Here is a 113,422-nt window from a genome sequence, read left to right on the forward strand (position 1 = left end):
CAATAGGCTGAGAGGCTGGACTGAGGGCTTGTAGGCCTGTTCTCACCGGCAACAACATCGCTTATGGGCACAAACCCACCGTCACTGGCAAAAAGTGCTCTTCACTGTCGAGTCGTGGTTTTGTCTCACCAGGGGTGATGGTCGTATTCGCCTTTATCGTTGAAGGAATGAGCGTTACACCGAGGCCTGTACTCTGGAGCGGGATCAATTTGGAGGTGGAGGGTCCGTCATGGTCTGTCACAGCATCATCGGACTGAGCTTGTTATTGCAGGCAATCTCAAAGCTGTGCGTTACAGGGAAGACATCCTCCTTCCTCATGTGGTACCCTTCCTGCAGGCTCATCCTGAAATGACCCTCCAGCATGATAATGCCACCAGCCATACTGCTCGTTCTGTGAGTGATTTCCTGCAAGACAGGAATGTCAGTGTTTTGCCATGGCCAGCGAAGAGCCCGGATTTCAATCCCACTGAACATGTCTGGGACCTGTTGGGTGAGGGCTTGGGCCATTCCCCCCAGAAATGTCCGGGAACTTGCAGGTGCCTTGGTGGAATAACATCTCACAGCAAGAACTGTCAAATCTGGTGCAGTTCCTGAGGAGATGCACTGCAGTACTTAATGCAGCTGGTGGCCACACCAGATACTGTTACTTTTGACCCCCCCCCCTCCCCTTTTGTTCAGGGACACATTCCATTTCTGTTAGTCACATGTCTGTGGAACTTGTTCAGTTTGTCTGTTGTTGAATCTTATGTTCACACGTGTTAAGTTTGCTGAAAATAAACACAGTTGAGTCAAAAGACATTTCTTTTTTGCTGAGTTTACTTCATGTAATGACTTTTGACCATTAGAAATAGCAGATTTTCAAAACAAAAGCAATGGTGTTGAATTCATGCTTCTATTGCTATACCAGGCCCACAGCTGTACACCCGGCGGGAGGGATGAGACTTGCTATAACTTGTGTGGCTGTCCGTAAAGGGCAAAGACTTACTGATCAATGTACTCCCAAGTGGAACTCAAGTGTATTAATACAGAAAAATGAACACTTCAAAGGATAAAATTAAAAGCAGTATTAGAGTCACACTCAGTAAACACATTCCATACAAAGTTTAATGTTATTCAATGCATGAGGTGTTCAATATGCTTTTCAGAAAAGCATTTAAATTTACTTTAATATATTGCCAATAAGCTAACAAAATGTAACCTGCTAATTTCCTACAAAAGTAGGTGTATACAGTATAAAACCAGCCTAATATTGCAAGCACCAATTACATTCTCACTTGGACATATATACAGTATATATACACACTCAAATGAAATACTGTACAGTTTGCAATCTAATTCTTATAGCAATGGAATGTGTATCCTGTACTTGTCTGTATTCCTGCAAAAAAAGTGCCTTGACAAAGGCCCAAAGGCTTAATTAACAAGGTAACAGAGGAGAGAAAAAAAAAATCATAGAAATTCAATAGAAAAAGAACCCAGTAGAGAAGAATGTGTTGTTGGGACGAGCAGGTCATCACAGCTGAGGCAGTTTGTCCACGGGGGTGTCGAATTTGAAGTCCGGGGGAAAGAGGTCGGCAGCGCGGGGGTAGATGAGTCTGTACGACTGTCTGATTGTGACATCCGCCACACCGGCGATGTCTCCAATCTCTGTGGAAGGATTTGAAGAAATGACTACTGCTGCTTTAAGAGTCTTCAGAACACAAGTGCTGCACTTGTTCTCAGAACTATCAGAAATATGAGTTCCTGAACCTTTATGATGGTCACTGTTATTCATGCCTGAAATGTACTGAAGCATGTTGTAAAGCTTACAAACACAAATATACTACATATATACACTATACAGTGCTGTGAAAGTATTTGCCCCCTTAATGATTCTATATTTTTGATACTGATTGTTACCAGATCTTCAACCAAAACCTATTATAAAAAGGGAGCCTGAGTTTTAGATATTTTTATTTCTTTAACAAAGCCAACCAACGCCCTTGTGAGAAAGTATTTGCCCCCTTACACTACCTGGTTGTGCCACCTTAAGCTGAAATGACTCCAACCAAACACTTCCTGTAGTTGTTGATCATTCTCTCGCGTCACTGTGGAGGAATTTTGGCTCACTCTTCCATGCATAACGGCTTTAACTCACTGCATGACCCAGCTGCGCTTCAGCTCACAGACGGATGGCCTGACATTCTCCTGTAGAATTCTCTGACGCAGAATTCATGGTTCCTTCTATTAAAGCAAGTCGTCCAGGTCCTGAGGCAGCAAAGCATCCCCAAACCATCACAGTACCACCATCTTTGACCATTGGTCTGCGATAATTACGTATCAAAAATATGCATAAGTAGATACAATTTGAAAGGGGGCAAATGCTTTTGTGTATAAAGTGCTGTGAAAAAGTATGTGGACACCCCTTCAAACTAGTGGATTTGGCTATTTCAGCCACACCCGTTGCTGACTGGTGTATAAAATCAAGCACACCGCCATGCAATCGCCATAGACAAACATGGGCAGTAGAATGGCCTTACTGAAGAGCTCAGTGACTTTCAACGTGGCACCGTCATAGGATGCCACCTTTCCAACAAGTCAGTTTGTCAAATTTCTGCCCTGCTAGATCTGCCCCGGTCAAGTATAATTGCTGTTATTGTGAAGTGGAAAAGTCTAGGCGCAACAATGGCTCAGCCACAAAGTGGTAGGTCACACAAGCTCACAGAACTGGACCACCGAGTGCTGAAGCGTGTAAAAATCACCTCTTCTCGGTTGCAACACTCACTACTGAATTCCAAACTGCCTCTTGAAGCAACTCCAGCACAACTGTTCCTTCGAGAGCTTCATGAAATGGGTTTCCATGGCCGAGCAGCCACACGCAAGCCTAAGATCACCATGTGCAATGCCAAGCGTCGGCTGGAGTGGTGTAAAGCTCGCCGCCATTGGAGCAGTGGAAACATCTTCCCTGGATTGATGAATCATGCATCACCATCTGGCAGTCCGAGGGACAATTCTGGATTTGGTGGTTGCCATGAAAACACTACCTACCCAAATGCATAGTACCAACTATAAAGTTTGGTGGAGGGGAAATAATGGTCTGGGGCTGTGTTTCATGGTTCGGGCTAGGCCCCTTAGTTCCAGTGAAGGGAAATCTTAACACTACAGCATACAATGACATTCTGGATGATTCTGTGCTTCTAACCTTGTGGCAACAGTTTGGGGAAGGCCCTTTCCGGTTGCAGCATGACAACGCCCCCATGCACAAAGCGAGGTCCATACAGAAATAATTTGTCGAGATCGGTGTGAAAGAACTTGACTGGCCTGCAGAGCCCTGACCTCAACCCCAACAAACACCTTGGGGATGAATTGGAACTGACTTCGAGCCAGGCCTAATCACCCAACATCAGTGCCCAACCTCACAAATGTACTTGTGGCTTGAATGTAAGCCACTACCCGCAGCAATGTCTTGACATCTAGTGGAAAGCCTTCCCAGAAGAGTGGCTGTTATAACAGCAAATAGGGGACCAACTGTATATTAATGCCCATGATTTTGGAATTAGATGTTTGACAAGCAGGTCTCCACATACCTCTGGTTGTGTAGTGTAGTTCAGATTCAGCCAATAAAGAACTTTAAGTGATGACCACCTGAAAAAGCCTATCCCCCACCTCACCTTTCTGGGTCTTCTTCTCGGCAGAGGCCTGAGAGGCCATGTAGATGGCGGCGGCAGCCACAGAGATGGGGCTCCTGCCGGGCACCAGGTCCAGCTCCACGGCCTTCCGGGCGATGTAGGTGGCCGCCATCTGCACCTGCTTAGGCAGGCCCAGGTTGGAGCAGAAGCGGGACATGAAGTCTCCGGTGGTGATGAGGTCCACGCTGGTCTCCAGGGCCTTGAGGATCAGCTTGAAGCAGCGGCCAATCTCCTTCTTGGAGATACGGGACACGGCGCAGATCTCTGCGAGGGATGGGTGACAAGGGAGTCATTAGTGATACACCATCAGGATCGTTCTAATAAGTCATGCAACAGAGAACATTTTAAAATGCAAGAAAATAAGATTTTCTTTTTGGACCATTCCAGGTGGTAGCTACCTCCCTCTTTGTCCATTTTCTTCCCTTTGGTGCCTAACGAACAACCCAGGAATATAAACTCAGCAAAAAAAAGAAATGTCCTCTCACCGTCAACTGCATTTATTTTCAGCAAACTTAACATGTGTAAATATTTGTATCAACATAACAAGATTCAACAACTGAGACCAACTGAACAAGTTCCACAGACATGTGACTAACAGAAATTGAATAATGTGTCCCTGAACAAAGGGGGGGGTCAAAATCAAAAGTAAGTATCTGGTGTGGCCACCAGCTGCATTAGGTACTAGAGTGCATCTCCTCCTCATGGACTGAACCAGATTTTCCAGTTCTTGCTGTGAGATGTTACCCCACTCTTCCACCAAGGCACCTGCAAGTTCCCGGACATTTCTAGGGGGAATGGCCCTAACCCTCACCCGCCGATCCAACAGGTCCCAGACGTGCTCAATGGGATTGAGATCCAGGCTCTTCGCTGGCCATGGCACAACACAGACATTCTTGTCATGCTGGAGGGTCATGTCAGGGTGAGCCTGCAGGAAGGGTACCACATGAGGGAGGAGGATGTCTTCCCTGTAACGCACAGCTTTGAGATTGACTGCAATGACAACAAGCTCAGTCCGATGATGCTGTGACACCGCCTCAGACCATGACGGACCCTCCACCTCCAAATTGATCCCGCTCCAGAGAACAGGCCTCCGTGTAACGCTCATTCCTTCGACGATAAACGCAAATCCGACCATCACCCCTGGTGAGACAAAACCGCGACTCGTCAGCGAAGAGCACTTTTTGTCAGTCCTGTCTGGTCCAGCGACGGTGGGTTTATGCCCATAGGCGACGTTGTTGCCGGTGATGTCTGGTGAGGACCTGCCTTACAACAGGCCTACAAGCCCTCAGTCCAGCCTCTCTCAGCATATTACGGACAGTCTGAGCACTGATGGAGGGATTGTGCGTTCCTGGTGTAACTCGTGCAGTTTGTTGCCATCCTGTACCTGTCCCGCAGGTGTGATGTTCGGATGTACCGATCCTGTGCAAGTGTTGTTACACGTGGTCTGCCACTGCGAGGACGATCAGCTGTCCGTCCTGTCTCCCTGTAGCACCGTCTTTGGCGTCTCACAGTACAGACATTGCAATTTAATTCCCTGGCCACATCTGCAGTCCTCATGCCTCCTTGCAGCATGCCTAAGGCACGTTCACGCAGATGAGCAGGGACCCTGGTTATCTTTCTTTTGGTGTTTTTCAGTCAGTAGAAAGGCCTCTTTAGTGTCCTAAGTTTTCATAACTGTGACCTTAATTGCCTACTGTTAGTGTCTTAACGACCTTTCCACAGGTGCATGTTCATTAATTGTTTATGGTTCATTGAACAAGCATGGGAAACAATGTTCATTGTTTCGAATTATCTTTGAAAGACAGGGTTCTGAAAAAGGTCTGTTTCTTTTTTTGCTGAGTTTATTATAACCATGTAGTCTTGGGTTTAATTTGTAGCAACCAGCAACAGACACTCATTCCAAGGTGTTGCATGAAATATTTTTTCATCCTAATATGAACTCTAAACATCCTTTTCAGGTTTCTTTTGTCTGTTTTGTACTTTTTACTCCTTTTTCGCCCCAAATTGCTAGCTACAGTCTTGTCCCATCGCGGCAACTCCCATACGGACTCGGAAGAGGCGAAAGTCGATAGCCATGCGTCCTCCAAAACACGACCCTGCCAAGCCGCACTGCTTCTTGACACACTGCCTGCTTAACCCGGAAGCCAGCCGGAACAATGTGTTGGAGGAAACACTGTACAGCTGGCAACCGAAGTCAGTGTGCATGTGCCTGGCCGTCACAAGTTGTCACGCTAGAGCGCAATGGGACAAGGACATCCCATGAGGATAAACCCTCCCCTAATCCGGACGACAATGGGCCAATTGTTCGCCGCCTCATGAGTCTCCTGGTCACGGCCGGCTGCAACACAGCCCGGGATCGAACCCGGATCTGTAGTGACGCCTCCAGCGCTGCCTTGTACCGCTGCGCAACTCGGGAGACCCTAAACATCCTCTTTATAAGAACTCACCTTTAAATGTCCGAGGCACACCCTCTTGTCTGCAGGCGATATAGAGGCAGGCTGATGCGATGGCGTCGTTGGCCCGCCCCTTCAGGCTCTTCTGTTCGTACACTTGCTTAAATAAGTTATTTGTTCGGTCCTGCAGGTCAAATACAACATTTAGGTCAGTGCAAAATCTCTTAAAATGCTGCAGACATTATCATAGTTTGGTTAAAGCTGCAATTTGTACCTTTTTGGGCAAATTCACATAGAAATGGGAGTTATAGATCTAATTCTCATTGAAAGCAAGTATCAGAAGCAGTAGTAGATCTGTTCTATGTGCGCTATGTCTATGCTTCCTGTTCTCAAGTTTTGTTTTTGTGTCTTTTACTTTCGGGTTTGTTCTCTACACTATGCATTGCTTGTTTTGTCACAAACTGAAATTAGGCGACCTGTTAGAATTTTAGCAACCAGGAAATGGCAGAGCTATTTATGCATAGTGCACCTTTAAGAGAAAATCCCATATTTAGAGTAACCTGCTAAATAACTTGAGTTTTGGAAATGTATTAATCCTATGTAGGTAGAAATGAGAAGTTAGCTTGCTAGCTACTAGGTTCCACAAATCTAAACAATTGGAAGAGAGAACAGGACTCACTATGATGTTCCTTGGTAGGTTGATCCGGTCAGCCATGGTGGTAATCTCTTTGAAGGCGTTTAGCATGGCGCGGTCTGAACTGCTCATGGTCCGCCGGTTCTGGTACTTGGAGTTGCCGAACTCGTCAAAACTTGCCGCGCCTGTTCCCTATGGTGACAACAGAATGGTTGGAACCAATTGAGGCGATGAAGACTTTATTTAACCTTTGTTTTTCACAGGGAACCCTGCAGCAGAAAATACAAGCTACATAACAAGGAATGAATTATACAAATACAACAAGACGGTATCATGAGAAATAAGACTATACAATAAAGCTATTATAATTAAAATTAAACATATGTGCGATGTCTGATCCCTTTATTAGCATAATCCATTTACTACCAGTAAATCTTATGACAATGAAGTCTATTTTATGGAGAACAGAGGAACCTGATAACGACCATGTCACACAAAAAGGGGTGCAGAGATTTTCTTGTCATTGCATTTCTTTGTCTGGCTCCCCGGGCCATATTTAGATGTGGTCCTTCTCTTGTCAGGCATCAACATCTAGCCACTGACCACAAACCAAAAAATAGTTTTAGAGCATCTTTCCCTGTAAGTGTTAACTTTGTGTGTACTTACCTTGCTGATCATGGTGCTCAAGTCTCCCCCGTTGAGGAGTGGATTCTGGGCGTCGCCCACTCTGGACGGGTCTTGGGTGGCTTTCTCATTGGTGAAGGTCCTCCACTCTGAACCCACATCAATCACCCTGTCACCTGAGGAGGAACCAGATACATTACCGCATGGGGCCACGTTCCAATATGTTCAACCTGAGGAACCAGACATTACCGCATAGGGCCACGTTCCAATATGTTAAAATCTCTTCCTTTTTACTCTATTTTGTCTCCTTGAGCACTGACAGTGACATTTATGGATAAAGGAGGTAAAAGTGATGAACATCAAGCACCCACTGTATTGATTTTACCATCATAGTGTAATGCTTTCACCAAGTGAGTCCTTCCTTTTGCGGTAAAAGGAGACGAAGGAAATCGTTATTAAGAAAGTAATCAGTATTGAGGGTCAGTGAGACCCAGGCCACCACTTTGAACATGTTTATGTAAATGAGAATAGTAACGAGGTCTAATGATACAACCAGGACACAATCAACCAAATGTGTCTCATCTCCATTGTTCCGGTCACAGATTTGATTACACCCTGCACTTCCCAGACCATGCCACAAGATGGCATTCTCACTCGGGAACTAGACACTTTCCTTTGTCCAATATTTTCTCTCGTTTATTGCCTCTTCCTGGAAACTAGCAGGGTCAGGGATTAGATTTTTCACCTTAATCCCATAAACCCTCCCATAGATAAATCACACTAATATCGAGTACTAATATGAAGTTCATCTGCTTATGGCAAAGCTATGGGATACAATCTAGCTTCACATCACTGAATCCACCCACTTACCCACTATACCCCCATATGATTAGCTAAGTGTTTCCTATGGGACTCATTATGGGAGACCTGCTATGTTACGTTCAGATAGAGCCCTGTAATTTAATCTGCTGTAACTAGGGTGGCTTTCCAAGGCTGTCTAAGGAAGGTGTGGACAGATTTGATTCTATTGCATCTTTGCGAGGATGTTGTCATTTCTAGAATTTCATGGTATCATGTTACATATTATTATGTACTCTAGCCATGTGGCAGGTCTGACATGACATCTCGCTGCTCGAGTCCCATAATAGCAGCACAAACACTGTCACATCACTCCCTCCCTCTGAACTAGAGGTTAGTATTTTCAATACGTGTCTATAGAAGTGTTGGTTTATGTTAAGTTATGCTATTTACCTAATGGAAAAACTTCTCACCCCTACACATAAGACTTTATGTCAGTCTGTTGACAGGTAATGTGTGTCTGTGCGCTTGTTTTACTATACTGAACCAGAAGTCCTCACAACTATGGTAAACCAAGGCCAATTCAGATTAGTGAGGACATTTGGCCGGTCCTAACTTCTAAAAAGGCTATTTTAGGCTTAGGGTTTAGGTTGAGTTAGAATTAGGGTAAAAAAGTCCTCAAGTATAGTAATACAAAGAGTAATACAAAGCTGTGCGTGTGTGTGGCCTGTCCTCACCCACTACAAGGCCACACTCGGGGCAGATCATGTCCCCTGCTCTGTAGTCTTCCACCAGCATGGCATCTGGGTGGTTGGGGCACTGCACCTTGGGAAGGGCCAGGACATCTCCGCTGCAAGGAAAGAAGAAATCCCAGAGGTCAGCCGACAAGCGACAATGACCTCGAAGCTCTGACCCTGCCTAGTGAGAGTTACCCCAGAATTGGATGTGACTGTAGTTATAACCATAAAGCTGGTTTACTGTCAAGTTTGTGTTATTAGTTCACTTACTCTATACACTTCAGTTAAAGCCGATTGTTTACTGTGACATTTGAATTGGCAAATTATGATGACAAATATTACAGGCCTTTGTTCAAATTCTGCTCAAATTGTTTAACATGTCAGTTTTCCCCTTGATCAGGGAAATAATAGGAAAATAGCTAGCTACCTTTAAGATCTTTAAAACAAAAGGCACTTAAGAAAAGTTAAAACATTAACTTGTAATTTTCACAAGCATATACATACACATTCACATGATAGATAGTTATAGATATCTATCTACAAGAACTGGACTGGGAAGCACTGCAAACCTAGCTAGTGCAGAAGTTACCAGAGATTGTGTTAACTTGTACCCAGACGAATTTCCAACCGAAATTATGCTGATGTGGCCAAAAGCGCTTCGAAACTGTCCTACGTGGGACCACCGAACCCATTAAATGGGCATCCAGCGGTTTGGAAATTATCCTCGACACCAATTCGATTCTATAACGTTAATACCAAAACCGATACATACCCCATATAGCTATCTATCCGAAATTATGGCACAAACTGTTCTTCCAATCCCCTGGGTTTCTGTTCTTTGACAAAGGCTTTATGCCTACTGGTACGTCAACATTCGGTTTCTCTTCGTTCAGGCAAGCGAAAACAAGCTATTTATTTTGAGCTAATTAGTTAACATCTGACAGTAGAATAAATCGCTGGTAAAACCACCAAATAAACTTGCAGTGTCCTTATAACTCATCAATGGCTTAACTTGTAATGATTAGATCACTGTCAAGGTGTCATGCGTTGACACTGTTACTGTAAAAATATATTAGATAACGTTAGCTAGAGTAATTGAAGTTAGCCAGCTGTGATGGCCCGACATCACCCATCCCTTTAAAAACATTACATCGCTCATTGACAATCGCATGTGCGAGGACGACGTTCTACATGAGCAACATGATCAAGTTAACATGATATACGATCGATACAATGTGTCAAACTGATTTGAGTGTTTTCTGGTAGGCTAACGTTAGTTAAGGTTAAGTAGTACGTACATTCCGGCGGCTATAATGAAAAACACGGTGAGTCGCGTTAGAAACAAACATCTATGTGTTGATGGCCACCCCCCACTCTTTGATCAATAACCGTACCCCACATGAAAACATAATATTCCAAAACAGAGCTTAGAATAGATGGTTTACACACCGGCTCGTCGACGCCATGTTAGTTGCTTCTTTATACTTCTACCAGTGGTGAACAGTTTCGAACAATGGCGTCTTCTACCTCTATATATGGCTTTTTCGGCCCACGTGTTTACATGACGACGGAACGGCAAAAAGCTCAAACTAGATCTTCAAAAAGCGATTGACATATGAGGACAGAGGACGTAGGCTACTTATAAAAGAGTAATGTACTCCCAAGTCACAGAACAATGCTTTTGACATATATTATTTATTATATATTATATTATTATACTTATCTAATTAAATCCTATGACTTCCTGACCGTGTCACCTTTAGTCACAGAATTACATTTAAGTGAATACAATTATGCAAATGATCAAATGTTAAACCAAAACGAGTGAAAAGGAAAAACAAATGTGTGGATTTTTGTTTTATTTGTGTCACTCAAACTTTTGTTACATGCTTATTGCTGCAATGGATCCTAGCCAACACCCCTGCAAGCAGAGCAGCTGGAACATAACATGGTTGGTAATATTTCCACCTGCCAGCCACTAAAGAAAAATAGCACTTAAATGGTTGGTTATGTGTAGCCTACATAAGAAAACATGTTTAATCAGAAATGGCAGTGGCAAGTGGAAGCATAACCCTACTTAACCCCATTCAACAAACTGACTCAACTCTGAGCAGCCAATATAGAAGTCTCACTGTAAGAGCCATAGCAGACAGGCCTGTTTATGAAACTGTCAGGGATGGCATTGTCTCTGTGTGCCAGTCTGTGCCCTATCCTTGTGCCAATCTCGGACCGTATTGCCTTGATTGCGCCTCGCCCACACACCCACTGTACCACTGACCTCAACAGCTCTGGTTCGACAACCACCAAACAATGAGTCATTTCACTTGGCCAGACATCCTTTGATAGAGAATTTCAAGAGAAATCCAATATTTAACAAATCATTTATGACTGAATTACATCGACTGTGGCAAGCACCTTGAGCTGTTTGGATTTCACTGATTACAATTAATAAACAAGCCTTGTCAGCAGCAAATATTTTATTAAATTGCACAATGACATTGAACACTGGGTGAATAGAATGCATGTCCATGTACAACAGCAGGTGGAGCTAAATCCCAATATGTCAGACATCATCTATCAAGCTTTCAAATGCTAAATAATAATTCATATTATGATTGTAATAAAGTCATGATAAATGAACATACATCATTTATTTATATCAATAATGTAAATATTAATTCCTCTGAATGCTTGAGATTCTCAAAGGAATTTTAATCAAACTAATCAGTTTCAACAAAATCTTCAGCTGGGCATAGCTAGTCACACACTAATGACAATGTCATGATTTGACCTTGTTTTTTCCCCTGAGTTCCCAGTTGTCTTGAAAGCACCATATTCTGCCAGCACTGTGTGGTGTGAGTCTCTGAGTCCCAGCTGAGGGACCTGTATTTGATCCACTGCATATAGTAGCAGCACCACAGGGGTTATTACCGCATCTGCACTGATAAACACAAACAACACTCTCAATGAGTCACACAGAACACCATAAACACAATGTGTAGCCTACAGGTAGGCAGTATGTCTTCCTACATTAGCCTATATATCACCTGTCTGTTCCTCACTTGAGCCCCCTAAAGCGCTAGACAAGATTACTGATTCAGACCGTCTCAGGCAGCCTCATTCGAAAAACATGAACATGCATAGACATACAGTATCAGTGACTGTGAATATAAGGCTGTAGCTGTAGTCAGTTGGTGTTATTATTAATCATATTACAATCTGGTATACTGGGATTGGGGACACGTGGTGCTTACTAGTCATTAATTGTCATGGAAACAGGTGTGTCTGTCTGGGATTTGGTTTGCATTTACTGTGTTCAGACCTTTTCAATACAATGACCTGGTTGCTAAGTACATGTGGGGGTTACCTCTGTATGTCTGCTTCCGCCCCGTAGACAGGCCCAAATTACACGACAGATCCACCTATTCCCCATTGCTGTGACCACGACCACAACCCTGTACACCGCTCTTGCCCTCACACCCAACTATATGACCCACTGTCAGATTTCTCTTCTGTGTGTCTGCCGCCATCTACAGGTCTGTAATCAGATCTCTGCTGTTACACAATCACAATCCGTATCAGGTCACCATATTCTCCCTTTAGGAAGTGTATAATATTTATATGTTATAACAGTCTTTCAACTGTGTAATAAACGAAAATTTAATTGATTATAATGAATACCTTTTTAAATAATCACTGACTAAAGTTGTTTGGCCTCATGAACCTGGCCTGGCTGTTATTTTTATTCAGTTCTCTGGTTACATTGAGCAGAGTGTGGCCAACTATTTTTATATTATCTAGCCTGGACCAGTTGGAACCTGTACCAAACTCAAGAGACACTTCCTCAAGAGTGTGCTGTGTGCAACCAAATCCAGACATCTGAGGTAGCGAATTTCACCAAGTGCTCTACATATATTCCTGTCTTCATTTTCACAATTAGGCTATATAGCGTAGCTACAGACAAGCAGGACGAGAGATGGCGAGAATTTACATTACATTGTGTAGCCTACAATCTACAACTGCAGCAGATATGATGTGCCAGATACAATGTATTAATTTATAGCCTTAATATTAGGAGTTACTTACTACATAGTTACTGAATAGATGGTTACAGTTCAAAGCTTCCGAGTAAGTTATATTAATATGTAACAGAATGTGCACATTCGATCAAGTCGTAGTACAGTATGCGGAAGACACATTCGATCAAGTCGTAGTACAGTATGCGGTCGGTGGTGCCCCAGTTTTCATCATTATTTCCAATTTGGTGGCATTTGAGTGAGACCTAGCTGGAAAGAACTGTGAAGCTGTTTGAGATAGATTAGAATGTTGTGTCTTTAGTACGTTGATCAGTGGCGTCCACCAATAAGAAACTCCGGTAATAGCGGTGTCATGTTCAAATTGGACCACCCTTTTCTTCAAATTACATGCGTACAGTGGTCGACGTTATGCGCATATTCTCCACGACGCTCAGGTATGCAGAACCGCTGTTATTGAGGATGGTGCCGACATTCGCATTGTCACGAACAAATGTTCTTGGTCACAAGCTATGTTCCATAGTTTAATGGATTGAGCTGAATCGTCAGAAGGAATTGTCCGGAGCGCAAAAGTGAAAATGGAGTACAGAACATCTAAATAGATAAGGTCACCAAGATAGTAAGTGTGCTCGTTTTCCTCGGATTTACCACGCTGTAAAAACTGTAAAGTCATAATTTACATTTATTTGATGTTGATTTTCATAATGTGCGGTTATCCCAGGGCAGTTTATTTAACGCAAGTAGCCAGATAATACATTGTTACTGCACTGTAAATGTTTAACTCCGGGCACATGTTGTAGTTGAGTTACAGACAATAAAAAAAAAGTTACAGTTACAGCAAGTCACCTGACCTCAGAGTCAGACAACAAGAGAAGAGTAATACGCAAAAAAAACATCTGAAGGGTTTAACATTTATCTAATATTTCCTATAAGTTAAATTACTGTAAATGTGTTTAATCAGTAGCCTAGGTTTATTCCACAACTGGTCTCTCTGCTCCCCGTCTCTTTCTTAGAACCAGTGTTGTCTACAAGTTGTCTCTGCCGATTCTCGTCACACTTCGATTTGGCCTATATGCAAAACGTCATTGATGATGGCTTGTTGGGATGTTATCATAAAGCATGTTTTAATAATATCATACCTATAAATATAGCCAATAGGCTATAGCCTATAATATCAAAAATATATTACTGTAATTATTTAGTTCAGCTATGAACGGAAAATATTGATGAAAGCAAATATCATCTTAAGTTTTATTGGTGATAAATCAAGTGTCCATATTTGTGGCAAGGAAAAAGTGTATGGAATAAAATCACTCTTATGGCCAGGCACCACACCCTAATAGGTATTTAAAAAAAAATCTTAATCATATCACAATCAACTTTTAAATATAATGCCTTTTTATATAAAAATGTTTCTGAAATATTGTATACGTTATGCAAATGAGACGTTATGCTAATGAGGCGATCTCATTTGCATATTTTCTTTGAACGCATATCCATTTTTCTGAACACAGGAAGTCAGCCTAAATATTTTTTGTTCATTTTTTTAAGACACTCCAGGACCGAACTTTCTTTGACCATATTATGAATAAATACTTAAAAAAAAATCTTTATCAGTAAAATAAAGACATGTACATAAAAATAATTTTTAGCAAATTTTTCCAAGAAAATGTTATCAATACTGAACAAAAATATAAACAGAACATGCAACAATTTAAAAGATTTTACTGAATTACAGTTTATAGAAGGAAATCAGTCAATTGAAATAAATAAATTCAGCCCTAATTGATAGATTTCACATGACTGGAAGGGCATACTTGAGACATCTTTGGCATTGTGTTGTGTGACAAAACTGCACATTTTAGAGTGGCCTTTTATTGTCCCCAGCACAATGATCATGCTGTTTAATCAGATTCTTGATACGCCACACCTGTCAGGTGGATGGATTATCTTGGCAAACGAAAAATTCTCACTAACTGGGATGTAAACAAATTTCTGCACAAAATTGGAGAGAAATAAGCTTTTTGTGCATATGGAACATTTCTGGGATATTTTATTTCAGCTCATGAAACATGGGACCAAGACTTTACATGTTGAATTTATATTTTATTTCAGTATAGAATACAATTTTGACAACATATCAACAATTCCCTCTGAGTAAGTCTGGAGAATATATCTAAGGATAACTACACAAACTTTGGGGAATGTAGATTCTTCTGAAGCTGAGAAAAATGAGTTGGCTTGTGGGAAGAGTCTTACCTTCGGGAAACGCCTATATTGACCCAATCACCATCTCTTCAAAGTAAGTTACTACATACAGTCCAGTTTGTAACATTCACTATGAAATGGGCTTTACAATTATGTGTGATTCAATGTAGTGAGCTTTGAAATTATGGATCTCCATTTAAAAGTGGTTAAAAATTCATAAAATGTTGATGATGGTAGTATGATAAAGCAAAGAAAATATACATTTACATCACGTTTCTTTACATTTCAGCCTGTGGGGCCTGGCCTTAATAGTGTAGTAACAGTAATAATCATATTATTAACAGTAGTGATCATTATGTACCTAGTTTGGGCAATGTGACACAAGTGTATTTTCATTGTTGTTTTAAATAAGTCTCATAAAAACATTTAAAACTTTAAAAGTTTTATTACCCTGGAGGAAAAGGATCAGAGAGGGGAACAGAGTTAGTTAGTTACAACACCGGCAAATAGAGGAAGTGAGCCCACATGTTGAAACTGGGCACACTAACCATTCATTGCTTCACAAAATGGCACACCAACATGCTAAACTCCTCAAATCAAATTTTAGTTGTCACATCCTTCTTAAACAACAGGTGTAGACTAACAGTAAGATGCTTACTTATGGGTCCTTTTTCAACAAGGCAATTAAAGATAAAACATTATTTTATATATATATATATATATATATATACACACACACACACAGTGCCTTCGGAAAGTATTCAGACCTTTACTTTTCCCACATTTTGTTAGGTTACAGCCTTATTCTAAAATGTATTAAATTGTTTTTTCCCCTCATCAATCTACACATAATACCCCATAATGACAAAACAAAAACATGTTTTGAGAAACGTTTGCAAATGTATAAAATAAAACTGAAATATTACATTTACAAAAGTATTCAAACCCTTTACTCAGTACTTTGTTGAAGCACCTTTGGCAGCGATTACAGCCTTGAGTCTTCTTGGGTATAATGCTACAAGCTTGGCACACCTGTATTTGGGGAGTTTCTCCCATTCTTCTCTGCAGATCCTCTCAAGCTTTGTCAGGTTGGATGGGGAGTGTTGCTGCACAGCTAATTTTAGGTCTCTCCAGAGATGTTAGATCGGGTTTAAGTCCGGGCTCTGGCTTGGCCACACAAGGACATTCAGAGACTTGTCCCAAAGCCACTCCTGCGTTGTCTTGGCTGTGTGCTTAGGGTCGCTGTCCTGTTGGAAGGTGGACCTTCGCCCCAGTCTGAGGTCCTGAGAGCTCTGGAGCAGGTTTTCGTCAAGGATCTCTCTGTACTTTGCTCCGTTCATCTTTGCCTCGATCCTGACTAGTCTCCCAGTCCCTGCAGCTGAAAAACATCCCCACAGCATGATGTTTCCACCACCATGCTTCACCGTAGGGATGGTACTAGGTTTCCTCCAGACGTGACACTTGGGATTCAGGCCAAAGAGTTTAATGTTGGTTTCATCAGACCAGAAAATCTTGTTTCTCATGGTCTGAGAGTCTTTAGGTGCCTTTTGGCAAACTCCAAGCGGCCATCATGTGCCTTTTACTGAGAAGTGGCTTCCGTCTGACCACACTACCATAAAGGCCTGATTGGTGGAGTGCTGCAGAGATGGTTGTCCTTCTGGAAGGTTCTCCCATCTCCACAGAGGAACTCTCGAGCTCTGTCTGAGTGATCATCAGGTTCTTGGTCACCTCCTTGACCAAGACCCTTCTCCCCCGATTGCTCCGTTTGGCCAGGCGGCCAGCTCTAGGAAGAGTCTTGGTGGTTCCCAAACTTCTTCCATTTAAGAATGCTGGAGGCTACTGTGCTCTTGGGCACCTTCAATGCTGCAGAAATGTTTTGGTACCCTTCCCCAGATCTGTGCCTTGACACAATCCTGTCTCGGCGCTCTACGGACAATTCCTTCAACCTCATGGCTTGGTGTTTGCTCTGAAATGCACTGTCAACTGTGGGACCTTATATAGACAGATGTGGGCCTTTCCAAATCATGTCCAATCAATTTAATTTACCACAGGTGGACTCCAATCATGTTGTAGAAACATCTCAAGGATGATCAATGGAAACAGGATGCACCTGTGCTCAATTTCGAGTCTCATAGCAAAGAGTCTGAATAGTTATGAAAATAAGGTATTTCTGTTTATAATGAGTCTCATGGCAAAGGGTCTGAATAGTTATGAAAATAAGGTATTTCTGTTTATATCTTTTTTTATACATTTGCAAAAATGTCTAAAAACCTGTTTTTGCTTAGTCATAATGGGGTTATTGTGTGTGGATTGCTGTGGATAATTTTTTTAATCCATTTTAGAATAAGGCTGTAACGTAACAAAATGTGGAAAAAGTCAAGGGGTTTGAATACTTTCTGAAGGCACTGTATATAAATAGTGACACAAAGAATAAATACACATTGAATAATTAACAATAACGAGTAAAAAATAACAAGCCTGAAGATGGACAATATTGTGCCTCAATGACTCACAATAGGTAGAGACTAACATCAAAGGAACCTTTGCCATTCCAGTATCCACATGTCTTAACTAGTCTTGATGTGAGGGGAAACCAATTAACGCCCAGGAGGGGAAATTCTTTGCACTAGGTCAGACATAGACTTTTGGCTTTGTCATCAGATGTTTTCAAAATCTAAAGAGTGATGCAATATGAAACAAATATAATAAGCCTATGTCATTACTAATGCTGCTTTGTCTTTCATGAGACACTTTGACATGGAGAGCCATTCAAATTAGTTATCAAAATAAATGGATCAATCTTTATTACCTTTTTAACCATACCCAAGTACAAACATTTACCAACAAAAATATATTTGTTACTGAACAAAAACCCATTTAAAAAGTTCCTTTTTAAAATCATCAAAATCAAACAAGTACTCTCATTATTAGCTAAATTCCCTGTCTCCTTCCATTGCAGGAATGTTTACCATCACAGAGTTAGCGTCGCTGAATGACATCCAGCCGACCTACCGCATCCTAAAACCATGGTGGGACGTCTTCATGGACTACCTGGGGGTGGTCATGCTCATGTTGTCCATCTTCGCCATGACGATGCAGATCACAAAGGACCAGGTGGCGTGCCTTCCATGCCTGGAGGAAGCGGCGGCAGGGCCAAACTCTTGGACATCCCAAAGTCCACCAGAAACCGCCTCATCAGCAGTTAGCATAACGACAGTGCTTGCTACACCAATGGCCACTAAAGATCTACCAGACAGTGCAGTACACGAGGTCCACAACACCCAGCCCATCGTTGTGAAGCAAGAGAGCAAAATGCAGCAACCCAAGCCCACAGGGATCCAAACCAACTTAGATTATCAGCAGTATGTCTTTGTCAACCAAATGTGTTACCATATTGCCTTGCCCTGGTACTCAAAGTACTTCCCATACCTCTCCCTCATCCACACCCTTGTGCTTATGGTCAGTAGTAACTTCTGGTTCAAATACCCCAAGACAAGCTCAAAGATTGAACACTTTGTGTCCATTCTCGGACGGTGCTTTGAGTCTCCGTGGACTACAAAGGCTTTGTCCGAGACAGCCTGTGAGGATTCTGAGGAGAACAAACAGAGACTGACTGGCACCACTTCAGCACCGAGAGCGATATCACAGGAAACTAAAGATGAAAATGCTGCAAACTCATCTACCCCTATGCTTGGGAATACAGGAGTCAAGTTCTCAGCAGATAAGCCTGTTGCTGAAGCCCCAAGTATGACTATACTGGACAAGAAAGATGGAGAGCAGGCCAAGGCTCTATTTGAGAAGGTGCGGAAATTCCGCGCCCATGTAGAGGACAGCGATTTCATCTACAAGCTCTATGTAGCTCAGACTGTGGTCAAAACTGTCAAGTTTATTTTGATTCTGTCCTATACGTCAACATTTATTGTCGCCATCGACTTTCACCACACATGTGAACCCAAAATCAAACACTTAACCGGATATGAGCAGTTCTTTTGTACCCACAACATGGCTTTCATGTTGAAAAAGCTCCTTCTCAGCTACATGGCCCTCATATTGATCTATGGGATGGTCTGCTTGTATTCCCTCCACTGGCTGTTCAGGCGCCCCCTTAAAGAGTACTCATTTGAGAAAGTCAGAGAGGAGAGTAGCTTCAGTGACATTCCTGATGTGAAGAACGACTTTGCGTTCCTTCTGCACATGGTCGATCAGTACGACCAGCTGTATTCCAAACGGTTTGGTGTCTTCCTCTCGGAGGTCAGCGAGAACAAGCTGAGGGAGATCAGTCTGAACCACGAGTGGACATTCGAGAAGCTCAGACAGCTTGTGACCCGAAATCCCCAAGACCAGCAGGAGCTCCACCTCTTCATGCTTTCTGGTCTCCCCAATGCAGTGTTTGACCTCACCGACCTGGAAATACTTAAACTAGAGCTAATTCCTGAGGTCAGGTTTTCGGCAAAGGTTTCCCAAATGACCAGTCTGCAGGAGCTGCACCTCTGCCACTGCCCTGCCAAAGTTGAGCAGACTGCCTTTGTCTTTCTCCGTGACCACCTCCGCTGCCTTCATGTCAAGTTCACAGACGTCGCTGAGATCCCAGCATGGGTTTATTTGTTGAGGAGTTTGAGGGAGCTAAACTTAGTAGGGAATTTAAGCTCAGAAAACAACAAAATGATTGGACTAGAGTGCATGCGTGATTTGAAACATCTTAAGACATTATATCTGAAGAGCAACCTCACCAAGATCCCCTCAAACCTCACTGAGCTGTCCCCACACCTGATCAAACTGGTGGTGCATAACGATGGTACTAAACTACTTGTACTGAACAGCCTCAAGAAGATGACAAACCTCGCCGATCTGGAGCTGCACAACTGTGAGCTGGAGAGGATCCCCCATGCTATTTTCAGCTTAAACAACCTTCAAGAGCTGGACCTCAAATCCAACAATATTCGCACCATCGAGGAGGTCATCAGCTTTCAGCACCTCAAAAGGTTGACCTGCCTCAAACTGTGGCACAACAAAATCATCACCATTCCAGCCTCCATAGGCCAGGTCAAGTGTTTGGAGTCACTTCACCTTTCGCACAACAAACTGGAGACGCTCCCGCCGGCGCTGTTCCACCTCCCCAAGCTGAGGCACTTGGATGTCAGTCACAACTCCATCACAGTGATCCCGCCGGACTTGGGTCTCCTGCAGAACCTCCAGCACTTCGCCATCAATGCAAACAAGGTGGAGGTGCTGCCCAAGCAGCTGTTCAGGTGCACCAAGCTGAAGGTCCTGTGTCTGAGCAATAATGGCCTCACCAACCTGCCTGAGACAGTGGGTCAGTTGGTGCATCTTGCTCAGCTGGAGCTGAGGGGTAACTGTCTGGACCGCCTTCCCTCACTGCTGGGGAACTGTCGCCTTCTACGTAAAAACAGCCTCATTGTTGAGGACCACCTTTTTGACACTTTGCCTGTAGAGGTAAAGGAGAGCATTAGTCGGGAGACCAATGTGTCCTTTGCAAGTGGCTTATAGTTTATAATTTCTGATATCTTAAACCCTTATGGTACAGTGATTAACTGAAATGTATATTACTCACTGAAGCAATACGCTATGAAAGTAACACGTTATTTACCAGGAACTAGTCTTGTAGTTTTTTATAACTTTTGTAGGCTTTTTGAATCCTCTTTAATCGGCAAAAACGTAGCGCAATGGTCTTGAAGCCAAATACTTCGTAAAGGCACATGGCAGAAGTAAATTCATCCACAAACACAAATATAATTTTATATACAGGTATATCTTAAACGATCACGTTTTCACGAATTTGATGATGTAATTTCAAGCACATTCAAAAGATTAGGGGAAATGACCCGGAAGTAAAGCAGACGGGGCGGTTGCTGTCACAGGATATTGAACCATGTTTTATTGATTATCAATGCCCTATATGGGTAGTTCCTATACATTTTTTGCTTAATAAAGTGAGAGAGAATGCTTCTCCTCAACAAAGACTGTATAGCTCTATAAATAATGTAATATCATTTCAAAGTATAATTTCATCAAGTATTTAAGAATGTTCAAGATTTAAAAAAAAAAGCTTTTAGTTGCTTCATAGGGTATTATGACATAATATTGTTAGCAGTAATAGATTTTTAGACTTAATAACAAATATTGTATTAGCTACTCAGGTATAATGTTAACCCTGGGAACCATAATTTTGCCTTAACTGCTGCTATTTTTCAGTGAGGGCGTTCATAAGAAAAGACTTAACAACTCTCAAGTTTATCGATACACTACCTGTCATTATTCACAACACCATTCAGTAAAATAACAAATGCTATTTTCAGTAGTAATTAACTTTTGGGGATTACGCTTGAAATGGGAAGTACTTTGCACAACCAATATTTGCTTTGTTTTTTGTTATATTGTTGAATGTCTACTATGGATTACACTTCCCTATCACAGACCATGATAAGCATTTGTGTGTGATTGAAAGTAAAGGAGGGTTGACAAAAGGGAGGCGATGTTTTACACCAAAACAAGTTTTTAAATTAGGCAACAATAGCATCAATTAAGTGTACACATGGGACAAGATTGTTATATTGCCTTTTTCCAATGTATTTCTGTACTGCACATAAACGGTTCACATTTGCAAGCATACCATTTCTGGCACAATAAAACTAGATCTTAGATACACTTTTCTTATTGTTTTTATTCTCTCTGTTTCAATGCCTTTCTCAATGGTAATTGGTCATTACCGTACATTGCTGCATTTATATCTGTATAAAGAATAACATAATTGGTAAGCTGCTGTACAAAATTATTTATTTGTTGAGGGTTTGTTATATGTAAAATATATACTAGCATGATTAAGTTGCTTTGGATAAAAGCGTCTGCTAAATGGCATATATATATTTTTTATTTCACCTTTATTTAACCAGGTAGGCCAGTTGAGAACAAGTTCTCATTTACAACTGCGACCTATATTATATTGTTATATTGTTATAACCTGTGCATTACATTAACTGAGGGGAATAATCAAGCAAGGTACAACTTACGCTACATCTTTAGGGAGGATGTCATGCCAAAACAATAGGGCAATTGAAGACAACTTTTGAAATACAATCTGGAGGTCAATGCCTGTAACTGACATCCAGACAGATGAGATACATTTGTCACAGACATTTCAGGCTTTGCAGCGAACATTATCTTGCCAGTACTTTAGTAATTCTATAACATATACTCAAGTTGAGTTATGTGTGTGACTTTCTGTATTTCTCTTCAAGGATGATGGCATAAATAAATTCCAGCACTTGGGGCATGTTGGCACTTGCTTTTTGCTCCTAGTTACACATTACAAGAAAGCCAGGAAAGCCACAAATATCTGCTTGGCATGTGGAGATCTCTGTCATTTTAAACCCTATAGCTCTAAGTCATAGTGTACATACCTTTTATTCAACATTGCAACTTGCAAGTTGAATCGTCAATAAAAAGCTGTTGTTTAGAAATTCATTACAGATTAGTCTTCATACTCCAGCACGATAGGTGGCAGTTATCATACATTTTTAGACCCTAGAAGCAGCTTCTTCGTTGACTACTGTCACAGTAGGAAAATGCGGCCCCCTGCAGGTAAGAATAGAAAATTGTGTTCTGTAGCTTATTTGTAGTATGATGACCGCTTGCTAGACTTATAGATAGCAGCAGTCACGTAAACGAGACAGTAATCTAACAAAAATATGAACGTTCGTTAGGCATTAATAGTGAATTACAAGAGGACGAGAATGAGTCGACGAAATGATCACTCTTTTTCTGATTATGGACCGCCGAATACATACACTGCTCATGGAAGGTAGGCTAGCCACTAACTTAATAGCCACTGTAGCCATCAAGCTAGCTAGTAGCTAAGTTACATGATTTAGCTAACTGTTTACTAGCTAGTAGTTGTTTCGTTGTTAGTTAGCTAATCAAATAATGTAATGTAGTTGATTATAAACATACAATTTGTTTGCTGTTTTTTTGTTGAAAAGAGAAAGCATGCCAGAAAAATTATTCATGCGATAAATTATCGTTAGCTGCTCAGTTAGCTATTATGTGTTGTGTTGAGTGGATCAGTCTTAATCTCTTTTCTTTATTCGAGTACAGCATCACACCAACCCAGCGAAGTGCAGGTAGTTCTGCTTACCTTTGGCCCAATATTTGCAATACCTGTCTGATAGGGATAGGAAACCCATTTCTTACATTCTGTTTTTGTTTTTCATTTCGATTAACAAAGCTTATTTTATTCCACACAGAAACAACCCATGGTTATACCCAACACACAAGACACTCGACCGTAAACCCAGCATCCTACAACTCTCAGCGAACAAGCAACTCAGAAAAGTAAGATAGGCAGTTTTGCTTTTGATATATCCATTCTAAATGTATCAAGCAGAGGATTTCCCGCAAAATGTGATTTAGACTTGTTTGGAACATCGCTTAGCACGTTGTGGTTATTTAAGACATGGCCTAGTCCTAGTGTAAGGTTTCCCCAAGTTTATATAGCCACAAAGTCAGATTCCACAGCCAAAAAGTCAAAATGAGCTTTTTTGTCTAAATTTAAGGTTAGAGTTAGGCATAAGTTTAGCAGTGTGGTTGGGTTAGGCTTAGGTTTAAAATCACATTTTAACAAGATAAATTGTAGAACTGGGCAGGGTTTAAGAATTTGTGGCTATAGAAGCTAGTGATGACCCAAGTGTAAGGCCTGCTTAAAAATTATACCATAGAAATGGCTGAAATGCTCTTGTTTTTTTCTCCAGAGCCGAGCTCTACGACCCGTATGATCCTGATCCTGGCTCATCATCAGACTCTGAATTGGAGCCTTCCAAAGGCAGGGAAGACCATCACAGGCACAGAGTTAGTGGAGGGAGCAGCCGCCTGAGTAGTGGATATCAAGGCTCTGCTTCAGTAGCTGGACATCATGATGGCTTCAACTGGGATTTGTTATCCTCTCGGCCCGGTACCAGACATGAGCAGTCCAGCCATGGCTCCATACCTGACCGGTCTAGCCATGACCACTCAGAACGGCCGTTGCCCACGACAGAAACCCCACTATTACCCCTCAATGCATATTGGGGGCAGGGGGAAAATGGGAGAGAAATGTCCACAACCACAGTACCTGGCAAAGAGGTAAGAAATTCACTGCAGTCGGGTTATTATTTTGGTGGGAAAAGGTAGAAAGATGTTGCTGAGGCTTGCACTGGTGCAGCGTTGTAATGGTGATGTTTCTCTGTTGTCTGCAGACAAGAAATCCACCAGGGTTTACCCGGTCCCACTGGGATACCAACCCCATTCATGGCCAATCAGAATCTAGTGGAAGAGGTAGGATTGTAACTGTGTTGTTTTGCTCATGGTCTGGCAGAGTTGTGAAGGGATAGAGAAAGTGTGTGATTTGTTAAGTTCTGTTCCAGTCTCCTGGGGGTGCGGGTTCTCTATTGTTCCTCAAGCAAGGGGGAGGCCAATGACATCATGAAGTCACCATCAGACCAACTTATTGAATGTCCTACTCCTTGAAGTTTTCAGTGTGTCAAAAAAAAAATATTATCCTCAAATCACCGTAGTATGTCTTTAAATGTAAATTTCTAGGAGGGGACCAAACCAAGTCACCCTCAGAGGTCACAAAGAAGAGAAGCAGAAGCCCAAATGAGGACATACCGAGGTAAAGAAATGATTGGAGGAGCCATCATCTAACTTATCATGTTTTTTTGGAAAGACCTTACTAAAATGCACAATAATATTGACACACCATTATATGTGTATATATATTTATATTCTGGTCTCTGACTGCCTTTTCTGATATAATTTTTTTTTCTGGATTATGTGTATAATGTTTTAATACAATTTTTATTGCTAGGTATTACTGCACTGCTGGAGCTAGAAACACAAGCATTTCGCTGCACTTGCGATAACATCTGCAAAACCATGTACGCGACCAATAAACTTTGATTTGAGTTGACACAAATCCCCTTCTATTGTCTTTTCAGTGATTTTTTCACCTGTGACATGTGTAACTTGGATTTCCATAAAGCGAGCACCCTTGAGGTGCATCTGAAGTGCAATAGTCACTGGGAGACCCTGGAGCACATCCAAAATCAAAACAACTACGACGACACGGCAATCGCCTTTTTGCATGTACGTCAAGCAAATACATTCTCTCTCAGATGGAATTAAATGTGGGATTATCAATCTGTATGACGATTAAGGGAAATGTATTTCTCTTTACGTTACAGGAGGCCGTGTTAACCAAAGTCCGGCAAGGTGATAGACTGCAGATGAACAGACATAGCCTTAGAGGTAGCTTAACGTGCAAAGCCTGGGGTCTATCGCTAATGCTCCTGGCTAGTCACACATACTGTTCCCGACCAGATTCATTCCCGCGTCTATCCCTCCTACTATTCTCCCACTTGCCTGACTCCCCATTTACATTTAAGTCATTTAGCAGACGCTCTTATCCAGAGCGACTTACATACATTCATACTTTTTTTGTACTTTTTATTCATACTTTTTTTCCCCCTCTGTGTCCAACTATAAAGGTGGCTAAATGTAAACTCACCAATGTTGAGGTATTGTTTCTTTCCTCAATAGAAACGGAACTTATTGATTCTAAATGTACTTGTATGCTTTGGACAACGTATCACTACCTGGTGTCATTAAGCCTACACTTGTGATTTGACCTCTGTATCTCACCCCTATCATTTTCAGCATTGCAGGACAAGGATTACATGACAAAGTTAGATATTTTCCACTGTGCTCCTTGCCAAGTCTACGTCTCCGTACATCCATCATCACTGCAGGATCACCTGAGCTCCAAAGACCACCTGAGGAACAAAATGGTAAGGCAGTCGTTATGCTGCTACAGCAGATCTCACACCTCATATCAGTGAATAATGGAACACATGATATATCTTTAAAAAGCAATGGTCACTCACTGATATTGTTTTGAAAGTCATTGTAGTGTTAGCTGAGATGCAACATCAAGTTGGACAAATTGGCCGATTTGTTTTTGATTTAGAATTTTGTCTGTCAATTCTTTAAAGAAACAAACATCAAAGCGATAGATGCTACATTATTTTCTTGAAATCTGTTCTTTCACTGCAACATACAAGTGGGTGTACTTACTGTTTCATGTTTATGACTTTACTGTGTTTACCACTGAAGGAATTTAGAACGAAACAGTTGCGGGAAAGTGTGAACTTTGCGAAGGCGACCATGAAACAAATGAATACTGAGTATGCAAGCTTCTGTGAGGTAAATAATCTGAACAGGCATTTGCTATACATTACACTAATGCTATTTATCTATAGAATACCAAAGTTTTGTATTACTTTTTAAAGTGTGTTAATTCAATAAACTGTAGACAAAAACAAATTTAATTTGAATTTAAATTACAAATAATTGGTTGTATTTCAGGGCAAGGATCCTTTTGAACAGTCATCATGAGGGCCATGAAGAATAGATAAACAGTTGATGTGAACTGCTAGCTACTGGCTGTGGACAACTATGGACAGCCAACAACCACCTATCAAAATCAACTAGACAAAGACCAAATGGACATAGTCTGTGCCCTGAGTGTTGATGTTCAGTCTTATGTACCTCTAAACTAATACAGGATAATCTTAACTAATACAGAATACCGGTTTTCTTTGAGTGTGGAGCATCCATTAGCTAGATATCACATAGTTGAGAACTTGTAGTCATTTTGTGTTTGATGTAGACATTTTTCACGTAAGAACATCCATCTGTAATTTTGGACCTTTTTAATTTTCAGTTGGAAATTGATTTAATTTCAATAGATATTGAAGCACATTTTGTAATGTTTTTCCCACAATTCTTTTTTTCCATTAGAACACCTGCTTTGATTCATTGAGATTTAAGGATAGAAATACTGTAATGTTTTGTTTGCTGAAGAAATATGGTCCTTACAGGCTTTCCAACTTTGTAATTTCTTAGTCATTTAAAAATAACCAAACAATAAATGTTTTAAAGAAAAATGAATTGATGGGTGACTGATATTCACAGGAATATAAAACAACCTTTTATAAACAGTAACAGAGACGGTTGACCCATTTTCAAATATTGTCAAGGTTACCATTGTGATATTAATCTGGTACAACAGTTCATCTACAGTATATGCAAACCAGCCATTTGAGATACCAACTGTCGCTTAAGGTTAAAATTGTGCTGTTTTGAAAAGGAAATATTTTCAGTTTCTTTAGAATAACAGTGCCCTTTGATATCCTGTGAATACAGATTCCTTTTATTAAGTTGGAACTTCATAAGTCTGTTTTCCAGATCAAGTAGCTGAGGGGTTCATCATATATTTAGGCGTTAGTCTCCCACACATGTACACTCCTGCGGTATCCCACTGTAGAATGTATTCACCAGATGACGTATCATAAAATTACTGAATGAGTTAAGTTTCAGGTATGATTTGAATTAGTTAGTGGATGAAAGCAAATCGGTCCATCCTTGACAAACTAATGGTGGGACACTGCTAAAGGAAACACCACAGGTCAATCCAGTTGACTAAACTGGTTTTTATTTTTTAGAACATCACAAAAATGGTTTCAGCATCATATCAGTATGATATACATTTAAACATAAATTATTTAAAAAGACAAACAGCAATTTTTTTTAACAGTTAAAAAACATTAAATATAGGCAACAGTTATTCATGAAAGGCAGCAACAATAAGCGCTGTGACTGCATCATCGAGAACAAAAACTGACTGATAAACCCTATTCATTTAGGAGTTAATATGCAGATAACCGCAGTATGAAACCACCAAACTGGCATCCATGTTTTAAACCTTTTGTTCTGTGATTAACTTGCAAGCCACACTTACCCATATTGATAAGAAATCTACCTAAAGATTAGTTGATGACTATCAATTTATTTTCTTACTCAGAACCCCCCTCCCTGCAAACACAAATCGTAGCAATATGATCATGATTTCAATACATGTTAAAAATACAGAATTGTATTTGTCCCATTTTTGTTTTCATGTGTAGCATAAATGTAAATATCAACATACAGAGAAAAGATGCTCCAAACTTGACCAAATGGACAGAGAATTTTTAGGAATCTGAGGTAAGAGTTGTCTCTTGGAAATGGGTTCCACACTAATCACTGCATAAACACAAGAAAATAGTCAGCCCACATGGAATTATATTCGTAACATGGGACATTTAAAATGTAACAATATCCAAAATGTCTAATGTGTTTTAAGAGATTAGGTAGCCATAATCCTCTGAAATTGTGTGTTGTAATAGTGGCAAGCATTTTTCAATTATGACTGTATAAAACTGTGAAGAAACATCTAATGTACAAACACATACACGCACAGGACCAAAATAGTTTTTTTTTGTTTGTTTTTTTAACTAGGTCCCTTGGCTTAGGAGGCAGTGTGAGTTGCCAGTGATGGGGTCTGTCTTTCAGTGGTGGTGGAGAAGGAAGGGTCCTTTGGCAATGAGGTGACCTCCCTCATGCCTGCCCCTGTGTGGGGGACACTGGTATTCATAATGTGCCTTTGTAGATGCTTTATCCAGTCCTCCTGGACCGACAAAGGGCCCTGGAAGACTAGGTCACAGAATCTGCAAAGAGGATCCAAGCACAGTAAGACCCCCAATCAGAAGTGGCCCTCAAAGACAGTATAAGCTACAACCTGGGTCTTAAATCTCTTTGAATGCAAATATTTTTGGTCAACTTAACATCCATTTGAAAGCGTCACTACAAATACATTGATTAGATCTTTGCCCCAACTTAAATCTTAGTGTTTATCAGAAAAATGTCAACGAATAATACAATAATTTACACCAACGGCATAGACAGTGTGGTCAGAGTACCTGCAGGTTAGTCTATACATCTCCTCTGGTGCGTGTGGCGTAGTAGGGGATGTCTTCTTCTTGGAACCAGGCCTCGATCTCTGCCTCCTTTGTTTACAGTCATACGCTGAAACATTAAGAACAGGGCAAGCCAGAACAATATGCTCAGATAAGTTTGGTATTGACTGGTGACCATGTGTGTACTGAAGCAGTGGGTCTGAGTGAGGCAGTGACATTGAAGAAAACATTGTGTTCACTGTACAGTAGTGAGGCTGTAAGCAAATGTGCAGTGGGTTTGTGTGAGGCAGTGACATTGAGGAAATCATTGTGTTCACTTTACAGTAGTGAGGCTGTAAGCAGTATAAAGTATTGATATTACTTTGTGAACATGTGCCATTGATGATGACGGGAAGGCACTTACTTGTTCCCTCCAGCAAGGCAGTTCTCTTTCGTTTTGCGTATGCCCGCAAGTGATTGGACAGACTAACACCGCTGTGGAAGGTTGCATTGCAATGGACACACACCTTCCTGTTGAATTCACCTTTCTCTGTGAAACAATATTTACAAAAATCAATCACATTTTTGACCACATCAGCCATGGTTTTGCATGCATACAGGCACACTCTATTTGGGATTCATAACCTTCATGCTAACATTTTGTCTTTGGTTAACATCCCATCATACCATACTTTAAATTGACCCTTGGTGTTACCTGATGTAGAGTTTGAGAGTGTTGAGTTTACTTGTGCTCCTCTACTGTGCTCTGTACTGGGGGGAACTGCCAGGGCGTTTCTTGCAGTTAGAGAGGAAGTCCTCAACTTTGAGTCCACCTGACACTTCCTCTTCTTCAGAATTCCTATCAAGGCACTCGAGAGTGAACCTTTCACCTCCAATTTAGTCTCTGCCTGTTTCTTATCCAATGTTTCCCCTGGTAGATAATATGTGGGCAACAGTGATTTGGCATTGTTGTAGAGGTTCTGGATGGGATTCCGTTTAGGAGGTGTCAGATGATTAGATATGGCCTGCTTTGAGGGGATTCTGGAATGGGAGGGGATCCGTTTTTTGCCCAGAATCTGCAGAGCTCTCTGGAACTCTCTCTTGTCACGCATCAGCTCCCGGAGCAACAACATTGGGGACTTGGACTTAGTGGCGATGGTTTTGCCGAGCCGTTTCAGATGGCCCCGAACATGGTTGGACAGCCCAGTCTTATTATCAAAAGAGTCCCCACATAATGGACAGGAGTGCCCTCGGACCGGAGAGTCCTCGGACCCCAACTTGGGCACTGAAATAATAGCAACACAGCAGAAATAATTGGTCAAAGCATTCTTTGTATGCCAAAGAAATTAGTTCCCATCCCCACTCAAAATTAAAAACAAATATTTATTGAGAACTTAGCAGTGTACCCAATCCCGCCGACTACGCCAAAATGTGTCATGGCGAGGCTAGTACTACAGGAATAACTTCAAGGTGTGGTATTTCACACAAGCATGATACATTAACACATCATGAACACATTGTAATGACATTAACAAACTACAAATTATTACCAAATTGATGAATTTGCCTATGTTGAATAATGTAAACTTCTCCAATCTAACCAGGTGTGTAATCTTTTTCTTACAATACTACATTTAGCTTCCTTTATTTAAACCCCAACAGAGCACTACGTTCTACCACCTCTGGTCTTTTGGCCCTCCCACCCCTGCGGGAGAGCAGCTCCCGTTCAGCTCAGTCTAAGCTCTTCTCTGTCCTGGCACACCAATGGTGGAACAGGCTTTTCCCTGAAGCTAGGACAGCAGAGTTCCTGCCCATCTTCTGAAAACATCTGAAACCCTACCTCTTCAAAGTTAATAATCCCACAGCACCCCCCGCCCCCTCCAAAAAAGCCTTTTGTGAACTAAACACTTGCACGTTACTTTTTTACCCCCTTACTAGCTCTGACTTTGCTATAGCTAATTTTAGGAAAAATATACTTGTGGTTGTTCAACCTAGGCATCTTAAGATGAATGCACTTACTGTAAGTCGCTCTGGATAAGAGCGTCTGCTAAATGACTAATATGTAAATGTAGCTAATAAAAACCATATGCATCTCTATTTAGGACGAGGTTTCTGTGAAGCCAAATGGATGACCCCTGGCTCATCTGTATAACAACATGAAGGTGACCAGAACTGTTGAACATTATATTGAAGGATTAGAATATAGCCATCCATGCAACAAAATATAAGATAGAAAAATAAAGGAAATTAGTACCTTTCAGTCGTTGCATTGCTACCATCTTTCGACGGATGCGGGGCTTCCGATCTTGAGAAGCCACTTGCTCCCTTGATACCACATGGCGTGCATTGTAACTCAGTCCAACCCTATGAAGATGACCTCTCACGTGATTGGATAATCCCACACCTGACTCAAACATTGCAGGACAGTAAGGGCAGGTCTTCCGCTCCCCACTACCTTCCGAATCAGGATCTAAAAAGGATTCACTTAGAGGTACTGAGTTAGGCGCAAGGGTCTCTCCAAAAATATGTGTTTCGATGCACTCTTCCTTGACAACAAGCTTCTGCTGAGACTGCCAGTCTTGACCTTTCTCAAACATGTCTTCAGAGGTTCCAAGGACTCCCCTCATAGACATTCTTCTGCTAAAGGAATTAACAATGTACGGTTTATCTTGCTTGATTTCACTTTTATCAAGAAGTTTAGTGTTGGCATCTGTGGCATAGTCACTGTACTGGAACACATCCTTATCATCACGGTCTTCCTCTTCCATATCTTCCACCATATTTAGCATCTTTGGACTTTGCAAATTTTGGGGTAAAATGAAGCAAGAGTCCTGGTCAACAGTATTGCGATAAGGGGTGGACATTTTTCTTTTGGAAGGGGACTTTTTCATAACGGCCTTTTCACAGACAGAATGTAATATATTATTCTCCAACTTAGATGCCAATAAATATTTGTGGCTATTAGAGGAAGAATTTGGATTTTCTGAAATTCCTGACAATGTTCTTCCAAAATCATGATCATTGTTGTCCCCGTTTCTGTCCTCGATAAAAGAAAAACCTGTGGTGACATCAATTTTTTCATTCCTCTGCTTGTCACGTCTTTGTCGAGACAGCAGATTATTTATTGACTTGTCAAGTTTTGACTCCGTGGGTTGAGACTTGAATCCCCTTTGTGCTCTGTGAACAATCTTATCCTTTTTGAAAAGATCGGAAATGTCATTTGAATCACAAGGGGAATCTGTTCTTTTTCTGAAAGCCTGTTTTTTTACAGAGAATTTGGATGTCAGCTCTGAAGTAAAGGAATCTACTACTGGGAGTTTCCTAATAGGGAGGTGCTTCTCAAAAGGTGGTTGTGCATACTCCTTTCTTTCTCTACCCTGCAAAGCTTCATATTCTTCGTATGTCTGATTATGACGAATCGCAAGATGATTTTTGAATACGTTTTTGCTTGAGGTGCCATAAGAACAACAGTTACAGGAGTAAGAATGATGCGTTTCATCATCTTCCTTTGACTTTAACATACTGGGTTTCTCCGGCGGCTCTTCCTGGTTTTTACAGAGACCGTGCTCCTTGTTCATGTGTCTCTCAAGTTCAAACACTGTCACAGCCATGTAGTTACACTTCTTACAGTCATAGTACCGCTTGTCCTTCTCATGAGTCTTAGCATGTTGAATAAAAGTATTTGGACAATTTGTTCCAAAAGCGCATTGGGGGCACTGTAGCCTTGCATCTGTGCCCTCATCCTTCAATTCATTCATGCCCTTGATTTCCTCCATGAGTCTCTCCCTTCTCTCCTGGTGTATGGTCATATGCCGAAGGAGGGCATTGCGAAAGCGGAACGACTGTCCACACTCCCTGCATATAAAAGGCTTTGGCATGTTGATAGGACTGGGCGGATCTGTGTGAGTCCTCATGTGCCGGTGCAAATGGTTCTTCTCCTTGAAATTGATGTTGCACTTTGTGCAAGGAAAAAACAATGGCTCTTCCTCTGAACAATGGTCTGTCTGCGGTTTCCCATTCAATGGCGTAAGCTTGTGAGCCATGCTTTGCTCATGTGGATTTCTTGCTGGCGCACTGAAAATCAGTTGCTTGATGGCCTCTACAGTTCCATTGGGATACTGGGCTTTCTTCACTGTCGGTGATTGAGGTTTGGAGCTTTTTCTTAATAATTGGACCTTGTTGATGGGAACAGGGTCTTCTTGATCCTCCTCATCAAATATGTCTTTTGTTGACTTGAGGCTCAAATCAGAGTAAAGTTCCTCTGAGGGATCTACCATGACCACCATGTCCATTTTGCGTTTCCTCCTCCTTTGGCTATTTGGGGGAGGATCTGCCTTTGGTGGCTCCTCCACAGGAGAATCATCATGGTTGTCCCATAGAAACTGCATGAATTCTCTCTGAGGGTCCCAGCTTAGGGGACCCTCATAAGTATCCATTGAGTTTTCAGAAGATTCCACATCGAAACCCCATATCCCTGTAGTGTCAATGTCCTGCACAGTCTTCAACTGAGTAATACTCTTTTCCTCCTCCTTTTCTGTTGACAAGCTGTTGAATTCATCTGATTCGAAGATCTGGTGTGAAGAAGGTCCATTCACAGACAACACATTTGTGTTTGAGAGAACATCAAGGACATTGCTATTTTCTCTCATTGGAGAAGTCTGAGGTCTGTCCAACATTTCCATAAACAAGGGCATCTGATTTCTCATTGGATCATGAAGGAGATCTAAGGGGTCCATCATAGGATCTGCATCTTTTTCTTCTTCATCAATACCGGTCAGATCAGACATTTCAGTAGCTGAACCCTAGGAAAGAAATGAAAACATCAGAAAGATGTTGCCTTTGCCCATCTTTCATCTGAGCTGGCTACTCTTGCCAGATATGGTACCACTCCTTTAAGAACTCTCTACTACCACCAGTGGTGCCTGCTATTAGTTCACAACAACAACCAAAAAAGCAATCCAACATTACTTCTGAGAGCTACTGCAAAATATCTCAACTGTATTTATGTAATTTGAACAGAATTTGTGTAGATAAAGATCACTTTGTCATTTGTAAACACTTACAACAGGGAAAACATCTGATGTTATTAAGCCTAGTTGTAAAAAAAAAAAAAAAAAATTTACACTGATACTTTTAGATTACATTTTAAATATAAAATCTTGATGGGTCCTTTGCTGGTTAATTCTGTTTAATTCCATCTGCTTTGAACCAAACAGAACAAAACGGGGGGGGGGGGGGGGGGGGGGTTGTCCAATAGAAACCTGGTTTTGCTTTGTTTGGATCTTAAATGGTAAACAGTTTCCATAATGATTTCCATCCCCAGGTGAGCATCCACCAGAATGTCTGTTTTCACATCTGTACAGAGAAAAGATGGAGATCAAGCTACTATACTATTGAGATTCACCCCTCGGTCTCACTTCAATTTAATATTTAAGATAACATACATTGGTACAAACCCATGAGGATTTGAATCCCCACAACACTATATGAAAAAAAAATATTTAATAGAAAAGATGAGAATTTTCATCAACATGACCAATGAGTGGGCTATGGGTATTCCAATTTAAAGACAACTGTCAATCAAGCCATAAATGCATGCATGTCTGATCAGAATATGCTTTACAATAAAATGATAGTCTATCACCCCTTACTCAAGACCGATGGGTAACGTTATGACTATTGATGAGCAGTAGACAGACGGTCGTCACTAGCTGGCACAGCCACAAAGTCATAAACCCCGCCTATTTTTAAAATGTATCTTCTTAAAATCTGATTTTGAACCTAAAGTTAACCACACACTGCTAACCTTATGCCTAAACTTAAATTAAACTTGTGCCTAACCCTAACATTAAATTATGACCAAAAGCTAATTGTTGAATTTTTACGATATAGTCAATTTTGAGTTTGTGGCTGTGCCAGCTAGTGGAAACCGCAGTAGACAGTTCTGCATCCGATTGTAGCTACAAACTTTCTAGCTATGTGTTGCAGCACTGCCCACCTATGCAAAAACAAAACGAAACGCAATCTTTGATTTCAAAAGCACAAACATAGCGAGCTAATTGTGGTCTTCCTCGAGCCCCATAAAGCTCCAAAGGTGCTTTACTTCTCGTTAAATCATCCTGTTGTTGGATGCTTTGCAATAGCCTACTACAGTCCATACTGTTCCATACCAAAACCCCCACCAAGACCACACAAAAAAATGGATATGTTTCAACAATACCGAAAGATGACAATGTCGTAAGATAAGATGTTAAACGTTACCGAAGAACGGTGCAAATGCAAACGATATGCACTTTAATCGTTACATTGAATTATTGCTCACTTTCGTCTTCCAGCCATTCCACAGTCGCCATTTTCCTTGATGGTCTACGTAAAGTAAAACCATTTTTGTGAGAGGGAATACAATAACAAAACAATTGCATTAATGCAAATGCACATTTGAATTGCTCAACATTTTTCCAGTTTAGGACTACTAACACATTACATAATTCACAGTGTAATTAATGATTTCAATATACGTCCGTGATCGATCATTGACTTTGTGTCACCGTCATAAGCTTCACCTACAAGAAAAAGTGGTTTGTCCCAGATAGACGGCATGAAAAATCCCGAGTTGATGATCATCTACCTAGTTATCGGTGGAAGATTGGGTGAATGATACTGATAGTCGGCTTTAAATTGAATAACATATAATAAATTGACATGTTAGAAGGTAATTTCCATTCGATGTAGATATGCCTTTCTCTTTTCCTCTGTCTGGATCACCTTGGTGTTTGGGAACACCTTGGGGGTCATACAGTTAGTTACTCCTCAATATAATAGCACAAGATTACTAGCAATCCCGGCGAATCTTTTTTCTCGTTTTATTTTTAGATGTTGCAACTTCATAATGCGTACAAGCAGACTGTCATATTTTCCATTTAAGTAATTAAAACTACAGCCTGCGATTTGTACATCCATTTATGGACATGGTATAAAGGCCTATAACAATGCCTTATGAGCTTAGTTCAACTGTTTAACACAACCAGAACCCAAAATAAAAGCTTGTTTTACTCCACTGTCTGTAAACAAATGCTGTGTACCTCAAAACATGAGAATGTTGATCATGATGGATGGCCCTCGCATCCTTACCGCAGCCTATGAATTTGAAAATGGTTACAATTCTTCACCCCATTCCTCCGCTGTTTAACAAGACAAGTGGCGGGGCGTGAATTAATTATTTCTCGAATCCCAGACTGTGGCTTTAATGTTACAGTCAGTTGTGCAGATGTTTCAATCATAATCTTATAGGATATTGAAATACCATATAAATATTAATAATGTACCGAATGTTTAGGTTATATCTGACAGCAGGTTGTTTTGAAACCTGTCAGTCGTTTTGGCGTCAAGAGGCAGCCGCAGCGCGCGCACAACAATCAATAAACTGACAATCACCAGCTGGCTAGCTCAAGCCTAGCTTAGCTAGCTAGTTGTCAGATACATAAACGAACTGTCTAGCTAGCTAGCTATCGTACATTATTGAGCGGCTTGATTCTAAATCAATCCTTACAATATATTAATTATAATTACTAGTTAGGCATCGTTTGAGTTCCCCATCAATCATCTGAGCTGGCCTAACTCCCGGACGGAGCGAAGATAGAGCATTGGGAGTCTAGGCTCAAGACTAGTTAGCTAGCCCACACCGAAACAGGTAGGCTAAAATGTACTTTACTTAGCTAGCAACCGGAATTATCTTTTTCCACGCCACTAGTCAGTTTGAAATGGAATACGAATTAACATACTCTCATCCGTATGGTCATATTAAACTGTTATTTTGTCAAATAAGTCGCTTACATGAAAGCGAGCGAACTAGCCTGTCTAGCTAGTTAGCTAGCTACCGTTAGCTTGCTAGCTAGGGAACTGTTAGGTCCATTACAAGACTGCCATCTTGCGTTGATCTGATGTAGCTTCTTCAACACATTTTGAAAACAACCTGAGGCCTTAGCACAAAAACTATTTATGGTTTAAAGTATGACACAATTAGGATATTTTTTCAGGTCTAGTCAGGCTACTGATTCAATCCCTCCCAGTTGCTGCAAACCTAGGCAGAACCTATAAAGACTCCTGTTGTGGCAACATCTCCCTGAAATGTCTGTCAGGTGTCTGCTGCATACACCATGATTAAGTCTAACCTCTCTGGGATAGGGGGCAGTATTTTCACGTTCGGATGAAAAGCGTGCCCACGTCTAACTTTGTAATTCAACAGATGACTGTTACGTGAACTGACAAGATGTTGGACTCAGAAGAGTGTACTTTGTCCCTGGATAACTTGTTCTTTGAGAGGCCAGTTGTCCACAAAGTGTGAGTTGTCAGAAACAACCTGCATCCCACAGTCATGCCCTCCTAAATGTATAATTAGCTAGGAACTGTGCTCTTGTTATGGAGGACGCTTGCTAAAAACTTTTCCTGCCTTGGTCCTGTCTCCAGAAAGCCACTTTGTCAAGAGCAGAGTTCTTGGCAGTTGGAACCCCCTCCATCCCTCTCCCAGATTCCAGCCACTCAGGACATCCAGAAAGAGGCAGAGGATCTTTCATCATTCAGTAAGTTACATTTGAGGTGATTCAATCATTTTAGTCAATTCAGTCAATACTGTAAGGCCCTGGGCCAGATTCCCGGAGCCAGATTAAGCATAGTCCTAGACTAAAATGCATTTACCATAATTTTTTTCTTTAAGACTAGGCTTAATCTGGGTCTGACACCGGCCCTAGGAGTCAGGATTTTGTTTCAAGTTATGTCAGTCCCTGTCAGTCATTACATCATCATGTCTGCTATCATCTCCAATGCAGGTTTCTCTCAGAGGTCCAAGAAATTCATTCCCCCTTTGAAAAGAACAGTCGGCAGTGATGGTTTCATACAAAAGAACACAGATTTTAATCAGATTACCAGTGATGGAGGAAAAGAACCTGAGGGCCAGGGTGGGTGTGCTCTCTGGTCTCAGGAAGACTTCATGAACAAATCCCAGTATTCCACAATGGTCAGCAGAGATCGAACTGAAAGCCTACAGGAGTCTGGTCATGCGCTGGAGCAGAGACATTTTCCTCTGGACTTCAGCCAAAGTCCACCTGTACGGAGAAGGTAAACCATTCAAATGAAGCTAATGAGTGTGTATACTTTGCATTCAGAATACATAGTAAATGTCAGTTGCTGTCTTTATTTCTCCAATCATGTGTCTTATTCAGCTACTATTGTTTTGCAATGTAATGAGTGTAAAAAAAAAAATCCCTTTATCGTACATTTGCCAAAGCCCGTCTGAAATGTAATCTTCTTTATCAAAGATATGGCTGTACTTATGATATGGCTGATATGTGGGATATTACTGCAAGCACTTATGATCTATCTGCCCGTTAATGAAATCATCTCGTTCTCGTTACAGTTTGTTCAAACCTCTCATTGGTCAGGTGCTGAACAGTGGCGCAGACTTGAACACCCGCCACAGCCAGGCAAGACCCAAAGAGCAGCAAACCTTCAACCAGGTTTCCATGGCGACAGAGCCTCGGCTGGCAAGCCAGTCAGCAGCAGGCCCCAGCCCCCTCAGCGGGCTGGGACCGGCTGCAGCCCGGGGACCCCCACCGCATACACCGGACAAGGGCACCAAGAGGGCTAACGTCCTCCCCATGACACCCCAGCCCCTTCAGATACAAGGTAGTACAGCACAGACAGAAATTATATATATATATACCGTTCAAAAGTTTGGGGTCACTTAGAAATGTCCTTGTTTTTGAAAGAAAAGCAAGTTTTTTTGTCCATTAAAATAACATCAAATTGATCAGAAACACAGTAGACATTGTTAATGTTGTAAATGACTATTGCTGCTGGAAACGGTTGATTTAAAAATATATATATATATATCTACATAGGCATACAGATCCCCATTATCAGCAACTATCACTCCTGTGTTCCAATGGCAAGTTGTGTTAGCTAATCCAAGTTTATCATTTTAAAAGGCTAATTGATCATTAGAAAACCCTTTTGCAATTATGTTAACACGGCTGAAAACTGTTGTTCTGATTTAAAGAAGCAATTCAACTGGCCTTCTTTAGAGTAGTTGAGTATCTGGAGCATCAGCATTTATGGGTTCGATTACAGGGTCAAAATGGCCAGAAACAAAGAACTCGTCAGTCTATTCTTGTTCTCAGAAATGAAGGCTATTCCATGCGAGAAATTGCCAAAAAACTGAAGATCTCGTACAATGCTGTGTACTACTCCCTTCACAGAACAACGCAAACTGTCTCTAACCAGATAGAAAGAGGAGTGGGAGGCCCCGGTGCACAACTGAGCAAGAGGACAAGTACATTAGCGTGTCTAGTTTGAGAAACAGACGCCTCACAAGTCCTCAACCCGCAAAACACCGGTCTCAACGTCAACAGTGAAGAGGTGACTCTGGGATGCTGGCCTTCTAAGCAGAGTTGCAAAGAAAAAGCCATATCTCAGACTGGGCAATAAAAGATTAAGATGGGCAAAAGAACACAGACACTGGACAGAGGAACTCTGCCTAGAAGACCAGCATCCCGGAGTCGCCTCTTCACTGTTGACGTTGAGACTGGTGTTTTGCGGGTACTATTTAATGAAGCTGCTAGTTGAGGACTTGTGAGGCATCTGTTTCTCAAACTAGACACGCTAATGTTCTTGCTCAGTTGTGCACCAGGGCCTCCCACTCCTCTTTCTATTCTGGTTAGAGACAGTTTGCGCTGCTCTGTTAAGGGAGTAGTACACAGCGTTGTACCAGATCTTCAGTTTCTTGGCAATTTCTCGCATGGAATAGCCTTCATTTTTGAGAACAAGAATAGACTGACGAGTTTCAGAAGAAAGTTCTTTGTTTCTGGCCATTTTGAGTCTTTAATTGAAACCACAAATGCTGACGCTCCAGATACTCAACTAGTCTAAAGAAGGTCAGTTTAATTGCTTCTTTAATCAGAACAACAGTTTTCAGCCATGCTAAAATAATTGCAAAGGGGTTTTCTAATGATCAATTAGCCTTTTAAAATAATAAACTTGGATTAGCTAACACAACGTGCCATTGGAACACAGGAGTGATGGTTGCTGATGGGCCTCTGTACGCCTATGTAGATATTCCATAAAAAATCAGCAGTTTCCAGCTACAATAGTAATTTACAACATTAACAATGTCTACACTGTTTCTGATCAATTTGATATATATATATATATATATATATATATATATATATATATATATATATATATATATAGCTATATAGCTATATATATATATATATATATATATAGCTATATAGCTATATATATATATAGCTATATAGCTATATATATATATAGCTATGATGTGTTGTAGCTGAAGAATGTACTCAGGTTTAATGGTCATGGCAGCAGCTGTCACTGTTCTTGAGGGCTTGAGGTGAAACGAGGTGAGCCCTACCCAATGCCCTCTTGGCTGTAATAGCACACAATTACCACTAGGGGTGGCCAATATCTCCCATTTTGACTGGAATTGGTTTGGATATTGAAATATAAATACATTTATACAGATTTATTGTTTTCATATCAGGTACTTCTGGGCCTGGGATACTCCGACCAGTCTCTGAAATCCGTATCCTTTCTCACCCTTAGCCCAAGTAATTACTGCTGAAATACATTAAACTTAACGAAATCTACAAATCTATTTTAGTTGGAATATGTTTGTATACTTAATCAAAGTAACACAGATGCAAAATTCAGATCTGTCTTCAGAGAGTTCCCTTACTTCAACTACGTCCAATCCAAAGCCCTGGACGATGTAAGTGCATCTACACTTTATTCAATCTTCAACCTTTATCATCAAAACAATAACTATGATTGATTTCTTGGAACAAAATGCTTTTTGCAGGTTCTTTACACAGGAAAGAACGTTGTGGCTTGTGCTCCTACTGGTTCTGGTAAGACAGTGCTCTTTGAGTTGGCCATCATCCGCCTACTGATGGAAACCACAGAGCCCTGGAGAAACGTCAAAGCTGTTTATAGTAAGTAATGTCACATCAGGACCACCCGTTTCTTAGTATCCTTTTAAAAAGCAATAGATTACATGTACTAAGACATCAACAGCCAATCTAAAACACCAAGAACCAGTTAAAGCTACTGTATGGGTTAAGCTAGCTAACATATGTCATTTTTGACCTGATTTACATTCACACTTTCAAAGTGTTCAAAATATATTTGTTGTATTTTAAGTATTATTAAATGAAAACTGTTTATTAAATTAAATTGAATGTTATTCTCTTCAGTGGCCCCCATCAAAGCTCTATGCAGCCAGCGCTTTGAGGACTGGAGGAAGAAATTCGAGCCTCTGGGCCTGAGCTGCAAGGAGCTGACAGGAGACACAGAGATCGACGACTTCTTTGAGATTCAGGATGCCCATATCATCATGACCACACCTGTAAGTGAAAATGTATCCCAGTGTACATGTCGCATTAAAGCACGTCACTAGCAGCCATTTTGTTTCTGTGTAATATGTAGCAAAATGATGTGGCTGATCCTGTGACCATAGCAACCATCCATTGAAGAACAAGCAGACAGGATTCCCATGTTTGTCCTGCAAACAGGGCTTGGGTATACGAGAATAGATACATTTTTGTTTTGAGGGTGCGTGGATGCATTGTGTTATATCAAGATAATTGATTAGAATATTAATTTTAAAAAACAATAACTGACTAACTGTTAATTTAACACTTCATTAACCAGTTCTCTATAAAGCTCAGACACATTTCTCTGTTCCTCCAAGGAAAAATGGGACAGCATGACCAGGAAGTGGAGGGATAACTGCCTGCTGCAGTTGGTCCGGCTTTTCCTTATTGACGAGGTCAGTGGATATGTCTAAGTAGCTAATTCATGGTCTGTTAAAAATTCCCTCAGGTATCACTGCAACCGTAGACTTGGTCAAATAACACTCTGAAACAGCTTGGACAGACTGATTGTGTTCTATTGTTTCTTAATTTGTCATTGTACTTAGTAGTGCGTATCTGTCTAGTATTATGTTATGTGTTTCATTGACAACTAAATATACTCAATTTTGGCTCTGTTTCTAGGTGCACGTGGTGAAAGACACTACGCGTGGAGCGACACTAGAGGTGGTGGTGAGCAGGATGAAGGCGGTCCATGCCTACCGTGCAGCAGAGAACCCCCAGGAGGACCTCTCCATGAGATTTGTGGCTGTCTCCGCCACCATTCCCAATATCAAGGATGTAAGTGGCTGAGGGGCCAAGAGGGTGATGGCACACTTTGGTCATATTCTAATACTCTAAAGAGGTTTCCTTCACTATAGTCCTTCTTTCCCTTTCTGATACATGCATCTCCATCAGTGGTGGAAAAAGTAGCCAACTCTCATACTTGAGTAAAAGTAAAGATACCTTAATAGAAAATTACTCAAGTAAAAGTAAAAGACAACCAGTAAAATACTGCTTGAGTAAAAGTATAAAAGTATTTGGTTGAAAATATATTTAACTATCAAAAGTAAAAGTATAAATAATTTCAAATTCCTTATTTTAAGCAAACCAGATGGCACCATTTTTTTTTTTTTTACGGAAAACCAGGGGCACACTCCAACATTCAGACCTAATTTACAAACGAAGCATGTGTGTTTAGTGAGTCCACAAGATCAGAGGCAGTAGGGATGACCAGGGATGTTTGGTTGATAAGTGAGTGAATTTGACTATTTTCCTGTCCCGAGTACTTTTGGGTGTCAAGGAAAATGTATGAAGTAAAAAGTACAATATTTTCTTAAGGAATGTAGTAAAGTAAAAGAGTCAAAAATATAAATAGTAAAGTACAGATAGTAGTGCTTCAAAGTATTTTTACTTAAGTACTTTACACCACTGATTTCCATCAGTGGAGGCTGCTGAGGGGAGGATGGCTCATAGCAACGTCTGGAATGGAGTCAATGGAATGGTATCAACCACATGGAAACCATATTTGATACCATTCCATTGACTCCATTCCAGCCATTATTATGAGCTGTCCTTTCCTCAGCCTCCACTGATCTCCATATATTATGTTGTTCTTATCTCTCCTGTACTGTCTCCTTCAGAAAGAGTAAGGGAATAGGAAATAGGGAAGGAGAGGAGGAGGCGTCTTGGAAGTATTGCTATTTACCAATTATCATTAAACAGAGCATTTATTTTAAGAAATTCCCTCTACTCACTGTGTTCAATGGTTTGACGGTTTGACATGGCAGATAGCAGACTGGCTGTGTGACAACAGAGGCCCTGCTACTTGTCTGGAGATGGATGAGAGTCACAGACCGGTGAAACTGAGGAAAGTAGTGCTGGGTTTCCCCTGCAGCAGCAACCAGACTGAGTTCAAGTTCGACCTGTCACTCAACTACAAGATGGCCAACATCATCCAGACCTACTCGGACCAGAAACCAACCCTTGTTGTGAGGAACTCTCTTTGTGTGTCTGAAATGTAGACATGACCAGCACCATATTTGTAAGTATTGCCATTGTTAATAGCTCACACATGGGATTTTTTTTAAACAGTTTTGCTCAACAAGGAAAGGAGTCCAGCAGTCAGCCTCTGTTCTGGCCAAAGATGCCAGGTTCATCATGAGGATTGAGCACAAACAAAGGTTTGAGCTACTTACCTTTTTATTCTCTACAGATGTACAGGTACTCAATACAAACGTCTTGCTGTTTAGTTAGATCTGATTGAATTGTTGGAATCTTCTGTTTGCAGGTTGATAAAGTATGCAAACTCTCTCCTGGACTCAAAACTCAGAGGTTGGTGGATAATTTAGGGTTAATAATTTATATTCCTTCTCTTCTGTATCATGTAGGCAAACATTTCTCATTGATTTGAATATAACTATTATTGCATTAGAATGTGAAATCACTAGCCCGGCGTTTTCTCTATTCCAGACCTGGTGACGTTTGGGGTTGGTTTCCACCATGCTGGGGTAGACGTGTCAGACAGGAAGGTGATTGAAGAGGCCTTCACCATGGGAGACCTGCCTGTACTGTGTAAGCATTAGGACCTTCACCATGGGAGACCTGCCTGTACTGTGTAAAGGCACTCGCATATCGCAACGAATGTGGATCTAGTGTTCGTCTGCCCGTCATTCAGCGCGATGCGTTTTACATGCTGACCACGTCGCATGTTCGAGCGTTGCAAAATAAATGTACACATACATGTTATTCAATCATTGCACACACACTGCTCGAGCGTCTGCGTAGCCAGGCGCTAAAATATAACTTGGTTCTATTTGTGAAGCTCAATGCGCTGCAAGTCCTGCTTTTTTGTTTTGGTCAACAGTAGGGCTTCTTCAATTAAATGCCTGTTGTCATTCAACGAGAGACGACTTGTCCTCATACACATTTTTTCACTTGAGAAATACTACACCAAACATCCTCGACAGTTACAAAAATGTCAATATTTATGACAGATTTCTTGAGTTATCTTAGGTTACTTGACTATTTTTAGTAAATACAAATGAAAAGTTATTAATTTCAACTGCATCAATCAACCCTTCATCTATTCCCGCTATCTAAATCTACTCATTGATCTTTGTGTCCACAAGAGCATTAGTGAGGTCGGGCACTGATGTTGGGCGATTAGGCCTGGCTCGCAGTTGGCGTTCCAATTCATCATAAAGGTGTTCGTTGAGGTCAGGGCTCTGTGCAGGCCAGTCAAGTTCTTCCACACCGATCTCGACAAACCATTTCTGTATGGACCTCGCTTTGTGCACGGGTGGTATTGTAATGCTGAAACAGGAGAGGGCCTTCCCCAAACTTTTCCCACAAAGTTGGAATCACAGAATCGTCTAGAATGTCATTGTATGCTGTAGCGTTAAGATTTCCCTTTACTGGAAGTAAAGTGCCTAGCCCTAACCATGAAAAACAGCCTCAGACCATTATTCCTCCTCATCCAAAATGTACAGTTGGCACTATGCATTGGGGCAGGTAGCATTCTCCTGGCATCGGCCAAACTCAGATTCGTCCGTCGGACTGCCAGATGGTGAACCGTGATTCATCACTCCAGAGAACGCGTCTCCACTGCTCCAGATCTGATGGCGGCGAGCTTTACACCCCTCCAGCCGCTGCTTGACATTGCGCATGGTGATCTTATGCTTGTGTGCGGCTGCTTGGCAATGGAAACCCATTTCATGAAGCTCCCGATGAACAGTTATTGTGCTGAAGTTGCTTCCAGAGGCAGTTTGGAACTCGGTAGTGAGTGTTGCAACCAAGGACAGATTATTTTGCTGCTGAGCCATTGTTACTCCTTGACGTTTCCAATACACAATAACAGCACTGACAGTTGACAGGGCAGCTCTAGCAGTGCAGAAATTTGAGGAACTGACTTGTTGGAACGGGGGCATCCTATGACGGTGCCACATTGAATGTCAGAGCTCTTCAGTAAGGCCATTCTCCTGCCAATGTTTGTTTATGGAGATTGCATGGCTGTGTGCTCAATTTTATACACCTGTCAGCAACGGGTGTGGCTGAAATGGCCGTATCCCCTAATTTGAAGGGGTGTCCACATACATATACACTATATATACAAAAAGTATGTACAGTCGTGGCCAAAAGTTTTGAGAATGACACAAATATTAATTTCCACAAAGATTGCTGCTTCAGTGTCTTTAGATATTTTTGTCAGATGTTACTATGGAATACTGAAGTATAATTACAAGCATTTCATAAGGGTCAAAGGCTTTTATTGACAATTACATGAAGTTGATGCAAAGAGTCAATATTTGCAGTGTTGACCCTTCTTTTTCAAGACCTCTGCAATCCGCACTGACATGCTGTCAATTAACTTCTGGGCCACATCCTGACTGATGGCAGCCCATTCCTGCATAATCAATGCTTGGAGTTTGTCAGAATTTGTGGGGTTTTGTTTGTCCACTCACCTCTTGAAGCGAGTTCTCAATGGGGTTAAGGTCTGGGGAGTTTCCTGGCCATGGACCCAAAATATTGATGTTTTGTTCCCCGAGCCACTTAGTTATCACTTTTGCCTTATGGCAAGGTGCTCCATCCTACTGGAAAACGCATTGTTTGTCAAACTGTTCCTGGATGGTTGGTAGAGTTGCTCTCGGAGGATGTGTTGTTACCATTCTTTATTCATGGCTGTGTTCTTAGGCAAAATTGTGAGTGATCCCACTCCCTTGGCTGAGAAGCAACCCCACACATGCATGGTTTCAGGATGCTTTACTGTTGGCATGACACAGGACTGATGGTAGCGCTCACCTTGTCTTCTCCGGACAAGCTTTTTTCCAGATGCCCTAAACAATGGGAAAGGGGATTCATCCGAGAAAATTACTTTACCCCAGTCCTCAGCAGTCCAATCCCTATACCTTTTGCAGAATATCAGTCTGTCCCAGTGAGTCTTCGCCTCACTGTGCGTGCAGATGCACTCACACCTGCCTGTTGCCATTCCTGAGCAAGCTCTGTACTGGTGGTGCCCCGATCCCACAGCTGAATCAACTTTAGGAGACGGTCCTGGCGCTTGCTGGACTTTCTTGGGCGCCCTGAAGCCTTCTTCACAACAATTGAACCGCTCTCCTTGAAGTTCTTGATGATCCGATAAATTATTGATTTAGATGCAATCTTACTGGCAGCAATATCCTTGCCTGTGAAACCCTTTTTGTGAAAAGCAATGATGACGGCACATATTTCCTTGCAGGTAACCATGACTGACAGAGGAAGAACAATGATTCAAAGCACCATCCTCCTTTTGAAGCTTCCAGTCTGTTATTCAAACTCAATCAGCATGACAGAGTGATCTCCAGCCTTGTCCTCGTCAACACTCACACAGCTGGTCCTTTTGTGGCAGGGCTGAAATGTAGTGGAAATGTTTTTGGGGGATTCAGTTCATTTGCATGGCAAAGAGGGACTTTGCAATTAATTGCAATTCATCTGATCACTCTTCATAACATTCTGGGATATATGCAAATTGCCATCATACAAACTGAGGCAGCAGACTTTGAAAATGTATATTTGTCATTCTCAAAACTTTTGGCCACAACTGTATGTCCACATACTTTTGTATATATAGTGTATATGTGGTAAAGTGAAAATCTGAGGCCCTATAGGCTACAGCCAAAGACGGCAGAACACATTTTTGGACGGGATGGATGAATTTTTGTTGTTGCCTGATTTAGATATGTTTCTGCTTATAATTGCCGACATTTTGTAAGGCTATTTGTTAGTCAACTTGGCTATAATTAGATACATGCAGCTTCTCTTCTGTCATTATATGTTGCCCTAGAAGACTAAATAAACCCTTGCTCAACAGAATAATGTCATAGATCGATAGAATGAATGCTTCAATCTAGCTGACAACGGTAAAGTTTTCTGTCATCTTTCGCAGAGCAAAGACGTTTAGAGACTGTGGAGAAAATACATTAACGCAACAACAAAAAAACACGGGAAAGATTTAATGTGCAAAATGTCCAAATTACATCAGTTTGACCGGTTGTAAGGGGAAATAATGCTGTGAAAACAACCCAAGATGTTTCTATGATAAGATTTCAGTTTCGGCTTCGATGCATATTTAATATGGTTGAAATACCTTCAACTTTTATGATGAAGAGAGCACCTCTACAGATGGTATCTGAGCATTGCATTCTCTCAAGATGCAGAAATAAATTAATCATATTTCTTCACATTTTGCCTACATTTAGTGCTTCATTTTGTTTTTTTATTTTGTTTTTGCCTCTGGATTGAAGTTAACTTTTTCTGCTCGTTCCCAAAGCATTATTTGGCTGTGTAGGCTATTTAGCGCGTGTACAGTTAGGCCCTAAAGCTTATGTACTAATACCTGGTAGCCTAAAATAATGAAAGACAAACCTCAGTGTAACCTATATAAATTGCACAAGAATAATAGATTCACAAATTTTCCAAGGTATTGTTTATTTTTATTCAACCTGCCCCAGGCACAGCTCATCACCCGTCTAACACCATCCCTACCGTGAAGCATGGTGGTGGCAGCATCATGCTATGGGGATGCTTTTCAGCGGCAGGGACAGGCAGACTGGTAAGGATAGAGAGAACAATGAATGGCCAAATACAGGCAAATCCTTGATGAGAACCTGTATCAGAGTGCAAACGACCATGGACTGGGGCACATATTTATGTTCCAAAAGGGACAATGACCCCAAGCATACAGCCAAAGGAATGCTGGAATTGCTTCAGAACAAAAATGTGAAAGTACTTGAGTGGCCCAGCCAATGCCCAGACTTGAATCGCATTTGAAAATCTGTGCAAAGGCTTGAAGGTTGCTGTTCACCGCCACTCCCCATCTAACTTAACAGAGCTTGAGAAAGTCTGCAAGGAAGAATTTGCAAAGCTGATGCAGACATACCCACTACCACTCAAAGCTGTAATCGCCACCAAAGGCGCTTCTACAAAGTATTGACTTGGGGGTGTGAACACTTATGTAAATGAGATATTTCTGTATTTCATTTTCAATAAATGTGCACAAATAAACGTGTTATTACTTGTCATTATGTAGATGTGTGAGAGGGGATTTAAAACTAATTTTGAATTCAGGCTGTCAAGGGATATGAATACTTTCTGAAGGCAGTGTATGTGGTTTCTTAGTTACAACCAGTACTCTGGCGATGGGGGTGAACCTGCCAGCCCACCTGGTGGTGATCAAGTCCACCATGCACTACATCGGGGGCGCCTGCAAGGAGTACAGCGACGCCGACATGCTGCAGATGATTGGCCGAGCAGGCCGGCCACAGGTACAGATTACAGACACGCCCTCTAGTCCCAGCATCCTAAACACAGGGTACAAATCATAGTCCAAAACCAGCTCCTATTTTTATATTTTACCTTTATTTAACTAGGCAAGTCAGTTAAGAACAAATTCTTATTTACAATGATGGCCTACGAACAGTGGGTTAACTGCCTTGTTCAGGGGTAGAACGACAAATGTTTACCTTGTCAGCTCGATCTAGCAACCTTTCGGTTACTGGCCAATGCTCTAACCACTAGGCTACCTGCCGCCCCAGCGGGCAAAATTAGTTGCCCGCTATGCAGCGGGAAAAACGAGTTGAAATTAGGTAATTACAAAGTGTTCTATTCATTATGACATTTCCACTAGTTTTGCCTGATTTGTAGCCAGTGCCCATTCTGTATTTTCAAATCTGAATGCATTGGATAAGAAAATGAGCCATAGTTTTTACTTTTGCCTTGCAAAAGTATTCAGACCACTTGGATTTCTTCACATTTTATTGTGTTACGAAGTGGGATTAAAATTGAGTTGTCATTTTTTTGTCAACAATCTACACAAAATACACTGTCAAAGTGGAAGAAAAATGTATAACTACAATATAGCCGTTGCATAAGTATTCAGCTCCCTGAGTCTATACACATTAGAAACACATTTGGCATCGATTACAGCTGAGAGTCTTCTTGGGTAAGTCTCTAAGAGCTTTGCACACCTGGATTGTGCAATATTTGCCCGTTATTCTTTTAAAATTCTTCAAGCTCTGTCAAGGTGTTGGGGGATCATGGCTAGACAGCAAGTTTTGCCATAGATTTTCAAGCAGATTTAAGTCAAAACATTCATTTGGCCACTCAAAAACATTCACTGTCTTCTTGATAAGCAACTCCCGTGTAGATTTGGCCTTATGTTGTAGGTTATTGTCCTGCTGAAAGGTGAATTCCTCTCCCAGTTTCTGGTGTAAAGCAAAACACCAGTCTCAACATCAACAGTGAAGAGGCGACTCCGGGACGCTGGCCTTCTAGTCAGAGTTGCAAAGAAAAAGCCATATCTCAGACTGGCCAATAAAAATAAAAGATTAATATGGGCAAAAGAACAGACACTGGACAGAGGAACTCTTCACTGTTGACGTTGAGACTGGTGTTTTGTGGGTACTATTTAATGAAGCTGCCAGTTGAGAACAGTCCTCTTGCTCAGTTGTGCACTGGGGCCTCCCACTCCTCTTTCTATTCTGGTTAGAGCCAGTTTGTGTTGTTCTGTGAAGGGAGTAGTATACAGCGTTGAATGAGATCTTCAGTTTCTTGACAATTTCTCACATGGAATAGTCTTCCTTAATCAGAACAAGAATAGACTGACGAGTTTCAGAAGAAAGGTATTTGTTTCTGGCCATTTTGAGCCTGTAATCCACATATGTCAGAGTCAAGGCCCGCGGGCCACATCCGGCCCGCGAGAAGGTTTTTTACGGCCCCTGGGATGATCTTGATTTATTATTAGAACCGGCCCGCAGACCGCAGCAAGCCGGCAGCCCGCAGATCTTTTACACGCACCAATACTACATTTCCCACAATGCAACGGTGACGCACCGAGCAGTAGGCTGCTTCATTTCAATATTTATTGGCACAGCAGTCGTCAGCATCACAGTAAAATTAACTTTCAGATACCCATCAAAAATGGCAAAACGGAAGGTGGACACTGAGAACCGGGGGTTTCAAACAAGGTGGGAGTCGGAGTATATGTTCACGGAGGTAGCTGGAAAACCTGTGTGTCTTCTGTGTGGAGAAAGTGTGGCGGTACTGAAAGAGTATAATCTGAGACGACATTATGAAACGAAACACGCGGACAAAAACAAGAATATGGACATGGAACAAAGGCTACAAAAGGCAGAGGAATTAAAACGAGGCCTCAAATCTCGACAGGCTCTGTTCAAAAAAGCCAAATCACAAGGCCAGGCTGCTGTCAAGGCCAGTTTTATTTTGGCAGAAGAGATCGCTAAATCAGCCCGGCCATTTACGGAGGGGGATTTCATCAAAAACTGCATGATTAAAGTTTGTGACGAAGTTTGCCCAGAAAAAAGGCAACTCTTTTTAAATGTGAGTCTGAGCAGAAACACCATTGCCGAGAGAGTAGACCAGTTGTCCATCAATCTAAAAGAGCAGCTTGTGAAAAAGGGAAAAGATTTCATTGCATATTCCTTGGCTGTGGATGAGAGCACCGACATTTCTGACATTGCCCAGTTGTCAATTTTCATCCGCGGAGTGGACTCCAGCCTAAGCGTGACAGAGGAGTTTTTGGCTTTACGTCCTATGCATGGCACAACTACGGGGCATGATTTGTATGAAGAGGTGTCAAGATGTGTAAATGAGATGGAGCTGCCTTGGGAAAAACTCGTGGGTTTGACAACCGACGGAGCACCTGCGATGTGTGGACACAGGAGCGGACTGGTGGCGAAGATACGGGAAAAGATGCAAGAGGAAAACGCGACAGGTGAGCTGACAGCTTATCATTGTATCATACACCAGGAAGCGTTGTGCGGTAAAGCCTTGAAAATGGAGCATGTAATGAGCATCATCACGCGCACAGTTAACTTTATCAGAGCCAAAGGTTTGAATCACCGCCAGTTCAAGGCATTTCTGACGGAGTTAGAAACGGAGCATGGTGATTTGCCTTATCACACAGAGGTGCGATGGCTAAGCCAGGGAAAGGTGCTTCAAAGATGTTTCGAGCTTCGTGAGGAGATTTGTCTGTTCTTGGACAGCAAAGGGAAAGTCACAACACAACTCCGAGACGAAATGTTTCTGTGTGAAATGGCTTTTCTGTGTGACATTACGAGTCATCTGAATGCAATGAACTTGCAGCTGCAGGGTCGGGATCATGTAATCTCTGATATGTACAGTACAGTGAAGGCATTTAAAACCAAACTGACTCTGTGGGAGACGCAGATGCGGAAAGAAAATTTGAGCCACTTTCCCAGCTGCCAGACCATGAAAGAGAAGCTCTCTACCAGTGCGTTCCCGAGCGCACAGTTGGCTGATAAAATAGGTATGCTTGCCGCTGACTTTCGACGCCGATTTGCTGACTTTGAAGCACAAAAAAGCAGGTTGGAACTGCTCGGTAACCCATTTGCTGTTGACGTGGAAAGCTCACCACCAAACCTCCAAATGGAGTTGATTGACCTCCAATGCAATGATGCACTGAGGGCAAAATATGCGGCAGTGGGTGCTGCGGAGTTCGCCCGTTTCCTCCCCGACACAATGCCCCAGCTGCGCATCCAGGCTGCTCAAACGTTGTCTATGTTTGGCAGCACATACCTGTGTGAACAACTGTTTTCTTTGATGAACCTGAACAAAACATCACACAGAAGTCGACTTACTGCTGAACACCTCCACTCAATTCTGAGGATTTCCTCAGCTCAGAGCCTTACCCCGAACATTGATGAACTTGTGGAAAAGATGGGACACCACCAAGTATCACCCTCAACCTCAAACAAGTGAACATTACTGTGCAATCACATATTTAGAGTTTTTACTCAGTTCAAGTTTAAAAGTTAAAGTTTAATATTTGTTTTCACTGCATGTTACTTCTCCTTAAACAAAGTGTTGTTTTTGATTAATAGATTTTTGCACTTTATTTTATTGTATTTCAATCCAATTATATTTTAAAAATATTTCAGTTGAGTGGATGATAGAAAATTGCTATTATTGTTTTTTTCTTTGAAGTAAATTTAGCCCACTTTTGCTAAAATAGAAAATATAGGCTACTGATGGTGCCTTGAATACCGGTTTCTTTCATTTAATGTTCATGTTATGGGGATTTTTATATAAAGGAAATTTGTCTTTTGTGTCTGTTGAAAATTAAAGATTACTGACAGAGCCATAAGAAAATATTGCTTTATTTATCTGATCATATTGGAATATATTTGTTAGGTTTTCAGTAGGTTCAATTAGGTTCACTAGACTATATGCGTCATTTAAAAATTTTTCAATGAACATTCGAACAGTCCGGCCCTCGGCTTGTAGCTAAATTTTTTATTTGGCCCTCCGTCCATTTGACTTTGACACCCCTGCTGTAATCGAACCCACAAATCCTAATGCTCCAGATACTCAACTAGTCTAAAGAAGGCCAGTTTTATTGCTTCTTTAATCAGAACACCAGTTTTCAGCTGTGTTAACATAATTGCAAAAGGGTTTTCTAATGATCAATTACCCTTTGAAAATGATCAACTGGGATTAGCTAACACAACGTACCATTGTTACACAGGAGTGATGGTTGCTGATAATGGGCCTCTGTACGCCTATGTAGATATTCCATAAAAAATCTGCCGTTTCCAGCTACAATAGTCATTTACATCATCAACAACGTCTGCACTGTATTTATTTCTGATCAATTTGATGTTATTTTAATGGACAATAAAAAATTGCTTTTCTTTCAAAAACAAGGACATTTCTAAGTGACCCAAACATTTTGAACAGTAGTGTAAATGTTTTCTTCCACTTTTACATTACAGAGTATTTTGTGTAGATTGTTGACAAAAATGACAATTAAATAGATTTTAGTCCCACTTTGTAACCAAGGGGTCTGAATACTTTTGCAAGGCACTGTATCCATGGCAGCAGTGTCACTGAAAGTGGACGGTCCATTGATCTGATGTAAGGCTTTGACTCTGAATTATTTTCCTCTCCAGTTTGATACGTCAGCAACCGCAGTGATCATGACCAAGACTCACACCAAAGACAAGTACATGCAGTTCATGAATGGGGCAGAAATTATTGAGAGCAGGTATAGTGATGGGTTACTTCTACAGTCGTGGCCAAAAGTTTTGAGAATGACACAAATATAAATTTTCACAAATCATCAGGGACTGACTGATATTCTGCAAAAGGTATAGGGTTTGGACTGCTGAGGACTGGGGTAGTCATTTTTTTCTGATGAATCCCCTTTCCCGTTGTTTAGGGCATCTGGAAAAAAGCTTGTCCGGAGAAGACAAGGTGAGCGCTACCATCAGTCCTGTGTCATGCCAACAGTAAAGCATCCTGAGACCATTCATGTGTGGGGTTGCTTCTCAGCCAAGGGAGTGGGCTCACTCACAATTTTTCCTAAGAACACAGCCATGAATAAAGAATGGTACCAACACATCCTCCGAGAACAACTTCCCCCAACCATCCAGGAACAGTTTAGTGACGAACAATGCCTTTTCCAGCATGATGGAGCAGCTTGCCATAAGGCAAAAGTGATAACTAAGTGGCTCGGGGAACAAAACATCGATATTTTGGGTCCATGGCCAGGAAACTCCCCAGACCTTAATCCCATTGAGAACTTGTGGTCAATCCTCAAGAGGCGGGTGGACAAACAAAAACCCACAAATTCTGACAAACTCCAAGCATTGATTATGCAAGAATGGGCTGCCATCAGTCAGGATGTGGCCCAGAAGTTAATTGACAGCATGCCAGTGCGGATTGCAGAGGTCTTGAAAAAGAAGGGTCAACACTGCAAATATTGACTCTTTGCATCAACTTCATGTAATTGTCAATAAAAGCCTTTGACACTTGTGAAATGCTTGCAATTATACTTTAGTATTCCATAGTAAAATCTGACAAAAATATCTAAAGACACTGAAGCAGCAAACTTTGTGGAAATTAATATTTGTGTCATTCTCAAAACTTTTGGCCACGACTGTACAGTGTCAATCAAAGGTCCTCAACTCTTGTTTCAGAGTGTAACTTATATGATTTGGTTTTACATTAATTTATATGATACAGTATATTGTGATGATGATTGTTTGACTACATAGACCGGTACCTTTCTTTAAATCTCTGTTTGATTTCATACACTTTGTGGCTCACATTGAGGTTGAAGTATTTTTGTCCTCCTCAGCCTGCACACCCACCTTGTGGAGCACCTGAACGCAGAGATCGTCCTCCACACCATCTCAGACGTCAACATGGCCCTGGACTGGATCCGCTCCACCTTCCTCTACATCAGAGCACTGAAGAACCCCAAACACTACGGTAAGTACACACAGACTGGACATCACCCAGTCATTATTAGAATTAGCCAGCATCATTAGCATGGATGCTAGTCTATTTCTGCACCAGTCAGCTACATCGTTAGCATGGATGCTCGACTATTTCAGTATGAACGAGTTAGCCTAGCACCCATGCTAACAATCTATTTCAATATTAACCAGTTAGCCTAGCACCCATGCTAACAATCTATTTCAATATTAACCAGTTAGCCTAGCACCCATGCTAACAATATATTTCAGCAGTAGTCAGCAGTTAGATTGTTAACATGGATGCTAGCTTATTATAGTACAGTTAATAGCATGTACTTAGAATATCTCACTACATCCTTACAACACTTTCTCAAACGTCATAAATGTCACAGACATACATTGGCACATCATACGTGAGAAAACAACTGTCCATACTTTTTGTTAAAGGTTTTTCCACCGACTTGGACCGATGTGGGATCGAAGCCAAATTGCAAGGTGTGGCATTCCTGTGTTTTCTTTGTTAATATGGACTTCATATCTGAAAACACAGAACATCTCTATCATGTGTTCGTGAGTAACTAACTGTATTATGTCTCTCCATACTCTCTGCTCCAGAGCTTTGTCTGAAGAACCTGAACTCCCTGGCCTCCATTGGTCTGGTCTCCATGGATGAGGATGTCAACATCAAAGCTACAGGTTGAGAGAGGCAACCCATTTTGGTTATTGCGTGGCTACTATGGTCTTTTACTGTTTGTTTCATTAGTTATAATCAGAAGTGTACAACAACTAACAAACCCTGTACATGTTTGGTGTTATTCAATACAGATATCTCCTACATTTTCTTTCCAGCATCGAAAAGCCGTTGTTCTCAAGTCTGTTCTCTTCTTGACATGTGTAATTGTGCTCATCCCCTACAGAGGGAGGCAGGTTGATGGCCAGGTACTGTGTGGCGTTTGACACCATGATGCAGTTCAGCAAGGTGACTGGCACTGAGACCTTACCTGAGCTGGTAGGTATACAGTAATAGGGTAACACTGTAGCATGTCTCATATGCACTGTTTTTATTGAGTTTCTGTATTGTGTTGTTTGTTACATAGGAAATTAGAATAGATGAGTTGAGTAGATTTTGTATTGAGAATCCCACTGAGATGGAAGCTGGCTCTTCTTCACACAGATAGAATTGATGGCGAAGGGCAGAGAGTTCACTGACGTGCAGCTGAGAGTCAACGAGAAGAGAACCCTGAACACGTTGAACAAGGACAAGAACAGGATCACCATCAGGTTAGAGTACAATCCAATGATACATTGTAAGAAGAGGTGAAGTGACATACAAAAAATGTAAATGCTCATATCTGGGCTTTTTTCTCCAGGTATCCCATGGAGGGAAAGATTAAAAACAATGAGATGAAGGTGAACTGGTAAGTCAAGCAGTGGCCCGTACAGTGTACCAACATGAGAAGATAGAGGATGACATTGACGCCACCATGTATTCTCTTTGGGTGAATCTCAAAAGTATTTTCTTGAACTTCATCTCTTTCCCACTATATCCGTCTTCCACCTCAGCTTGATTCAGGCCCAGTTTGGCTCCATTCCAATCCAAGAGTTTGGACTCACACAAGACACCGGTAGAATCTTCCGGAATGGAGTCCGAATCAGCAGATGTAAGTCATCAATCACTTAACATTTTGATAGTAGAAGATGATTTGCATTGAGCCTTGTTGATAAGCAAGCTTCCTTTGAAAAAACACTCTTTGATCCAAGATGTGTTTTGATTACGAACCAGGTTTGGCAGAGTTTCTAAACCAGCGCTCCAAGACAGGCTTCTCTGCTCTGCTCAACTCCCTGATACTGGCCAAGTGCTTCAGTGCCAAGCTGTGGGAGAACTCTCCTTACGTCTCAAAGCAGCTGGAGAAAATAGGTAGGAAGACATTGAAACATGTCAAAAAATACTGTCAATGCTTGTTGAAAATGTGTAGTTAATGGTTACTATGCTGTTACTGTGTTCAGATACCCTTTTTAAGAAATCCATTGACCAACTGATTTATTCCTAGACAAATTAAAGTAGTACAGTTGCTGTGAGCATATAAATATAGTGGTCCCGTGTGGCTCAGTTGGTAGAGCATGGTGCTTGTAAACGCCAAGGTTGTGGGTTCAATTCCCGTGGGGGACCAGTATGAAAATGTATGCACTCTCTACAAAGTCTGCTAAATTAGAAATGTAATAATGAGGCTGATTTTAAAATGATAAATGAGATTCTATTTATAATATAATTATATTTGTCTGTAACAGCACAAATGACTATCTGTTCCAGGGTTGACTCTTTCAGCCGCCATGGTGAACGCTGGGCTCACCACCTTCAATAAGATAGAGAAGACCAACGCCAGGGAACTGGAGCTGGTGAGCATTCAGTCTCTATAGATGACTATAACAAACAAAGTAATTCATTTAAACACCCTGTTGTTTCAATTTCTCCATGGTTTATTGACATACCCACTGAAACAAAAATGCAGTTTCATGGCATTCAATTAAATCAGTAGGTCAAATGTTATTCATAAAGCCCCTTTCTACGTCAAGAGTCGTCACAAAGTGCTTTCACATACAATAAATGGACATATTTGCTGTCTAGATTGTCAACAGACATCCTCCATTCGGAAACCAAATCAGAGAGGCTATCATCAATCTACCCAAGTATGAAGTTTGTTTGGAGCAGGTAAAAACCTTTGCTTTGGTTGAATTTTTGTTAGAACGGAAAAGGTGATCAAGATTAATCATTGTAGCGATATTTGGTGTCGGGACATAACAGAATTCTTTCCACACTTATATCATTTAATATTACGGCTGAGTATCTTTTCAATTACTGATCAATTAATACATCTCCCCAACAACCTTTGATTTCATTTTTTATTTCTCACGTTTTAGCTTCCAAGATACAACGTCGCCACCGCAGAGATTGTCGTGACTGTGAACGTGAAGAACCACGAACAGCTGCTGTCAAAGAGAACTGCTCCTGACCACCACTATGTCACCATGATTATCGGGGACTGTGACAACAACGTGGTCTTCCTGCAAAAACTCACGTAAGATAAGGAGGACTGACATTTCGAGTCACACACAGACACACACACAGACTGATACATGCATAGAGACACACTTTATCTAAAGCTTGCCGGTAGAGACAACTTGTTAAAAGCGTATTGTAAGATGTTTTAAAGGTTCATACATGATAACAAGTTATAAAGCATTATACCTGCAGGCAGGGTTCCGCAACGGGCCGAAATTGGCCCGTGGGGGGTTTTATTTGGCCCCCAAGTTTAAGCAACAAAAAAAAATACTAATATTAATTCAAGGGTTTTTCTTTATTTTTACTATTTTCTACATTGTAGAATAATGGTGAAGACATCAAAACTATGAAATAACACATGAAATCATGCAGTAACCAAAAAAGTGTTAAACAAATCAAAATATATTTTATATCTGAGATTCTTCAAAGTAGCCACCCTTTGCCTTGATGACAGCTTTGCACACTCTTGGCATTCTCTCAACCAGCTTCATGAGGTAGTCACCTGGAATGCATTTCAATTAACTGGTGTGCCTTGTTAAAAGTTAAATAGTGGAATTTATTTCCTTAATGTGTTTGAGCCAGTCAGTTGTGTTGTGACAAGGTAGGGGTGGTATACAGAAGATGGCCCTATTTGGTAAAAGGCCAAGTCCATATTATGGCAAGAACAGCTGAAATAAGCAAAGAGAAACGATAGTCCATCATTACTTTAAGACATGAAGGTCAGTCAATCCGGAAAATGTCAAGAACTTTGAAAGTTTCTTCAAGTGCAGTCGCAAAAACCATCAAGCGCTATGATGAAACTGGCTCTCATGAGGACCGCCACAGGAAAGGAAGACCCAGAGGTACCTCTGCTGCAGAGGATAAGTTCATTAGAGTTACCAGCCTCAGAAATTGCTGCCCAAATAAATGCTTCACAGAGTTCAAGTAACAGACACATCTCCACATCAACTGTTCAGAGGAGACTGCGTGAATCAGGCCTTCATGGTCGAATTGCTGAAAAGAAACCCCTACTAAAGGACACCAATAAGAAGAAGAGACTTGCTTAGGCCAAGAAACACGAGAAATGGACATTAGACCGGTGGGAATCTGTCCTTTGGTCTGATGAGTCCAAATGTTCGATTTTTGGTTCCAACCGCCGTGTCTTTGTGAGACGCAGAGTAGGTAAATGGATGATCTCTGCATGTGTGATCCCACCGTGAAGCATGGAGGAGATGGTGTGATGGTGCTTTGCTGGTGACACTGTCTATGGTTTATTTAGAATTCAAAGCACACTTAACCAGCATGGCTACCACAGCATTCTGCAGCGATACGCCATCCCATCTGGTTTGTGCTTAGTGGGACTATCATTAGGTTTTCAACAGGACAATGACCCAACACACCTCCAGGCTGTGTAAGGGCTATTTGACCAAGAGTGAGGGAGTGCTGCATCAGATTACCTGGCCTCCACAATCACCTGACCTCAACCCAATTGATATGGTTTGGGATGAGTTGGACCACAGAGTGAAGGAAAAGCAGCCAACAAGTGCTCAGCGTATGTAGGAACTCCTTCAAGACTGTTGGAAAAGCATTCCAGATGAAGCTTGTTGAGAGAAAGTGTGCAAAGCTGTCATCAAGGCAAAGGTTGGTTACTTTGAAGAATCTCAAATAAAAAATACATTTTGATTTGTTTAATACTTTTTTGGTTACTAAATTATTTCATATGTGTTATTTCATAGTTTTGATGTCTTCACTATTATTCTACAATGTAGAAAATAGTAAACAAATAAAGAAAAACCCTTGAATGAGTAGGTGTGTCCAAACTTTTGACTGGTACTGTATATTAATATCTGTTAATTTGTTGTGAGTTTTCACTGTATAAACACCAAGAAATAGCTACAAGTGGTTTTAATTTAAGAAATCCTTTCCAGGTATTCCCACCCATAATAGTGAGACACGTGATCTTATACAAATGTAAACAAGGTTTGAAATGATTATGTTTTAATCAAACATATCTGTTCGGGATTCTTGCAGTCAATTTGCGGTCTAAAAATTATTTGTAATTATAAACTGGGTGGTTCGAGGCCTGCCTGTATGCTGATTGGCTGACAGCCGTGGTATATCAGACCGTATACCACGGGTATGACAAAACAGTTATTTTTACTGCTAATTTTGTTGGTAACCAGGTTATAATAGCAACAAGGCACCTCAGAGGTTTGTGGTATATGGTCAATATACCACGGCAAAGGGCTGTATCCAGGCACTCTGCGTTGCCGCGGTATATTGGCCATATACCACACCCCCTTTGGGCCTTATTGCTTAATTATGTTCCGGACCCTTGACCATCCGCTCAAGAAAGAAAATTGTCCCGCGGCTGAGTCTAGTTGATTATTCCTACCTGCAGGCTTTAGGTAAAGGTCCCGTGTGGCTCAGTTGGTAGAGCATGGTGCTTGCAACGCCAGGGTTGTGGGTTCAATTCCCACGGGGGGACCAGGGTTCAATTCCCACGGGGGGAGCAGGATGAATATGTATGAACTTTCCAATTTGTAAGTCGCTCTGGATAAGAGCGTCTGCTAAATGACTTAAATGTAAATGTAAAGTGTTACCGTCATACACTCACAGGGAAAACAGTGAAAGAAAGAGAGCAAGACCAAGAAAGGGGAAAGAGTGATGAAATGGAGAGTGACTGTGTTGTGTGTTCGTCCAGAGACTTGATGCTGTTGAAGTCGGGAAGCTGGTCAAAGAAGATCGAAGTGGCGAAAGCCTCCAAAGGAGAGGAGATCAATGTGAATCTGGTCAGCTCAGAATACGGTCAGGCAGCTAACTATCAGGACATTTTTCTCTCACTTTTATTTTAGATTTGTGTTCAAATACATTGCTACAAACTGCTTCAAACTTGTAAAAGGCAGTTTAAGTAGAGTGGAATTGTTTAATTGAGATTTATGAGAAGTAAGAATATATTCTATTAACTACATTGAGGTCTTCCTCTCTTCAGTGGGGTTGGACATTCAACAGAAGTTTAGTCCCTTCTTCTCTGGACCGAAGAGGTACGGAGCTGAATCACTCACACCTGAGCAACATAACACTGTGCAGCAAGCACAGGCTAATGCTCAGAGATCACAGGGTGCAACACAGAGAACACAGCCAACATCTCAGCAAACACAGAAGAGAAACTCCACATCCACATGTGCCACAGAAAAGGGTAGACTTATATTCAATACCTTACATTTGTATACTTTGAGCTATTGCTAAGTTGTACTTGCAGACTCACAAGGACTGTTATTGTTTTTTTTAACTCAACTTCCATTATCTTTTTTTCCTCACAATCAGATCCAGGCAAAAGACAATGTAACCACTTATGCAAAAACAAGGATCAATGTGGCCACGACTGCTGTGAGTCAGGTTTTTTTGTCCTCAAACTCTCCATTGCTCAATTGACACTTAGAATCATTCAAATTGTTTATTCACAAATGATTACATTGTTTTTTTCAATTTCCTCCTATCCATTTCCCAGGTAAAAATGGAGGGCTGGGGATTCTGAAAAGGCAGATGAATCAGCATTCGAGTTTCACCTCCTACCTCCAAGACCTGAAGACCAGGAGTGACACACTGACGGAGACTCCAGTCAAACGCCTCAAGGTGGGAGAACAACTGACAACAGCTGCAGCAGTTGTTTAAAATATAACCCCTTTGGGCTAAAATTCTAATTTGAGAGAGAGAGTGAGAGGCTTTAAACAAAATACTTATTCATACTGTCACAAATTATGCATTGATGTTAAAGGACAAGTGACACGTGTTTCATGATCATTAGCTGATTTGTCATCGACTAACTGAACGAGGAACTTTTACCTGAATTAATGTTTCATCTGCCTGTTGCTGGTTCCTTTAGATGAAAATGAATGATTTGAAACAGATGGGAGCTGCAAACATGCAGCAGTTCTCTTATTCACCTAAGCCAATCCTACCTGCTTCTTCCAGGTACGTACCCTCCTTTACCCAAAACATAGACGCAGTTAATTAGCTTGGAGTAAATTGATTACTAATTCAAACTGTATATGACACATTCCAAATCTTTTCTTAACTTGTTTTGAAGGTATGAAGGTAACCAGTATGGTGCTTTGGCAAGACCACAGAGTGTAGATTCAGCTGAGGACTTTGCAACACCCCAAGAGATGGCTCATGTTGTGACCTATGGCCATGGTATGTTTAGTATCGAAATGCTTCTAGAGGCTTCTAACTCCATTCACCTTCAATACAGCAGTGTGGTAGTGAAATGGTGCTAAATGGACACTTGAGAGGAGTAACTGAACATATGTGTGTCTCTACAGAGTATAATGACTACCTGGAAGACATATCTCAGACAACGGGAGATTTGGAACCACCACCTGTTCAACTTCAAACCCTTACGGAGTCACAAAGTAGGACGTCTCAGTTGCAAAAAAATCCTATGTCTTGTTGTTTTTTAAACTGTTATATCCCACGATTCCGTGAAATAGACCTATTGTAGATTCAATCAAATTTACACACAGATTATTTTCTAGTAGACTACTTCCTTCGAATTTACTCCAAACAGACAATAACGTGTTCTCACAGTCATAACCCATCCATATTTTTGTTTTAAGGCACTTCAATGTGGAGGAAGCCCAATGCCTACGTTGGAAGATCCCTCAGCCACAGCACCCCCCAAAGCACCCCGCAAAGCCAGAGCAGGAGTTACCCTCAGAGCCACAGCACCCCCCAGAGCCAGAGCAGGTGTTACCCTCAGAGCCACAGCACCCACCAGAGCAGGGGTTACCCTCAGAGCCACAGCACCCCCCAGAGCCAGAGCAGGGGTTACCCTCAGAGCCACAGCACCCACCTGAGCAGGGGTTACCCTCAGAGTAATAGCACCCCCGAGAGCAGGGGTTACTCCCAAAGTATCTCTCAGAGCCAGAGCAGGGGTTACCCTCAGAGCCACAGCACCCCGCAAAGCAGGAGTTACTCTCCGAGTCAAAGCACCGCCCAAACCCAGAGCAGGGGTAACAGTACCCCCCAAAACCAGAGCAGGTCTTTTTCTCAGAGTTCCATTGTAGACTTGACCGACGACAGTGGTTTTTTCTCATCGTCAATCACCCCCAGCGTGACCTTTGACCTGGGAGACGAGTGGGACGATTTTGAGGACGACAACTTGGTGCACGCCAACGAGAAGCCATGCACCACTGTTGCTAAAACTAAAAGGGTGGACCTGGACTGTGATAGGCCAAAAGGTATTCTAAGAGGGAGCCATTTTTTAACATATTAACATAACATCATTTTTTTGTTCATGCTTTTTCAGTGGGGCAAATGATTTAATAGTTAAATGAATTGATGTTTCAGGAAACTTCACACCACTACCATCCACTTGTTTACTGCCCAAACCCCGCTTCACTACATCCAATTCCCCACTCAGGTGAGCTCAGCTCGAAACAAACTAGGACTTCACAGTTCCACAAGCTGTCAAACCCCTGTCATTTCACTGAATGAAATATCTATAGTCTATCCCAGCGGGCAAAACTGGTTTCTGGTTGAAGAGACGTCAGTAGGAAGGAACTTGGTACTGTTGCAAATACTTGATAAATGTGACCCTGAGCAATTGATTGTCAATGTTATGTAATGATTTGTGTGTCTCAGGTCGACCTCCCCAGTTGTTTCTCAGATACCAGTTACTACTCTCCCTGTCAGACCACACAACCCCCAGGCTAATGCTAGCTGGAGCCACTCTGACAACAAGGCCACAGTGAGTTACTATCTACCCATAGTATCAGTTGACTTGATCTCAATGCTGGATCTGAGGTCAACATGAAACTGACAGCAGACAAAGCCAAGGCTTCTGTTCTTATATACAGTCAGTGTCCAGTTTATTAGGTACACCACCCTGTTCACAAAAATTTATGAGAGGTCGAAGGAGAATGGCAAGAATCAGCAAATAACGGCGTAGTACAACAGTGGTGTGCAGAACGGCATCTTGGAACACATAACTCGGCCCTACTTGTCACAGATGGGCTATTACAGCAGACAACCACACCGGGTCACACTCCTATCAGCTAAAAATAAGAAGAAGCGGCCCAAGTGGGCACATGATCACCAACACTGGACAATTGACAAGTGGAAAAACATTGCCTGGTCCGACGAATCCTGGTTCTTGTTGCGTCGTGCTGATGGCAGAGTCAGGATTTGGCGTAAGCAGCATGAGTCCATGGACCCATCCGGCCCAATGGTGTAATAGTGCGGGGAATGTTTTCCTGGCACACCTTCAGTACCTTGATACCAATTGAGCGAAGTTTGAATGCAATACCTTGTAGAATCCATACCCTAAAGAATTCAGTCTGTTCTGGAGTAAAAGAGGGGTCCGACCCAGTACTAGATGGGTGTACCTAATAAACTGGCCACTGAGTGTAGAATGAAAAGTTACCTTTTATCACACAATTCACATGCTTTGAAATCAAAGATAGCAATGTTATGTTTTAGGTTTAGCAGCCCATTTGTTTCAGTACACATTTGAAAAGTAGTCTGAAACATACATCTTTGCCCTCTGCAGAGGACATTCAGTGAACCCCCAATGAAGGCACCACCCTCCTTCCCAAAACAGACTGACACTAGCTTGCCCACCCTGGGAGAACGGTTTGATTTCTTCTCAAAGACGACTACCTCAAACAATGACAATGTGACTGGCAAAAGGTAAGGAGGGACTAAAGAGAAAACATACTTCATTTTCTTAACTTTTTTCATACATACTAATTGAAATCATGATTATGAATTAACTTTATATCATTGACAGACAGCATTAATCTTCATCATTGCAGGCTCCAGGGAGAGGATTACAGCAAGGAAGTGGAGGCATTCATGGGGATATTTGATGGACTATTTTAGTAGTGTTTATAGTTGTATGGACTGGTTCCATGATAATGTTTCATGGTGATTTGTCATGTTATTGTGTATGTATTTTTTTTAAACTGTTATTTATACTGTTTGTTGTTTGAGATTCAGTGTTAAATTTACTGTTGGTCCTATTTGAAAATGTTTATCTAGGAGTATGAACTTTCAATCGTCATTAGCAGGATTCCAAAAAATGTATATTTCTTTGTACTTCATTAAATTAACACAATATTTATTCAGAGGAAGTCTGAGGGTGTAGAGAGCAATAGTAATGGTGTCATGGACCATATAATGACGTTTTATTCCCTTTAGTGGATTGTCTTTAAATTGCAGCTTGTAGCTGCACTTCCTGTGCTCACTATGGGAGAAGACAGTAGGGGATGTAACTCTGAGCTGGATGTAACATACAGTATAGCATCCAGCTCAGAGTTACATCCAGTATCCGAATCAGAGTTACATCAACCTCACAGTTACATCCAGCATCCGGCTCACGGTTACATCCAGGATCCGGCTCAGAGTTGAATCCGCCTCACAGTAACATCCAGCATCCTGCTGCACTTCCTGTGCTTGCGATGGGAGAAGATGAAGAATCCAGAAAGCAGTTGGTTGTTGTTACCTAAAAGTTCACCATTCCTATATGTAAAATGTTCATACCTTCATCCTGTATTTGATAGCCCTTATGCTGGCACCATCTGTAAGTATTTACATTCCTGTATGTTTTTATATGCTTACATGTTATTAAGTAATTTCCTACATTTTGTCTCATCAAATAGATTGCTAGCCAAACAGTCCTAACTGATAGCGTTCAACCATTAGCCATTGCCATAGAGATGTAATGTTTAGCCCAGCTTTTCGCTAGCCCCATTCAAATGTACAGTGCATTCGTAAAGTACACTGCTCAAAAAAATAAAGGGAACACTTAAACAACACAATGTAACTCCAAGTCAATCACACTTCTGTGAAATTAAACTGTCCACTTAGGAAGCAACACTGATTGACAATAAATTTCACATGCTGTTGTGCAAATGGAATAGACAAAAGGTGGAAATTATAGGCAATTAGCAAGACACCCCCAATAAAGGAGTGATTCTGCAGGTGGTGACCACAGACCACTTCTCAGTTCCTATGCTTCCTGGCTGATGTTTTGGTCACTTTTGAATGCTGGCGGTGCTCTCACTCTAGTGGTAGCATGAGACGGAGTCTACAACCCACACAAGTGGCTCAGGTAGTGCAGCTCATCCAGGATGGCACATCAATGCGAGCTGTGGCAAGAAGGTTTGCTGTGTCTGTCAGCGTAGTGTCCAGAGCATGGAGGCGCTACCAGGAGACAGGCCAGTACATCAGGAGACGTGGAGGAGGCCGTAGGAGGGCAACAACCCAGCAGCAGGACCGCTACCTCCGCCTTTGAACAGGAGGAGCACTACCAGAGCCCTGCAAAATGACCTCCAGCAGGCCACAAATGTGTGCTTCTTGACACAATGCCCACTTAACCCAGAAGCCAGCCGTACCAATGTGTAGGAGGAAACACCGTACACCTGGCGACTGTGTCAGCTTTCACTGCGCCCGGCCTGCCACAGGAGTCGCTAGTGCGTGATGGGACAAGGCCATGCCTGCCGGCCAAACCCTCCCCTAACCCAGAAGACGCACCGCCTGGACTCGAACCTAGAATCTCTAGTGGCACAGCTAGCATTGCGAAGCAGTGCCTTAGACCACGGCGCCACTCGGGAGGCCCAGCAAATATATGTTTATATCCGATTTTTTTTATTTATTCATCAAACCTGTAATTGACCCACACAATGTTGTTTTGTCACTGTCATAGGTTATTCAGCTATTCATGTACCCTATGTGTTAAGATATGAAACTCTACTTACCTTTTGTATCTATCCTGTGTGCTCGTGTTGCAGTTTTACACTTCTGAATTAAATCAACTAAAGATACTGTGTCTCCAGGCGGAAACATGGAAGACTTAATGATTAAGACGACTGTGTAGCTATAAAAAAAAAAACGCTTAAAGGGAGTAAAGCTTTAGTGAGGACAGCACAAATGGCGTCTTTTTGTAGGCACTAACTCTGGCATGGTTCGTTGGAAAAAGACTATGGGAAAATGAATGTTTTTTGGGGGATAAACTCCAACATAAGGTCTGTGGTAAACACAGGTTTAGGAGATAACCTTCATCAGCTATCATCACTTTTTGTGAAGCATGTATGTAATCAAAAAAAGCACAAAGGCTTCATAATTCATAAAGCTAACTCATTTCTGGGTTTTAGAACTACAAGCTGGCGAGCTCGTCAGCTTGTAGTCCTAAAAAACGGAAATGATTTACCTTTGTTTTTTTTATTAACAACAAATCAATACAGGACGTATATGTGGGAACAAGTATATATGAATAATATACAATGGACAATTGAGCTTCAATTTCTTTTTGTAAGGTAAGAAAATTTGTTTTTTTGTTTGTAAATTTACATTTGTGAATATGAAATTTGGCCAAAAAATTTATCAAATTAATTATATAAAAATGTTTCAGCTTATTTCTATCGTAGGTAAAGAATCCAAGCAGTACATCTCTCCACAATAGTGTAAGTGTGTTCATAAATGTGTTCAAATATAAATCTACTGATGTCTTGCCACAGTTTTATTACAAGAATACAATGCCAAAAAAGATGCAACACTGTTTCTGGGTGGTCATTACAAAATGAGCAATTTGAGTTGATGTTTTCCTTAAACTTCTTCATATAGTGGTTGGCAGGATAATTTTTATGAATCATTTTAAAGGAAACTTCCTTCATTTTGTTAACAAGTAGGTATGTGTGTGGCAACATCCAAACTTTTTTCTAACAGATATTATCAATAAATCCATTCCAATAAGGCATGACATAAGGTATAGATAGATACAACATCCTGCTGAAACAAGGTTTGTATCGCTCTGTTGTTGAATGGACCAAAAGAGAAACAAATCTTTCCTACTGATGAGTCAACAGGGTCAACGGAAGGTAGGCTCTGAAGGTCAGTTCTTGACACGTTCCTGAATAATAGAGCAACATCTGAGGGAATGGCATCTAAAACAATTGCAAAATCTTTAGGCGTTACAGGGACCTTGTAAAGTGATAAGAATTCCTTATAACTGAGCAAAAGACCCTCTGCGTTTACTAGTTGGCTCACCAATAGGATATTATTTCGGAACCAATATTCTAAAAACAAATAATTATTTTTATAAAACATCCCGATTATTCCATATATAATATCTGTGTGGAGAAAAATTGTGTTTATAAATTAAGGACCATGACAAGAAAACCTGCCGATGAAAAGCAGAAAGTTTCACTGGAACTTTGTCAATATTATAATAGCAAAACAACATGAAGTTAAGGCCACCAAAAGTAGAGAAGACATGATGAGGAATAAAATCGTTCTTCTTAGGAATTGTTTTATCCAATTGATCTTAAAAGTATTATTTAAGGTAGTAAAGTCCAGAAAATTCAGCCCACCATTCTCATAAGTGTTCAATACAACAGTTTTCCTAATGTAAGGGGTACGGTTTCTCCACAGAAAGTTGAAAAGCATCTGGTCTATCTCCTTGCTTATTTTACTGTCAAGATATAAAGATAGAGCGCCATATGTTAGTCTAGAGATACCTTCAGCCTTGGTTATTAGGACTCTACCTTTTAAAGATAAGTCCCTCTGTAGCCATTGATTTAGCTTCTTCTGGGGTTTTTTAATAAGAGGGTTAAAATTTAGTAAGCCTCTAGACTTCTGATCCTTTGTAATGGTTATGCCTAAATATGTAAGTTCTTCTTTTACTGGAATACCATAATATGAAGGTGTCACACAATCTTTGACAGCCATGAGTTCACATTTATTAATGTTAAGATATAGACCAGACACTTTGGAAAAGGATTGTATCACATTGCTCGATATGGGAATTTGGTTAGCATCTTTCAGAAAAAGTGTAGTATCGTCAGCCAACTGGTTTATAATAATTTATTTACCAGCTATGGAAATACCTTGTACATGACTATTATTTAAAGAATTTGTAAGAAGTTGGGTAATTAATAAAAACAGTTACGGAGAGACAGGACAACCTTGCCTAATTCCTCTTTAACTCAAATCTAGGTGAGGTGCCATATTTCAATTTGATAGAGCTGTTACCATTTGCATAGAGAGTCTTAATAGCCTTACAGAAAAAATCCCCAAAGCCAAGTCTCTCAAGGGAGTGGAAGAGGAACTGATGCTCTACTGTGTCAAATGCTTTATAAAAATCTAAAAATAATATGAAGCTATCCTCGGTTATTAGGTCTGACTAGTTAAGTATGTCTAATACTAGTCTGATATTGTTAGAAATATGTCTGTTCCTCATAAAGCCAGACTGTGTTTCATCAATGATTGCATCCAGGACTTCTTTAATTATTTTTGCAAGTAGTAAGGCTAATCAATCAATCAATCAAGTTTATTTTATATAGCCCTTCGTACATCAGCTAATATCTCGAAGTGCTGTACAGAGACCCAGCCTAAAACCCCAAACAGCTAGAATGCAGGTGTAGAAGCACGGTGGCTAGGAAAAACTCCCTAGAAAGGCCAAAACCTAGGAAGAAACCTAGAGAGGAACCAGGCTATGAGGGGTGGCCAGTCCTCTTCTGGCTGTGCCGGGTGGAGATTATAACAGAACTATGCCAAGATGTTCAAAAATGTTCATAAGTGACAAGCATGGTCAAATAATAATCATGAATAATATTCAGTTGGCTTTTCATAGCCGATCATTAAGAGTTGAAAAACAACAGGTCTGGGACAGGTGGCGGTTCCATAACCGCAGGCAGAACAGCTGAAACCGGAACAGCAGCAAGGCCAGGCGGACTGGGGACAGCAAGGAGCCACCACGCCCGGCAGTCCCGACGTATGGTCCCAGGGCTCAGGTCCTCCGAGAGAAAGAAAGAGAGAAGGAGAAAATTAGAGAGAGCCAAGATTTTCAAAATGTTCATAAATGACAAGCATGGTCAAATAATAATCAGGAATAAATCTGTTGGCTTTTCATAGCCGATCATTAAGAGTTGAAAACAGCAGGTCTGGGACAGGTAGGGGTTCCGTAACCGCAGGCAGAACCGTTGAAACTGGAATAGCAGCAAGGCCAGGCGGACTGGGGGCAGCAGGGAGTCGTCATGCCCGGTAGTCCTGACGTATGGTCCTAGGGCTCAGGTTCTCAGAGAGAGAAAGAAAGAGAGAACGAGAGAATTAGAGAAAGCATACTTAAATTCACACAGGACACTGGATAAGACAGGAGAAGTACTCCAGGTATAACCAACTGACCCTAGCCCCCCGACACAAACTACTGCAGCATAAATACTGGAGGCTGAGACAGGAGCGGTCAGGAGACACTGTGGCCCCATCCGAAGATACCCCCGGACAGGGCCAAATAGGAAGGGTATAACCCCACCCACTTTGCCAAAGCACAGCCCCCGCACCACTGGAGGGATATCTTCAACCACCAACTTATAATCCTGAGACAAGGCCGAGTATAGCCAACAAAGATCTCCACCACAGCACAAACCAAGGGGGGGAGCCAACCCAGACAGGAAGATCACGTCAGTAACTCAACCCACTCAAGTGACGCACCCCTCCCAGGGATGGCATGAAAGAGCACCAGCAAGCCAGTGACTCAGCCCCTGTAACAGGGTTAGAGGCAGAGAATCCCAGTGGAGAGAGGGGAACCGGCCAGGCAGAGACAGCAAGGGCGGTTCGTTGCTCCAGAGCCTTTCCGTTCACCTTCACACTCCTGGGCCAGACTACACTCAATCATATGACCTACTGAAGAGATAAGTCTTCAGTAAAGACTTAAAGGTTGAGACCGAGTCTGCGTCTCTCACATGGGTAGGCAGACTGTTCCATAAAAATGGAGATCTATAGGAGAAAGCCCTGCCTCCCGCTGTTTGCTTAGAAATTCTAAGGACAATTAGGAGGCCTGCGTCTTGTGACCGTAGCGTACGTATTGGTATGTACGGCAGGACCAACTCGGAAAGATAGGTAGGAGCAAGCCCATGTAACATTTTATAGGTTAACAGTAAAACCTTGAAATCAGCCCTTGCCTTAACAGGAAGCCAGTGTAGGGAAGCTAGCACTGGAGTAATATGATCAAATTTCTTGGTTCTAGTCAGGATTCTAGCAGCCGTATTTAGCACTAACTGAAGTTTATTTAGTGCTTTATCCGGGTAGCCGGAAAGTAGAGCATTGCAGTAGTCTAACCTAGAAGTAACAAATGCATGGATTAATTTTTCTGCATCATTTTTGGACAGAACATTTCTGATTTTTGCAATGTTACGTAGATGGAAAAAAGCTGTCCTTGAAACAGTCTTGATATGTTCGTCAAAAGAGAGATCAGGGTCAAGAGTAACGCCGAGGTCCTTCACAGTTTTATTTGAGACGACTTTACAACCATCAAGATGAATTGTCAGATTTAACAGAAGATCTCTTTGTTTCTTGGGACCGAGAACAAGCAACTCTGTTTTGTTCGAGTTTAAAAGTAGAAAGTTTTCAGCCATCCACTTCCTTATGTCTGAAACACAGGCTTCTAGCGAGGGCAATTTTGGGGCTTCACCATGTTTCATTGAAATGTACAGCTGTGTGTCATCCGCATAGCAGTGAAAGTTAACATTTTGTTTTTGAATAACATCCCCAAGAGGTAAAATATATAGTGAAAACAATAGTGGTCCTAAAACGGAACCTTGAGGAACACCGAAATGCACAGTTGATTTGTCAGAGGACAGGAAGCAGCTCTTTCAGCAGTTTAGTAGGAATAGGATCCAGTATGCAGCTTGAAGGTTTAGAGGCCATGATCATTTTCATCATTGTGTCAAGAGATATAGTACTAAAACACTTAAGTGTCTCTCCCGATCCCAGGCCTTGGCAGAGCTGTGTAGATCCAGGACAGCTAAGCCCTGGAGAAATACGCAGATTCAAAGAGGAGTCCGTAATTTGCTTTCTAATGGTCATGATCTTTTCCTCAAAGAAGTTCATGAATTTATTACTGCTGAAGTGAAAGCCATCCTCTCTTGGGGAATGCTGCTTTTTAGTTAGCTTTGCAACAGTATCAAAATGAAATTTTGGATTGTTCTTATTTTCCTCGATTAAGTTGGAAAAGTAGGATGATCGAGCAGCAGTGAGGGCTCTTTGGTACTGCACGGTACTGTCTTTCCAAGCTAGTCGGAAGACTTCCAGTTTGGTGTGGCGCCATTTCCGTTCGAATTTCCTGGAAGCTTGCTTCAAAGCTCGGGTATTTTCTGTATACCAGGGAGCTAGTTTCTTATGACAAATGTTTTTCGTTTTTAGGGGTGCAACTGCATCTAGGGTATTGCGCAAGGTTACATTGAGTTCCTCAGTTAAGTGGTTAACTGATTTTTGTCCTCCGATGCCCTTGGGTAGGCAGAAGGAGTCTGGAAGGGTATCAAGGAATTTTTGTGTTGTCTGAGAATTTATAGCACGACTTTTGATGCTCCTTGGTTGGGGTCTGAGCAGATTATTTGTTGCGATTGCAAACGTAATAAAATGGTGGTCCGATAGTCCAGGATTATGTGGGAAAACATTAAGATCTACAACATTTATTCCATGGGACAAAACTAGGTCCAGAGTATGACTGTGGCAGTGAGTAGGTCCAGAGACATGTTGGACAAAACCCACTGAGTCGATGATGGCTCCGAAAGACTTTTGGAGTGGGTCTGTGGAATTCTCCATATGAATATTAAAATCACCAAAAATTTGAATATGATCTGCTATGACTACAAGGTCTGATAGGAATTCAGGGAACTCAGAGAGGAACGCTGTATATGGCCCAGGAGGCCTGTAAACAGTAGCTATAAAAAGTGATTGAGTAGGCTGCATAGATTTCATGACTAGAAGCTCAAAAGACGAAAACGTCATTTTTTTTTTTGTAAATTGAAATTTGCTATCATAAATGTTAGCAACACCTCCGCCTTTGCGGGATGCACGGGGGATATGGTCACTAGGTCACTAATATCTTATAGTCATTATTAAGAAGACAAATTGGACGCCAGTTATCGATTAGCAGCACTTCTTTTTTAGGTTTAGGTATCAGCGTTATTAACCCCTGACTCATTGTAGGAGGGAGAACATTGTTTTTAATATTCTCTAAAAAAGACTTCAAATAGGAAGGGAGCTACTTGTTCAGAAAATAATCTGTAAAATTCTGATGTAATTCCATCAACACCTGGTGATTTATTGTTCTTTAGATGTTTAATAGACTCTATAATCTCCTCAACTTTGATGGGTTCATCACGCTGCTTAGATTCTATATCACTGATAGAGTGAACATTATTCAGTGAGTCAAAAAACATATCTGTGGATTCCTGACAGTACGTAGAGCTATACAATATTCTGGTATGTTCAGTGTTCCCGGGCGCCGAAGACGTGGATTTCGATTAAATCAGCCCCCTGTACCTCTCTGATTGATTGTTGGGTTAAATGCGGAAGACACATTTCAATTGAAGGCATTCAGTTGTACAACTGACTAGGTATCCCCATTTTCTTTCAACCATTTCTATGGGCAAAATTAATGGGGAAAGAATAGGGTTTTGAAATAAATGACGAAAATAAGGTCTGAGGTTAACACAGGTTTATGAGATCTAATACGTTTTGTTCTATAGAACAGTCAGTTAGCATGACCTTTATGTATTATGAAGCCTTTATGTGCGTTTGTTTTATTTATTACATAATTCACAAAAAGTGACGTTAGCTGATTGCGATTATATCATAGAACAAAAAGTATGAGATCTCCTAAGCCTGTGTTTACCACAGACCTTATTTTCGGCGTTTATCAAAACACTTTACAAGAACTCCATACATTTCCATAGGCTTTGTTCAAAGAACCATAGCGCAGTTAGTGCATACAAAAAAAGGACGCCATTACTAGAAAAATATATAAAACCTGAAAAACGTGTGTGCTTACCACGTCAAACGTCATTTGACGTACATTTTTAGCGCGGAGTTTGTTGTTTGCGGAAAAGGAGAGGGGAGAGCACTTCTGGATTTCCTTGTCTTTTATAAAGTTCTGCTTTGTAATATTCCAGGATATCTTTTTTATTTATTTTTTTATTTCATTTGTCTCAGAGAGTATTCAATTAGTCTCATCGGCTATCCTTTACAAGTGATTTGTACGATAAAGGTAAATTAAAGTTTTGTAACGTCAATTCGATTTGCAAAGAACTTTGCTGGCTAGCTCAGCTCCTTAGCCTAGGTTGACGATGGGATATATTTTGAACCTAGACGTCAACTAAGTTAGCTAATCAGCAAGTAGCTTGGTAGTTCAAATTTGTCTTATAATATATACTGAACAAAAATTTAAACGCAACAATTTCAAAGATTTTTCTGATTTACAGTTCATGAGGAAATTGGTCAATTGAAATAAATTAATTTGGCCCTAATCTATGGATTTCACATGACTGGGCAGTGGCACGTACATGGTAGGGCCAGGGAGGGCATCGGCCCACTCATTTGGGAGCCAGTTTTTCAGCCAACCAGTTTTTCCTAAAAAAAAAGTCTTTATTACAGGCTGAAATACACCCCAGCACCCGCCTTCCCCCTCTGACGAACCTGCAGGTGAAGGGCCTTGGCTGGCGTAGTTATACATGGTCTGCGGTAGTGAGGCCAGTTGGACATACTGCCAAATTCTCTAAAATAACATTGGAGCCAGCTTATGGTAGAGAAATTATCCAAAAATTCTCACGAAACAGCTCTGGTGGACATTCCTGCAGTCAGCATGCCAATTGCACGCTCTCTCAACTTGAGACATTTGTGGCATTGTGTTGCGTGACAGAATTGCACATTTTAGTGGCCTTTTATTGTCCACAGCACAAGGTGCTCCTGTGCAATGATCATGCTGTTTAATCAGCTTCTTGATTAGCCACACCCGTCAGGTGGATGGATTATCTTGACAAAGGATGAAATGCTCACTAAGGGATGTAAACAAATTTGTGCAAAACATTTGCGAGAAATAAGCTTTTTGTGCGTATGGAAAAGTTCTGGGATCTTTTATTTTAGCTCATGAAACATGGGACCAGAACTTTACATGTCGCGTTTATATTTTTGTTCAGTGTACATTCTCCAAACTAGAAGCTAGCTAGTTGAGCTTGTAGCTAGTTGTTCTGTGTTGTTTGAATAGTATACAATTGAGTAATATCAGCATAAAGTACCTTTTATTTGTATCTGCTTGTTTCCTTATTAAAAACCTTGTTTCAACATAGTTAGCTTGTCAAACCAGAGTTAGCAGATTGCTAAAAGTCAGCTAACTTGCCAGCTATCCCATGCACAGTAACTTGGTTAGCTGACAGTTGCTCTGCAGAATAATCCGTGTGTACTTGGTCATTGTGCCTCTAGTCAACCCGCATCTTGACAGTCACAAACAGAACACAGGAAGATGTGTATTACAGAAACTCGACATATGCTAAACATTATGTTGATCACTCTAAACTAAATATTAACTTTAGTCAACTTAAATTTCCCAATTACATGTTATAATTTCATCACATTCATCATGTGTCAGAATTTTTACTGGTTTAAATGCTCATCTGTATTTCTAGATCCTCAGAAAAAATGGAAGGCATTCCCTCTGTCTGCGATGACGGCAACAGCAGAGAAAGTCAAGTCAAAGCCGACAAGCACTTTGGAAGGAGAAAACTATCAAGTGAGTTTGATCGTGCAACAAGAAGTAGGGGCATTGTTTCGGTGATATTGTCTTTACCAATTATGTTATGCCTTCTGTATGGTAACTCTATTTTTCTCCAGTGGATGTGGAGAATGACATTGAGTACCTCTACGAAGCTGTTCCTCAGCTCTCCACAGTTTTCCACATTTTAGACAAAATTGGTGAAGGTATGTAGTAGTACTCTGTATGTCTTCATATGCAGACAACTGTAGGTTAGCCACAGTTTGGCAATTAACAATTAAAGGTTTATCCTATATCTGTTGTTGATGGAAAAACAACAAATACTTTGTTTTATGTAGGTACTTTCAGTTCAGTGTACCTGGGTGAGGCTCTGATGGCCAATGGGACGAAAGAGAAGTTTGCCCTGAAGCACCTCATCCCCACCAGTCACCCTGTGAGGATCGCTGCAGAGCTCCAGTGCCTCACTGTGGCTGGGTAAGTCTCACACTTTACATGCTCTGAGTGTAGGAACAATATTACCACAAGCACTAATATTTTCATTGACTAATCCACTTGTAGGGGAACATTCTCTCAACAGATGCATGAATAGGATTGCACTGCATTAGTTTACAGTTTAGAACAGGAGTCTCCAACAAGTCGATTGCACAGATTTTATAGGTCCCCCCTTAGTTGTTTATTAACCATTATTTTACCAGGTATATTGGCAGTAAAAACAGTGCACTACTTTCTCTTATACACTAATGTTCCTGGGGGAGAGGAGAAGAATGTGACTATTTGAAAGCTAGAAAAAGGAGCTTGCGACATGTTTGAGTTTTTAAAAGTATCTCTCATGCTAGAAAAAGTTGGAGACCCCAGGTTTAGACAACACAATGTGCTCAATGTTTTTCTTCCCTCTTTAAGTGGAAAAGAAAACGTCATGGGCGTGACCTACTGCTTCAGAAAGGATGATCACTGTGTGATTGTTATGCCTTATATGGAGCATCAAACCTTTGTGGTGAGTCAATACTGTGTAGTTGGTTACCTGGTTTGTGTGTTTATACCTTGTTTGTGGCATAACACTAGCAAAGTGACGGAAATCTTTCTCCTATCAGGATATCATTGGCCTGCTGAGTTTCGAGGAGGTGCGTCAGTATATCTACCACCTGCTGAAAGCCCTCCGACACATCCACCAGTTTGGCATCATCCACCGTGACATTAAGCCCACCAACTTCCTTTACAACCGCCAGGAGAAGATGTGAGTTCGGGAATACCTCTATCACTGGAGCTAACCTTCAGCTCTATATGACACTCTGGAATACTTGACTCAGTTAGTCAGGTCCAGAGATCCTGTCTTCTGGTCTGACGTCCACATTTTGGACTGAGATCATTAATCTCCTGTCTTGAATGGTCTCTATTCCAAAATTCAAGCATTTATAAACCCCTTAAATGTTTGCTACCTGCAACTCCCCCACATTTTGTTGGGGTGCGTATTCCTAGCATATATTGTTTTCATGGTGGTTTGCAGGTTTGCCCTGGTGGACTTTGGGCTGGCACAGGGCACGACCGACACCCAGATCGAGCTGTTGAAGGTGGTGAAGCAGAAGACCCAAAAGAGTGGGGGCTCCACGGGGAAACCGGAGACATCACAGGGGAAACGGGCACCAACCTCCCTAGCCCCACCTCTACAATCACTTTCACACCCCAGGACCTTAGCGCCTCACTCTTCCTCCTCTACCTCTTCTTCCACTTCCTCAAAACCACCAGATAAGAGGGTCTCGATCTCCACATTCACCTCCACCACCCGCTCTAAACACACCAAGGTTGTCTTCACTGGATCTATCTCTTGCACTTCATTTGGTTACAGTGGTGTTATGGTATTTGTCTATAGGCTTAGTTTTTGCGACAAGGTTAACTCATTGACCTTGTAGTTATTGGACCATACAGTGTTGTGATACTCTGAAGACGTTTTGAGTTGAAAACATACTTCAGGGATGTTGTAATGTATACGGTGGCATGTAGTATATTTGCTGTATGAACTTTGTCTGCGGCGTTCGTTAGTGACATGATGTGACTTAGTTTATTTTTTATTTTTTAAATTTAAACCAGGAGTTCTTAGGTCTGTGTAAAGCACCGCGGGCCGTGTTTGGAGAGAGGAACCTGAATAGCTTTACCCCCGTCCCCACCAAAACCACTGACCCCAAAACCACTGACCCCAAGATGGAGGTAGGAAATGGTTGCCTTCTCTCCTCTTACATTCAATCCATAGCTACTCTGTTGTCCAGTGTGTATTGAACACATTTGATTGACAGACATATTGCCGCACAAGTTTGGTATACTTTTCAGTTCTCTCTTAGCTAGCAGTAACTCTGTTTTAGTCTTTTGGAGTTGTCACCAACAAATACATGTTTCTGGATACTCAGTTAGACTGCCCTCCAGCAGTAACAAACCAGACGATGAACTGTAGATTTTTTTTGGAAAGACTTTCTTCCGATCATAACAATCCTTTGTCTATGTTGGGGCAGCTGGTGAAGCCCACCAAAACAGACAACCCTGCCACACGCAAGTTTGTCTCTGCCCACCGGCGCCCAGTACCTGTCAGGACCCCTATCAGCAACCAGAGACCCAACCAGAGGATGACCCCTGCTGCGGTCAACCTGGGCTTCACCTGCAGCTGCTACTCCACCGACAGAGTCTGTAACATCTGTATGTCCAGGAAACAGCAGGTGGCCCCCAGGGCCGGAACCCCTGGCTTCAGAGCACCAGAGGTCCTTACCAAATGTCCCAACCAGGGAACAGGTAAGACTAACAGACACCATCCTCAGCAGTACTACACCTCGCATCTCTACTAATACTCCTCTCCACTGCAATATCGCTCTCTGCATTGTAAATAAGAATGTGTTCTCAATCATATTTCACAGTACATGTCAACTTGTTTATTTTTCACTCCTGTCTTCCTGCAGCCATAGACATTTGGTCAGCTGGTGTGATCCTGCTCTCCCTGCTGAGTGGCAGGTACCCCTTCTTCAAAGCCAGTGACGACCTCATCGCCCTCACACAGATCATGACCATCCGAGGCTCCAGAGAAACCATCCAGGCTGCCAAGACGTTCGGTGTGTATTCGTCTTATCGACCATGTTTGACAGCCATTGTCGGTGGTGACGACATCTTGATGTCACAAGCGATGGTTTAGCATATTTGAACTTGACTTTACCGCTGGAATCTGGCAACGCATGACAGCTCAGTGAGCACAAAGCAGGGCAACATGCCAAATGGCCTATTCCCTATTCCCCATAGCCTAAATGTTTAATACGTATGTGGTAGTTTGTTCACTTGCATTATGTTAATAGTCAATGTTGATTGTAGAAAGAGAGGAGAGCACCAAAACAGCTGAACATGTCACATGGGGTCCAACGTGTTTTCCTCCTCCATCTGATGATCATGGGTCTTTTGCAGTGGACACGCTGTTGTCGTTGTCTGTCTTGTTGTTTTAAAATCTTCCTTTTTTAAATATATTTCTGTTTTTCTCCCCAATTCCCTTTTGATTTGAATGACTTTTTGACCTAGGCATAGCCTATTAATTTTTTGATCAAACATGGAAGGAATCTATAGTCCTAACAGAGTTCCATCTCAGAATAGCCTGAATAAAAACATAGTATAGTAATACTGAGAGGGAGAGAACAAACAATTGCAAGATAGACTAATCGAAGAGGAAGTCCACATTTCGTTTTTGCTTTACTTTACCAAAGTGTTGGCAAAATAAATTGTGCCGTCGGAGAATCCCTCCTTGTAAAACAAACAGCCAATAATATAGGCCTACACTAGGGTACTGTCAATAAAAGTTGCAGTAAATGTTACTTTTACAAGTTAAACTTACAAACTAACATTTTATAATATTGCCAGTGTTTATTCATGTCCTTGAATTGCGCAACGGGCAATCGGGCATAAGCTCCCGCAGCAGCATTTTCAATAAATGGGAACAAAAAATAAATTTAATGATGAATCTGTCAGAATTGTCTCGCAAACTTTATTTTGAATAGCTTACAAATTGTACATATAAAAGTCAACAACAATCAAATAAAACAAATGTATTATTTAGCCTATAATTAAGCAATAAGGCCTGGGGGGGGGGGGGGGTATATGGCCAACATACCACGCTACGGGTTGTTCTTCGGCATGACGCAACGAGGTGCCTTATTGCTATTATAAACTGGTTACCAATGTAATTGGAGCAGTAAAAATACATGTTTTGTCATACCCGTGGTATTCGCTCTAATATACCACGGCTGTTGCCAATTAGCATTCAGGGCTCGACCCATCCAGTTTATAACATTCTTTAACACTTTAATGAACATTGGCTCAGGCTAAGCCTTTTGCCTATCGAACTGTAAAAATCCTAAATATACAATCAGATAACCAATGTATTATTTAACACTTAAATGAATAAACATTGGCTTAGGCTAAAAACAAATAGGAAAAAGGGATATGTAACTGTACAAAATCTAAATGTAGCCTAAACAAAATTAGTACGGAAATATTTTAGCTTGTGTCTTTCAAATAAGATGCAATTGGAAACTCAGCTTAGCAAACTTGTAAATGTTGATGTTTGTAGTCTGTCCATCCTTTGCTCTGATTATCGCATATTCTGCAAGTGACTTCGATCAGGTCTGCTGGCTCACCTTTATAATTCGTCCTGAAACCGAAGAACTGCAGATGTTTCTTTCCCAACCCAGTCAGCCATTGTTTATTTTCTGATTTAGTGCCAGGCAGACTATACTGACCACAACTATTACAAGTGGTTATCTGTACCGGTGTATAGCTAAAGTAACCAAGGTGAAACATAGCAATGTCGGAACGTTGCTAGGGAAATTACCCAAGTTGTACTGTGATTTCGATGCAAAATATCATACATAAACATTTTTACAATGCTGCCATGTGGACAGCCAATAGGGTCTTCCCCGGCAGCAAGGAGACACTGCATCTGAACAGAGAAACAGTGTCAGCTCCTGCTGGATGAAAGAGTGCAGGTAGCCCCAGGGCCAGGAAGCCTCCCATCCATCTAGGAGAAGTGGTCTCAGTTGGATTATTTTTTTTCTTTTTCATGTCCTCCCTGGAGGGGACGAGGGTGTGGTCAACTGTACCACTCTGCCCCCTTTTCTGCAAGGCCACACCCCAGGTGCCCCCAACCAACTCAGACGAGGTCTCTCACATCTCCTTGGACCCTCAACTGCTCTTCAATCTTCGTACAGACCTTTTTGTCTGTCATATCATTTTCTCTCCTTCCTCCATGGTATTTTTGTTGTTGCTCTTCAGACTCTTCTGTGCACTAGGATGCTTGGAGGCCACAGAAAGACATCTTGGTTGTTGCTCCGTTACTTGTTGAAGCAACACTGAGCACCAGATTGAGTCACAAGCCATCACACAGGTCCCGTGTGGCTCAGTTGGTAGAGCATGGCGCTTGTAACGCCAGGGTTGTGGGTTCAATTCCCACGGGGGGACCAGGGTTCAATTCCCATGGGGGGACCAGGATGAATATGTATGAACTTTCCAATTTGTAAGTCGCTCTGGATAAGAGCGTCTGCTAAATGTCTTAAATGTAATGTAAATGTATTTGCAAAGTTGTCACTGACATCACTTCACCTACGTCATAGAAAGAAAGTCCCGTATCTTGATGAATAATGGGCCTACCTAAGACCTGTTACTGATATCAATGTAATTGTTTGGATAATCTAATTTCCTCTTAGTCATGTCACTTAAACAGCAATAAGAGGCTCCAATTAATAATGTATTTTAGTTCATAACTTTATAAAAAGCCATTTACAAAAAAAGCTAAGCTATTTAAAAGGCTTTAATCGAGTCGAATTACAAGAGTAAGGGCAGGGTGCCACTGGTAATATTACAAACCGTAAACCCAGAGTAAAGTACAGCAGTCTGACCATAACATGACCATTATTCAACCACAGGTAAATCAGTGGTGTGCAGCCGCGAGCTCCCCCGGCAGGACCTGAGGACCCTGTGTGAAACCCTCAGAGGAAGGAGACCATCCCCGGACGATGAGGCCACACCACATCCCCACAGAGACACTACCACACGCCACTACCACACCCATGACTCCCCCATCTCCACTCATCCCCCTGGGGAGCCCTCCAGACAGCACCACCCAGAGGAGGACCAGACCCTAGCAGAGCCTGAGGCCCAGGATGAGATGGGATGGGACAGGGTGCCTGACGAGGCCTACGACCTGCTGGATAGACTGCTGGACCTGAATCCAGCCAAACGCATCACAGCTACACAGGCACTGCAGCATCCACTTTTTACTGACCTCTGAGATTACTGTTTTCATTCGTCTTTGCCAAGGACTGTATGAATTTCAAATGTGTAGATGTGCTATTTACTTGAATTGTTCCTTGTTACCATTTAATTTATGATTGACTTGTTAAATATAAAATTGTACTTACATTCTCAGAATAAAATGTATTAAAGCACTCTTGGAAACTGATGAAGACCATTTGGACAGCATGGTTAGAAAGGCTTGAGTTTATTAACTGTTTAACAAAGATCCATCAACATGATCTAACTTAGTGGCATTTGAGTAACTAAATAAATGGCAGACAATCATTTTTAAATAACTGCCATTGAGCATTTAGTCTGGTAGAGTTGAAGACTCAACGTGCTTTCTTATTACAGCTATTCAAGAAGCTGGTCTTGGTGTCAGGCCTGAACCTGACATATTTAGGTAACGATGCCAAAATAAAATAAAAATCACATTGTCAGAATCCAAAAAAAGTTCACCAGAAACAAGTGATCCGCTTAATGACCCAAATCGCTTTTCTATCGATCACCTGTTCCCTTATCTAGGCAACAGGGAGGGAGTTCAATTATGAGGCCTCAATACAACACGGTGAAATTGTTACCCGGTTCTACTGCTGCTCAGGGTTTCTCTTTCACTTCGATGATTTCCTCTATTCTCGCCAAGACGCTCTCCATCATGTCAAACGTGTGCAGTGCCGAGTGTAGAACCTACAATGACAAATGGCAAGCATGATATTAAAAATACATTTACATACAAAGTAGGCAGAATTGTATAAATCATGCTAATTCTCAAATTACCAAACAAACAATATTTGTATACGGATGTATCGAAATGTTTTACCTGAAGCTGCATCTCTGGCGTCATGTTTGGCATCTTCTCGTTCCCTACTGTCAAAGAGCACACTGACTCCTGGATCTGGGACTCTGCTAAGACAAACAGAAGTTACTATCACATGAAGAAAACATGGATCTAAAGCCAATTCCCTAAGATGCCAGGGAGCCAAAATAGACACCACAGAAGTAAACTCGTCAAAAAAAGAAATGTCCTCTCACTCAACTGTGTTTATTTTCAGCAAACTTAACGTGTAAATATTTGTAAGAACATAAGTTAACAACTGAACAAGTTCCACAGACGTGACTAACAGAAATTGAATAATGTGTCCCTGAACAAGGGGGGGTCAAAATCAAAAGTAACAGTATCTGGTGTGGCCACCAGCTGCATTAAGTCCTCCTCATGGACTGCACCAGATTTGCCAGTTCTTGCTGTGAGATGTTACCCCACTCTTCCATCAAGGTACCTGCAAGTCCCCGGACATTTCTTCGGGGGGGGGATGGCCCTAGCCCTCACCCTCCGATCCAACAGGTCCCAGATGTGCTCAATGGGATTGAGATCCGGGCTCTTTGCTGGCCATGGCAGAACACTGACATTCCTGTCTTGCAGGAAATCACGCACAGAACGAGCAATATAGCTGGTGGCATTGTCATGCTGGAGGGTCATGTCAGGATGAGCCTGCAGGAAGGGTACCACATGAGGGAAGAGGATGTCTTCCCTGTAACGTACAGCTTTGAGATTGCCTGCGATGATGCTGTGACAAACCGCCCCAGGTCATGACGGACCCTCCACCTCCAAATCGATCCCGCTCCAGAGTACAGGCCTCGGTGTACCGCTCATTCCTTTGACGATAAATGCAAATCCGACCATCACCCCTGGTGAGACAAACCACGACTTGTCAATGAAGAGCACTTTTTGCAAGTCCTGTCTGGTCTAGCTACGGTGGGTTTGTGCCCGTAGGCGAGGTTGTTGCCGGTGATGTCAGGTGAGGACCTGCCTTACAACAGGCCTACAAGCCCTCGGTCCAGCCTCTCTCAGCCTATTGCGGACAGTCTGAGCACTGTTGGAAGGATTGTGCATTCCTGGTGTAACCCAGGGCAGTTTTTGCCATCCTGTACCTATCCCGCAGGTGTGATGTCCGAATGTACCGATCCTGTACAGGTGTTGTTACACGTGGTCTGCCACTGCGAGGATGATCAGCTGTCCGTCCTGTCTTCCTGTAGCGCTGTCTTAGGCGTCTCACAGTACGGACATGGCAATTTATTGCTCTGGCCACATCTGCAGTCCTCATGCCTCCTTGCAGCATGCCTAAGGCACGTTCACGCAGATGAGCAGGGACCCTGGGCATCTTTCTTTTGGTGTTTTTCAGAGTCAGTAGAAAGGCCTCTTTAGTGTCCTAAGTTTTCATAACTGTGACCTTAATTGCCTACCGCCTGTAAGGTGTTAGTGTCTTAACGACCGTTCCACAGGTGCATGTTCATTAATTGTTTATGGTTCATTGAACAAGCATGGGAAACAGTGTAAACCCTTTACAATGAAGATCTGTGAAGTTATTTGGATTTTTACGAATTATCTTTGAAAGACAGGGTCCTGAAAAAGGGACGTTTCTTTTTTTGCTGAGGTTAGGAAGAATACCAACTGGCACTAGACAAGACTAAGTGGTTGTGTCTCACCTTTAGCATTGTTCTTCTTGTTGTTGTCTTTGGTGTTCTGGAGCTCAGCCTCGTAGTGGGCTTTGGACATGTTCAACCCCATGCGTAGTGGCTTCATGTAGTAGTCCTCAATCTTATACAGCTCAGTCCAGATCCCCGTCTGGACACCAGAGAATGATTAGTGTGTGCATTCAATTAATCCAAAGAGGACCAGGCAATAGTGTAAACATCATCAGTCATCCTCACTATATCAAAATTACACTTTTTGTGTTCATAAACATTGCATGCATCCCTTCTGCAATATGGCTGCAATATGGATATTGCAGAAGGGAGTAGCTACCTGGTTCCTCCACTCTTTGTCTCGGATGAGTAAATAGCGCAGCAGGTTCAGAGACTCCATCACCCTGTTAGAAAGACAAAGGCGTTTAGTCTCACTACACCCTACTACTGATCACTGGGCAAAACTTGTTTGAATCGATCAATTATTGTAGTGAATATTGCCTGGATGGTGGGTGGAAAACATTGCATCTGTCAACTACTGGTAGTTGGGGTGGAGTGGACTGACCTGTCCAGGTTCTGTAGGAGGTCGGTCTCAGGACCCTGGGGGAGACACAGCACCTGACGCAGGAGAGGGAACAGGTGTGCCCCCATGAACCACTCGTTACCCTTGTCCGGCTGACGAGGAGAGATATGTACATTTACATAGGTAATATAGCACCATTGGTAAAGGTATAGTTCACTTTTTTGAAGTTTTAGCCCAAAAATGTCAAATCATTTACATTTGCTAGCCATGTAAATCTGAAAAGGCGCAAAACCATGAGCGCCATACCTTTAAGGCAAAGTCGATCTGGTTTTTGATGTTCTTGATGATGTAGCCCTCTACTCCTGCATGGTGACTTGTCTTCAGCATGCACCTAAAATGATATGAAAAGTTATCAGAAAAAGACTGAGCATCTTACAGAAAAGTGTCAGAACAAGAGAGCGGCCATATTGTTCTACAGGTGTGAACTTAACTGGAAGAATTTGTATTTGGCTTCCGTGTCAAATTTATCGATGCTCAACTGCAGCACTTTCAGTCCTTTAATTCTCTGTGAACAGAAAATAACATTTGACCGCTAATGTTAGTAATATATATATATAAATCCAACCTCCAGAGGACAAAGTAGTCATGGTAAACATATGTATACAGGTTACTTACCAAATGCTGAATTGGACACAATGTCATGACTTTCACCAAGTTCTAAAATGTAAAGGAAGGATAAAATGTCATCGTGATTCACACAGCGAGATGGGATGAAGCAATTCCTCTCTACTGATTGATTAAACACAAGCTATCCCAAGTATTTGCGGTATTACATCAATATAGGACGTTTTGTTTTACCTGAGGGACACTGAAGAAGGATTTGAGCTCCATTAGCTGGACTGGGAGACTGTTGTCCTCAACCCTAACCAGGCTCTTTTCATACAGGTCCTTAGGAAAGGACAAACAAGCAATTAAGAGTCGTAGAAGGTCAATGAGAAAGTGTTACTTGTAAATAATTGCTGGTCTTCCGACTTTTAAACAGAGGATCCTTACCAGTCCTTTCTGCAGCCTGGATTCTTCTGTTCTGGGGGGGGGGGAAAGAGCACAAAATATATTGTTTGGATTTAGACACAATCAAAACCAATTTTCAAGACTTTACAGAAGTCTATAAAATGTTGTACTTTGTCATTTACATAAATTGGAAAAGAAAGTCAAAAGTAAATGAATATGTACCTGCTCAAGAAGAGGTTGATGTATTCCATATTACACTGAAGAACAAACACTGAGCTGAAAGAAGAAAAGAGTGTTAGGACAATCAACACTGTTTTAGCACTTACATCAAGAGCCAACCAACCCCAGTACCACCGAGGCATACAATACAAATTGAATAAAAAACTTCTTAGCCAGGTGCAACAGTACTTTCAGAGTAATGTGAACTGAAAACACAGTCTTTATTCCCTACCTGAAGACTGTGGGGAAAGTATCCATGGCAATGTGCTGGACGAACAGCAGGTAGGCCAGGCTGGCCAGAGACTCTTTGGGGTAGCACACCTCTTCCTCCAGGAACCCAGGCACCTCTCTCCTCCTCAGCAGGCTGTGAGACAGTAGGTCAGGGAGGGACTCCCCGATGTCCGACAGGATGCCCTGCAAAAAAAAAAAAAAAAAAAACACACACACAGGAGGAGCAGAGTTAACCAAAGTATAGAGAGGGTTAGCCCTTTATTAGTTAGTTACCCCTATACAGGATGAAGTTTCACCTAGTTGTATGAGAACTCAGGTAGCCTAGCGGTTAAGAGCGTTGAGTCAGTAACCGAAAGGTCGCTGGATCGAATCCCCAAGCCGACTAGGTAAAAAAATATGTTGATGTGACCTTGAACAAGGCACTTAACTCTACTTCCTCCTGTAAGTCCAGAGCGTCTGCGAAATGACTAATGTAAACACTTAAATGGAAGTCAAATGTAATCTTCATGAATAGTATAAAAAGAGCTAGCCTGTTTCCAGAGCTGTTTGTGCTATATAGCCACAATTAACAGTCTCCTATAGTCTGGTCAATGACCATAGGATTTAGATATACAACACAAACAGAACTGGAACCAGGCTATGAGAGGAGCAATGGTCACAATCTGAGCAGGCATCTTACCAGAATCTCTGTGGCAAAGTTCCTGAGGGGAGATTCTGCTAGGGTTTCAGGATCCTTCAGCTGCACCTCCAGAAGAGGCTCACAAAGACTCTTCATACAGCTAGGGTGACAACACACACACACTCTGTTCATGCACCTAGACACTTAATGCACCGTACTTTCACGTTGGAGCTCGGAGCCGAAGAATTTCACTGTACCCTGCAATCACACCTGCAACCCTGTACATGTGACTATTAAACAATCCGAATCCAATGCTCATCTGCTAAGCTACAGTATGATGATGTATTGTATCTGTCCCCATGTAAAAAAAAATACAAATAAAACAATCCACATCTTAACAAAGCTTCCCCCATTCACTTAACCCAATAAAACATGTAGACCTACAACTTCAGCAGCTCAGTCCTCAGCTCCTCCTCTTTGGGCGTGGGCGTCCTGCTCTGCTTGGCCTCCTCCACGAAGGGCCTGACAAAGACCAGCAGGGCCGAGCAGCAGCGGCACAGGCTGAACACGTCGTCCTCCTCCTGCTCCTTGGTCTGGGGCACGGGCAGCCTGGCCACCTGGCCCAGCAGAGTGGAGAGAGCCATGCCCACCGAGGAGGCCTTCCGGCCGCCCAGCCGCAACAACACTGAGGGGGAGGGTGGAGAGGTGGGGACAGTAAGGGAGAGGGTCAGTGTGGGGAAAAGGGTGGGAGTAGACAGGGAAATGTGAGTAGGGGCAAAGGGCATTAGGGTGAGTGAGAGAGAGAGAGTAGAGGATGTGGGTGGGAAGGCAGTAAGAGAGTGGATAGGTGATAAGGGATGTGTAGATTGAGAGAGTGGTAGCAGAGAGTAGGCATTAAGGCATTGGAAAGGGACAGGATACAGAAAGTTCTTAATTGTCAAGAATGTCAAACAATATTGAAGGTTTTCCATTCAGCCACTACAGAAAGGTGAGGAACACCTTTCTGTAGTGGCTGCAGCAGGAGGATGACGGTCTCTGCGATAGAGTCAGGGTGGGCCTCCTCAACCTGCTCCAGCAAGCCAACCAGTAGCTCCTTGGGACTGCAAACCTGACCAATCACACACAAGAATACAGAGTTTTTTTTTTTCTGTGTCAATGCACTTCCGTGTCTGGAAATGCAAACATGTAGCCTAATCTCAGATCTGTTTGTAATATCTTGCCAACTCCTATGGTGATCTGGGGCCAGACTAGCAAACATTTACATTTTATAACCAAAACAACAATATGGCTGCGTTTAGACAGGCAGCCCATTTCAATCAGATCAGCTCGGAAAAAGAGCTTATGTGTAAAGTTCTGATATGATTGGTCAAAACTCAGAGTATTAGACCTTTGTAATAACGTATAATAATTAGAACATGTAAACAGACCTCCAGCAGGTGTGTGAGGATGGCGAGGCAGTGAGGAAGATTATTTTCCTCCTTCTTCAGCAGAATCTGAACCAGAGGACCCAGCAGGTTCCAGCCCATACATCTCACTATGTTCTACAGAAAAACAGGGGGAGAAGTAGTATTACTTCACTATGTAATAACTAACATATGCCATAATTATGACCCAGAGGTTTTCCTGGTCAGATCATGTGGTTCGGAAAACCTCAGGTTCCAACCATACATCCCTATAAAGTACATATATAGGCTATTTTAAGAGAGAGAGCCTTTCAGCTGAGAAGCAGCACACCACATCCAAATGACCATCTGTTGATGTCCAAGGCACTTCACCCTAATTCGCTCCAGGGGCGCCGTACTACTATGACTGACCCTGTAAAACAGCACAGCGAGCGACTCTTTTTCAACACATTTCACTGCACCTATCCAGTGTATGTGATAATACAACTTGTATTTATTTTTTACTAAACAGTTGGTATAGATGTCTGGTTCAATCTTTAGTTCACCTTATTTTCCTCATCTACGACGATACTCAGAACCTGAGCACTCTCTCCATCCTCTATACAGGTACGTCCAGCTATCTGGAACACGGAATAATCCTCAGTCGTATAGTTGTCATCCTGGATGGCTTGCTGCATGAGAAAGGGGTAGAGAAAAAGAGAGAGAGAGGGAGATGGAAAGGGGGGTTGGTAGGTCTGTCCTTTACTAACCTCGTCCCCAAGCTACTGCGCACAAGCTATACGAAGCATCTGAGCTTTGGGAGTTAGTCTGGGTGAGCGAGACCAGCTTGGGGAGGACGTCTGGGTGAGCGAGACCAGCTTGGGGAGGGCGTCTGGGTGAGCGAGACCAGCTTGGGGAGGGCGTCTGGGTGAGCGGAGATCAGCTTGGGGAGGGCGTCTGGGTGAGCAGAGACCAGCTTGGGGAGGATGTCTGGGTGAGCGAGACCAGCTTGGGGAGGGCGTCTGGGTGAGCAGAGACCAGCTTGGGGAGGGCGTCTGGGTGAGCGAGACCAGCTTGGGGAGGGCGTCTGGGTGAGCGAGACCAGCTTGGGGAGGGCGTCTGGGTGAGCGGAGATCAGCTTGGGGAGGGCGTCTGGGTGAGCAGAGACCAGCTTGGGGAGGATGTCTGGGTGAGCGAGACCAGCTTGGGGAGGGCGTCTGGGTGTGCGACACCAGCTTGGGGAGGGCGTCTGGGTGTGCGAGACCAGCTTGGGGAGGACGTCTGGGTGAGCGGAGACCAGCTTGGGGAGGACGTCTGGGTGAGCGGAGACCAGCTTGGGGAGGACGTCTGGGTGAGCGGAGACCAGCTTGGGGAGGACGTCTGGGTGAGCGGAGACCAGCTTGGGGAGGACGTCTGGGTGAGCGGAGACCAGCTTGGGGAGGGCGTCTGGGTGAGCGAGACCAGCTTGGGGAGGACGTCTGGTGAGCGAGACCAGCTTGGGGAGGGCGTCTGGTGAGCGAGACCAGCTTGGGGAGGACGTCTGGGTGAGCGAGACCAGCTTGGGGAGGACGTCTGGGTGAGCGAGACCAGCTTGAGGAGGACATCTGGGTGAGCGAGACCAGCTTGGGGAGGATGTCTGGTGAGCGAGACCAGCCATAACACAATGCTCTGGTGAACTCAGTTGCCATAGGACACGTGTCAAACTCATTCCATGCAGGGCTGAGTGTCTGTGTGTTTTTGCTCCTCCCTTGTACTTGATTGATACATTAAGGTCACTAATTAATTTGGTACTCTCCTCACCTGGTTGTCTAGGTCTTAATTGAAAGGAAAAAACAAAAACCAGCAGACACTAAGCCCTAAATGGAATTTTACACCCCTGCCTTATGTGGACTCTTATGACTTACACATCTCTGGACGATATCACTCAGTTGTTCTAGAGCCATCCTCGTTGTCTCAGCTGTACTCCAACAGAGGGTATCTCTTCACTAAACACTCCTGTGAGGGGAAAAAATGTGTGTTCAGTAATACGGGTTATTAAACAACACGTTTCGAATGCAGTCATCTCAGTTTTGTTTTATGTATGAAACCGTGGCACACAAAACAGAGAGTCAAGGCAAAGTAGGACTATTTAGTAAGCATCAGCTGATTTGCTGTGAGTGAGTGGCACTCATAATGGATGTAATGTCAGAAATGTATCTTGGTTTTACTCCATCATTAGTGATTTGATAATGATGATCAAATCACTTCATTGTTGTGGCTGCCTTGCCTTAAGGCGAGAAATCGAGGCAACAATAGATGCTACGTGTAATCGTTTCATAAAGCTACATAGGATAAGAATATAAGGGCATAGTTAAAGTATTAATCGGTTTAATTAATGAGAGGAATTGCTACTTACATGTCAATTATCGGAGACACTGTCAGTCGCGTGGATTCGGAAGTGTTTCGGCTGCGTTGACCCTGATGAATTGCCGTAGATTTAATACGTCACAGGTCAAAGTTGAAATTAGCACAAAACATTGGACCAGCATGAAGAAGGAGCAACGAAAAAGGGTTTGTTTATATAAGACATCATCAGACCGGTATTAACATTGTGTTTGGATATTGTTGGGTCTCTGTAAGTCCTCAAAAAGTTTTGAAAACGGAGATATCATTCTTGCAGCTACAGTTGTGTTTACATATAGTTAGCTAACATGTTTCATAGCTAACCATAGAACGTTAGCCTTTAATATTTAATTACAGTATAGGTTACAGTTAACTTCCTTATTACGTTCTGTCATGAGCACGGACACCTAATTTCACTTATTTGACAGATGGGGAAAGTGTCAAAGCACAGACCTCTGCAGAGGAAGCAAGAAGGTATTTTCACCCCCCTGCTTGCGTCAATGTTCCCCAAATGTGGAGGTTGAAAACGTTCTGATATTTGGATGAATTTTCTTACCAATGTTGTTAGTCTCACGTTTGTGGCTAGTGTTTTTCTGGTGCTTATGTGTGTATAACCCTGCCCCCCCCCCCCCCCCCCAGGAGAGAGGCAGTGAGGGAGACCCTGAGAGAGAAACTGGACCTGGAGAAGAGACCTGTGCAGGTGGTGGAGTGTCTCTTGGAGGATAGCGTAGTGGAGGACTTCCTGGTTGACTGTGTGAGTACCATAGAGATTTAGGTCTACAAATACACTGATCCAAATACAAGATTGCTCTTTTTATCTGTGGTTGGTGGCTGAGATGGTGACATGCGGATTTGGAACGGTTCCACTTTTGAGTATTAGAAGAGGATCTATGACCTCATGGAAAGATTTTACAGTTACTGTCAATAGATATCAGTTGATCGAGGAGCACCACATCACTATTTCAGGTAGTGTGCGGCATCTGTCATGTATTCATGATGTTGTCCTTGATTTGCAGGAAAGCTTGATCACTTCTGCCAATTACAAAGACAGTTGAGGAGAGATCTGTTGTGAAGCTGTGTGGCTATCCTGTCTGTTCAAATGAACTGGGCTAGGTAACGTTTCATTTATTTATGAAAGGCCTCCCTTTTTTACTTGCCTTTGAGTAAATAGTGTTTTGTCAAAACCAACTTATTCTGATATTTAATTTCATAGGTCCCCACTCAACAGTTAAACATTTCCACCAACACCAATAAAGTCAATGACATTACAGAACGCAAGGTAAGTGTACAGAATCAGATATTCTGTTGTGTTATGACCAGCACCATTGAAGAATGTGACTGATATAAGACTGAAACAATGCCCTTTTCCTTTCTGACCCAGTCCTTCTGCAGTAATTCTTCTACAAAGCCTCCAAGTCCTTTGAGCTGCAGATATCAAAGAGCCCTCAATGGTTGAGGCAGCACGAGAGGTAATTATGTTCCGTTTCACTTTACAATGAGTCATGGTTAACCACAGATATAGCCGTGCTCAGGTAGGCCGCCATTTTCCTTTAGGTCCAGATATGACCTAAATGTTGACTCCTCTTCTTATGACCATGTTTTTCCTCTTTGTTTGCAACCCCCCAGATGTAAACTTAATGAATAAAGGAGATTGGTATGTACATTATTTTATTTTTTTTACAATTTCATACAGTCTCGATTAATTGATAAGATGTGTAGCTGTCATTCAACTGTCCATTTATCGAATCCATTCATCAACCATTACGGCATAATAATTAAATAATTCACAGACTGTATACATCAAATTAAATTATAGATCCATTGATTTATTGATTGATTGGTGGCTTGACTGACTGACTTTCACCTGATTCCCTCTGTCTGTCTGTAGCGGTAGCACTGGAGAGGAGGATGTGAGTAACCTCTGTACTCTGTGGCGCCAGAGAACCCCAGACGATCCCGCATAGCCGGTCACAGCGACACAGAACAGCACTTTGTTTCCAGCGTGGTCTCCCAGCAACAGGGACCCAGGGTGCGCTGGGGCAGTCTGCTCAAGCACACCAACTAAGGGGATGGGAGGGAACGAGGAGAGGGAGAGAAGGTCGGGAGGGAAGAACACAAAGATGCCAAAACAAACAAACAAGGCTGAAGACAAGAAGGAGGAGAAGAATCAAAGAAAGAACCAACAAAGACAATCAATGACATAGATGGACCCCAACAACACACAACAGATACAAACAACCCCAGTGAGCAGCAGCCTTTCCTGGAAGAGAGAGGCTCACCAGAGGGCCGGTCTATGGAGGATGCCGCAGCACTACTGAGCCATGTCACAATGCAGGATAGAGATCCAGTCACGGTTACATCTTCTGTACTAACAACCCTCAACACAATGCAGTGTACAGAATCAAGATCCAGCTCCAACCCCCAACCCTCAGTGGGACTCAACCCCAGCACAGCCCACCCAGCCGGGCCTCAGGATCAGCCAGGTGGGCATGAGCAGGAGGAGAGCCCAGGGGCTCCTCAAGGGCCACGAAACTACTCCAAAACCTGGCTGATGAAGGCCTATGGAGGACCTTCGACGAATGGTGGACTGAGGAAACTATGAAGTTCCTATAAGGCCCAGACCACTTTAATAAAACAACAGTAGAAACGAAGAAGAAGGAGGAAGAAGAAGAACTGGATGAAGATAACCTGGAGGATGTTGTAGAAGGGGTTGGGGATGGAGGGGACGGCGGGGACGGCGGGTCCCCAGGGGGTCCATGGAGACCCTCTGCTCCATCCCCAGACTACGACACAATACGCAGGGATACAGAGGAGCTGGGGCTGAGTGTAAGGGAGTTCTACAAAGGGGAGGAAGCCCACCGGGTGTCAGGGAAACGGGCCCTGAGACTCAGAGGTGAGTGGGGGATAAAAGTGTGGTGTAGTAACCGTCAGTGTCCAGATGGGGGCACTATGTATAAGCATTGGAGATGTTAAGCGTGATGATGACGATGGTCTTGTTTTTGAGGTTGGCTTTTACCATGATGTTTTTTTTTATGTCTGTTTTTTTTATGTCTCATCTCACTTCTTTCCCTCACTCTTTGTCTCCTCTCCTTTCCCATCTACGCTCTCTCTCTTGCTTTCATGCTCTTTCTCCTGCTTTCACACTCTTTCTCTCACGCTCTCTCTCCACCCCCCCCCCCCCTACCCCCCCCCATGCCCAGCACCTCATACAGAAACACATAATGGTTGAGAAGCTCACTAGAGGGTGTGTGTGTGTGTCTGTATGAAAATGCTGCTATGGTTTTCAAAGTTCAAAAAACTGTTTTATGCAATGAAAATGTGGTCACTGATGTGCTGATAGTTGACAACCAGCAATATTGCAGAAGCATTGGTAAGTACTAGCTCGGTCTTATAGCTTGTTGAACTTCGCATCTCTGCAACTTAAGAAATGAAACTAAGTTCTGTGTATATGTGTGTGGATTTATATGTCCGGTTTTCCTCATCTTGGTGGTGTGAAGCCTGAGAAACATTGTGGTCTCCCTGCGTCTCACCATGACTGACATCTCCTGTGACCTCAACAACCTGGTCAGGACCTTCAGGTCAGTGCCAATGTCAACTCTGAGAGTTAAAGGGCCAATCCTTAATTGAAACAATAAAAAATGCCTCCCCGCCTCTGTTTTGGTCAAAAGCTGAAGGATGGGCCTGGAGAAATGTAACTTCTCAAATTCATAGACAGAACTATGGATGCAAGGACTGAGTGTCCTAGACTAGAGTTTCAAGCATGTTTTGAGGCAATACAGTGTTTGTTTATATTTGAAATCTAATTTTATTGGTCGCATACACATATTTAGCAGATGCTACTGAGGGTGTAGCTAAATGCTTGTTTACTAACATTGGAGTGAAACAAGCTTATATTTTGGGTTCTGATGGGGTATGACATTTAAACTAAGCTAAGAATAAGTTATATTCTTCAAGAATCAATGGGTATGTATGGTTAATTTATAAGTCCAAAAATGGATGTATTACACTGCAGATTGCTGTTTTAACACACCATTTCCTACAAAAACATCCAATACTGTGTCTGGGAGAGAAATTGGAAATTTTACACTCTTATTTCAGTCAGTATTTACATGGTCCCGTAGTTATAAACCGTCTTATATGAAGTGCTGATCTAGAATCAGTATTGGCTTTTTGATCATAGTGAATAAGATTACATGGACGGGAGACGAGGACCCACATGATCGTAGATCAGAACTACTACTCTGAGACACTATGAATACATGCTCTGGTATTTATGGAGAAGTTATGTGGCAACAAGGCTTCAACGAACTGAGTGAACTTTTCAGGGTAGCCCCAAACTGCCAGAGGTGAACTCTGTTCCTGTCATGGGCACTAGCTGGGCTGTGATTGGCTGATTGAGGTGCAGTCAACAGGAAGTAGTGATTGGCAGAGTGCTATTGACTTCCTGTAGCTCTGATTTAATAGCGAGGCCCTTGAGTCACACCTTCAGCGAGAGGCCTGTTTCCAGGAATTCTCTGCTAGCTACTAAGGCCTGCTGGAACAGCACCCAGAGCTTACACTGCAAACTGTCAAATAAACACCTATAATTGTTGAATCTATATGATGAGGTGTCTCTGATATGGTTGGATATTAGGCTAATATGATTTTGAGATTTTCAGTGCCAAGTTGAAGTAAAGGACAGAGACTGTTGTGTTTTTTCTTTCATGGAAAATCAGTGATGTCAGGCCTGGTGGCAGTGCGATGTCAGGCCTGGTGGCAGTGCGATGTCGGTACTAATTTGTCTCAGCTTCTCAAGACCTGTGCCATTTTTTTACTATACAGTCTTTTTTTTCCCATGGCAGGTTCACAAACACCAACATCATTCACAAAGGCCCAGAGGGGACCATGATCGTTATGGTGCTCCTCTGTGTGTGTGTGTGTGTGTGTGTGTGTGTTTCTGTGTCATGTGTCATGTGCTGTTGCAGGAACAGCTGGAGAGCCTGTGCCTCAGTAGGATCCGTCAGGGATCAGCAGAGGAAATCAGGGAACATTGTTTTACCTGGGGGAACACCCTCTCAACAAACTTAACCTAGTGATTTATCTCTACTTGTGTGTATCCAGGGTGCACTGCAGTCTGTGTGTTCTTTTGGATGCTCTCTTTGGTACATTTTAAACATCACAAAAGTGAATACCAACCTGTTAAAACTCATGATTTCATTAAGATATGCATAGAATTAGAATTTGTATATTCATTATTATGAAAAACGCATACACATAACCACAGGCTCAGCAATTCAAAGGTTTCCTTGTGTTTTATGTTGCCCTGTGAAATATACAGTGTGGTGTATGTGTGGCATCTCCAATCTGCATTGTGTGCTTGCCCTTGCATTGTTTGACCTGTGCCAGATGGCGTGTGTGGTGTGTGTGTGCGCACTACTTCCCCAGGCAGGTCGGTGGCAGGGCGTGAGCCTAGCAGGCGCTGTGTGGGACAGTTCCGTGCTGCTCCCGTCTGTGTACACACAGACGCCTCTCGGCCTTATCTCCTCCACCTGATTACCCCCCCAACCCTAACCCTCTGTAGATCCGTGATGCAGCAGCCAGGGGCAACACACACACGCCCTGGGAAACATTCCATTCGGTCCCTAACTGATCCACTGTGTACACCACCCCAGAGAGGAGACCAGGGACAACTTCAGCTCTGATTTATAGCTGTCTAAATAAATGAGAGATGACGCTTTCTTGAGTTGATATCACCTTATCTAGGCTACAGATGTTGTCTTCATCCAATCTGATAAGTAGATAATAAAGAACATGCCTTATTGAGTGAGGTGCTCAACAAATAATTGAAAGTTGTACCTGGCTGTTGGCTGCAGTATGGTTTCAACTACCGGTAACTCAAAATGTCTCGTATTTAGTCAGGCTCATAATGTTTACTATAAGAAATGATAAATGAGTCTTATGACAAGTCTTACATTGCATTATAAGCACATCATAAGGCATACATACTTATCCGAAGTGTTATCCATTATTTTTATACTTACTAACAATATATCTGCAGGACCATAGAACAGTACCAAGCCATTAGCATTTCAGTCAACTATCCAACTATCCATCTCATGAATCATTTGCAGTTGAGGCCCACCTACTGCATGGCAGCTGTGTAATTAGTCGGGCCTCTGTTGTTGTGGTTAGGTGAATCGTGTGAATAATGGATGGGCCTCATGCAACACTAGACCCAGGTAGCAGCTTCGCTCCAGGAGACATATACACACTGTGCTCCTGTATCCCTAAAACATATTTACCAGCCCTCTGGTTAGCCTATTTCCGAGATACTTTTCCCATCACCAAAGGCACATATATAATCTGGAATGTCTTACTCATCCCTACTGGCTAAACAAAATAAAGTGTGCCCTTAAACACACAGCTTTGTAGACTTTACAAACATGTGCATTGTGCTGCTGAGGAGATTAGTCATATTGCCACCCAGAAATCATATACATATTTACTATAGATGCCTGAGGAGATCTACATGTCGCGTTGGGGGCGATGAAACAACAGAAGCACGTTCATTTTCAATGACAGAAGCGAAGTGGGCTCGGGTACCGTTAGGCAATAAGGACGTAGGCGAGGGGCTTGAAAAGGGCGGGACCAAAGTTGGGGAATGTGGAACTTTATGCAAATACTCCGCGACATCTTGTTACTGTTGGCCAATCGATGCTCACTAGTTTCCAGCCCCTTCTGGATTGTCTGTTGATACCTAGCACTATCTAGTCTGCTTGCTAGCACCAAAGGTAATTTACTATTGAGCCGACAGATGTATCATTTATGGAATGCGGTCTCAGCAAACGTGTGAACATTGCCTTTAATGTTTTTATTATTTAACATTTATTTAACTAGGCAAGTCGGTTAAGAACAAATTATTATTTACAATGACGCCCTACCCCGGCCAAACCCTAACCCGGACGACGCTGGGCCAATTGTGTGCCGCCCTATGGGACTCCCAATCACGGCCAGTTGTGATACAGCCTGGACTGAATCACGGTCTGTAGTGACGGCTCTAGACCGCTGCGCCACTCAAGAGCTTATCAGACCTTACTTTAAAGTAATTTGCCATGTTGCAAAAGGTGACCCATCACTTTAGAGTGGATTGCATTCAAGAAGATTCAGTTGAAACTTAGACCGCTGCGCCACTCGGGAGACCAAAGGGTGCATAGCCGACAAGGTGCGATCTGATAGAATCCAGAGGGGAATGCCATGACGCAAGCTAGATCTACTCAGGGTTTTCTAAAGCTAATCAGCTTCAGTTAGCTTTGCATTTCATCTGGCTTCGTCCGTACTATGACGGTGGATATTGCTCGTCCGCCTGCTGCTAACTCTAGCAGGCTTGTAACTGCGCGTGCATGTAGCACATGGCTAGTCGGACGACAAACTCTTCAGTGACTTAATACTGAAACGTCAATATATGGGCGAGTCAGTGCTACATTTTCATTTGTGCTGAAATCAAAATTAAAGAATCCTTCTCTTTCAAATTCAGCAAGCTTTGGCGTGAAATCGTATTTTCGAAGTGCCTTCTGTATTTTATTATTGTTAATGCCGACTTTGGTTTGCTTTGGTGTGCTTATCAATGCACAAACACCTTTCCCCCCACTCTGGTCATACAAAAGTGTTACTGTGCGTGAAGTTTAAAAGGCTTTCTGTCATTACAAAATGGGTAATGTGATATATTTTAACATTAGTATTTTTTAACACAGACATTTTAATAAAATATTTAATCAGTTGTCTTCCTCAAATGAAGGAGGGAATCGGATTTTCATTGGTCCTCAACTCGTGGCTCAGTCATTTAATTCAGGGTAAGTGGCATTAGCCGTGAGTTGCTCTTCCCCAGAGCAGGTTATAGTTCTGATGGATTCGTTGCCATATAAATTTACCAGGCTAAAAGGTGAGCCACTTTTGAATGACCGGTTATCCCGAGTTGAACTCAAGAGTTGACCAAAGTTACCTCGCTAACTCCTCAAACCTGCTTTGTAGGACAACCCTTGGTTTTTCCTGACCATGTTGTGTTTGTGTGTTGCAGGTTATCAGAGGTGTCCCCGGTGTACAGGAGGCCCTGAAGAGCCTGACATCAGTCAAATACTTCTCTATTCTGATGCAGCAGCTGTCACTTCAGGACCTACAGAGCCTAGTCTAGCTACTCAAAACCATCCAGTCTCCTCTACTACATGCTACTTTCTTTACTGTTACAGCCAAATATTTACATGTTTCCTATCAGAACGGCAAGGGCTGGAGGTATCTCTTCTGATAGATACATCATTGATTGACTTTTATTTGAAATCAATATTGGGAGAACCTTGCCTTGCCTTTTTTTTGTATTACTTTGGTTTGGTTGATTTTTCAGTTTTATTGATACAACTATTGAGAATTAAGAGAAATTACTTTTCATCTTCTCTCAGGATATGGACAGTGCTTGTTGAGGCTTTAGTGCTCTGAAATGAAGACTGACATTTCCAAGAAAATTGTGCAAACACTGTATCATCGAATAGGCTTGTTATTACACAGGAATTGTTGAACAGGTGCATAGTTTACACACATTCTGTCAGCTTCATGGTGGAAATGTATAGTCTTATTATGCCTCTCCTAATTTTCAAACAAACACTGATATACTGAATCTGATCATACTGTAAATGTCTAAATCAAATCTTCAAAGTTACAAGCCTCCAATGTTTAATCCCATGCTTCTATACAGCCAAATAAATCACACTCAAGTTTTCCACTGTGTATAAAAATGTCATGTGATCGACTATATTGCCATACTGGAAGAGAATGGTGCAATAAATGTGTCGCTGTTTATCCCAGCTTCCTTCACATGAAGTTTATGGTGTTGTAATCTCATTTGTTCCAAGTGTGACAAGAAAGTTATGTCTGAAAATATTTGTTTTGGACCAGGTGGCTCGCGCGACTAGAAACATTATCTGAGGAGCATTTTGGAGGGGATAGAAATATTTTATCGTGATTCTTTATGTATATATTGTGTATTTTATTATTCAAACATTTTAGGATGAAACGGTTACAGATATAACCTTAGTATATTATTTCTAAAGCTTTTCGCTTGAAGCCAATAACATTTTTTGTTGGTGCGAGTTTTCATTTTTTCCTTGTTCATTTAAACATTTGTGGAATTAAAATATTGTGCAATGGAATTGTGTCGAAATTGTAAAAGCCTATAGGGTGAATTCAGAAAGTAGAACATCATATAAACTGGGGCAGCTTAATCCTGAAGCATATATTTATTGGTCTAACAAGAGAAAATCTCAATTATTGTTATGCCACGTTCAAAACAACTTGGAACTCGGAAATCTCCGACATCAGTGCGTTCAAGACAACTGGGAACTTGGGAAAAAACGTTTTGAAGGGTCTTCCAAGTCAGAGACTCTGGCATATTTCTAGAGCTCTGACTTTCGACCTGAAAATCACTGATGCCTCGTTTTTTTCTTAGTTCCCAGTTGTCTTGAAAGCACCAACACTAATGCCACGTTCACATGTTACTAGGAAACTCGGAAATGTCACACTTGCCAACATGGTTGTAGTTATGCACGAGCCATGTTCAACTAGTTAGTAAAGCGGACATTTCTGAGTTTCCTAGTTCCGATTAGTTTAGTTGCACAAGTAGAAAGACAGTTTGTAACCGTAAACAAATGCCCTTGCAAAGAGACCAACCACATGATAAAAATCACATCGTTTCGTTGGTGTGACATCACAGAGGGGCCAGATGCCACGTTCAAAACAACTGGGTACTAGGCCGAAATCTCCGACTTCAGTGAATTCACATCAACTGGGAACTCCCGAAAGAAAACTTGCTCTGAGTTGGGAAAATCGCTTTGAACAGTGATTCAACTCGGAATTCCAAGTCGGGAAATCACACCTCTTTCTAGATATCCGATCTGGACGTCGTGATTTAACCTCGTTTTTTCTCTGAGTTCCCAGTTGTCTTGAAAGCACCAAGAGCAAGCTTCAAACAGGAAGTTCAACTTGCAATGCACAGTAATATCAGTGACATATAGCTTTTTTCTGTTAAGGTCATACAACTCATAATGAACAGTGTCAAGTTGTGATGTAAATGTGCATACTACTTGTGCATCAAAATAAAAATGTAAAAAAGTTGCCAAAATTATGTTTAATTCAGCACTTTTTTGTTGTCCCGCTTTACTAAACATAGCTAGCTAAAGTAGGACAGTCGTCTAGGCTTTTCCAATGGAGGAAAGATCCAGTTTACATTAGGGAACACCTGTACTTAGGTTAGGCAAGGTTCTGGTTTTTCTAGTACTATACCTTGTTCATTTTTTCTTGTAGTATTGTTATTAGTACTGTTATTTTTACTGTTATTAGTACTGTTATTTGAATGAATTCAGAAAAAAATTACACTTTTTATCTATCCAACATATACAACACATGATACATTTCTGAAATTCTCAGATGTTTCCTAGTCACACAACATTGAATTGAATTGTTTTTTGGGTACAAGTAGGACTGTAATAATGGTGTCCCAGTTTATCTAACCTGCTGTCTACCAAATGAGAACTGAAAATAGGGTTTTGACTCAGTGGACACAAATGGGTGTGCTGCCTTCTGTGATAAAATGTGTGTTTGTGCGTGATTATGAAACATTTTGGAGAGATGTCTGAAGAGGTTACAGGAAACTGAAGTTTGCCCGATTACTCTTCCCATTCCGAATTCAACCTACTGTATCAATTCACTCACTTCACTGACAACAATTAAATTCACTGACAACAATTTTGGATGAAGGACTATTATTATTATTATATATATATATATATTTGAACATGTTTGGTTTAGACGTCTTCACTTATTAGCCTATCATTGTTTTTTTTACAAAAGACAAGGGAACATTTAAAATGTATATTCAGACAAAAGAGCATAAATTCTCCTTTCCTCACCATGGATTCTGTATACACAGCAGATTATAAAGCGACCGTGTTGGATAATTAAAGTCGTTAATTAATTAAACAGGCATTAATATTAAAATGTTCCGATAAATAGACTACTAAGCTATAGCATATAGAAGTTAACTAGCCGGTTTCTTCTCGAGAAGAAAACAAATAGGCTAGGCTAAAACGAATTATGCGCAAATACAATCCTTGTGGATCACAACCAAAACTTTTAAATCCTGTATTTTTGTGTTGTGTGAAATGATATTCAGAATTTGGCCTGTAGCTAATGAAAATCTATAGGCCTATTTCATAAATACATGTTTAATTTTCAAAACAAGAATTCAAGAATGAAAACAATTAGGCATATAGCCAAGCAATGATAGAATAACATAAACGTATTTTGAAAGGGACATATTTACGCTACATGTATTAAAATAATACAATTCTCCAGCACAGTTTTTCGGTGTTGACAGTTTTTCATTTCAATCCATGTTGTGTTTCCTTGTGCCTCCTCAGATCCACTTTCCGTTGGAATCCTTTGCCGCAGAGGTCGCAGCCGAACGGTTTGAAGCCTGTGTGCTTGCGGCTGTGCGTGATGAGGTTGGAGCTCTGACTGAAGGCCTTCCCGCATACCTGGCACTTGTGCGGTTTCTCACCTGATAATGTAAACAAGTTGCATTATGAAAGTGTCATTTTGAGCTCTCCATATCTGCTGTGATTGTTCTCGTGCCTAATTGTCTGACTTTTAGAAGCATAATATGCATACCCACTGGGCACCGACGTCAATTCAAGGTCTATTCCACATTGGTTTAACGTAATTTAATTGAACTGACCCAGAGGGAAAAGTTTATTTTTGTCTGGTTGACACTTTTAACAACAGGCGTTTGTAAAATATTTTATATAATATTTTAAAATCATTAACTTATCTTTTGTGGTGGATGCGGGATCTCTCACCTGTGTGGATAAAGGTGTGTTTCTTCATGTCGGACTTCTGATGGAATCTCTTCCCGCAGTACTGACAAGGGTAGGGCCGCGTGTCGGAGTGGATAAGCAAGTGCGTGGACAGCGTGGATGAGCGCTTGAAGCTTTTGTCACATATTTTACAGTTGAAGCTCCTCTCCTGTGAACCAGGTAAAATGTGAGTGCATGTGACATGCACCTTTTTATTTAATCCATTGCGTTTGTCGTTTACGCATGCATAACACGTGGTAGTGAATCCCAATAGGCATAGGAGAAAGTAGGCCTAAAGGTCCAAATATTAAGTGACATAGGCATTTGGGCCTTACCTGTGAGTGAACGCCCTTGTGTTGTTCGAGGCTCACTGCGTGCCCAAACGTTTTCCCACACAATCCACAGGCAAAGGGGCGAGTTCCGCTATGCGACCGACGAACGTGAACCTCTAACCCGTGCGGCGTCGAGAATACCTTTAGGAAAGGATGAAAGAGATGTTATTATGTGTTAATAAGTGACAATCACCCAATTGAAACCGAACAATTGTTTATCGTTGCCATACGTTGTGATAGAGGAGTGTGGCCCACCTTGCAACACTTGATGCACTTGTACGATCCACTTGGTTCTAGACGGGAACAGATGAGATCGGATTCAGATTTGATTTCAGAGGCCTTGGTCTTCAGCTTGAGGTCCGAATATAACTGGTCGGCGTCCCGCATTCTATAGGTAGGGAACACCGTAGACCCAAAGTCCCTGTAAAATCCAGTGTGTGGGCCCCTCTGTGCGTAAATGAGGGAGTTGGTGGCACCATCCTCGGATCCATAGAGGCCCATCTGTATGTCGGGCTCCAGGGTTGTGGGGAGATTGTGTTGATATGTTCGCTGCACAAGGTCCCTGAGCTCGGAGCCAGAGTAGGTAATCCATGGGTAAGGGCGAAATGGAATGGCGAAAGGGTGAGCGTCGTCTGCTGACGGAGTGAAACATTGTTCCGAATCTGGAAAACATTGGGACTATGAGTCGTCACGTTTCCAAATATTATTTACAAAAATAGGTAATAGTTATTAAATAATACACCCTTTAATATTCTGGTAGCCTATATTGAAGGATAAAAGTGCTAAAATATGAAAAGCAGAGGGACAGCCTCAAATAACCATGTTTGGAGATGCCGTGCGCATATGCGTAATGATGACATCACAACAAACTATAAACACAAACCTGGTGATGCAGATGGAGATGGAGGGCGCCAGTAGTCGTCATAGTCCGAGAAGCGGTCGCACACGCTGCCCTCGCAGCTCAGCGGGTAGATGGGGGAGTGGTCAGCCGTGTGCACCAGACGGGCTTCGGGGGAGAGGTTAGGAGCAACCTGGGCGTCACAGTTCCCCTCAAACTCAACCTGCAATTTGCTTTCTATAGCCATAGAGAAAGAAAGCAAGGACTGGCACTTAATTCAAGATCATAATATTCGTCACAGTTTTATATTTTATTTGTGAATTCTAAAAAGTAAACATAGAACATTCCACGCGTATTTAGAGAAATTTGAATCGTATCCATATCCAAACAGACTTGTGTGTAACGTGCATAATGTATTACAATTAAGTCCAGGCCTAGGCATGACATACATTGAGACCAGTATCACATATAGACATACCTGCGCATATATGGGCTAAAATAGTATCCATTCTAATGTAGTCATCATCCAGGTATCGTGGTTGGTGGTAGCTATGTGCTCGTTTACTCTTCACCAAAAATGACCTCGGCATGGTTATTCTCTGCTGTGTGACTGTCAAGATCCCTGGTCACTTGTGATGAAATCCTCTTCGTCCACACGGACCTATTTTATCTCTGGAAAGATTTGAATACCATTGGTTGACAGGTTCATCCAGCATAGGGATTTTTTGGCAGGAGATGAAGCATGCGCATTGCCCAAAGGCACCTGCGCGTTCACCAGGTGTTGTGAGACAGGTGGCCAGAGGAACTACTGCCCTCCACGGTCTACGGAGTGTGTGATTGAATACCACAACTTATCATATTTCAAAAAGGTCATTAAGAGGCCATAGTAGTTGTTTCCTTTCATGACAGGTAATATTTGAGTTTGTTCAGAATCAGATGACAGAACATAATTTGTTACAGTGATTGGTTTTAACGTGTGTGCATTGGGTTTAAATGGACATAATCTTATTGGAATTTCTTTGATTATGATGTGGAGTCTTTAGAATATTTGTCGATTTAAAGCCGTAACCCTCCCTTCATGAATGGCTTATGCAACTAGGCCCATGTCAATGTAAACGGATCCTGCGGTACCTTCTCAGAGCTCACCCACCGGCAATGATATCCCATTAATGACGCATGCACGGCAAGGTGACTAGCCCTCTCCATGCAACCGTCTCCAAGTGCGGACCTGAGGTATCCCTTACTGACCCGCCGTCAGTTAACATGCTGGCTAATTCACCCGTATAGACCCAATAACTTCTTCCAAATGTATCTTATCCAAATGCGTAATGCAAAAGCATGTCAAGGCTCTATTATTGTATCAGTACCCACTGGGCACACTGGTTTAATCAACCTTGTTTCCAGGTCATTTCAATGAAATTACGTTGAACCAACGTTGAATAGACGTCGAATAGACGTCTGTGCCCAGGGGTAGGCTCGCCTTTGAAGTTAAAAAGTTGGAGTGAACTGAGATGCTGTCATTTAGCCCATTCCAGAAATCACTAAGCTTCAAATTAAATCATTGCGAGGATTTTCGTGTTCAAGGTTGGTGTTCGAAGTTGTCTGAAAGCAAAGTGATATCGATTTCTGGACGGTGTGGGAAAGAACGTTGTTAGTTGAACCTGCAAGCACAACTTGAGATAAGCAAAGTTGGAACACATGCTCGATACTCATAGCCGAAGTTGCTTACCCGTGCTTATTTTATTTTTTTACAGAGCCTTTTGATTAACAACTAACACCTCCAACACATTGCAACTGTAAGTAATTGATAAATCACTTGACATCTGAAGTATTGCCCCCCCCCAAAAAAGTATTTAATTCTTTACCTTAAAACATTTTACACTCTATCAACCACACATAGAAGCATTAACATTTAGTCTACATTATTAAAATTGTCAAGAAACAAAACTGTTTCAGTTACAATTTTTGTTATTTCAGTCTAATGCATTGAGACCTACCCGTACACGGTGTCCACATGCGTAATAGGCGCGACTTGCAGCGTCCCTCCTCTCTCATCTGAACACAGCGGCTGTGCGGCTGTCATGACCTTTAAACAGCTGACAACTTCCTGAACTTCAGATTTTTTTTGCACAACTTTCAGTAAATAGACAGTGATTAGGCCTGATCGCTAATGACATAAAGGGCTATTCTTATCATTTGTACGCCTATTTCAATTGTTCTACCTTGTTTGACAATCAAGTCATATGAAATGACTTCAACCAATTTGATTTGATGTTATAACAAAGTTATACCTCCTCAAACATTAATAACACAACACCCAATGAATCATAACAAAAAAAATCCCACAGACAACTCATGTTCCAAAGCAGCTTTTTCATATCCCAATTTTACTCTGTTTGTCTATTTACAGCTCAAGGTAGGGCTGTGAGATTGTAATGATGTTTCCAATATTAGACCTATGGGTTATGGGCTGGCTAGACTTATCCTTAGTCGTGACAGTGCCAATGCCCACACAGAAGCTGTGTAATTTCAGAAAGATCCTAAACATTCCTTTAAATGGATCTCGTAACCATTCATTATCTGAACTATTTGTGTATTGAACTGACCAGGCATCTTGACTGACATGAATAGCCCATTGTTGTCTTCTCTCCTGGTTTTCACTTTCCTGCAGGTGGAAGTTCACTGGAGTGGAGGGCCTCCACCCTTAAAGCCAGACGGACTGTCACTGGATGGAGTTCACTGGAATAGAGGGCCCCCACCCTTAAAGCCAGACGGACTGTCACTGGATGGAGTTCACTGGAATAGAGGGCCCCCACCCTTAAAGCCAGACAGACTGTCACTGGATGGAGTTCACTGGAATAGAGGGCCTCCACCCTTAAAGCCAGACGGACTGTCACTGGATGGAGTTCACTGGAATAGAGGGCCTCCACCCTGAAAGCCAGACGGACTGTCACTGGATGGAGTTCACTGGAATAGAGGGCCTCCACCCTGAAAGCCAGACAGACTGTCACTGGATGGAGTTCACTGGAATAGAGGGCCTCCACCCTGAAAGCCAGACAGACTGTCACTGGATGGAGTTCACTGGAATAGAGGGCCTCCACCCTGAAAGTCAGACAGACTGTCACTGGATGGGGTTTTTCATTTATTGTTTAAATGTAACCTTTATTTAACTAGGCAAGTCAGTAAATAACAAATTATTATTTACAATGACAGCCTACCGGTGAACCGTGGGTTAACTGCCTTGTTCAGGGGCAGAACAACAGATTTTTACCTTGTCAGCTCGAAGATTCGATCCAGTATCTTTTTGGTGACTGGCCCAACGCTTTAACCACTAGGCTATCTTCCATTCACTGGAATAGAGGGCCTCCACCCTTAAAACCAGACAGACTGTCACTGGATGGAGTTGACTGGAATAGAAGGCCTCCAACCTGAAAGCCAGACGTACTGTCACTTGATGCACACATGCCTACTCTTACACACAGGGCAGGGCATAGTGGCCTTCATTGTTTCTCTTTATGGATTTGATATCAGATCTGGGTTCAAATAATTGAGTTGGCTTGATTGAGCTTGCCTGGTAAAATTGAACCAATGCAATAGACCCAAGTGCAAACCTCTCCCATCTGGGACTCCATCAGACAGACTCAATCAAACACTCTGAGAATTTGAAAGATAACAAATCAAATACTATTTGAACCTGGGTCTGTGAAATCTGTATAATCTTTAGAGTTTTTGTTCCCTGAAGTTTTGATCTGCATCAAGATATCTGGAGGGAAAAATCCCATTTCCATGGGACCTCAGTGGAGGATGCACCTTTATGTGCCCTTTAGGGTCTTGAGAATGAGACTGATTAGACAAATAGCTTGACATGCACAGTACTGTACAGACTTAATATGGTGTCTGAGGCACTAAGAGCATCAAGTGCATCAAGCCCGACACTCTGTCTTGTCTATAATAACGACCGTATAAGCTATTAAAAAAATGAAAAGGGGTGCAAATATCTTTTGAGCAGTCAATCACAATCACACTGCATTTAGGTAAAGGCAAAGCAGACTGACCTTGTGCAGTATTGCAGAGTGATATCTATCTGAGCAGAGCTGAAGGAATTGGAGAGTGTAAACTCAGAGCCAGAACAGGAAACCAAACACAGTGCAGAGCAGGCGCTATCAATGCTGCGGCAGGTCATCATCTCGTCAGTCAAACTTTTTTCTCTCTCTCCTTTTCTCACCATCCAGAGACCCTGGTGGTAAACGCTACAGTCTCTCAGCCAAATATGTGATTGAAATAGCTGCAAAGAGTCGCTGTGATAACAGCTTGTGGTTTTTTTCTTTCAACTTTCTCAAACATGCTATAGAAATAAACGTGGGCTTTGACTTGCTGTCTCTGAACCACCAGTCTATATCTGCAGCTCAAGCTAATGTTCTTGAAACCATATGTGCGCAGAGAGAAAGTATGTGACTGCTGTTCCTGGAAAGTATATATAGTATTTTACCTGTGCAATGCTGTCGCTTAAACACCACAAAGTCCCTGTGAATCTTTCAGAAGACAACTCAGCAGTTCAAAAAACATGGCTGTGCAATATGTTAGTTATTTGAGTGTTGCTTTCCAGACCCCGATTAAGTCTGCTACTCCTGGACTTAAAAAATTGTGCTAAATGGAGATTCTCAGTTGAAAGTGCTATTAAATCCAGGACTAGGCTTAAACTATGTCTGGGAAACCAGCCCTGAAAGTTTAAACTGAATCTTCTTGACTGCATTCCACTCTAAAGTGATGGGTCACCTTTTGCAACAAGGCAAATGACTTTAAAGTAAGGTCTGATAAGCTCTTGAGTGGCGCAGCAGTCTAAGGAACTGCATCTCAGTGCTAGAGGCGTCACTACAGACCCAGGTTAGATTCCAGGCTGTATCACAACCGACCTTGATTAGGAGTCCTATAAGGCTGCGCACAATTGGCCCAGTCTGGTCCAGGTTAGGGTAGGCCGTCATTGTAAATAAGAATTTGTTCTTAACGGACTTGCCTCGTTAAATAAAGGTACCAAAATAAGCATACCACTGATAGACTAATCTTATGTATCTGTGGCTTTTATAAAGCCCGAGCAGGTTTTCTCAGACATTATCAACAGCTCAGTGGACTGTGAGCCTCCACAGTCCATTATGTAGCTCATGTGACTCAAGCATGTTTGGATTCTTGTCAAATTTACCATAGAATATTAAGCTACACAGTGTATCAAAATAGTCTCCCCTATGTACATAAAGCAGTCAGAGGCAGATCATGGGGGTTGGAATCCAGTAAGAGTGGAGTCTGTTGTGGAGCCTCCATCAGTGTTGAGACATCTCTATAAAAACCACACCGCTATCTAATCACCTCACAAGTTCCTCTGGCCCACTCACGCAAACCACACAAACGTGAAGCGCTAAGGAAACACACACACACACACACACACACACACACACACACACACACACACACACACACACACACACACACACACACACACACACACACACACACACACACACACACACACACACACACACACACACACACATACAAACCTTACTTTAACTTCACCCACTGCCTCCCCTCATTCAACCACAGCCCAATGGGAACAACAAGCCAAATCTGACCGAACCCCCAGCTGCCAACTGCTCCCTCCAGATAGGGCTGCAATCGAGAACACAATGCATGATTTACTGTGTCGCAGTCGAAACAAAACCACAAGACAGTTCTTCTCTCAGAGGGATAGCATCTTGTTCTCCCTTCAAATCTTGTCATCTGAACTAGTAAATCAGTGGTTATGAGGAAGAAAACCCTATAGTGCCCTTCTGTCCACACTGTGTCTCATTTCTTTTCCAACTGTCCTACACTTAGAAAAAAAAGGGTTCCTAAAGGGTTCTTCGGCTGTACCCATAGGAGAACCCCTTTTGGTTTCCATGTTGAACCCTCTGTGGATCGCGTTCTACCTGGAACCTTCCTCAAAGGTTTCTCCTATGGGGACAGCCAAATAGCCCTTTTATGTTCCAGGTAGCACCTTTTCTTCTAAGAGTGTATGATCATAAGATTTCTTCTTCAAATCAGTGTGTATCTTTACAGTTTCTCCATCAATCAGTCATGCATGCTTCTTTTGTTTGGGTCCCCCTGTATTGTATGTTATATAAGATTATGAATTACGAAAGTCAAGAAAGTGGACCAGACAGCAACTTGAATGTACATTTTCCTTCGACTGCACAGAAAGCTTAACAATATACAGCTACAGACTGTAGGCCTATTTGGCTATATTTTGGCATGATTTTGTCAATAATGAAGTTCTTGAAAACACTCTCTCCTGGACTTGCTGGATGCTATAAACAGGTTACAAATCACCTCCTCAGAACAGGAGCACCTCATCAATCTGATCAACAAGACCCCTTGTTAGCAAGCCGCCAGGCCAATTTCTGGTTGTAAATCATCCAAAGTGGGCAAATACTAGGAATCTCATGGAAACAGACGTGTGCAAATCTACTCAGAGCTTCCTGGTTATTGTGCCCCTCTTCAGGAGCATGTTGGAGTTTGTTGCTGAGAGGTCAGGGTTCACAGCCACGCTCTCTGTGTTGTGTGATTTTCTGATACACTTGACAGCGGTCAGTGCAAAGAGCTTATTGATAGGTTATTGATTTACAGCTCTGTGTTGAAGAGCTATGATTCATAGTAACATTGAAGTCTTCCTGGTAGCCACTGGTTACTGTCTTCTCAGTACATTGGTAGTTTTAATCTCCCTTGTTAAATATTCATAACAGGACTGCTTCAGAGCTCATTGTTGATATTGATAAGATGTTTGACTTGTTTGGACAAAATAGACCCCTTTTTCTACTTCAACCCATATGCACGCACGCACACACACACGCACGCACGCACACACACACACACGCACACACACACGCACGCACACACACGCACGCACGCACACACACACACACACACACACGCACGCACTGATGTACTTTAATCTGTGTTTTGACTAGGATTGCAAAAGGAGGGTATAATATTGGAAAATGTCTCAGTTTACCAGTAAACTACCAGATTTTGATAACTTTCAAAGTTGTTTTGGAATTTTATGAAATAACATCTAGTGGCCTTTTTGGCTATTTCGGATTATCACAGGCATCTGTAACTATCTAAATAAAATGACAAAGCTGGAAAATGTTATCCGAAATACAGTGCCTTCAGAAAGTATTCATACCCCTTGACTTATTCCACACTTGGTTTTGTTACAACCTGAATTAAAAAGGGATTGTATTTAATAGACACAGACCCCATAATGACAAAGTTTTTAGAAATGTTTGCAAATTTATTGAAAATGAAATACAGAAATGTCTAATTTACATAAGTATTCACACCCCTGAGTCAATACTTTGTAGAATCACCTTTGGCAGCGATTACTGCTGTGAGTCTTTCTGGGCAAGTCTCTAAGAGCTTTGCACACCTGAATTGTACAATATTTGTACAATATTCTTTTAAAAATTCTTCAAGATCTGTCAAGTTGGTTGTTGATAATTGCTAGACAGCGATCTTCAAGTCTTTCCGTAGATTTTCAAGACGATTTAAGACAAAACTGTAACTAGGCCACTAAGGAACATTCAATGTAGTCTTGGAAAGTAACTCTAGTATATATTTGGCCTTGTGTTTTAGCTTATTGTCCTTCTGAAAGGTGAATTTGTTTCCCAGTGTCTGTTGGAAAGCAGACTGAACCAGGTTTTCCTCTTGGATTTTGCCTGTGCTTAGCTCTATTCCGTTTATTTTATCCTAAAAAACTCCCTAGTCCTTGCCGATGACAAGCATACCCATAACACGATGCAGAAAATATGAAGAGCGGTACTCACTGATGTGTTGTGTAGGATTTGCCCCAAACATAACGCTTTGTATTCAGGAAATTAAATTGATTTATTTGCCACATTTTTGTAGTTTTACTTTAGTGCCTTATTGCAAACAGGATGCATGTTTTGGAATATTTTGTATTTTGTACAGGCTTCCTTCTTTTCACCTTTTTCACTGTCGTTTAAGTTAGCATTGTGGAGTAACTCTAATGTTGTTGATCCATCCTCACAGCCATTAAGGTTTTTATCTGTTTTAGTCACCATTGGCTTCATTGTGAAACCCCTGAGCGGTTTCCTTCCTTTCCGGCAACTGAGTTAGGAAGGACGCCTGTATCTTTGTAGTGACTGGGTGTATTGATACACCATCCAAAGTGTAATTAATAACTTCACCATGCTCAAACGGTTATTCAATGTCGTTTTTTTTTTACCCATCTACCAATAGGTGCCCTTCTTTGTGAGGCATTAGAAAACTGCCCTGGTCTTATGGTTGAATTTGTGTTTGAAATTCACTACTCGACTGAGGGACCTTATGTGTGGGGTACAGAGATGAGGTAGACATTGGAAAATCATGCACACAGTGAGTCCATGCAACTTATTATGTGACTAATTAAGAAAATATTTACTCCTGAACTTTTACATTTTTTAAATGTAAGCTTTATTTAAACTAGGCAAGTCAGTTAAGAACAAATTCTTATTTACAATGACTTATTTAGTCTTGCCATAACAAAAGGGTTGAATACTTATTGACTCAAGTCATTTCAGCTTTTCATTTTTAATTCATTTGTAAAAATTTCCACAAACATATTTCTACTTTGACATTATGGGGTATTGTGTGTAGGCCAGTGACAGAAAATCTCAATTTAAATTCAGGCTGTATGTCACGTTCCTGACCTATTTCTGTTAGTTTGTTGTATGTGTTAGTTGGTCAAGGCGTGAGTTTGGGTGGGCATTCTATGTTTTCTGTTTCTATGTTGGTTTAAGGGTTGCCTGGTATGGCTCTCAATTAGAGGCAGGTGTTTGGCGTTTCCTCTAATTGAGAGTCATATTTAGGTAGGTTGTTTCACAGTGTTCGTTGTGGGTGGTTGTCTCCTGTGTCAGTGTTTGTCGTGCCATACGGGACTGTTCGGTTTGTTTGTACATCGTTCTTTTTGTGTAGTCTATTTTCCCTGTTCGTGCGTTCTTCGTGTTATATTGTAAGTTCGTATGTTCAGGTTTGTCTACGTTATTTTGTTAAATATTCAAGTGTTTTCGTTTCGTGTTTTTCCGTCTTGTTTAATTAAAATATGTCATTTCACAACGCTGCGCCTTGGTTCAATCACTACTCCTCCTCTTCGGGTATAGAGGAGGAAAAACACCGTTACACTGTAACACAACAAAATGTGGAAAAAGTCAAGGTGTGTGAATACTTTAAGGCACTGCATAAACCATCAATTTTGTGAATACCACTAATGTTTAATATAAGCGTTTCAGCATGAAATATCCTTAAAAATGTTTTACACACTTGTATTTATTTTACTTTGTCAATATGTCTTTGATGCAAATGTTTTGCTGCCAAACTGGTGGCAGCTGTGAAAAAAGTTAATAGTAGGAAGAGTTTCAGAGTTAATTGAAAATAGTGGCATTGTTGATTAGATAATTTTTTCATTAATTAGGCTATTTTCTGCTGAACCATATAGTCTAACCTGTTAGACTGTTCCCCAGGCGCCGCACCTCCCTGATTCAGACTGGTTGGGTTAAATGCGGAAGACACATTTCAGTTGTAGTGGTCTGGGTGTAGCGGGTGCAGAGGAGTCAGGCGCAGGACAGCAGAGATGAGTAACACAAGTAACTTTACTCAAATATTCCAATAACATGTCGTAATACCGAGCCCACAATAACGGACCGAACATACATAAAACAATCACGCACAAAAACCATGGGGGAAAAAGAGGGTTAAATAATGAACGTGTAATTGGGGAATTGAAACCAGACAAAACAAAATGGAAAATGAAAAGTGGATCAGCGATGGCTAGAAGGCCGGTGACGTCGACCGCCGAACGCCGCCCGAACAAGGAGAGGGACCGACTACAGTACCCCCCCCCCCCTTGACCCGCGCATCAACACTGACCTCGGGGACGACCCGGAGGGCGAGGCGCAGGGCGATCCGGATGTAGACGGTGGAACTCCCGC

The 113,422-nt window shown here is 41.9% G+C and overlaps 8 protein-coding genes, 2 non-coding genes and 1 pseudogene across 14 annotated transcripts; 7 read left to right on the forward strand and 4 right to left on the reverse strand.

The window, feature by feature from the left end:
• Positions 1-794: 794 nt before the first annotated feature.
• gtf2b (general transcription factor IIB) lies at positions 795-10,395 on the reverse strand. The gene is made up of 7 exons (XM_055882823.1): positions 10,304-10,395; positions 8,855-8,967; positions 7,362-7,495; positions 6,741-6,887; positions 6,116-6,245; positions 3,651-3,932; positions 795-1,647 (listed from the first exon to the last, which is right to left on the reverse strand). The coding sequence occupies exons 1-7, from the start codon at positions 10,318-10,320 to the stop codon at positions 1,514-1,516; spliced, it is 957 nt and encodes a 318-aa protein (XP_055738798.1). The 5' UTR covers positions 10,321-10,395; the 3' UTR covers positions 795-1,513.
• Positions 10,396-13,144: 2,749 nt separating this feature from the next.
• Positions 13,145-21,762, forward strand: LOC129823811 (volume-regulated anion channel subunit LRRC8D-like). Of its 2 annotated transcripts, none has more exons than XM_055882824.1 (2): positions 13,145-13,507; positions 18,056-21,762. In XM_055882824.1, the coding sequence occupies exon 2, from the start codon at positions 18,058-18,060 to the stop codon at positions 20,602-20,604; it is 2,547 nt and encodes an 848-aa protein (XP_055738799.1). In that variant the 5' UTR covers positions 13,145-13,507; positions 18,056-18,057; the 3' UTR covers positions 20,605-21,762. The 2 variants fall into 2 exon arrangements, with proteins under 2 accessions (XP_055738799.1, XP_055738800.1); XM_055882825.1 differs by lacking the exon at positions 13,145-13,507 and adding an exon at positions 13,544-15,190.
• Positions 21,763-22,684: 922 nt separating this feature from the next.
• On the forward strand, positions 22,685-27,096 carry znf326 (zinc finger protein 326). Its single transcript, XM_055882828.1, has 11 exons — positions 22,685-22,915; positions 23,209-23,234; positions 23,358-23,445; positions 23,862-24,231; positions 24,345-24,423; positions 24,688-24,760; positions 25,086-25,233; positions 25,332-25,395; positions 25,804-25,934; positions 26,260-26,349; positions 26,512-27,096. The coding sequence occupies exons 1-11, from the start codon at positions 22,848-22,850 to the stop codon at positions 26,539-26,541; spliced, it is 1,167 nt and encodes a 388-aa protein (XP_055738803.1). The 5' UTR covers positions 22,685-22,847; the 3' UTR covers positions 26,542-27,096.
• Positions 27,097-27,623: 527 nt separating this feature from the next.
• LOC129823812 (zinc finger protein 644-like) lies at positions 27,624-35,345 on the reverse strand. Of its 2 annotated transcripts, none has more exons than XM_055882826.1 (6): positions 35,245-35,345; positions 31,177-33,724; positions 29,638-30,207; positions 29,347-29,472; positions 28,947-29,052; positions 27,624-28,694 (listed from the first exon to the last, which is right to left on the reverse strand). In XM_055882826.1, the coding sequence occupies exons 1-6, from the start codon at positions 35,305-35,307 to the stop codon at positions 28,496-28,498; spliced, it is 3,612 nt and encodes a 1,203-aa protein (XP_055738801.1). In that variant the 5' UTR covers positions 35,308-35,345; the 3' UTR covers positions 27,624-28,495. The 2 variants fall into 2 exon arrangements, with proteins under 2 accessions (XP_055738801.1, XP_055738802.1); XM_055882827.1 differs by having other exon boundaries at positions 35,184-35,302.
• A 1,823-nt stretch (positions 35,346-37,168) lies between these two features.
• LOC129823818 (probable ATP-dependent DNA helicase HFM1) lies at positions 37,169-65,940 on the forward strand. Its single transcript, XM_055882835.1, has 39 exons — positions 37,169-37,262; positions 37,389-37,501; positions 37,748-38,036; positions 38,335-38,603; positions 40,483-40,524; positions 40,640-40,710; positions 40,801-40,933; positions 41,195-41,346; positions 41,692-41,769; positions 41,996-42,151; positions 43,141-43,341; positions 43,445-43,533; positions 43,641-43,684; positions 43,823-43,924; positions 48,506-48,651; positions 53,317-53,411; positions 54,507-54,640; positions 55,075-55,122; positions 55,243-55,323; positions 55,545-55,636; positions 55,802-55,908; positions 55,998-56,045; positions 56,191-56,288; positions 56,411-56,545; positions 56,939-57,024; positions 57,254-57,337; positions 57,547-57,704; positions 60,372-60,475; positions 60,660-60,866; positions 60,995-61,057; positions 61,179-61,303; positions 61,554-61,642; positions 61,758-61,864; positions 61,993-62,082; positions 62,287-62,910; positions 63,020-63,092; positions 63,314-63,419; positions 64,221-64,360; positions 64,486-65,940. The coding sequence occupies exons 1-39, from the start codon at positions 37,192-37,194 to the stop codon at positions 64,550-64,552; spliced, it is 4,917 nt and encodes a 1,638-aa protein (XP_055738810.1). The 5' UTR covers positions 37,169-37,191; the 3' UTR covers positions 64,553-65,940.
• trnat-ugu (transfer RNA threonine (anticodon UGU)) lies at positions 56,722-56,798 on the forward strand. Its single transcript has one exon. It is a non-coding gene; the product is annotated as a tRNA-Thr (tRNA).
• A 7,610-nt stretch (positions 65,941-73,550) lies between the features above and the next one.
• cdc7 (cell division cycle 7 homolog (S. cerevisiae)) lies at positions 73,551-81,693 on the forward strand. Of its 2 annotated transcripts, none has more exons than XM_055882833.1 (11): positions 73,551-73,718; positions 75,133-75,236; positions 75,338-75,424; positions 75,557-75,692; positions 76,119-76,212; positions 76,310-76,452; positions 76,723-76,786; positions 77,304-77,420; positions 77,720-77,993; positions 78,158-78,307; positions 81,158-81,693. In XM_055882833.1, exons 2-11 carry the CDS (start codon positions 75,146-75,148, stop codon positions 81,520-81,522), a joined length of 1,521 nt encoding a protein of 506 aa, XP_055738808.1. In that variant the 5' UTR covers positions 73,551-73,718; positions 75,133-75,145; the 3' UTR covers positions 81,523-81,693. The 2 variants fall into 2 exon arrangements, with proteins under 2 accessions (XP_055738808.1, XP_055738806.1); XM_055882831.1 differs by having other exon boundaries at positions 73,552-73,718; positions 76,723-77,017.
• Positions 80,619-80,695, forward strand: trnat-ugu (transfer RNA threonine (anticodon UGU)). Its single transcript has one exon. It is a non-coding gene; the product is annotated as a tRNA-Thr (tRNA).
• Positions 81,694-81,716: 23 nt separating the features above from the next.
• glmna (glomulin, FKBP associated protein a) lies at positions 81,717-90,475 on the reverse strand. Of its 2 annotated transcripts, none has more exons than XM_055882830.1 (19): positions 90,371-90,475; positions 89,880-89,970; positions 88,542-88,667; positions 88,021-88,134; positions 87,593-87,701; positions 87,038-87,278; positions 86,654-86,753; positions 85,976-86,157; positions 85,747-85,800; positions 85,567-85,597; positions 85,372-85,461; positions 85,189-85,230; positions 85,005-85,078; positions 84,820-84,904; positions 84,556-84,665; positions 84,331-84,394; positions 84,012-84,150; positions 82,348-82,430; positions 81,717-82,214 (listed from the first exon to the last, which is right to left on the reverse strand). In XM_055882830.1, exons 2-19 carry the CDS (start codon positions 89,916-89,918, stop codon positions 82,125-82,127), a joined length of 1,773 nt encoding a protein of 590 aa, XP_055738805.1. In that variant the 5' UTR covers positions 89,919-89,970; positions 90,371-90,475; the 3' UTR covers positions 81,717-82,124. The 2 variants fall into 2 exon arrangements, with proteins under 2 accessions (XP_055738805.1, XP_055738804.1); XM_055882829.1 differs by having other exon boundaries at positions 82,348-82,433.
• On the forward strand, positions 90,371-99,204 carry LOC129824588 (putative RNA polymerase II subunit B1 CTD phosphatase rpap2; annotated as a pseudogene).
• A 413-nt stretch (positions 99,205-99,617) lies between these two features.
• LOC129823817 (zinc finger protein Gfi-1-like) lies at positions 99,618-105,498 on the reverse strand. The gene is made up of 7 exons (XM_055882834.1): positions 105,401-105,498; positions 103,882-104,075; positions 103,449-103,640; positions 102,821-103,227; positions 102,569-102,706; positions 102,237-102,402; positions 99,618-101,938 (listed from the first exon to the last, which is right to left on the reverse strand). Exons 2-7 carry the CDS (start codon positions 103,991-103,993, stop codon positions 101,760-101,762), a joined length of 1,194 nt encoding a protein of 397 aa, XP_055738809.1. The 5' UTR covers positions 103,994-104,075; positions 105,401-105,498; the 3' UTR covers positions 99,618-101,759.
• Positions 105,499-113,422: the final 7,924 nt, after the last annotated feature.

This window comes from Salvelinus fontinalis, chromosome 26 (genome assembly GCF_029448725.1).
Source record: "Salvelinus fontinalis isolate EN_2023a chromosome 26, ASM2944872v1, whole genome shotgun sequence".
NCBI classification, from domain to species: Eukaryota; Metazoa; Chordata; class Actinopteri; order Salmoniformes; family Salmonidae; genus Salvelinus; species Salvelinus fontinalis.

Excerpts from the sequence above, each read along its gene's own strand:
- gtf2b (XM_055882823.1), bottom strand. Across the intron at positions 3,933-6,115 it reads TGTGCCTCGGACATTTAAAG|AGATCTGCGCCGTGTCCCGT; the intron begins GTGAGTTCTTAT and ends CATCCCTCGCAG. Across the intron at positions 1,648-3,650 it reads CGAGAAGAAGACCCAGAAAG|AGATTGGAGACATCGCCGGT; the intron begins GTGAGGTGGGGG and ends ATCCTTCCACAG.
- LOC129823811 (XM_055882824.1), top strand. The coding sequence starts at position 18,058 with ATGTTTACCATCACAGAGTTAGCGTCGCTGAATGACATCCAGCCGACC.
- znf326 (XM_055882828.1), top strand. The coding sequence starts at position 22,848 with ATGAGTCGACGAAATGATCACTCTTTTTCTGATTATGGACCGCCGAAT. Across the intron at positions 22,916-23,208 it reads ACATACACTGCTCATGGAAG|CATCACACCAACCCAGCGAA; the intron begins GTAGGCTAGCCA and ends ATTCGAGTACAG. Across the intron at positions 24,424-24,687 it reads ATCAGAATCTAGTGGAAGAG|GAGGGGACCAAACCAAGTCA; the intron begins GTAGGATTGTAA and ends GTAAATTTCTAG.
- LOC129823812 (XM_055882826.1), bottom strand. The coding sequence starts at position 35,307 with ATGGTTTTACTTTACGTAGACCATCAAGGAAAATGGCGACTGTGGAAT. Across the intron at positions 33,725-35,244 it reads GGAATGGCTGGAAGACGAAA|GGTTCAGCTACTGAAATGTC; the intron begins GTGAGCAATAAT and ends TTTCTTTCCTAG. Across the intron at positions 30,208-31,176 it reads AGCAATGCAACGACTGAAAG|TGCCCAAGTTGGGGTCCGAG; the intron begins GTACTAATTTCC and ends CTATTATTTCAG.
- LOC129823818 (XM_055882835.1), top strand. The coding sequence starts at position 37,192 with ATGTTGGACTCAGAAGAGTGTACTTTGTCCCTGGATAACTTGTTCTTT. Across the intron at positions 56,546-56,938 it reads AAAGCAGCTGGAGAAAATAG|GGTTGACTCTTTCAGCCGCC; the intron begins GTAGGAAGACAT and ends TATCTGTTCCAG. Across the intron at positions 62,911-63,019 it reads GGACTGTGATAGGCCAAAAG|GAAACTTCACACCACTACCA; the intron begins GTATTCTAAGAG and ends TTGATGTTTCAG.
- cdc7 (XM_055882831.1), top strand. The coding sequence starts at position 75,146 with ATGGAAGGCATTCCCTCTGTCTGCGATGACGGCAACAGCAGAGAAAGT. Across the intron at positions 76,453-76,722 it reads TACAACCGCCAGGAGAAGAT|GTTTGCCCTGGTGGACTTTG; the intron begins GTGAGTTCGGGA and ends GGTGGTTTGCAG. Across the intron at positions 77,994-78,157 it reads ATGTCCCAACCAGGGAACAG|CCATAGACATTTGGTCAGCT; the intron begins GTAAGACTAACA and ends GTCTTCCTGCAG.
- glmna (XM_055882829.1), bottom strand. The coding sequence starts at position 89,918 with ATGGCTCTAGAACAACTGAGTGATATCGTCCAGAGATGT. Across the intron at positions 87,702-88,020 it reads TCCTCACACACCTGCTGGAG|GTTTGCAGTCCCAAGGAGCT; the intron begins GTCTGTTTACAT and ends GTGATTGGTCAG. Across the intron at positions 85,231-85,371 it reads CCTTCTTCAGTGTCCCTCAG|AACTTGGTGAAAGTCATGAC; the intron begins GTAAAACAAAAC and ends TTTACATTTTAG.
- LOC129823817 (XM_055882834.1), bottom strand. The coding sequence starts at position 103,993 with ATGCCGAGGTCATTTTTGGTGAAGAGTAAACGAGCACATAGCTACCAC. Across the intron at positions 103,641-103,881 it reads TTTAGCCCATATATGCGCAG|AAAGCAAATTGCAGGTTGAG; the intron begins GTATGTCTATAT and ends CTATGGCTATAG. Across the intron at positions 103,228-103,448 it reads ATCTCCATCTGCATCACCAG|ATTCGGAACAATGTTTCACT; the intron begins GTTTGTGTTTAT and ends AATGTTTTCCAG.